General features: G+C 37.3%; 1 protein-coding gene across 6 annotated transcripts; it reads right to left on the bottom strand.

The window, feature by feature from the left end:
* Positions 1-25852: 25852 nt before the first annotated feature.
* On the bottom strand, positions 25853-117096 carry LOC131063771 (THO complex subunit 5B). Of its 6 annotated transcripts, none has more exons than XR_009111128.2 (8): positions 116762-117095; positions 107039-107329; positions 81584-81920; positions 81145-81473; positions 80713-80987; positions 26738-26888; positions 26439-26567; positions 25853-26351 (listed from the first exon to the last, which is right to left on the bottom strand). XR_009111128.2 is itself a non-coding variant. In XM_057997695.2 (8 exons), exons 1-8 carry the CDS (start codon positions 116915-116917, stop codon positions 29016-29018), a joined length of 2460 nt encoding a protein of 819 aa, XP_057853678.1. In that variant the 5' UTR covers positions 116918-117095; the 3' UTR covers positions 28678-29015. The 6 variants fall into 6 exon arrangements, 4 of the variants coding, with proteins under 4 accessions (XP_057853678.1, XP_057853679.1, XP_057853680.1 ...); XM_057997695.2 differs by lacking the exons at positions 25853-26351; positions 26439-26567; positions 26738-26888 and adding exons at positions 28678-29270; positions 29506-29685; positions 29753-30404 and having other exon boundaries at positions 80728-80987; XM_057997696.2 differs by lacking the exons at positions 25853-26351; positions 26439-26567; positions 26738-26888; positions 116762-117095 and adding exons at positions 28678-29270; positions 29506-29685; positions 29753-30404; positions 116718-116737 and having other exon boundaries at positions 80728-80987.
* Positions 117097-144179: the final 27083 nt, after the last annotated feature.

The following is a 144179-nucleotide window of genomic DNA, read 5'->3' on the forward strand; positions in this document are numbered from 1 at the left end:
TTATTTGTTGAGCCTTTAAATGAGACAGGAAGATGTCAACTATTTGTTGAAATATTGATTAATCTAAAATTTAGGCCCATAATGAAGATTCTTGGGCTAAGAACATTGAGTGAATCAAGTGACAAATCTATTGTGAAGAATCTAATGAGTGCATATGATAGTGTGGGTTCTAACTCACACACAAAATATAGTAATGCAACATGACATGTCATTACATAAACAATAGTAAGCACTCAAACTAAGAAAGCCCACCCTATTAGGAAAAAAAGTAAAGCATTGAAGATAAGTATACAAACTATAATCAGATCTATGGGAAGGCATAAAAGATAGAAGGATCCAAATAACAATGAGTTATGGGCATTCTTCGGTAGACTACCGCAAAAAGATAAAGCAATTCTTGAAGCCTTGAGATCCCTAATTGAAGATTTTTGGAAGAATAATAGAAGGGTCTCTCCAAATCAAAGAGATGTTCTAAGAAGGAGGATTGGTATTAATATCCATGATCCACATCCAAAACATTTTTTGGATATGAATCAAACACAATTTTTTGCCAAGTTTTAACACATTCTTTGACATAGTAAATCCTTTTTTATGTCAAAATAAATCACACGTGCACAACTTGTCATTGTAGAGTACATATTGAATTTTCTAACCATTATGATATTTATCAACATATATGTATAGATTTGCATGCTAACAATGTTTTGCAGGAATGTAACATAAATGGTCCACCGACATCTTTAAGGGAATTCATATCTACCATCTTATGTGAAAGAGTAGATGATCAACTATATTACAATAAGTGTTTCTTGGATGGCGCATGTGTTCATTGTGCTGGCTTGAAACATTTACAAATTTGTCAACATATGGAGAGTACACATGCAATTGGAAATGAATTAGTGAAATTTGGAAAATATAAGATGGTGACCTACATGCTAAAATACGGCAAAGAAGCAAAAAGGTGTGAATTGGTTAGTGACAAGATTCCAGTGTATCAATTTATGGGCATCTTCCGTGAGGATATAGTGTATGATTATGCAAGGCATAACCATCGAGCTTGATGGTTGGACTCATAATTCAAGTTATGAAAGAACACATTTCCACTTGATACAATCATTTTAGTTGTTAACTTTGCAGAGAACTACACACTGCAACTACAAAATGAGGTGCAATCACAATATTACAACTCCACGCAAGTTGCTATATTTGTGCATATGGCATTCATTCATGCACATGATAGTATGGAGGAGGATAGGAAGATATTGAGGGAGTATAATTTTTACATCAGCAATGATCGCACACACTCTACAAAGTTTGTGCAAGGTTTTCAGATATTCTACCATAATTTGGCTAGCAGGAGCATATCATTTTGTTAATGTATCATATGGTTAGATAATTGTTCATCACAATTCAATAACTCTCGGATGTTTTATTGGTTTAGTAGGATGCATAAGTTGACTGGTGTTTAGCATATGTAGAATTTCTCTGAGGTTGGGCATGGAAAGGGAGAGCATGATGGTACAGGAGCATGTATTAAAGGAGCTTTAGCATGAGAAGAGTTAAAGTACAAAGATAACGCAAACTTGAAAGAAGCAAAATCAATTTTTTAGTGGTGCAATGCTACAATGGGTTCAGATAACAAAGATAAGTCTTCAGTTCATAAAAAAAAAATCATTGGTAGATGATACTAACATTGAAACCTTCAAGGATTGTTGTACATTGATAGGATCGAGTGAGCTACACTCTTTTTGAAGCTCTAATGAAATTTCATAGACTATCCATACGTAATGGATGGAATTTCAGTGTTCTTCATGTAGAGATGGTTCCTAGAATGAGTGTGAGTCAAAGGAGTGGGTGGAAAAATGGTGTATGAGGCCTCTAATCCCACTTGAGACATATCGACCTCCGAGTGCACTACAACTCACACAGATGGAAGCATTAGTTGACTTTGACTGTGTGTCAGATTTAGTCCAACCAGGTAAATTATCCACATGCACAATATACTTCAATATTTTACCTTAATTGTTTGCTAAATCCATCTCATTTTATCATTGCAAGGCATGTTTATGTAGTTGTTGCAGTTAAAGACAATTAAGAAGGAACAAATTATTATTTGTGTTGGTGTGTGGAGGCAAAAAATAAATTGGATGGCCATGTGGTAGATGGAGAAGATATTGAGTACCCTATAGGATAGGTTATTGTTACTGGTACATGGCTTAGAAGGTACCCAGTGAAGAATTCTAACTTGTGTTTGTTCGAGGACTTCAAGACACATAGGAAGATTCTTCATTATTCTAACCTTTTTGTAGCATCAAATGTTCTATTGATCAAATATGGAGGCAGACCACTAAACAAGAACCTATAGAAGGTTTGTGAGTCTGACCATGAGGCAATGCCAGACACAATAAAGAGTAGAGTGGATCCAGAAGGTTCATTGGATTAAATTTAAATGCAAAATATAGTAATCCCAATCATATTTGGATATATGTACATGTGACTCGTATTTTTGAATGTATCAAATACTTGAGGCATTGTAATATTAAATATTTTTACGATATACTTATGTGTAATATATTTTTTCTTTCTAATGATTGAGATACTTGGTGTTACAATTGAGGTGTGATTATTTTAATAAAATCTAAAAATGGTGTATTGTAATAATGTTCCATGATTTGTCACTTTTTTGCCCAAACTTCCTTAATGAACTTGATAAATAAGCCTAAAACTCATCATATAACTTTAATTTTACTCATCGTGGCACCAAATCATCAACGTGTATGTGTCTAGGTGGTCGGGTTTACATTAGGAATGTCTTTTTTTTGCTTGACAACTCGTCTGATTGATCGGAGCCACACCCTACTAGCAAAATCCCTAAAGTGCTCAAAGTGTGAAAAATTGTTTGAATTCAACGTCACATTTCTCAACACTTGTGAGATACACAAATGATCCATTTGATCCTACGATCTTGTGAGATACCATCAAAAATATCTCATTTTTTGAAGACTTGAATCCAATTGCTCGTAGCGACACTTTTTTGTTTGAAACAAAAAGCGTCAAATGAGTTCAATAAAAAGTTGCACTATACCCTAACTTTCAATTCGCTCGTTGTGGTACCAAACCATCAATGCATACACATATAGGTGGTCAAGTTTACACTAGGAATGTCTTTGTTTCACTCACCAACTCATCTGATTGATCCGAGCCACACCCTATTGGCAAAATCCCTAAAGTGCTCAAAGTGTGGAAAATTATCAAAATCTGGTGTCGTGTTTCTCGGTGCCCATGAGACACATGAACGGGTCTTGAGATGCCAACCTAAAAAACATCTCTCAATTTTTTAAGACTTGGATCCAATTACCCATGGCGACACTTTTTCATTTGCGACAAAAAGCATCAGATGAGTTCAATGAAAACTTGCACAATGCCCTAACTTTCAATCGGCTCATTGTGGCACTGAACCGTTAGCTTGTACATGTCCCTATGGCTAGGTTTATGCTAGGAATGCCTTTTTTTTTCTCTCCAACTCACCTGATTGATCCGGGCCACACCCTACCAACAAAATCCCTAAAGTGCTTAGTGTGAAAAATAGTCAACATTTGGCATCGCCTTTCTTAGCACCTGTGAGACACATGAACGATTTGTTTGATCCTACAGGGTTGTGAGATTCCACTCTTCAAAAACCTCTCTTGTTTTTTAAAGACTTGCATCTAATTTCCTATAGCAACACTTTTTCGTTTGTGACAAAAAGTGTAAAATGAGTTTAATGAAAAGTTGCACTATGCCCTAACTTTCAATCCACTTGTCATGGCACTGAATTGTCGGTGCGTTCTTGTCTAGGTGGTTGGGTTTATGCTAGGAATGCCTTTGTTTCACTTGCCAACTTTCTCGATCGATCCGGGCCAAACCCTACAGACAAAATCCCTAAAGTGCTCAAAGTGTAAAAAATTGTCAAAATTTGGCATCGCACTTCTTGGCACCCATGAGACACACGAATGAGCCATCTGATTCTATGGGGTCATGAGATGCCACTCTTTGAGAATTTCTCCCAGTTTTTTAATATGGATCCAGATTCTCATAATGACACTTTTTCATTTGTGACAAAAAGTGTAAAATGAGTTCAATGAAAAGTTGCATTATGCCCTAACTTTCAATCCGCTCATCATGGCACCAAACCATTAGTGCGTACATGTTCAATTGGCTGATTTTATGTTAGGAATGCCTTTTTTTCGCTCACCTGATCAATCTGGGCCACATCCTACCAACAAAATCCCCAAAGTGTGAAAACTTGTTGAAATTCGGCAATCCTGTTTCTTGATGCCCGTGAGACAGATGATCGAACCATCTGATCCTACTGGTCGTTAGATGCCACTCTACAAAAAACTCTCTCAATTTTTAAAGACTGGGATCCAATTACCCCTGGCGACGCTTTTTCGTTTGCAACAAAAAGTGTAAAATGAGTTCAATTAAAAGTTGCACAACGCCCTAACTTTCAATCCACTCATCGTGGCACCAAACCGTCAACTTGTATGTGTCTCGGTGGTTAGGTTTATAGTAGGAATGCCTTTTTTTCCCACCAAATTTCTCAATTGATCGAGGCAACACCCTACCAACCATCTCGCTTAAGTGCTCAAAGTGTGAAAAATTGTAACTTCGGCGACATGTTTCTTAGCGCTCGTGAGACATACGAATGATTTGTTTGATTCTACAAAGTCATATTATGACACTCTATAGAAACCTCTCATTTTTTGAAGACTCTCATCCATTTTCCTATGCCAACACTTTCTTGGTTGTGACAAAAAGTGTAAAATGAGGTAAATGAAAAGTTGCACAATGCCCTAAATTTCAATCCACTTGGCATGGCACCGAACTATTAGCTCCTATGCATATGTGTGGTTGGTTTTATGCTAGGCATGCCTTTTTTTCTCTCTCCAACTCGCCTGATCAATCTGAGACACACCCTACTGGTCATCTCGCTTAAGTGCTCAAAGTGTGAAAAATTGTCAAACTTCGACGATGTGTTTCTCAATGCCCATGAGACATACAAATAAGATATTTGATCCTACGGGGTTGTGTTACAAAAATCTTCAAAAATATCTCTCATTTTTTGATGACACGCATCCAATTGCCCATGTCAACACTTTCTCGATTGCAGCAAAAATGTAAAATGAGTTCAATGAAAAGTTGTTGAGCACCCTAACTTTTAATCTGCTCGTCGTGACACCAAACTGTCATATCATTCATGTTCATTTGGTCATGTATATGCTATTCATGCTTCTTTTTTTCTTGCCAAATTTTCTAATTGATATGGGCCACGCCCTACCAGCCATCTCGCTTAAATGCTCAAAGTGTGAAAAATTGTCAAACTTCGACAACGTATTTCTCAGCGCCCATGAGATATACAAATGATCCATTTGATCCTATGAGATATTGTTATGACACTCTAAAAAAACCTCTCTCATTTTTTGAATAATCGCATCCATTTGCTTGTCCCAACACTTTCTCAATTGTGAGAAAAAGTGTAAAATGAGTTCAATGAAAAGTTGCACAACGCCCTAACTTTCTATCCACTCGTCATGGCACCTAATCGTCATCTTGTACACATGTGTGTGTCCAGTTTTGCATTAGGCATTCCTTCATTTCACTCTCCAACTCGCCCAATCAATCTGAGCCACACCCTACCGGCCATCTTCCTTAAGTGCTCAAAGTGTGAAATTTTTAAACTTTGGCGATGCATTTCTTGGCACTCGTGAGAAATACGAATGAGTCATCTAATCTGTTGGGTTCATTTTATGACACTCTACAAGAACCTCTCTCAGTTTTTGAAGACTTGCATCAAATTGCCTGTGCCAACACTTTCTCGATTGTGGCAAAAAGTGTACGATGAGTTCAATGAAAAGTTGCACAATGCCCTAACTTTCAATCTACTCGTCATGGCACCAAACCATCAGCTCATATGTGTCTGAGTGGAAGGTTTTATACTAGGCATGCCTTCATTTCATTCTCCAACTCGCCCGATCGATCTGGGCCACACCCTACTGGTCATTTCGCTTATGTCCTTAAAGTGTGAAAAATTGTCCAACTTTGGCGACGTGTTTCTCAGCACCCATGAGACATACAAATGAGTCACCTAATCCTACAAGGTCATGTTACAACCCTCTACAAAAACCTCTCTCGAATTTTGAAGACTCACATCCATTTTCCCGTGTCAATACTTGCTCGATTGCAACAAAAAGTGTCAGATGAGTTCAATGAAAAGTTGCACAACGCCCTAATTTTCAATCCGCTCATTGTGGCATCGAATTCTTAGCTCGTACATGTCTATGTGGTTGGATTATGCCAAGAATGCCTTTGTTTCATTCTCCAACTTTCTTGATCGATCTGGGCCACATCCTACTGGCCATCTTGCTCAAGTGCTCAAAGTGTGGAAAAAAAAACACTTTGGCAACACGTTTCACAGTGCTCGTGAGACATACAAACAAATCATCAAATCCTATGGGGTCATGTTATGACCCTCTACAAAAACCTCTCTCAATTTTTGAAGACTTGTATCCATTTACCTGTGCCAGCACTTTCTCGGTTGCGATAAAAAGCATCAAATGAGTTAAGTGAAAAGTTGCACAATGCCCTAACTTTCAATCTGCTCGTTGTAACACTGAACCATAAACTTCTACACGTTTGTGTGGTTGTTTTTACACTACGCATGTCTTTATTTTGCTCTCCAACTTGCCTGATCGATCTAGACCACACCCTACTAGCCATCTTGCTTAAGTGCTCAAAGTGCGAAAAATTATCAAACTTCGGTGATGCATTTCTCGACGTCCATTAGACATACGAATGAGTTGTCTAATCCTACGAGGTCATGTTATGACGCTCTACATAAACCTCTCTCATATTTTGAAGACCCGGTTCATTTTTGTTGTTGCAATAGTTATTCTATTTGGAGTATATAGTGTTGTATATGTTACAATTATTAGTGGTTTGGGTTAATTGTAAGATACTTGATTGACTTAATAAATTAACTCTTATTTATCTATATTGGGTATAACCTAAGTACTACACATGAAAAAGGTATATATATACCTAGGTTGTAGGACATGTAAGGTCTCATGTACTTCTTCTATTTTGTTGTTGATGTCTATGATTGAGCTATACAACAATGATCAAAGTACTCAACCTAGCCTCAATGTCAGTGAGATGAACCTATCAGATATTTTGGAATTTTCTCATGTTGAATAATTAATGATAAATACAATGATGTCCTATTTGACATATTGGTGTCCTTAGATATAAGTGTTATAATTCAGGCAAGTATTAAATTGGGATTTTTATTGGGTTTCATTGCTTACTATTAAGTATTATTAATTGTTGGGAGTCATTTAAAGTAGCTCTATTAGGGTATGCATTAGATTAATAGAAGTGTATGGGCTATGCATTTTTTTTTGAATGGGTATTGGTACAATGGTGTGTTACATTGTCTAATTTTGGTTCTTTATGTGTTTCCCATATATATTATTAATTTTTGTTTCACTCCCATGACTAGGGTTATTTGAATATGAAAACCCTCAAACCTTGCATGAAATTTAAAATTTACTATTAAATTGTGGTTTGTATTAATGTGAATGTTTCAGAATGCCTCTGGTATTATTTGGACTATAACAATTGAATTTGTGTTGATCCCTATAAGCTTTTGTCTTGGATTAGAGACACATATTTAGGTTGGAAGCCTAATTAACAATCAACTTTCTACAATTATTCATTTAATCATTTGTACTGCAATTATGGATAACCATGATAAATGATTTGCATTAACCAAAAAACTATAAATCCATACATTATATGTCAATAAAAGTATTAAATATATCCAATAAAGTCAAATAGGCTTGCCAAAAGCCATATGGACATAGAATGTCGCGTATCTATAATACAAAACATATGTTCAAAATGGTCATATAGGAATATTACATAGGACCCTAATCTAGTCATTTCCCTCTAGGGGAAGGAAATAGATCACAAGATATCTTTGGTTATTGGGTGGATGGACATGTATATAATGTAGGTGTCTTTTGAGTGCACCCACTCAACCTCTTCTCAGGACTTTTTGTAACTCCATTTGATACAATGAAAAGATTGGTGTTAACAAATATAGAAATTGAATTTTAGAATGATATATAATAGAATATTCACTTACCCCATACAAATAATCACAATGGTCATCCACAATAGGCACACGTTCACAATCTGGAGTGACAATCTCCTCCTATAGGAAACACGATATAAATTAAACTAAATGCAAATATCATTAAAATTTTCAATAATATACTATTAAAAGAACAAATGTAATGTTAAATTTACTAATATGTCTTGTACTTATGTCAAAACAATTGAACTTGCTACTGTTGGAGCAACACCATGCTCCATTGTGGCATGAACACCAGGAGGAGTCTCTGATGTCAACATCTAAAAATTAGACAAAGTATGTTGATCAATTACAAAAACTATCTACATTGCTTAATAATAATATTAAAGAAAAAAATCCTTACCTGGGTGAAAGATTGTCGATGAGCTACACTTTGAGCTGTTGATGTTGAAGCTCCAGCATCAAACTATTTGACACCCAAAACAAATAATTAGAAAATCATTCACATAAAGTTTAGCTATTCACATATAATGATATATTTATTTACTTGTTATATACCTGTGGAGTCAACGAAGACATGAAAAAGGGTGTTGTAGGAATGTTGCTATTATTGTCAACTCTTTGATCCTGATTTATTATCATAGTCATTTACTAATTTAGATATATTCATAAATTTCCAAATAAAATTTAATAAAAAGAATGAAATGAACTTGTAATGAAATTCACCTAGGTATCAATGCTCAATGTTTCATTCAGCAAAGATTCTATCACGACAATGTTCTCTCTAGAAAACTCCTCTCATGCACATGCATGCTCACTACTACCAGGATCATAAGTGCAAAGAGAACAAGAAGATTGACAAAAATGAGCTGGAACTTGATGCCTAGAAGAATCACATGCATCACCCTCTACTAGAGGCTTAGCATATTGTATAAGGGTCCTAAGTGAGTGAACTAATGGAGTCTAAAGTTTTGACCTCAACACTCTCCTTCACAACGGAAGGAATAATGACATGCTTCACCATAGGTCTAGCCAAGGGTCTTGGTGGGAGATTTGGGTCACGTTGTTCACCCACTCTATCATGTGAGGATCCCCCACCTCTACCTTGGAAATCTAGAAAATCAAAATAGTTTGGGATCTCGTTAAGGACAAACTCACAGTAGAGTTTCCTCAAAAAGTATTGGGGTACCTCATGATTATTGCATGGGGGCTAATCAAAAACCATCCACCACATATCCCAAAAATTGTTCTTAATCCCTTCATGGTGGCACCAATGGATAGGGAACCTCTTGTATCCAAGTTGTAAAGGTTGATTTGTTTGGGAGTCCGTAAAAAGGGCACACAAGTCAAATTTGTTATTTTTATATTTCTTCACTGCAACATATGATAATTTGTCGACATAAATTATTTTTGTTCTTCCTTTTTATTGGACCAATAATTTATTTGTCCACTCACTAATTGTATGTGAGATACAATAGATTGTAGATCATTAGCAAGGTTTGTCTTATGAGAGTTTGTTCTAGTGGGATCTTTTAGCCTTGTGATTAATTCTTCAAGTTGTTTTTGGCTATTTTCTATCTGACCTAATAGGTTTTCTTGTGTACCTATGGGATGTCTAGGGATTGCAGGAGGTTCTTGATGAGCTTGTTCTTCAACATGGTCTTCATGAGGAGGTGATTGAGTGTTTTCAACATTTTCTTGTGGAATCTCAATTCTTGACAATTAAAATAAATCTAAATCAAGAAACCTAGTTTAATCATGCACTTAATAAAAAATTGACACTACAAAAACAAAAATGCATACCTCTTCAAGCTATTGAATATGGTGGCAGCATTTTGATGAGAAATGGACAACTTAAAGTCCAAGATCTTGCTTCTACAAAGGGTGAGTGCAACTCAAATGGGTAGAAAAATACCAAAACACGGGCTTGCAGACAGAAAGAATGACTAAAATGCAGGGGTGTGAGGTTTTGTTTAAATTTTTGCCATAAGGTGTGCGCCTTATAGCCATTTCAACTTTTTTTTGAAGTGTGGCACCTATTTGGTACCACAACTTGATGCATTTTCCCTATAAATTTGTTAGTCTTTTTCTTTCCTTTCATCCTCATTTTCATTTTGATTCATTTGTCATTTAGAGTTACATCTATTACATTTCACATTAATCATTAGTGCTCATTTCATTGTCCATTAGATGCATCATCATGTTACATCACATTAATTAATTTATGATCCATTGTCAAGTCACATTTGCTTGGGCTCATCATTGGTTGCATTCGTTATGTTCATTGCATTATCACTCTCATTGTGTTTATTTATAGTTTCATTATCACTCCATGTTGGCATTTTTTATGTTTATGATGTGATTGTCATTGATGGACACACACTTGCATTGAGATCTTCTTTATATGTATGAGCCTAAGCTCAACCGGAATATGTTGCAACCGATATGTTGTATTATAGTCGTTAGACTATTGGTGTTTTGCAGAATGTGTTTACCGGTCTGAAGCGGCATGTTAACCCCAAGCGGTTCGAGGATCTCAAGCGGCACGAAGGATCAAAGCGGCAGAACACATATTTCCCAGTCTTCATTTTTGTATGAACCGGTAAACTCTATGATGAGTTACCAACCGGCATTTTGTGATGAGTTACCATCAACCGATTGTTTGACGGTGTCGACACTTTAACGGTGCTTTTTGTGTCATGTTACCAAGTATGTCCAAGTTCATTGAACCTAGGGAATTGGATTGTAATCCTATTGGACCGACATGAAATCAGATTCCTTTATAAGGACATCATGTTTAGGGTTTTAGGTTGTTGTTGCGAAAGTTAATGTTGTTGCTAGGGTTTAAGGTGGTTGAGGAGTTGGAGAGAATATGAATGTATAGAAGACTGAAGTAATGCTGGAATGCATTAGGAATGAGCTATCAAGGATCTAATCAAGAAATCTGTGCTACTAGCTAGATCAATCACTTGTTGATTACTCACATCTTTGACAAGTCTGTAGCCCTTAACCGGGTAGGCCCAAAAGCCTTTTGTAAATCCTCTAACAAGGTGGTTCACATCTGTGGATCTAAAATCCTCTAGTAAGGTAGTCTTTAATCGGACTTATCTCCTAACAAAGATTGAGATTCCTTACAGGATCTGTTCTGGTAAAGAACATTGTAAGACCTTAACCGGTCTGGTTCCTATTCTGTAGATAGTTACTTGTGAGTTCCATCTCACTGTGGTTTTTCCCATTTGGGTTTCCACATCAAAATCTCATGTGTTATGGTGTTTGTACTTTTGTGGGTGAATGCATTATTTTCTATTTGGTTTGCATGTGTGCTGACCGGTTTGTCTGCTAAATTGTTTTACCAGTTTACTGTCAATCTTGTAAAGTGTTTAAGTGCAAAGATTTTTGGCATACTAATTCATCCCCCCCCCCTCTTAGTATTCATCAATTGGTATCAGAGCCAACCTTTCTATAAGTTTAACCACTTGGAAAGAGATATGGGGGAATACTCTATAAGGGAGCTTACTCACCGGCTCACTTAGTCTGAGCAAGCCTATGATGAACTTATGGCAAAATATAAGGTATCTCAGGAAAAAAGGAGAGAACATGTTGAAAAGCTAATGGAGCTATCTGAAAATAGTTCTTCAGATGAAGCAGACATGGAAGCCCTAATTGCAGAAGTAAATAAGTTGAATGAATCAAACTCCAACCTGAGAAAGGAGTTGGAAGGACTGACTATCTGAATGTGTCAAGAGCTTGAGAACCGGAGGAAAGCTGAAGATCTGGTGAAGGATAGAGATCATGAGATCTCCAAGCTGAAACAAGAGATCGGTGCCCTAATTGCTCAACTCCATGCAAGCAAAGTAGAAAAGGAAGACATGCAAGGAGAACTGAACATTGCCATCTTTGAGAATGAAAACCTAATAGAAACAAATGCTGCTATTTCCAAAGAACTCTCTGAGTCAAAGGAAATACTCGCTAAGTTCAATAAGAGTACTGTCAAGCTAGAGCAAAAGCTTGAATCTGCCAAACCGGTTAAGAATACCAATGGACTTGGTTATTCCGGTCATGAGGAAGGTGAGACCTCTGGTACAAATGCTGGAACATCAAAGAAACAACCGGCATCAAAGGATAAAGGTAAGAAAAATTTTAAACCTGTTTGCTTTAACTGTCTTAAAGAAGGACATACTGCAAATGTGTGTAGGAGTAAGGCTTACAACAATTTTCCTTATTTCCTAAATGATAAGCCTGGATCCTATAGATTTAATGGTAATTGTTATGCATGCAACAAGTTTGGGCATAGAGCATCTGAATACAGGTCTGTTATGAATAACACTGGAAGATATCCTCAGAGGACCCAATGAGTTGGTCCTAAACCTTTTGTAAACCGGAATCACAACCGGTTTAATGTCTTCAATCATCAGCCAAGAAGCGGTGGCTATCAAGCGGCAACCAGATGGAGAGAAAACTACATGGTCTGTCATGGTCATGGTCACACTGCTGCAACATGCAGAAGGAAGAATGGAAACATGAACAATGGACCTTGGAGAGCACTTGGATTGGTCTGCTATCATTGCAACAAACCGGGTCACATTGCTAGATTCTGTAGATCAAGAAAGAACATATCTGATGATATACCGGTCACTCCGGAAGGAATCATTGATGTTGACACTGTTCAAGCAGACATGAACAAAACCTGGAAAAAGAAACCAGCGGTGTTACAAGAGGAACCGGTTTCTACACCTAGTGTGGAAATCACGGAACCGGCAAACTAAGCTTCAGAACTGCTTAGGGGGAGCAAACGGTGAAATGTTTCGAACCCTCGATTTACACCAGTAAAAGACCTTAACCGGTATGTGATACCTGTCAATAGGTGGAAGACCGGAAATGGTAAAAGGCAAATTAGGGTTTATGCCCTAATGGTGGAGCATTAATTGTGGTAGGTGAGGAATATGTTTAAAAGGATTTTTCAAATCATTTCTCACTATCAGTTTTCAAAGCAAAGGAGGTTTTCGAGTGTAGAGTGACGACAAAGCAATTTGTGTTGTGTTTCTGAGAATTTAAGAAACCTTGAAGGAGATTCAAATTCAAATTTCAAATGGTTAAGTGAAGAACGCAAAGTGGTGATTCTGCAACTGACAGTGTGCAAGGTGGAGAAGAATCTGAAAGCCCTAAATTCATGATTTTCAAAAGGTATTTTTTTTGAGTTTTTAGTTTCTATCATGGCTTCTACATCCCATACTAGCTCTAGCACATATGTGGATTCAACAAGCTTTATTCAACGCAAGTCTAGATATAATGCCCTATCACAAGTTCCAGCTGGTGTGATAGTAGAAGAGGGAATCTCAGATTACATAGACTGTAAAATAGAAGACCTAGGGTCTCTAGCAATTCACTCATAGCTAGGTTTGTTTTGTGGACAAGATAAAAAGATCAAACTGGAGTATAGTATCTTGGAGAAGAAGCTCCACAATGTTGTTTATTTCCTGGAGGATTTCACAGATGATCACATTAGGATCATTCTGAGCAGAGTTCATGGTGACAAGATGTACCTAGAAAGAACGCATGATATAACACCACAAGCAATTCATATCGTCACCGCTATCTGCAATACAGGGGATGTGCCAGCCCTAAGGATGGTAAGCAAAACTAAAATGTCCAAGCTCACCGGTTCAGTGAGCGACTCACGAGGTATGACCATCAATGGACGATCTGGTGAAGTATGCATGTATGGTGATTGGATACCGGACGTTCTCAACCAGCAGAATTAACTTTGTATCTGTTGCAGCGGTAAATGTCGCTTACCGGATGATCAAGGAGGATGCATCATTTGAGCTATGCACTGGTATGCAAAGGCAACTCCTATTGAATCTGAAATCAATCAAACAGGATAATGCATTGAGGTTCAAGTTTGGACAACTACTAGTTGGGTTATTCTTTTACTTCCAAGGCTACTTTCCAGGAGTAGGTGATGTCTAGTGGTCTGCTGACCAACTGGTAACCAAGCAAATCAAGGAAAGCATTCAAGCAGTTGGAACCAGTTACCCTGAAGTTCTGAACAAGTACTTTGATGAGTTCATATGCAAAATGAGTCAGAGGGTGAGAATATCAGGTGATATTGTCAAGAAATATAAAGATGATAATTGTTTCACCATTAAAGTGGATCAATGCATAATGGAGGTTGTTGAGCCCAGACAGGAGGAAGTGGAGCCTATGGGCTATGAGGTAATGAATGATATGTTGGAAGGATATGCCTCTACCCTTATTGCCTCACCGCTTGATCCAAAGGCAAAAAGAACCGACACCTACCTAGAAAGGATAACACCGGTTGAGGAACCCTCAACAAAGAAAGGAAAAGAACCTTCAGTGAAGAAGGCAAAAGCAGTGCCTTCAGCATCGGCACCGGCTACTACAGCTAGTCCTGTAGTGACCAAGCGGTCACCAGCTAAAAAGAAACCTGAAGCAGCACCTGCTAAAGTGTTCAAGAGAAAGAGGAAGACAAGGAATACCTCTCCAGACTCAAAAGAAACTGTGTCTGAGGAAAAACCAAAGAAGACACATCAAGCAAAGAAAAAGACAAAGAATGAACCGGCATCATCGGCACCGGTAAATATTGACATCTCCTCCTACAAACCTTTGACACATTGTCAAAGAACTATCAAAAACATTAGGAGAAAAGTGTTGAATGATTTGATTGATTGTTTTGATGACTTTAATGATGATGAAAAGGAAGCGGTTGAAAAAGAAATAATTCAGTATTTATGTGTTAATGACCGATCGCCTTCAGAAATTAGATCTGAGACATCGGATTCTTTGTATAAATCCTTAGACAATAAATGGTGCATTGTCATAGAGCAGGAACAGGAAATGAGAGAAAAAGTTTTTGCTGAACATTTTCCTGATGTATCAAATTTGGAATTGTTCGAAGTGATGAACAAATACAAAGGCCTCTTCTTCATGAGAAGAAGAAGACTCTTGTTACTTGAAGGGAAGGGTAAAGAAGTGCTCAATAATACACACACCCTTGCTCTAGAAGCTCTGAAAATGCATCGACTAGCTGAAGCCAATCGGAAGGCTGAGCAAGAACCGGTAACAACAAAACCGGATGAAGCATTTGATGATGAAGGAAACCTGGTTGTTGAACCTATCGACACTATTGACGTCGATGCTCTTGATGGAGAAGAAGTTGCTCAGGTTACACCATCGGAAGTTACAGGACAGGAGAAGTAGACAGAAAAGGAAGTAAAGCTAAAAGAAATAGAGGACAAAAAGGAGGAAGAGAAGAAGCAAGTGGAGGAGAAGAAAGATGAAGAGGAGAAGAAGAAGAAAGATGAAGAGGAGAAGAAGAAGAAGAAGAAGAAGGATGAAGCAGAGAAGAAGAAAAAGGAAGAAGACGAGGAGAAACGGAAACAGGAAGAAAAGAGAAAAGAAGAAGAAAAGAAAAGAAAAGAAGAGGAAGAAGAGAAAAAGAAACAAGAAGATGCAAGGAAGAAGAAAGAGGAAGAGGATGAGGAAAGAGAAAGGAAGAGGAGAAGCGGAAGGAAACAGAGAAAAGGAAGAAGGAAGAGGAAGAGAAGGAAGAGGAAAAGAGAGGAGAAGCGGTAAAGATGAAAACAAAGGAAGACAAGGCAGGAGAAGCGGCAAAGAGCATGCAGATGGAGACACCTAAGGCAACCGGTAGTCAAGCCAAACCTGTTGACCTTACCAGTCCCATTAACCTCCAGTCTACAAGTAAAATGGAGCTACTGCAAAGCATCAAGGTTGCTCAAGAACGCCTTGAGGTGTTAAGGAGGAAGGAGGAAGATGTGATCCAAGCTACGGTGGACACTCTTACCGGTTTGTTACCCAATACAAACCTCCCCAGTACCGACTCATCTTTGGCATAACTAAAGCTCCTATGCACAGTAGTAGATGATCAAGTGCAAAGCTTAGAAGAGGTAGCAGAGGCAAATGCTAAGAAAGAGCATCAAAAGGCTCTAAATATTGCTCTAGTGAAGAAGTTAAATGGGCTCTGAACTGAACTCCAAAAAGCACAAAAGGATATAAGGGACGCTCTGGATGAGGGGAATCTTCTACTCAGCAAGATTTGCTAACCCCATCTATTCTGTGACGATGTGCTTGCACAGAAGCAAAAGCTTCAATCTGACTTGCAGTCCTACATGAGCACATTCAAGCCACCTTATGACTCCTTTATAGCCTATGGGCAAACCATTCACCGGTTTCACATCCAGACAGCAAAAATGGAGCATGAGATCAGCACCCGATCTCCAGATTTGCAGGAGATACAACTGGTTCTACTCCCACATCTGCAAATTCTTCAGAAGTGCTATCTAAATCTGGATGCCTTAACAGTGACACAGGAGATAAGCACAATTGACACCATGGAAGAACATGTCTCCCAGATGCAGACAGAGAAAGAAGTAGCCACCTCCCTACTTGAGTCCTAGTCTTTATCTATGAAACAATTCTTGCAAGACATTAAATCTATTTTTGACAAGTTTTATTCTTTATTGTCATAAACTTTTATTATTTTAATACCAAATGAAAATAGGGGTTGTTCAGTTGTACTTGTCATTGTTGGCAAAGGGGGAGAAGTATTCTAAGAGGGAGAAGTATTTGGTATTTAAAATTTTGATGTATGCTCTGATATCTCTATATGCAAAATAGTTATACATTGTATTGTTAAAGGGATAGTGTATATGCTTTGGGGGAGCAATTTTTGCTATGGCATGATTTTGTTGTAAAACACTTAGATGTCAAAATTTTATTTTCCTAAGTGTTGCCATCAATGCCAAAGGGGGAGATTGTTGGCATTTTTTATGTTTATGATGTGATTGTCATTGATGGACACACACTTGCATTGAGATCTTCTTTATATGTATGAGCCTAAGCTCAACCGGAATATGTTGCAACCGATATGTTGTATTATAGGCGTTAGACAACTGGTGTTTTGTAGAATGTGTTTACCAGTCTGAAGCGGCATGTTAACCCCAAGCGGTTCGAGGATCTCAAGCGGCACGAAGGATCAAAGCGGCAGAACACATATTTCCCAGTCTTCATTTTTGTATGAACCGGTAAACTCTGTGATGAGTTACCAACCGACATTTTGTGATGAGTTACCATCAACCGATTGTTTGACGGTGTTGACACTTTAACAATGCTTTTTGTGTCGTGTTACCAAGTATGTCCAAGTTCATTGAACCTAGGGAATTGGATTGTAATCCTATTGGACCGACATGAAATCAGATTCCTTTATTAGGACATCATGTTTAGGGTTTTAGGTTGTTGTTGCGAAAGTTAATGTTGTTGCTAGGGTTTAAGGTGGTTAAGGAGTTGGAGAGAATATGAATGTATAGAAGACTGAAGTAATGCTGGTATGCATTAGGAATGAGCTATCAAGGATATAATCAAGAAATCTGTGCTACTAGCTAGATCAATCACTTGTTGATTACTCACATCTTTGACAAGTCTATAGCCCTTAACCGGGTAGGCCCAAAAGCCTTTTGTAAATCCTCTAACAAGGTGGTTCACATCTATGGATCTAAAATCCTCTAGCAAGGTAGTCTTTAATCGGACTTATCTCCTAACAGAGATTGAGATTCCTTACAGGATTTATTCTGGTAAAGAACATTGTAAGACCTTAACCGGTATGATTCCTATTCTACAGATAGTTACTTGTGAGTTCCATCTCACCGTGGTTTTTCCCATTTAGGTTTCCACGTCAAAATCTCATGTGTTATGGTGTTTGTGCTTTTGTGGGTGAATGCATTATTTGCTAATTGGTTTGCATGTGTGCTAACCGGTTTGTCTGCTAAACTATTTTTCCGATTTACTGTCAGTCTTGTAAAGTGTTTAAGTGCAAAGATTTTTGGCATACTAATTCACCCCCCCCCCCCCTCTTAGTATTCATCACTCCAAGCACTTGCGAATCTAGTTATATTTATAGATACTAACTCGGCTTATCAACAAGCAAGGAGGATTATTCACTCACCATGAGTGAGGATGAAGAGCATGTCCACTCAAAAGCAAAGCAAGGACAAGAAAAGTAAATTGTATGAGGTGATTGGTCGATTTCAACCTTCACATTTCTTTCCTTGGTGGTCAGATACACTTATGCATAGCAAGGAAGCATAAGTGGGACTACGCGAAGTTACACGGCTCCTATCAAAATTAGTGAAATAAAAAACATGAGCGCGAATATTGACATTTTCCAATGTTACAAGAATGCATTTATTTCATGATTGTTGTCATTATAGCATGTAGGGCGGAAGTGATGGAGCTCTCCAAGAGATGAAGCTTTGAATGGTATGAAAATGAGAATTATCTTCCAGCAAAGGAAAGAGCATCACATTGATGGGTCACATGACTGCATTTATGTATTTTGCACAAAATATCATCACAAATGTAATGTTCATAGTTTTAATATGAGGATCCATATATGATTTCGATTGTCGTGGAATACCTAGATGTAATTCAATTGGATTATAAACATTTATCATAATGCAACCATTGCAGCATGTCTTGTATATCAAAAAGGTTGTAGCATTAAAAAAAAAAGATTCACAGCACCTACTGAAGAATCAAATGAGGATGAATTGGATGAATGAAAAACATTCCATAGTGAACCATCAACTAGAGCATTATGAGCAATCTACATAACTTATGTAAAAAAGGACAAGTTGAATGTATTAGGAAAGATTTTTCTACAAATGACACCAATTTTTTTCATTTAACCATTCAAAGCCAAAGACCATGGAATGATTTTCTCATACATTTTTTTTCTCCTATTATTCCTAAGAAATACTCAAGATGGACAATTACCAGCCCAATTGATTTCCTCGTCTTGAGATTTTCAAGATAGAATTTGTCTCTCCCTAGTTTTGATTATTTGTGTTCATCTTCAAATTCTGATTGTATATAGCCATAAATAATGAAAAATACCATGATCACTTGAACAATGGAAATTCAAGTAGCATAGCATTAATTATTAAAAAATAGACCACTAATTTATGCATGCATATCTAAAGAATGAAACAAATAACTACATGAAAAGCTTCATATATAAAATGTCTCAAAAAGTAGAATCCACAACAAAATGCTCAACAACAATAAGAGACACAATGCGTCAAGTTCTTGTCAATAGTTAGAGAGGAAGGTAGAAATATATAGATGGATATGGAGAAAGAGAGAGGATCACAGAGTGTGATCCAAAACATTGATGTTAAAAAAGTTATACAATCAATTACTACTTATTAAATAATGGCTCTTACTACTTAGTAATGAGAGCAGTGAAGCATTCGATGTATAATCAACTACCAATAGGTATTAGGGTTTATGAAGGGAGACGAAAGTCATGAATTGGTCCCATTAAAGTAACTCATATAATAAAATGCATTTTTTTCCTTATAAAATTAAGTGTTTAAGAATGAATGTGATCAAATTTCAATTAAAATATTTTTGTTCAAAATAACATTGATAATTGTGAGAATTTGCCAAGATCTAGAGGCAATGGAAAGTACAAATAAGAGAGAACAAAATGTGACAAGAATAAATTATATTCCTATCAATGATGCAAAATATGATCAACTCGACCATCAAAAGTTGTTACATACAATGAATATAAGCATGCTTATATAGGCAAGGCTATATGAATATGTGAGCATACATACATGACATGTGGCTCAATAAGAAACAAGGGTAGGTAGGAAATAGGTGTGGTAGGTAGAAGAAACAATATAATATTCCACATGAACTGTGTGAGATTTTGCCAAGATCTACATGCAATGGAAAGCACAAATAAGAGAGACAAAATATATGATAGGAATAAACTGTATTCTATCAAGATGCAAAATATGATCAACTGGATCATTACAAGATGTTCAATGATTGCTCGTACAAACAATGTAGATGAGTCTGCTTATATAGGCAAGGCTATATGGATATGTGAGCACACAAACATGACATGTGACTCAATAAGAAACAAAGTTAGCTAGGAAATAGGTGTGGTAGGTAGGAGAAACAATAAAATATTCCACATGAGGTGGATCACCTACCGAAGGTGGAATTATCACTCCACAATAAGTGGATATGATAGAGTAGTAACAATATCAACACCATAAAAGGTGGAAATTCTCCTACACACTACCCAATGTGGCACAAACATCCAAGTGTCTCATACCCAAACTACTATGAAATGCATTTCCTAAGTAAACTTAAATAAGGTGTAATAATATCCACGATGAATAGTTATTTACACCAACACCCCCCCTTAAGTGCAACTTAAGGGAATGCACTAAAGTCTACAATGCAACTAAGCAATGCAAGATGGGTCTCGGCTACAAGACCATGTTAGGTACCCATGTACAAATGCAGATACAATCTTCCATAAATAGAGAAAGAGAGAAAAACCCAATGGGAAAAAACCCTCCCCCAAAAGAGAGATGATGAAAGCACACAATGCTCTTAATGATGAATGAGAAGAACAAAACCTCATGTGAGGAAAAAGTCCCCCCCACATGAGAACAAGCTCCAATAATAACCTGCAATAGAAAGCTCCAAAATGCAAACCCCAAATTTCTCTCAATTGGCAAACCAATGGCACTCTAATGTCTTTGATACCATGTGAGATTTTGCCAAGATCTAGAGGCAATGGAAAGCACAAATAAGAGAGAAAATATATAATAGGAATAAATTGTATTCTATCAAGATGCAAAATATGATCAACTGAATCATTACAAGATGTTCAATGATTGCATGTACAAACAATGTAGATGAGCCTGTTTATATAGGCAAGGCTATATGGATATGTAAGCACACAAACATGACATGTGGTTCAATAAGAAACAAGGGTAGATAGGAAATAGGTGTGGTAGGTAGGAGAAACAATAAAATATTCCACATGAGGTGGATCACCCACCAAAGGTGGAATTATCACTCCACAATAAGTGGATATGATAGAGTAGTAACAAGATCAACACCATAAAAGGTGGAAATTCTCCTACACACACTATCCCAATGTGGCACAAACACCCAAGTGTCTCATACCCAAACTACTATGAAATGCATTTCCTAAGTAAACTTAAGTAAGTTGTAATAATATCCATGATGAATAATTATTTACAACAACAAGGTGGATCACCCATCGAAGGTGGAATGTAATAAGACCACAAAAGGTGGAAATTCTCCTACACACACTATCCCAATGTGGCACAAACACCCAAATGTCTCATACCCAAACTACTATGAAATGCATTATACTAGGTAAACTTAAGGTGTAATAATATCCAAGATGAATAATTAATTACACTAACACCCCCTCTCAAGTGCAACTTAGGGGAATGTACTTAAGTCTACAATGCAACTAAACAATGCAAGATGGGTCCCAGCTACTAGACCATGATAGGTACCCATGTACAAATGCAAATGCACTCAAACAAGAAGAAATGGCAATCAAAGCCTAAGGACAAGCATCACCTTCTCCACAACAAGGAGATTCATCCTCTTCCAAGAGGGATAATTCACCAAAGAGGGAAAGACCTACTTGTGCCTATTGTAAAAAGGTTGGTCATGAGGAGCATTGTTGCCATTCTAAGAAGATTGATGAGCTTACACATATCTTCAAAAAGCATAACATTGATTTGCCTAATGCCTACAAGAAGGATGATTCGTCAACTTCTACTTCCTCGCAATCAAAAGAAAAGGGCAAGCATTCATGGCTTCTACAAGTGGGAAGACTCACTCTTTTGGGACAAGAAAAAGAAAAGTTCTTTGTGCTACTACAAGTCATGATTCAGGGAGATGGCTTCTAGATTCAAGGGCTTCTCATCATATGGCATCTTTGCAGTCTATGTTTTCTACATTTAAGTCTTGCCACATGCCGCAGATTTTGATGGGCAATCATGCATACATGGATGTTATTGGGAAAGGATCTATTGCCATTGGGGATAACTCCTTCAATTATGTGTTGTGTGTACCCCATTTGACAAACAATCTCCTTTCCATCTATCAAATCACACATGGCGCAACTAAGAGAATTGTGGAGTTCACACCTGAGTCAGTTTTCATTAGAGACTTGGAGACTAGAGGTATCATTGCGACTGGGGTGGTTGATCATGCATCTCGGTTATATTCCTTTTCAGATTTTGTTGATGATGATGATTTCACATATGGTGATTTTACACATGATGATCACACTTCTCGTGATGATTCAGATTTTGAAAAGAACTTTGAGTACTTGAACTTGGGAATTATCACATGTGACCCCATTCTTGAGCCTTGTGTTGCATCTCCTCCTATTGATATCACATCACCTATTGCACCTGATGATGCGGATAGTGCAACAATTTTGCCTTCTTGTGATTCAGTGCAGCAGGATATTCCTTGTCTTCCAGCTTCAGTTTCATGGGATGACCACTTGACAAACATTGTAGGTTTGTTTGTGGAATCCTACATTGCAGATTTGGGAGACATCGTTGATGATATTCATCTTCTCTTTGATGAAGATGATGCTTCTTTGATTGTTGCGAGGGAACACTTTGACCCTCTTGTTCATTCTCTACATGATCATTCTTTCAAGGTTGATATGATTGTGGATACCTATGTACAACAGTTGGAGGAGGTCTCTTTATCCTTTGAGGAGACATGTGAGTCTTTGGGACTTGTTCTACTTTCATCTCTACTAGATCTTGGAGTGCCTTTTTTCAGCAGTGTAGAGCAGTCTACCACCTTTAGAGGGGGTATCTTTCAGCATCGACATGGGGACACTTGAGCAGTTTTCAGAGATTTCATTCATCATGAGTTTTTTTCATACATCTTCCCTTCATGATTGGCGAGACTTCATGGATACACCTTTGGTTTTGTTTCTTCCTAAGGGGAGGAATGTTGTTCGACGTTCGTGAAGCAATTTCTTCATACATCATCAAGTTTTTATCATTGGTGTATATTCCACATTGAGGGGGGGCTTCCTAGCTTCTTCTTCTCTGATACCATGTGAGAATTTGCCAAGATCTAGAGGCAATGGAAAGCACAAATAAGAGAGAACAAAATGTGACAAGAATAAACTGTATTCTTATCAATGATGCAAAATGTGATCAACTGGATAATCAAAAGTTGTTACATACAATGAATATAAACCTGTTTATATAGGCAAGGCTATATGGATATGTGAGCACACATACATGACATGTGGCTCAATAAGAAACAAGGGTAGGTAGGAAATAAGTGTGGTAGGTAGGACAAACAATATAATATTCCACATGAGGCGGATCAACCACCGAAGGTGGAATGTAACAACAAAACTACAAAAGGTAGAAATTCTCCTACACACATTATCCCAATGTGGCACAAACACCCAAGTGTCTCATACCCAAACTACTATGAAATGCATTATCCTAAGTAAACTTAAGTAAGGTGTAATAATATCCAAGATGAATAATTAATTACACCAACAATAATTATTTATTATATTAACTTTTTAAAATTAAGTGCTCCTAACAATATTAATTTTTGAAAATATTATAGTGCTAATATTGACATTTTTAATGAGTGCAGCCAAATTTGAACTAAACCATTCTTATGCAAAAAAAAATGGTAATTTTATATTTATTTAATTTTAGAAAGATTGAAAATGAATGATACCAACAATATTAATATTTGAAAATGAGTGATACCATATTATAGATAAACATTGTTGTTAATAAATAAAAAGCAAGTGTTACTGATGAAGTTTAGCATAATTCGCTTTCAATAATAAATAAATAATTATCAGTATTGATGATTATTTATTTATTATTGACATTGATAAAGAATTATTTTTTATTTTTTAATGAAAGTGAATACTATTAAATATTATGGTGAAACTTCCATAAATAAATAAAATTAATATTACCAATAATATTGATTTTTGAAAATGAATATCACAAAAAATATTACATTTAAATTTTTTAAATATATTTTAATACTTATCTAATTATTTATAATTTAATTAATTTATATTTAGTAAAAAAATTATTTAATTTTTAAATATAAAGAAAAAATTTAAAAACAAATATTAATTTTTGAAAACAATACTAAAAATAAGTATAACACATACTTATATAATTATCTAAAATTATATACAAATAAATAATATATAAATAATATATATATATATATATATATATAAGTATAATAATTGTAAAGTTCAAAATGTTGAGTACAAAGTGATATTTATACCCGAAGACACCTTGCCATTTAAAACGATGTCAATTATCTCAATTATTGTTTGTTGTAAAAGAAACAAAACAATTTAAGAACATTTAAAAAGAAAATTTATGAGCTGGCACTAAAAACAAAACCGTTTTAGAAAATATTGTAAGAATCTTCTACGCTAAATTCTTGTCGATCTATGAAAATAATCAAAATTCAATGGCCATGGAGAAGAACACACTTGCATGTTAGGAGTATTAATAGAAAAATATTTTGTTCAATAAAAATATTTTGTTCAGTAGATGCTCATGCCAATGTAATCTCATTGGTTGTCAAGCTAAACACAGAGTGGTGTGAAATTTATATTAAAATATTTAGTGCGAAAAATTGGACTGAAATTTATATTAAAGTATTTAGTGAGAAAAACTTGGACTGCATGGATGCATAAGTATCCTGCCACGGGCAAGAACTAATAATGGATACTATTTCAACCTAAAATGGAGTACCTTAAAAAGATAGAACAAAAAACTTCCAAAGCACATTATAGCAGCTCATCAATTTAAGCCAAAATGTATCTGAAAGCTAAATTTCAGAGTGACATAATACTCCATAGCATCATATCTTCATAAGCACAAAGAAAGAACACTAAATCAGCTCTATAATTTAACAAGTCATTCAACACTTCTATGGGAATCATATTAAAAAAGGTATCAACAAACAATTAAGAAAAGATACCTGAATAGGGTTTCCTACCATAGAAAATGAATTTGGTTACAAGAATATGCATATTTCTTGAGTGTTCACACAAGCCAAAAAAAGGGCATCTTAATAATCAAAGGGCAGTAGCTAACTCAAATTGTATCCCTATGGCCTTCCTCCCTTACATAGAAAGCATCTCAAATAAGATCTCCAAAATTTACAAAAAATAGAGCTCATAAAATTTCCTTCAAACCACATAAGAAAGTCACGAGTCTGATCTTTCCCCTCAAGAACAAAGCATTCTACTTCACTACTTTGGCATCTATTGTATTGAATTTCATGTAGAGCTTCATACATCAACAAAACAAGTAGTTGTATTTAGAATAATCAAACATGATGCGGGCATCAAGCATTGATCGCATTAGAATTAGAAGAACCAAAGACAATGTCTGCTCCAAGGCTGCCAAGGTGCTTGTAAAGGACAATTATTATAAGATAAATTTAAACGAATTAGTTCAAATTGGCAAACATGCATGCAATCTCAACAAGGATTGGGGGTGGAGCCTTGGCCTCATGTAAAAAACATTGGCCTTACGTGATTTTGTGTTGGTTTATGTTTCATTCATTCACCTGTGTGTGGTTATTTGGCCAACACATTCAATTATCTTCCATTTTCATTTCCTCTTAGGTTCCTGTTAGCATGTGCCATTAGCCTTTTGTAAAATTTTCCAAACCTGCAAACAAAGTACAGATCTGCACAAGATCTAGCTGGAAAATAAGAAAAAGAAAACTACAGATAATAGCACAGAAGATGAAAACCAAAGCAGCTAAGAAAGGAAATTGTATTAACCATCTTATATTGCATTATGCAAACTGCATATTAATATAGAAATAGCCACCGCATGAACGAAATTACAGTGGATTAGGAAATTACAAAGGACATGCATTATGTTAAACATGCACCCTTCCTTTGTCAAATTAAATGCAATTACTGTTCTAACTAAATCATGGAGGTAAGAACTCCATTGAACTAAGCCTACGTGCATTGAAAAGGGCGGAGATAACAATATTAATTTGCCCTTCACCTTGGTTAGACTTAACATGTGCACAGATGTTACGGTGGAACAAAGAGTTATCCGCATATCACGAACAGGAGTCTGGTGCATGCGCTAACACCCCCCCTTAAGTCTAAGTGACGAGAGTAAACCTATTGAAAGGAAAGAGGAAAGAGGGAACCCAATGGGAACAAAACCCCCCCTCAAAATTTACACTCTACATGATACCTAATATGCTACAATGTCTTGCAACCAAAGATCTTGCAAAAAGTGGCTATTTGTGCCTTCACAAAGAAGAGAAAGAATGTCAATAAAGAATGTAGCAAAGTGAATGTTGTAGTAGGTTCCTTTGTAACAAATGATGCCTCTACCTTTTGGAAGATAGAAACCTCGAGCTATCGAACTGCTGAATTCCCACTCAAGGGAAATGTATGAAGGAATCAAGATGAATGGTTCTGAAAAATACTCATATTTCTCCAATCCAATGCTGAACTGCGACTCTGCCATACAAGATTCCAGAACAATTGTCATCGTGATCAGAGAGAGATTCAACAAACAAATAATAAATGTCTGATAGGATGATATCCCGTTCACCAAGAGGACAAGAATGAACTTGCTAAAGAGAATCTGAAGTAGCATTCAAAAAAACCAAGATCTCTATCAAACTCACAGGTGAAGGTGAAGGTACATCAACTATTCTTGTAGGTGGAGAAAGAGCAACTTGCGATTCTGATGCATTCCCAAAAAAGAGTAGAAAGGCATTATGTGAGAAATGGGGACACCATTCATGCCCATGTTGATTGCTTTCACAATACCTACATCTGCAACCCTTATACATATACATCATTCACTCCTTAAAAATATCTCCAAAAAGATACAAAAATGAAACCTTCAATACAATGGTTATTCCAATCTAAAACAGCTCTATCTTCGGTGCCTGCAAATAAAAGTGTTTAGCTGCTTCTTCCTAGCAACCTTGCTCTGATACCATGTAAAATTTTCCAAACCTGCAAACAGAGTACAAATCTGCACAAGATCTAGCTAGAAAATAAGAAAAACAAAACTGTAGATAATAGCACAAAAAATGAAAACCAAAGAAGCTAAGAAAGGAAATTGTATTGACCATCTTATATTACATTATGCATACTGCATATTAATACAGAAATAGCCACCGCATGAACAACGAAATTACGGTGGATTAGGAAATTACGAAGGACATGCATTATGTTAAACATGCACCCTTCCTTTGTCAGATTAAATGCAATTACTGTTCTAACTAAATCATGGAGGTAAGAACTCCATTGAACTAAGCTTGTGTGCATTGAAAAGGGTGGAGATAACAATATTAATTTGTCCTTCACCTTGGTTAGACTTGACATGCGCACAAATATTACGGTGGAACAAACAGTTATTTGCAAGTCACCAACAGGAGTCTGGTGCATGCGCTAACACCTTTCACATTTGCCTCTCGTCATCTTTTATTTTACAACATTGATGTCTTTTTTCCATGGCTTACCAATGACTGACTCCTCCCTCAGTTGTGTCCATGGCACCATGTGGAACTTTTGTGTTTACCCCTTTCTTTCTTTGCACTGCTTCGTGTCTTGAATTCATGATTTTGGTGTTTTATCCCTCAATTTGTCGCATTATTCTCTCAACTTCTTTGTTTCTCATCCTCCCTATGCTTTGCCATTTCCTATTGTCAATTGCATCTTTTTGTGTATTTATTCCCCTATTCAATTTTCATCATCATTATCACTACTAATGCTACCACTGCCACCACTACTACTACTATTGCCTTGTTTTTCTAGTGACCATTACCATCATTTCTAGTTGATTATATGGGATGCTTCTTTTGCTTTCTGCACTCCCCTTTGGCATATACTATCTACAAAACTAATCCTGCAGTCCTCTATCAATTTTATCTAGATGTTGGATCATGGAGTATGATCCAAAATGTTAAGATAAACTAATGCAGTTTTACCAAAAGCTTTTTACTCGTGAACATGTCCATTTTGCCAAAAAATAATAGCTACTGAAAGATCACAAAAAGCTGAAAGCAAATTTTGAGATTCAATTGAACTCGGAAGCATAATATCAATTACTCAAGATCGTTGAAATTGGCATTGTGTTTTGTCTCAGTTTTATGCAGCATCACAACATATATGTAAGAACCCACATTCCATAACCAAAAATTTCACTATTTTTTTTACTTAACTTTAATACATGCTCAACTGAATTGCATACTCAGATACTTTTATCCAAACAAGATAGGCATATATCCATCCAGGATAGGCATATAATCATACGGGTTAGGCATATGTCCATACAGGACAAGGGTTCACCTATCCAGCCAGGATTGGCATCTAGCCAACCAGGATTGCCATAATTTTATTTTAAAACAAACAGTACTTTTCAAATTGATTTACTTAAAGCTTCAAAGCATTTGATAGTGAATTCCAGGTTATGGAGTGTGGGTCCTTACAATATATATTACCGTTGCTCAAAATGTTTAACATAAATCGCATGAAAGATTTAAATTCCCAAAACACTTAATGTAAGCTATCAACCAAATATGCACCATCTAAACAATGCCTATAACAAGTATCAAAAGAAAACAACCTGACGAGCTACTCCATGATAAAATATATATAATGTACCTTGCAATATTGACATAAGCATTTCTATTATTCTCTTCCATTAACTTTATATTGAATATTAATTAATGAAATAGAATATCATTAACGAACATGAAAATTTTCATGGATGCTGCTTTCATCGAGTAAAAAATGATAAGCTTAAACTTGGTTTAAAGCCATCCATTTAGCTGATGCAAAGTTCTCAACTTTGACCACACCCATAGACATTTCAGCAAAACAACCAACAGACCTTCCAAGCATTCATGTACATGAACTTATTTTCCTCGTCATTAAAGGAATCTCATGCACTTAGTCATTTAACGATGTCTTATCACTCCATGAAATCATCTTCCTCCTGTCTCTTCCCCTAATTGACCTTGACAGGATACTTCCACTCACCGGTTCAGATAACCCCACATCAGTCACTGTCGTGTCCTTGACATGAGAACAAGAAAGTTCATGGTCCATATGAACGTCAAACAGCATTCCTAGAAAACTTACTTGATGCCCTAAAATTTGGTTATCCTCATCTTCTGGTAGAATTTTTAAGATTTGAAGATTCACCTGTTGAGAGAGTGAAGAGTTTGTCAACATTGTAATCTTAAGTTTCTGGATGACTAAATTCAAAGAGAAAATGAGACAAGTAATTCAAGAGAATATACAGTCATAAACATCTTATCAATCAATCAAAACTCACTAGAAACGGGCATTTAATGTACATCTGAAAATCAGATACGCAAAAAAATGAGAAATGAGATGTCATAACCCATTTATCAGCCTTTCATTCTAACCTCATTACCTCAGCTTCCATGGTCCGTAGCTCATTGTACCATTCAAAACCTGAAGCTCCAGTTACTGTTGCATCAGATACATCGAGCACACCTACTCTTGTGTCTGGAAGAGATGGTTTTAAACTATCCGAAAGCAAGCGCAATTGAAACAGTGGTGGCCTAAGAGGATACTCCATGCTTATTTTCACCTGTCAAAAAAGGGGTAAGAGATATGATTTCCACATAAAAAGAGAAGAAAATGGCTTATAATCTCACCTTTGCTTCCAGATCAACAGGTTTTTGTCGAGAAGCATCTTCCCTCCTGTATATTAGACAGAATTCTCTGACAGAAAAATCCTCCCAAGGCGTTCCAGCTTTACTGCCAGATCTAACATCTGATGCAGAATCTGCATCTATATCCATTTGTGCCAATTCCATCTCATCATTCTCAATCTCTAGAACCAAAGCTAGATCATCCCCAACTTCTTCACCTAAAATGTCTCCACATTTTGAGCTACCATAAATAAATCCTCTATGCTGTTCAGACTTCCCCTTACTGGGCACCGCACTTTTTGAAATTAATGCAAGACGGCTAGAGTTGTCAAAAGGAGATTCTTTCATCAATGGAGTTTTGACCCCATATGAATTAATTCCATTTATGGCCAAAGTGTGTGTTCCTGATGGAAGCTCCCCATCTTCTCTTGTACTCTCAAATTCTCCTTTAAGGGAAACACCCTCTCCATCCAAAGAAAGTGACGGATCGGTGCTTGGCTCTTCAACACCAAAAGAATTGGTTGAAACATGATTGTCTCTAACTTCTACCACAGACCAGCTGTGCAAAGTACACTTAAACCTGTGTGTTGCCCATGCCACATCTTTGAATGTGAGAGATGGCATCTTGAGCTTTGTTAATGAATCAAGCTGTTCCCTGTACAGCAACAAAAGCATTAATCTGAGATGACTCCATTCAATTTTCTAAGAAATTTCCCCAAAACATGTCAAAGAACATAATACTGGGGAAGGAAATCCATATAACTGAAGGCACAAAACACCACTAAAGTATCTATGATATATGTCAGACATAGCATGCAAGCATATTTTAATGGTTTGACATTCTAAGCATCACTGTAGACAAGCTATGATATATTCTTGAATCGTAGGACGCTCACAATCCATCTAGAGGACACAGAAACAATAATCACAATGCAAAAATTGGTGGCAAGGACTATCACTCTTTTCCCAAACTTTTCACACCATATAGATCTGAGTCTCTGAAGTACACGAACTCCATTGAAAGCATTCAAGATGACTGAGATTTCAATAGTAACTGAAGTTTATAATTCATCGATAAAAATGAAGCTATCCAAATTGATCGACTCTTTTTGGCTTTTTTTCAATAAAAAGAGAATACATTAACTGGAAAAATGCTGCCTTTTACGAAATGCCATAACCCCCTTCACTATGTGATAAAGAAGAGCAGACCTAAAGTACAAGAACTATGGTAAAAGCCAGTGTTACAAGACACAGACTCAGCAAACTGATTTTTGACCCAGGCTTGGACTTAACACTCAAACTTGACCAAGAATCAGAAAATTGAAAAAACCATAAGGCATAAAATATAAAGATTTTAAAGAATTGAAAACTTTACCATGCAACCTTCAACAAATAGACATTAAAGACACAATAAACTAATCAAAAAGAAGCTACTTTGATCACATATACAAGTATACAGTAATCAAAGAAGTATAGAAGTAAATTTTAGCTTAAAGAACTAACATATTTAAATATGTAAATAATGTCAAGTTCATACAAAACTCATGGATTATGAAATCTATGGCATCAAAACAAATATTAAAACTAGAAGTATAAGTCTACAACTCAAATGAGCTTATATTACTAATCCCAATGTGCATAATTGTATGGCAAATCCTAGTCCAGCGTCTGAGATGAAATGATATCTACCTTGATATCAATGACACCAACATCAAAGAGATCTAATTGCTCTCTATACTCCTTTGTGATGGCGACAACCTCTACCTCTAGGTCCACTTGATCAACCCATGCAAGGTCCTTCTTATTGAAGACAAGATTGTCAACCTTAGTGATCCAATCTGAGCATTAATCAACCTCCTCCAGAGCGTGAGAGATACATCAATGACTAAAATTTGTCTATGATGAAAGCGAAGATTGTAATGAACATAAACAAGATCATTGAACATTTGCCCTAACATCTTATTGCACTTCTTAAAAATATGTACTCAAACATAGTCCAATTGTGCTTGCATTTTGAACCACTACATAGTTGGCTCAAGACAAAAATTGCAATCCTTTAAAGATTTGCACCATAGCACTAACCCTTTGCACCACGCATTTGAAATGAAAAGAAAAAATAACTCAATCTTATTGTTCAACTTTCAGTTTCAAGTTCAATATTAACATAAAAATTTATAAAAAAAGAAAAAACTAAAAGTTACTATTTAAACTTAAATTGTGCCTTTAATAGACTTTTTCGTGGCTACAACGTAGTCCAAGTTGCCTTGCCTATGTCTCACACAAAGAGGTCGCCTTGTGTAAGTTTGTAGATCTCGATCTTAAAAATAATCTTCACTTCCAAACAGTGTTCCACGGGGACGCGTCTCCCCCAAAAAACCAAGTGTTTCCAAGACGGGGATGTTTCTTGGACGGGGAGATGCGTCCAAAACATCTCTTTGCCACCCCTCCATTGCTGCCACATCTCTCAGCCACGGAAGAGACGTTTCTTTCGTCTCAGTGCGTGGGAGAGATGTCTCTCAGAGAAGAGACGCCACAAAGAGACGTCTCTTGGACGCCTAGACGTCCCTCGACAGGGAAAGAGATGCCCAGGCGTCTCCTATGGCAGAAAGGCAAAAACCATGTTTTTAAAATTTTAAAAAACAATTTTGCATTGGTAAACGTAGCCCTAAAACAATGATAAGCTAATAAAAGAGACATTTAGTCTCATTTCAGTCATTTACAACAACAAAAAAGGTTAAAACATCTAATTTACAATAGCTTGGAAACGAGGGAGGTGGACTGTGTTGTGAGGTATTCACACATCGCCCAATTGCAAATGGGGACCCCCACTTTTTTCCTGCTTTCTAGGATAGTGTTAGAGTCCTTAGCTATTAGCCTTTGCATTAGAAGGGTATAGTTGGTTAAGAGGCCAAGAGTCAAGTGGATAGCCTTGTGTGAGGTGTGAAATGAGTATGAACTTATTAGCCTCCAGTAACGTCTAGATCACATGAGTAAAGCCCAACATGAGATCAAACAAAGAATGAATGAGAGACTACTAGTTAGGGATGCTTCAAGTGCTCCTCTTCTAGAGCGAAATTCACTTCAAGTGCCCCTCTCCCAGAGCGAATTTCACTCTTGTTGCCTCAAGTCAAAGGCGAAGTCATATTCAAGTTGATTTTTTTAGGTCTTATAGTATATAAAGGCATAAACTAAGGCATAAAGTGATAAGGTTGAACTAAAAAGTACATTTTCAAGTTGCTTCAAGTCCCCTTAGTTGAGAGCAAAGTTGTTCCTAGAACACACTGTGAACCTAGTTTCAACAAGCTTGAATGAATGGAATGAAGGAGAATGAGCAAGAAAACACTAAGTGTCAAGTTTCAATCCACTTCGGGTGCATGATTTTTGGACTTCACTTCATGTGCATCCACTTTGATTTGGACTTCACTTCATGTGCATCCACTTTGGAGCGAACTTCACTTCATGTGCATCCACTTTGATTTGGACTTCACTTCATGTGCATCCACTTTGGAACGGACTTCACTTCATGTACATCCACTTTGATTTGGACTCCACTTCATGTGCATCCACTTTGGAGCGGACTTCAATTCATGTGCACCCCTTGTGGAGCGAACATCGTGTACTCAAGACTCAGAACGAAATTCATCCTAAGACCTCATGTTGAACATGCTATCACACATTAGAGTTGAGAGAGTAAGTGAAAGAGAGCAAAGGAAAGTTAGATTCTTGATTTGAAATTCACTTCATGAGCATCACTTTTGGAGCGAATTTGACTTAGAAGCCTCGTTTGAGTGTGAGTTAGAGCATTTGAGTGAAGATAGCGAGCATGAATTTGATTTGAAGATCACCTCAAGTGCTCCTTCTTTGGAGCGAAGTTTACTTTGTGTGCTCTTTGATAGGAGCGAATTTTCCTTTTAGGCCTTCATGTGCAAGGCAATTGGAGCGAAGTTTGATATGTTTTTGTGAGTGAAGGTTTGAAAAAACCTAAGGATTGAATTGATGAAACAATGAAGTGATCGAGGGCGAGTTCGATTTTGACTTGAAATTCACTTCAAGTGCTTGCAAAGTGGAGCGAACTTCATGTGCAAGGCAATTGGAGCGAACTTCATGTGCAAGGCAATTGGAACGAACTTCAAGTGCATTGGTTTAGGAGCGAAGTTTACTTCGAGTGCTCCACTCTCAGAGCGAAATTCCTATAGAGGCCTTCCCTAAGCTTAGTTTGTCATGTTTTCATCAATAAATGGTTGAAGGACTCAATGTTAGAACCCATAGAATGAAGGGAAGTAAGTGAAAGCAAGTTCAAAGACAAGTTTGAGGGTAACTTCATGTGCATCCAAGTTGGAGCGAACTTCATGTACACCCACCTTGGAGTGAACTTCATGTGCACCATCCCTAGAGCAAACTTCAAGTGCTCCACTTTAGGAGCGAAATTGCTTGTAGAGCCCTCTTCCAAGTTAATTTGATGCCTCCACCTGCATGAAGGATAAAGTATTCAAACCTGAAGTGATGAAAAGCAGAATTAGACTAAGTTTGAGAAGAACTTCCATTTGCCCACCCTTAGGAGCGAAATCTACTCCAAGTGCTCCTCTTTAGGAGCGAAAAACACTTCAATTGCTCCTTCATGAGAGCGAATTCTCTCTAAATGCTCTTATCAAACCTGCAAATCACATAAAATCAGAAATTACGTCAAATTAGGGGGTTATATATAAGGTATATATCCTGTGTGTTTTATGCTCATTTGTTTGTTTTGCAGCAGATGAAGAAAGAAATCAAGGGGATCACGTTGGAGGAGGATTAAAACAAGTCTCCCAAGGAGCAAACTTCAACATCAAGATCAAGATACAAGGAAGATAACCTCAAGGGAACTTCATAATCAAGCACAAGAAGGTGATTACACAAGAGGCATTCACCTACACAAGGACATGATCCACAACACCAACAACACGAAGGGAGTCACAGAGAAGGAACTCCAAAGGAGAGAAGCAGTTGTGGCATCAAGAGTTTGTTCCAAGGCAACATCAATACTTCAAAACTAAGAGGAAGACAAAATATATACCTTGCACTTCCATGATTAAGGCATTCAAGAGGATAGTTTCAGAAGAGTTAATCAAAGTTAGAAGATCATCATCATCACCGTTGAAGCTGGATAATGATATTCATTCATAATGATGAATCAAGTCTAGAAGTGCAAGTTAAAGTGATATCCTAGTCAACATCCTAGTCACTATCTCCACCAATGTAATGTCCCCAATTTTAGCTGCTAAGCTAATAGGTGACATATGGAGGAATTAATTAAATTAATTTCTTATAAAGTAATTAAAATAAATTAATTATTAAAAGTGACTTTATATTTAATTAATTTAATTAAAAAGTGACTTAAGTATAAAAATTAAAAATAATTAAAAGTCACTTAAATAATATTAAATAATAAAGTGTACCTACCCTCTTCTAGAAGGAATCTTGTGATGGGTTATGAAAAGGATAAATAGAAGAGGGTGATTGATGATCAGGCAGATTAGAGATTGGAGTTTTGGATATGATGAAATGACTGATGCGTTGCATTGGTGGAATCTTTGAGGATGCAAACCTTCAGCAGATTGGATAGAAGCGTTGGACGTAACCCTAGTTCTTCATTTGGAGTAGGTTTGTGACGGAATCTACATTGGTGCCTAATTTGTGAAGTCTTCTCTCGAAGACAAATTCGCATTAGAGTGGGAGACATTTTCAGTCTTCCAATTTGAGCTCATTGGAGTTTTTGTTGCTGCCATGGCATTTATCTTGAAGAATTTATAGAGATGGTGATTTGGCTTTCATAGCTAATCGATAACATTCAAGGGAGAGAGGCCTAATTGTTCAGACAGATTATGAGGAACATAGCTAGCAGATTCACGTTTGCAGATCTGAAGTCTATCAAACTGCTGTACCCTTTGATTTTATTCATTACTTGTCAAGAGGCTTCGAACTCATCATTTGAGTTAGGCGATTTGTTCTAGAAGGTTGCCGATATTATTTGTTATTCTTGTGGAGGGCAAATTGAATTATATTGTTGTTGTTGACGTATGAGTTGCAGACCCTAGGCTTCCACGATTTTGTTCACACCACTCTCTTCATGCTTCGATTTCCACTTTGGATGATTCCTAAATTAATAGGAATGATGGGCGATCCCTTTGGGACATATTGGAGGGCGATTTAGTGTCCATTTTGATACCTTGATGAATCCGTCCTGATACTGGTCCGTGGTTCCTGTAACCTTCATTCTTCATTGTTAGATGCATATGATAGTGTGGAAACTTCTTGGAAGAGTAGGCTGCATATTGTATAATAATTTTTTGAGGTTGCATATCATTCATTTGACAAAATGACAGCAATAAGATATGTCTGATTATAAGCTCCATTTGTCTCATAATACATTTGTGGTTGTTGTCCAAACATTTATATGTTATTAAACTTTAATTGTGAATGTCTTTGCATGAAGAATCAGCATTAGATGTCCCTGATGTTACAACCAATCAAAGTTCCACATCGGCACATCCGGATTCAATGAACCAAGCTTGCCCATGATGGCAGAGACTTCGAGGCACCTACCCCTACTATTTATTGGTCGAATATTCCAGAGATGACATGTCGCAAAATGTTGTAATTATTTCATTGGCCAGAATTGAGTTTGTTGTAACAAACCCTAATTAGGGTTTTCATTGTAAAATCTTAGCCATCGATTGGATTTGATCTTGGCCATTCATTGTAAAGAGCTCTCTATATAAAGCTCAAGCTCTTCATTTGTAAAGGCTAATGGTGATAGAATAATAGTAAGAGAATAGTTAGTGAATAGAGTAGTGAATAGTGAATAGAGCTAAGATGGTAGCTAGATTAGAATAGAAGTTAGATTAGGAGAAGGCAAAGATTGTTGCCAAATCTTGTTGTAAAGAGCAATTGATTTCATTGAAGTTATGGTGAACTTGATTTGTTACTTCAATAACTTGCATGATCTTTACTTCTCAATTTGCTTTCATGTCGATTAGATTGAGTGGAAGAAATTGTTGAATGCATTTGTGTGGACTCCGTTTAGTCCATACCACTAACCTTTTGTTGATTGTAAGTGTGTCTTGCATGGTCAACTGGAATGATATGAGATTAACTTCAAATTGTTATATATCCATTGTTTATGCATTAACTTGAACGGTAATCAATGTGTGATGACAATGATTTGAATATCTTTGAATTGCACCTTAGAAGATTGCACTGAGCTTGCGTCAAATTGTTCAAGTTGATGGTGAGACCTCGCCCAATAGGATTCCATTAAATCATTCATTCATTTCCTTGCATTCTTAGGATTAAAATAGACTCTCTCAACCCTTTCCTTTTGCCCTTTTTTCAGTTCAAGCTAGTTTAGGACAAAAAGCATCACAAGATTGCAACATTAGATGATCAAGTTCCAGCGATTCAAGCATTCAACAATTCAACGTAAGTCCCTTTCTGATCCTAGCATAATCACATCAAACCAATGAGCTTATCCACACGTCATGACCCGGCATACCAGAACCTTGGGAGTTATCTCAAGTGATCCTTAAGCTAATCTTCAGCATTTGAGAAACTTTGTTCAAGAGAAGATAAGACACTTTTGGATATTTTATTTTGTGTTCGCATGTGCATGAAAAACACATCAACGGACTGCAAGTAGAATCAGCAAGCTTGGAAGAGGATTAGAGGAAGCTTCTTCATTCTTGCTTCAAGATTCAAAGTAGGAATTTGTCATTCTTAATTCCTTAAAAAGAATATTTGTTAATGGGTTAAATGTTTTGATTCAAGAACCAAATTGCAGCCATTAGAAACAAAGAAATTTAGAAAAAAAAACTTAGAAACCAAAATTTTTTTGTTTGCTTGAAGTTGAATATTAAGAATCAGCATCATTAATAATGATGCTGATTATTAATATTCAACTTCAAGCAAACAAAAAATTTAAATCTAGTTTTACATACAAATCTAAGTTCTTTAGAAAAATAAATAAAAATAGTTTGCTTGAAAATTTTCTGTTTTTTCTTTTTAACATTGTTTGTTGCAGCATCATTATCACTGTCAAAATGAGCTCTAACACCATGAGTGAAGATGCAAATGTTGAGATTCGTAGTGAAAATGAATCATTTGATAAAACTAGCACGGAAGAAGTGGGGGCCAGTCAAACTGAAACAAATTCTATTGGGAGTGGAAATTTCAACTCCCCTTTTGAAATCCTCAAAAAATGGGCCAAGATCCCTTTGATCCAAAATCACCCTTAAAACAATTTGCATCTAAGGTACCAGCACAACCTGGGACCGCTGGGGGCACTAGAAAGTGTAAGTGCAACTTGTGTAATCTTGAATGGTTTGACAGCATTACTGGAACTAATGCTCACTTCCTTCTTGTTCAAGGCAAAGGTGTAGGAGTATGCCACAAGGTGAATAAAAATTTGAAGTATAGGGCTAAAATGTTAAAGTTATGGGGCTGCAATGAAGATGAAGTGCCTACGTCATGTACTTTGCCACACAAGAGTAGGGCTTATCAGGTTTCTGCAGTTTCTTCTTCTAGTTTGCAAACTCAAAGGCCACCAGTTTCATCCAGTTCAGGGGCAGCAGAGGCTAGGGGTAAACATAAGATGGCTAGTCCATCTTCACAACCATTGGCTGATTTATTTAATATACAAGCAAAAGATGAGGCAGATGATGCTATTGGCAAACTCTTCTTTGCCAATGGCATTCGATTCCACGTGACCCGCTCTCCTTCCTATAAGGAAGTTGTGGCAAAAATAAAAAGGGTAGGACCATCATATGTGCCACCTGGTGAGACTAAATTGAGGACAACAATCTTGGATCAAAACTATTCCAAGATTAATATTTTGATGGAGAAGATGAGAACTTGGGTCTCAAGTGGTTGCAGCATAGTCATGGATGGGTGGACAGACATTGGGCATCGTCCACTCATCAATATCATGGTTATATCTGCAACAAGCCCTTATTTCCTTAGGGCTATTGATTGTTCAGGGCATACCAAGGATGCTCATTGTCAGTTCCAGATCCTCAAGGATGCTATAGAGGAGGTCGGGCCACAAAATCTAGTGCAGGTAGTGACAGATGCGGCTCATGTGTGTAAAACAGCAGGGAAGATGATTGAGGCAACCTATAGACATATTTGGTGGACTCCTTGTTGTGTGCATGCCATGAATAATGCACTCAAGGGCATGGGTAAAATCCAGTGGATCAAATCAACTGTTAGTGATGCTAGAGATGTGCAAATGTTTATCTGCAACCATCATACTTCACATGCACTCTTTAGGACCTTCTCCAAGAAGGAATTCCTAAAACCTGTAGAGACTCGGTATGCATCATACTTTATTCTCTTGGAGAGGATGCTTGAGTTGCAAGAGCCATTGCAACTAATGGTTATGACAGCATAATGGAATAGGTGGCCTGAGTTGAAGACACAATAGGGGTTGAGGGTGAAAGAGGTGGTGAAGAATGATCTCTTTTGGACGGATGCCAAATATATTGTCTCCATCATTGCTCTAGTCTTCACAGTTATTAGATTTGGAGATTCTAATGCACCTTCCCTGGGAGAGGTGTATGACTGCATTGATTCTATGCTTGGTTAAATGAAGGATGTTGTGCGAGAGAAAGACCCTACATTGCAATTCTACAATGAGCATATTCAGCCTATCATTCATCGTAGATGGGAGAAGCTCAACACTCCCTTACACATGGCTGCCTATGCATTGAACCCGAAGTCGTATGTGCCAAGGCTAGGCAGAGTTACACCTATAGAGGATCCTAAGGTGAAAGACGGTTTCATTAGTGCAGTTGATAAAATGTATGTTCCTACAAAGGCTAGCCAAATTCATACTGAGTGGACAAAATTTGCCACTCTACGAGTATATTCAGAGGCAACGAAGATAGATCTCGAGATTAGGTCACAAGAGGACCCCGAGTTGTGGTGGACTATGCATGGGCCTAAATCTTTGATAACTACCATAGCCATTCGTTTGCTGTCCCAGGTTTCTAGTTCTTCTGCTGCTGAGAGAAATTGGTCTACTTACAGCTTCATCCACTCTGTTAAGAGGAACAGGCTTACTTCTAGGAGGGCAGAGAAGCTTGTGGCAGTACATTGTGCGTTGCATCTCATTGACCGCAACACATCTACGTACAAGGAGATTCCAACAGCCAGATGGGATGTAGAGCCAGAAGAGCCAGCACAGATTGATGATGATGCTACAGAGATAGGGCTGGTTGGTATTGGTATAGATGAGCTTGAGAATTTGGGGTCCATTGACGAGTTTGACGAGGAGCTTGGGGATGATTAGAGTCATTAGACTCTACTTCTAGTGCTATAATGCTATTTACTATTTAGTATTTTGTTTTTGAAGTTTAAACTTTGAACATTGTTGAATCTTGATAACTTGATCAATTGATTGTAATTTTGATGAACATTGGATCATGATTAAGATTATTATGGAAAATTCTTGTTCCAATGCCTATATTTGATATTCTGACATGTCATTTGAATACTAGACTCTAGTTATTATGTTATAGATCTTTATCTTTTTAAAACTAATTTTTCAAGTACTATATGTATTATGTAAGCACCGCTCCCCCGTCGCCACCCTGCTGTCATCCCCCCACCGTCCCCTTGACGTTCCCAAAATTAGGCCCCAAGTACCCCCATCCCCGAGACTCATCCCCCCGTCCCCCAAAGGAAACGTCCCCAAACAAAGCTAAAATTTAAATTCCATTTTCTCTATGACTATGCAAAGCCCATGCAAAACCTCCACATAGACCTTGAAATCTAAGCTAAATTTGAACATTGGATTCAAAAAATAGGTAGCTACATGTAAGGGCTTGTAAAAATAATGGTGCCATTGTCAATCAATTATGTAACATGTGGGATAATATTTGTCCTTAACCCTAGCAATGGATCTAATTGCCTCTTTAGCCCTATCCATACCCTCATATATAGAGTCATTGTGGGCTTCTCCCATCAACAACTTGAAGGAGAACAACTAAAGGTTGGGTGAGTTACAATTATTATTAAATATTAACATAAGTAAATGTAAAAAAAAAAAAAGAATTAGAATGAAAATATAAAAAAAAAATATTAACTTACCTCTACAATATCATTTACCAAAAGCCAAAAGTGTACTTATTGACAACTCAATCAACCACATCAAGCTGAGCATTGCTCTTAAAATATGAAGATGTATACCACTCGTCACTAACAAAAATGCTCCTCAAAATATCCTATGACTGAAGAAAATATTGCAACATGATAAATTTTGTTGCAAAAGAGGATATTCAAGACTAGCCAACTCCTTGTCCATGTATTTCCTCATTAGGTTTTTGACCCAAGCATAATTGTATATGTATTTGCAAATGTTTTTACCATGCTCCACACATGCTTTGATCCATGGGATTTTGGCAAGATGCTCCAATATGATGTCAAGACAATGAAAAACACAAGGAGTCCAAAATAAGGACGAGTCCCTATCCATAAGAAGCCTACAATAGTAACATAATTTGTTCATTATCTATAACTATTTGCACAACATTCTCCTCACCCACCTTAGCCAAGACTTCCTCCAAATATTCACAAAGAAATTTGACATCTTTTGTGCTTCCTAAAGCATCAATAGATTTTGAAAAAATTGTAACACCTAAAAAAGAAACAAAAAAACTTATAATGTTAATCAGAAAAAATAGAATTAGAAATCTTCATCACTAAATCAATGGATTTTAGGAAGTACAATCACCTTAGAAAGGAACAAGAAAATTCAGCAATTTTCTATTCCTCCTATCTATCCAACCATTAGTCATGATGGTGCAATACTTTCTCCTCCATATCTCACATTGCTAATCAATTTTGGCCTTGACATCAACGACCTTTTGAATGAAAATGTATCCCTTTAGTTCATTATCATTAGGGCCTTTGAACCACACCACACAAAGAGTAATGGCATCTACCATATTTTGCCAAATAAGGAGACCTAAAACAAACAAAATAAGTATTGTAAAATTTAGAATCTAGATTCTAAAGCCCCTAAATTCAAGAGAAAGAAATCAATTAATATATTTTAAAATGAAAACAATAATTAATTACTATGTTATCGGTACAGCCCCTACAATGCTTAAGCCTTCGTCTGGTTCGATCTAGCCCGAGTTCAAGGTACGAATTAAGTCCCTTGTGGATTCAAGTGGGTTCCCATTCAAACCCTGCAAGTCCATCCTAGGAAAACCCGAAGAAAATTTGGCCCATTTTTAAATTCTTCTTATTTTCCCTAAAAAGTGCAATTCACCCCCCAAACCCTAAAGGCTAGATTCCAATGCATTTTAAAGACAAACAAATCATTTATTTTATTGTCAATGAATGCAAAATGATGTGCATCATGAAGGTTTTTGTGGTTTTGAAGGTCTTAATTTGGGCTTGGTGGTGGAGGCTCTACCCCTTGACCCCGTTGGGGACATTTGCCCCTAGATCCCTACAAGGGGCACCAATCCTATTGAGGGCAATACTCCTAGACCCCCACCAAACTTATTTGACTTGTCTAGTTCTCTCCAAGTCCAAATTTGCAAACTATGCTTCCAAGTTTTCCTACAGGTCCTCATCTACAATATCATCATCAAATTAAACAATCTTCCCTAATGTTACTTGATGCTTACTTGTTTTCCTTGTTGTCTAGAAGATGATTTTTTTATTTGAGGGAGATGATGTACTTATTTTTCAATGCATGTTATTGTGTTTTGATCAAATAGTTTAACTGACAATGTATTTGCTAGTGTTAGTGTTAGCGCCAATGCTAAAGGCACTACGGTTCTTCTAATTTACTAGTGTCTACATCATCTAATATGAATGGTGATGATATTTTTAAAGATCCATAAAATGATGCTTGATCCATGATGGCTGATTCTTGATGTTCGACATTGTTATTTCATAAAGAAATGTGAAAAAGAAAAATACATGTGAAAGGAAATTACTTTTTGTGATAGAAATTAAAGAAAAAAAAGGAAATATGCTGAAATATGTAAATGCACATACCTATGGATACTTATTTGTTGATGAGAAGTAACGTGTGTGATGTGAAGAATCATGTGTATGAATGTAATATAATGCCATAGAATCTAAGGTGCAATACATGTAAGATAAATGTTTATGTGATGTTCTATGTGAATGTAATGTTCCCTTTTTCAAAATCATGGAATTAATTAAATAAGTTGTTATTATCTTAAATTTAAAAGATGACTTATTAATCATTTAAAAATGGAAAATTAAATAAATAATTAGATAGTTAAGTTTATGAAAATTAAAAACTAAAAGACAACATATTTAATTATTTAAATAAAAGGTGTTATAAGTGATTAAATAAAGTGTCACTAAGCTCATGGTGTGAAAAGGTGAAAAATGACACTTTATTATACTTTCATAATTTTGAGAAGATAATTATCAAAAAGGAAACAATATTATTTTATTTCCTCAAAATAATGTTATATATTGAGTATTATCAAAAAGCCTCTACATACTTTTTGGAAATGATTTCTTTTTACAAGAATGAATGTGCATTCTTCTCTTCTCAAGATGAAAACCATCCAAAATTTTAAAGCTTTGAGAACAAAAACCCTCCTACTTTTTAGTGCAATTCCATTCAAGGATTGACAGTGTGCTTCTGTTGACGTGCATTTTATGACTATGCCTAACATAGAATAAAGTTGCCCAACGGTCACTTTACTCTCTCTTGATCAAAGTTCAATTGTATCCTAAGATTGTGATAATTTCAGACAATTGACTCCAAGGTTCCGATTTGCAATGGACGTGACTCAGTTGGTTTGATGTGATATGTCGGTAATCCAAGGGGCCTTATGCACACTTAAAGAAGATTTTGCAATTTGTAACTTTCCAGGAATTTGATCACAAATGATTTTGTCGATGAGAAGCTCTTTTTTCAAGACTTTTGACTTGAAAATGTTGAACGTAAAAAAGGAAGGGTTTAGAGAAGCTATGCTAAATCTATGAACAAAGGAGACAATGATTTCTTGAGTGAAATCAACTACACTTTGTTTCACCAACTTCATACAACTACGCAAAGGGGGTGCAATCTTCAAAGGTTGTGCAGGAGATTTTCAGAACACCAATGAACACCATCAAAGAACAATATCCATCCGATGATCAAAGTTAAGTTTCCACATAAAAAGGCTCAAATTAAACTTGCACTATTAATAACAATCAGCTATTAACAAAAGGTATGAGCAAGATTTGACTACAAACAATATCATCAATCCCGTTCATCTATGTGCTAAAAACAAATCTACTCTAAGTGAGGAAAGCAAGACCATGCAAGCTACAAAACAGGACAGGTATACACCATCAAAAGAACAATGTATTACAATTTATTGCTTCAATAGCTTATCGCAACAATCTTAGACAATCTCTCCTCCCTTTACAAATGATGGGATCACCCCTTTATATAGGCCTCAAGTCGTGATTACATGCAAAACCCTAATTAGGGTTCGCCCTAAAAGATTCCACACGCATGATGCAACAAGGTGGAAATATTCATTAAATGCCCATTACACCCATTAACAATCAATTCTTGCATGCCCAAAATGGCATCCACTTATGCATTAAATGCACCACTTTCTATCAAATCTGCCCAATACATCACAAATGCAATAAATATTCCTTGATGCAAAATCGCCCATGATGCCATAAATGCACCATCATCTCCCGAACGCAACGGCTACATGCAAAAAAGATGCTCCATTACCTCGGCATGCGTTGACCCAACCATCACATGGTCAAATATTCTAGCCATGCATGCGTCATTATGTCAAAAGATTCTTGTCCATAAATGAACGACCATTATCTCGCTTATTAATGGCATATGCAATGAACTTGGCGACGATGGCCTCCAGTTCTCCTACAGAGACACTTGGTGCACTTTCCATCCTGAATTCCATCAAGGCAATTTCTTCCTCGCACTTGGAGAAGAGCTTCTCCCATCCACCGCCAACTCATGTGTCTTCTGCATTATGCTAGAGACCAAAGACACATTTTCCAAGTGTGTCATGTAAAATGAATCCACAAAGAAAAATTCATGCAATTTGTCCCTAAGGAAGTCCACCGTCGACTCTTCTTTAGTCACCCCTCTGGAAAATAGTGCCTCAACTACCTTAAGGATTTCTCCTTGTATTTTCCTGACTGAATCTTTCAAAGAAGTAGACTCCCTGCTAAATCTTTCAAAATATTCTTTTTCTGTGCAAACGGCGTAAAACCACCGCAGGAAATCATAAACATCATTCTCCTGGACAGCTTTCCCATCAATCAATGCCTGCCTAAGAATCTTCATTAGCTTTTTGAGTCACGAAATAGTTAAGTCTTGGTAAATGTGCACGTCCTCCCATGAACTATCCGTGATTTCCAGCCTATTCAGGATTGTATGACTTCTAGAATAAGGCGAGCCAAGTTCTCAATGAATCCCCCTACTGAAGTGAAAACACCTTCTACCCACTCCTTAGAGCATTGAGCTCTTTTCCTAACTTCTTCAGTACTGTTGATGTGGTTTTTAGGCACATGCGAACACATAATAAAATACCTTAAGTATCTTATCCTCTCTTGAACAAAATCTCTCGGATGCTAAAGATTAGCTTAAGGATCATTCGAGACGACTCCAAGGTTCATGAATGTAGGGTCACTACGTGTGGATAAGCTCATTGGTTTGATATGATTATGCTGGAATCACAAGGGGACTTACATTTGAATTCCTGAATGCTTGATTTGCTGGAACTTGATCATCTGATATTTCAATCTGGCGATGCTCTTTGTCCTAAACTAGCTTGATTTTGAAAAAATGGCAAAAGGTAAAGGATTGAGAAGGTCTATTCTAAGGCCTAGAATGTAAGAACATAGATGAATGACTATATGGAACCCTACCGAGCGAGGTCTCACCATCAACCTGAACAATTTGACACAAGCTCAGTGCAATCTTCTAAGAACATTTCAAAGATGTTCAAATCGATACCATCAAACATTGATCACCATTCAAGTTAATGCATAAGCAATGAGTGTAGAACGATTCGAAGTTAAGCTCATATCATTCCAGTTGATCACGCAAGGCATGCTTACAATCAATAAGAGGCTAGTGGTGACTGGCGACAATGACTAGGAACTTCTTTGATTGGCGAGTGGTGACTGGGACGATGACTAGGATTCCACCTTTATCTTGCACTTCGTAGACTTGATTGGATTAATCATCATGAAGGGATATCAAGAGATATCTCTTGATACTCAACATTATCTAGCTCACTCAAAGTAGTGGTGATGAGAATTATTGATGTAGCTGAGTCCTTCTTCCATCCTTGCTTGCTTACCGTGGAGTGATTGTATGACTTCATGCCTCCAAGGTGTCGTGAGAATCTTTGAATATCTTGAGATCTTCTCCTCGATGTTTTTGTATTTGTTGATGATGAAGCTTCTTGAAGGCATCTTCCTTGTATCTTGTTCTTGATGCTGAAATTTTATCCTTGAGATTCTTGTTCCGATCTTCCTTCAACCTGCCCATTTGATCTCTCTCCTTGCCTCCTGCAAAATAAACAATTGGACATCAAACATACTTGGTACATAACCCTTACATACTATCATTTTGACTTAATTCCTCATTCTGATTTTATGTCATTTTCTCAAAAGAGTATTGATAATAATCAAGGAACTCGTTGTAGCTGAAGGGATTTCGCCTCGTGGAAGATGAATTTGCTGCTCTTTAGATGAATTTGGATTGCTCAATAGTGAAATTTGCTTCTCTTTTGATAAATTCGCTCCTCCTAAACATCAGATCCACATCTTCAATGCTTGAATTTGTCTTTCTTGATCATCAGGTCTGCACCTTCAATGTCTAATTCCACCCTTGTGCCACAGCAACTCACCTATAGTCTGATAAAATTCGCTTATGTGCTGACAAAATTTGATGTCTAGCTGGAGACATTCGTTGTCTTGCTGGTCAGATTCAGTAGGTTTGCTCTCAAATTCGCACTTGGAGAGAAGAATATACTTGAATCAATGGTTGAGATGAATGTTTTAACTTCTCCTTTATAGACGCTTAGGGTAAAGATCATGTCTTTTGGGTATACGGCCGACTTGGTTTAATGTAAACAAAAAAATGTAAAATGTCTTTCTTGATGCTGGCCAACTTGACAGATCATACTCTCTCTTCTTAGTAATTTGAATTTTCGAATTGATCATGGCACCAAAATGCTTGTCTTGTTGAATTTCGCTCTAGGTCCCTTGCAAGGTACACATAATTCGCTTGAGGTAGTGATTTCGCTCTATGTCCTTTCCAAGGACAGGACCTATAATAGAATTCACTCTATGTCCCTTGGAAGGACAGGCCCTATAACAAAAGTCGTTTCAAGCTCTCTCCAAGGATAAGGTCTAAAAGATTCATTCCAAGTTGATGCAAGATATATGGTTAAGTGAAGAAGTTCGCTCAATGTCCTTGATGAGAATTTCGCTCCAAGACCTTTCTAAGGACAAGACTTAAAATACAATTCACTCACCGTCCTTTGGAAGGACATGCCCTAAATCAAAAATTCGCTCTGTGTCCTTGACAAGGACAGGATCTATAATGTCGTTCACTCAATGTCCCTTGGACAGATAGCTAATGATAAAGTTTGTTGTAGACCATCAGCAAGGACAAGGCAAGGTTCTAAACAAAGTTTGCTTTAAGACATATTTAAGTTCGCTCTGGACCCTCAGCAAGGACAAGGCATGTAGTTCGCTCTAGACCCTCAGCAAGGGCAAGGCAAGGTGATAATTTCACTCCATGTCCTTTGGAAGGACAGGACTTATATGACAATTTTTGCTCCAAGACCTTTCTAAGGACAGGACCCATAATGGAATTCGCTCTCTGTCCTTTGGAAGGACAAGGTCAAGGTAGGTGTTTCACTCCAGGAGCTCTCCAGGGACATGGCTTGAAATTCGCCTTAGGACTTTTGGGAGGTACACGACCTTGTGAATTTGACCCTTGGTAAGATACGGGAGCTAAATGCAAAAATTTCGCTCTGGAAGGTACGTGACTCCAAAATTCTCTTTCACTTGGTTGGTTTTGACCTTAAGTTGCCCAATCTTTCCACATGAAAGCATCATCAATTTGACCCTTAAGAACACCTACAGAGGAAATTCGCTCTATGACCTTTGGAAGGTACATCACTTGGTGAAGAAATTCCGCTCTGGGACCTCAGCAAGGACAGGACATCAAAATTTCGCTCTAGGACCTTCGGAGGGTACGGGAGTCTATGTCCTTAGCAAGGTACGGGATCAAGGTACTTGGGCAAATTTTGCTCCAATGAGGGAGCAAGGTACGCATCCTTAAGAAAGACTCTTGACGTAGTCCTTTCACTTGACTTTGCTCAGTTTGTTCAATCCTCAAGTCTTTCACCCATAAATCACTCTTGCCACATGCTTGATGACTTACTTCACTCCACTCAGGAGACCAACCTGACATGATGACCCTCTAGGTACTTGAGAAACTCTATCCCTTCAATGCAAAGATTAATAGCAAAGACTCTAAGACAACCTAGAAAGCGAAAAGTGGGGATCCCATTTGCAATGGGGCGATGTGTGAATACCTCACAAGTACCATCAATGGATTCCTTAGGAAGAGAGGAGGGAAGGACAAAGAACGGGTCTTCCTTTCTGACTGGATGTTTGAAACTCCGCACATATTCACACAATACTTGGTTTTCACTCTTCAACCTCTTGCACATCTCTTTCATCTTCTTCATTTTCTCCCTCATGGAAAAGGAAGATTCTTCAAAATCTCCCACTACCTGTGTTGTGGATGCGTGCCCCAAATCAACTCCTCTAATCACGTATTCAGGAGGCGTGCGTGATCTCATTTCTGTCTTTGTCTACCATAGGCTCGGCCAAGTGCAACGTTTTGGATCCAGATTCATCGTGTGATGTTAGAAAATTTTTGGGCTGCTTTCTTTTCAGCCGGTTTATCCATCCTACTCAAAAATCTTTCTAACTCTTGTACTGGATCTATCTCTTCTTCTAAATCCCTTCTCATCCTTTCTTTGAGTCAATCAAGAGCAATGGCTGGTTGATCATGAATTTGTGTGTGCCCTTGATCCTGCGAAACTTCCTATTATTGTTGTTCTATGCTGGGAGGAATTTCTCACCTTTGAATTTCCAGCAAAACAGGTTTGTGAGAAGTGTTGGCGCTAAGCAAATCTTGTGCTAGAACACTACCAAGGACATTATCCTAAGACTAACTTCATGGAATCTCCTGTGTAAACATTTCTACTTCCTACACACTAGAGGAAATGGCCAGCGATTGTGCTTCTTCCACCCTCGGCCTTTTTTGTTGAGGCCCTTTCGACTGAACTTTTGGCTAGATTTCCTGTTGGGCATCTTTCCTCTTCCTTGTTTTGGACCCCTTAGGAACATCCATTTCTTTACCATGTCCAGCTCCTTCTTGTTGAACTTCTCCTTCTTCAGCTTGGGCTTGAGATGATCCTTTTGTAGCATCACTATGGGAATCCATATTCCCCATCAATTGGTAACTAAGGCACACATTTCCTTCCCTCAGCGCCCCGATATGTCAATCCACCCAATGCCTAGTAAATTTCAGCACTGGCCTAGCCAAAACTTCTAAATCATCAACTTCAGGTTTTTACTAGTTTGGAACCTGGATAGGTGTATCCTTCACCTTTTCAAATTCCGACTACGTCACATCCTTATCTTCCTTCACCTAAGTTGGCACTTGAATAATTTCACTAATTCTAATCAAGTCAAGGGGCAATCTGGAAAACATTTTATTTTTTCTGATCTCAAGATCATCCTTGGCATTTGCCCAAAAAATCTTCCAAGTAAAGTTTATGCCTGAACTTCATTTTGGCAACCATCCAAATTTTTATTATATGGATCAAATAAGGATTTGGACGTATGGAATGTCAAGAGGTAGAATGCCCATTCCTCCAAGGACTTTTTTGTAGCCGCCAAAGAAGGACACAACTCAACATAGTCACCTAGGACAATAGGGAATTCGATGGACAGCTTCCTTTTCTTTTTATGAATCATGTCATAAGCAGTCAATTGCCTAGGGAGCTCCAGTAACACCAATTTGACTGTAGGATACCTTGAAAGTTTGTGCGGCTGAAAGGAAAATCCTTGGGCCCGGGTATAAGTAAATATTGGAGATTGGATGTACAAGGCCCCAAATTTCTGTATCAGTATTTTGGCCTCTGGCGACACCCTTGTGTGAAGTTCCCCCTACAATAGTCTGGTTAAATACATTGTGAACGTATCATTCACTAGCTTGAAAGAATCAATGCCATACAGGTGCAACTAGGGATAGCATTCATGGACCTTCAGCTGTCCTGGCCCACATCCCATGGGCCCTTTTCTTGGTAAGTCGTCAAAGCTGCCCATCCTTGCCAGTGAATAGATCACATACGAGCTCATGTAAAAGGATTGGGTACACTTCTCCTTCAAATTCTTCAATTGCTCATGCACATAATGGCTTGTCAATCTCGTCCAATCCACTATCCCATTGGCAATCATAACTTCGCCAATAAAGAAGAACATCCAGGTTTCAAATACGAAAGCATGCGGACATCCCATTATCCTACTCAACATCATTACCAAGTCCTCTTATTCTTGCTTAATATCAAAACTGGTGATATGTTTAGGCATCTTTGAAATATGTGGTCTTGATTTCTGCATCCCGGTCTTGTTAATAAGCTCAACACATCTTTCAACACCAGCCTCATACATTGTTGTTGCTCTTTCCTTGAGTCTATAAGTCATGGAATGATAAACCGGAATTCCAAAAGTTTCTCCAATGGCTTTGGCAATCAAGTTAGCCAGGAGCTTGCCATCCGACGTCAAGATCACTCTTCTTTCTTCACCATAGTGCATTGCGCATTCCAAAATCAATTTTGGACATTGAATGGATGGAGGGAACCCTGCAGTTGAGACAATTCTACTCTTGACAAATTGAATAGCAGTAGGTGATGGATTGCGTCCGGCTGGTCCAAAATTCATATGCCTGAAAGCTCGTAGCTGGAAAGTTCCCAGGTTGGTGTCACTAATTTCCTTCCACTTGCAAATAATTTTAGACTGTAGAAGGAATCCCTTCATCTCTCTCTTGATCTGCGCTTGTCAGGAAGTAGTCGCAGCCTTGCTTGATTCCGCCATTCCTACAAAACGAAGTAAATTAACATTAAAAATCTGTGTAGGGAATTAAATAAGATGGTGGAGAAAAAATTCCAAAAGATAAATTCATAATTAGGAATAAAATAAAACCTCCATGATCAAGAACTTATTGAAAACAAATGAAAATCTTTGTCTCTAAGTCTTTGCCACTTCTCTCCAATTTCAAATTTCTCCAAAATGGCACATGAGAAATAAATTGAATCCTTTGTTTAAAATTTATAAAGAATTCCCTCACCAAGCTGCCAATTTGGCAAGACTCTAATCTTAGCAGTTGCATTAAGAATGTATCATACTTTCCTTAATGACTCACCATGCAAACGAGTCCCGTAGTTATCGTCTAGTTCAAAAATGGAAATTTCCATGATTTCTTAAGTTATGCATCATAAGCATGGAATATTCCTTTGCATGTTGCCAATTTGCTGAATTTTTTTGAAAATCTTTCCATTTTGAATTCAAGAGGATATTTTCAAAAGATTTTCCTTTCCTTAGATAATTTTGTCGATTTATCCACTTGGAAAGAAATCTTGTTCCTTTGGATATTTGGAGAGAATTTTATCCAAGAAGAATTTTTTGTGCTTTTTGAGTTCATCTTGTTCCAAGGAAGCTTTTTCCTCAATTTGTCACATTTCCTATTTTTAGGAATTTTTTCAAATTTGAGTTTTGGAATTCAAGAGAGAGAAAACTCTCTTACTTGACCAATTTTGTGTCTTTGCCTCAAAATTTCTTCAATTTTGGCGAATTTCCACCTAAGAGGGGATTTTGATTTTTCTTCCTAAGGGGATTTCCTTGCCTTAATTTCCATGACCCTCATTTCAACCCTTTTCCATGGTGGTGGAATTGACCTTGTGAAGGAATTTGGGTGTGGAGGAAAATTCCTCCACAACCCCTATTTGGTGCCCACTCACCATGCTTGGGCGCTAATCTTGCCTTGTGGAGGATTCTTACTTGGGGATGGAAATTCCTTGATGCCTTGGGTTTAGCGCCCATTCCCCTAACTGGGCGTGGATTTCATTTGTTCAAGAATTTTGCTTGAGGAAGAAAAATCCTCCATACCCCCAGTTTGGCGCTCTCCAACTGGACTTGGGCGCTGAATTGACCCCCTGCACAAATTGTCATGGAATTCCTCCATGACCTCATTTTGGCGCTCTATACCCAGACATGGGCGTTGTTTCCATGGTGTGGAGGAATGTTGCCTAGGGAGGAAAACCCTCCATAGCCTTATTTTGGCGCTCCACCTCCATACCTGGGCACTAAATTGACATAATTAAGGAATTTGGGTGTGGAGGAATTTGGCACCCTTCCTTATGCTTGAGCGCTAATTGCACTAGGTGAAGGAATTTTGGGGGTGAAGGAAAATTCCTCCACAACCCCATTCTAGGGCCCATGCACATTCTTGAGCGTGGAATCCATGGTGTGAAGGATTTTTGCATTTGAAGAGATTTTCCTTCACCACCCAAGTTTGGCACCCATGCTATCTTTCGAATCCATTCACTGCCGAGGCAAGGATTTCATTGCCTTAGGAATCTTTCGTGCTTTTTCCTCCATTTTTTCTAACTTTCTAGATTTAGACGCCACTTTGGATTGAAGTGGATTTTCTCTGCCTTGGAAGATTTTTCAATGCCTTTCCATTTTTGGAATGAATCCCACACTTGGCCATTCATGATCACTAGTCTGCTTTTTCAACTTTCTAGATTTAGACATATATTCAGGAATGCTCAGTCTTCAGTGTCGGGACCCCTACCTATGAAGAACCTTCCAAAAATAGACTTACCAAAAATAGTAAGTACTTCAAAATGTCAAAATTAGGGCAAACTGGGGCAAGGTGACACTAAAAATAGAAACTGCTAAAAATAGTATGTTTGATATTTGGCAAAATAAAGACAATCCAAGAGGCAATGAAATCCCTAAAAAATAGGAACTTTCTAAAAATAGAAATTTGCTCAAAATTCGATCAAATTTTACTGGGAGCTTCCTTGAAAGGTCTTGATTCCAACGCAATATTCAGTTTTTCAAAAACCATAAGGAAAAGACCTCAAATCTAAGTCTGAAAGGCAAAAGCCTAAAATAGGCAAAACATGTTTCAGACTTCACCAAATTCACTCAAATGACTTGCAGACTTGATCAAATTCACCCCAAAACACTTGCAAACCGAGGAGATTAAGACCAAGAGGACCTAAAAAGTGGGGGTTCCCATTTGGAATGGGGTGATGTGTGATTAGCTATGTTACCCTGAGTTTCCGGGACAAAGGGAAAAGGGGATAGGGAAATGGGTTTTCAGGATATTTTTTAATTTCCCGGAACAGGGGATGTCAAGAGATGGCTATATATATATGTAGGGAAATCTGAAATTTATTTAGCATTGTAACACAGTAAACATTCATCATAGCAACAAAATAACATTTATTAATTAAAATCTAAATCTAAAATCATTGAATCAACGATCATTCATCGAATCATCATAGAACTAAGAACATAGCATCAAACGAATCAAATCGAATCATCATAGAATCAAGTCTTGAGTCTAAGCAATAAAATTCACACTTCAGTCTTCTTTTCCCTTTCTCATACGGAAAAACCCTTACACAATTCACAGTCTTTCTCTTTCCTTGCTGAGACAGATAAATATTCTGCAGCGCTGCCGTGAGTGAAAGCTCCCTTGATATTAAATCACAAAGGCTTTTATTTTCTTTTAAAACTGACTTATATGACATATCGATATCATATTCGATATTAATAATAAAAAGAGTTTAATCGCTTTCCTAATTCCTTGAATTTTTAATACCAGCGATTTAATTGTTTTCCTTAAATTTTTAATCGCAGTGATATTTCATTAAAATAAAAATTTAATAATAAATATGAAAATATCAGTCCAATGAAAAATAAATTTCATAAAAAAAAAATTGGTTTTTTAATGTGTCTACTGCCGAAAACGCCTATCCATCCCCGGGACGGTCAGGGGATGGCTTGGGCATCCCCAGCCCTCCAGGGGACAGTCATTTGTCGCCAATAAAAATGTTGACCGTTTCCGAGTTTCTGAGACCATTTTTGAAAACTTTTGTGGATTGGGAACGGCCTGGAAACATTTCCAGCCATCCCCCAATCCCCAAAACCATTTCCGTTTCCAGAAGGTGTGCCTTAAGGGTGGAAACACGTTTCCGGGAAACACTGGTGATTAGGTCACAACAGCTTCAATCAGGTTTTTATTTCAATGCTCCAGTTTGGTGAGAAGTTTCGATAGTTTGCAATTGTGTTTTAATAATATTTGGTGAGCTTCCCAACTAGAGGTTGTACCTTCCAATCCTAGCCATGTAAAGATCCCTAGGGTTTAATGAATTATCTTCACCTGATTCAAATGACAAATTCAAATCAAATCATTTATCACTGTCAATTAGATTAAAAAACAATACCACTTCTAGTTTTCCTTAGGGTTGACAAATTAATCCAAACAGAAAATTCAATCACAGAAATATGCACTGCAAAAGCCTAGTTTGAAATTTGATAAAACAATTGACATTGACAAGTAGCATCTCCAACTAGTTGGTATTGGCAGCAAAAAAATATGATGCCCTTGCTTCTTATTGATTGGTTACCTTAACTTCTTTTTTTTATCTCAGACCTGCAACCCGCCTAGCAGGATGATTGGGGATTCAGATCACCCTTCTGCTATAATCCCAGATTACTGATGAGTGGATTCTAGGCATGGAGACTGGTTGACTGTGTTTCTTTCACAATTGGCCTCAAAAGGAGTCAGACTTCAAAATTAAACTTAGATCTGGGTGCCTGGGTATTGCAGATGCAGCTCAATCTGTCCCCTTGAATTAACCCTAGACCTGGTTCTGCATAGTCTTAGCAGATTCGCCAAGCTCCCAGCAGTTAACAATGGCTAAATATGGCAGGTGATGCCTGTTGTGAACCGATCCCTTCTCCAATTGATTTGTAACCTCTTGGTACAGCCTCAATTTGCTCAGTAACAAAAGTTGACATCCCTGTAAGCAGAAAAAAATAGTTGAAACAGCAAACTGATTTCCCAAAATCTAAGTTCTCATGATAATCAGCAAATGGGGATGATGTATCCTTTACACCGTATCAACAGATTAAAAAACCAAGTCGGTTTCCAATAAAGAGATGGTTCCTAAGGAATGATTTCAAAATCAAGTTGGACTCAACAAAAATATTTTATGATTATTAAAACAATTAATGTTATTAATAATGTTTAAAAAACACTTTTATGGTTGAAGTGTTGAGAGGGTCAGCCCTATGGAGTAAGGGATATAACAGTCCTCCCATCCCAAATATTGCTTGTCCTCAAGCAATGCCAACTCCCGAAACACTGCTCATCAATCATGGGCATTGCAACAAATAAACTCTCCTCTTTAGCAGTAATATTGACTAATCCTAGCTTCCTCATTAATTTTGCTTCCTCAATGTCCTTGTTATCATATGCATAAACTTTAGCATCTTATCCAAATGGCACTCCCCAGTTACTGTTGTAAAGAATACCATAGAACTTATGGTTTTTGACCATGCTACCCCCCGTTGTCCCAACATTAAATTTGAAAAACTCTTCAACACTTGCTAGTTTAATACTGTCCAAACATGATAAATCAGTTACAGCATCTTGTCACGGCTATCCCCATTCTTTCCTTTGCTCAGAAAAAAAGATGCAATAATTAAAATTCTCCTTCCATGAATCTCAAATCCTTCTTTGAAAGCAAATGGCGAAAATTGCATCTTCTATAAAGCCAAACTGTCCTTGATGGCTGTCTCAAGTGTGTGGGAAAAATTAAGTGTAGAAAACAATGGTGTTGAGATGGAAAACAACACACATAAGGATCCATGTAATATAGTTCTTGTCTCCAAAATCCTCCCAGATTTTCACATCAAGAATCGTCGAATCTGTTGTGCAATTTAAATAATCTTTGTGAATTCTTGTTCAAGGTGGTATTTCTTGCTTCCTTAATTAGAGATACATGTTCCTCGTCCAAATCTTGATGAAATCATTTACTTGATAACAATTCCAGGGATGCAATCTTGACCATTGTGTTGGGCCTACCCAACTTAGAATTGATATCAATAAGGTGAAATGTCTTACCCATGGATTGAGCTTTGGATGTCTTTGATCGACATACTATCCACTTAGCCATTACCTCTTTCCTCTTAGTCTTCAATTCCTCAGTGAACACTCCGACAAGATGTGTCCTTGGCATCCCCCATATTATAACAAACTCTCCTAAAAATAGAAGTGATTGCACCGTGTGCCCATCCACTATGTTGGCAAGTTATCATTCCCACTTGTTCTCTTCATTTGATGAAGATTCACAAACAGCTAACTGAACCTCATGATTATAAGCCTAAGCCCCAATGAGACCCCTAATGTTTTGGGGGGCTGATCCCTGCAAGGTATAATGTAAATCAGCTGGAAATAGATCACCGTGATTCACTCGGGATCTCATCCCAATCAGTGCCAGGATGGTTGGACTAATTGTCCTCTATAGTGAGCTCTTCCAATAACACTTCCATGTGATGAAATCTTCTCAATTAGCCTCAATCTACTGCTATCAATGACTGTAAACATCAAAAGCAATAACATGAATATAATGCAATGACTGCAAATATGACAAACATGTGCAAAAAGAAGCCATGTGAACAATGTAGATGCATTGGGCAGCCACAGCCAAACTGAAAACTCTCCATTTAAATTTACCAACTGGCATCTATTCTTTCCTAAGTTACCATTTCTGGTTCAGGCTCGGGTTGGGCTTAAAATTTTTTGCCCTTTGGGTTCGTGGATTGGGTTCGTCAGTACATGTATATATATATATATATATATATATATATATATATATATATATATATATTATATGCAAAAATTTAAAGATATATACAGAATTATAAAACTAAATACATATAGTATGTTACTTTATCATTGACCAATGCCAAATACCAATTGATAGTTCAGAATTTCAATATTATCATATTATGTCATATGCCATATAATATAATCAATGAATCATACATGTCTACAATTCAAATGAAAATGGTAGTGATAAAGATAAATATGTCTAACTAGTGGGGATTTGGGAGTGGATTTGGGAGTTTGAGGGGTAGCAATGATAAGCTGCACAACGTGTTAGATGTGAGGAAAACCCAACGATAGAAGGCGTGCTTTTAGGGACATTTTAGGGTTTTTGGATGCGAAAAAAGGTCAAAAATTTATATTTTTGTTATGTTTTGGCCCTCAACGCCTTTGGATATGCTCGGGTTTGTACTTGGGTTCGTACTTGGCGAACCCAAACGCCTGGGTACGTACCCAAGGCGTACCTAAGCGAACCTCCAAGCAAACCCAAACTAGAGCGACCCTTGTTCGGGTGCGTGGACCAAAACTAGAGAACCTGGTAACATAGATTCTTTCTCATGGCTGGGAATCCCTGCAAAACAGCTAGTGTAAATGCTAATGACATAATGTGGTGGCTGATAACATAGATAACAGCAATGTTGGGGCTGAAAATTAGGTTCTCTGCTATCCTAGGAATGCTTTCGATGTTGTATGAGGATAGCACCTCCTCATTGCTCAACCTCCTCATGTTTTGTTGGTAGTCCCCTGCACCAATATCCCAATTTGGACTCTTTCATCATACTCGTGGTACTACCCTTGCATTCATGAGAACTCCTATCATTGTGCCATGGGCTGCCATACTCATGAAATCAGCTAGTGTGCTAGCATATTCAACTGGAATCAGCAATCCAAAGTCAGATAATAATAAGATCAGCAATATAGCTTTGGTACAGCAGTCATTAATCAGTAATATCAACAGTTTGGAAGCTGGAAATAACTGATCAGAGACTAAAAATCCTCCCACAAATAGCTGCACACCACTGAAATCCATCAAAATCAGTGGTGGCCTTGTGATGGAAAATACTTGTTCATATGCTAGTTGTTGGGTGAATATTTTGTCACTAGCGTACCAATGACAAAATATATAATTCACACAAAGCTATGTTGAGAAATTAATCTCTCCTCTCAACAAGGGGAGGTTCCCTTTGAAATTCTTCTCTAATTACAAGAAACTTAAATCTGTGGGTAAGTTTCGGACATATAACTCTCTTTTTTCAGAGTTTATGTATTCTCCCTCCACTTTGTTACAATTCTCTATCACTTTTGATACTTGAAGAAATGAACAAACTAATCCAACAAATTACACCAAAACTTACAATCAAGAAGCACAAAGTCTTTCTTGAATGTAATTCTAACTAAGCTAATTATTACAAATGATAGGAAATTTAACTTGCAGCTCAAAGTCTTAGTTGGCACAAAATTTCGGCAAAGTTTTGCTAAGCATATCAAAGATAAATATTTACAAATGAGGGTCCCCTTTATATAGAAAAAGAGTGGAGAAAAATGTGGGCACAATTGACTAATTCAACTGCACAATCCCACTTGACTACAACTTATGCATAAAGAAAATGTGCAGCTGCGAGAAAACTTGCAGCATCTAAAAATGCAACTACATGAAAACCTAGTGTCGATGTGACACTTTATTCTTCTTTCCCCTCCTCATTACTTTTCTAACATTCTTTGAACTGGGACAAGACAGCTTCTATTTCGGCTTTGTCCGGCATGATGGTGGAACTGGAAATGGCTTACTGATCATTAGAAGAATAATATCATTAGGCGAGACGAAAATCCGGAGTCAAACGGGACTTATGAAAAAGATTATCAAAAACTGATAGGTCGGAGAAAAAAGTCCGACATGTCAATTAGAGGAATAAGGCTCACTGCATGTCGGACTTTAAAGTCCGACATGTCAGTTAGGGGAAAAACTCAATTTGGCAGGTCGGAGAAAAAAGTCCGACCTGCACTTTAAAGGTCTGGGAAATTCTATTGATACATCGGACTTTAAAGTCCGATGTGCCAACTAAAAGTCAGTCGGCTGACATGTCGAGTTTTAAAACTCGACCTGTCAGTTGAGGAAGTAACAAAGGACTGACATGTCGGAATTTTAAAACCCGACCTGTCAGTTGAGAAAGTAACAAAGGACTGACATGTCGGGTTTTAAAACCCGACCTGTCTGTTGAGGAAGTAACAAAGGACTGACATGTTGGGTTTTAAAACCCGACCTGTCAGTTGAGGAAGAGCAAAGAAAAACCCTCGCATGTCGGGGTTTAAAACCCGACATGCCAGTTAAGGGTATTTTGACCTCACATGTCGAGGTTTAAACCCCGACATGTGAGTTGGGAAAGCGGCAAGACTATGCACATCGGACTTTAAAGTCTGATATGCTGACATGACTCACTGAAGGTCGAACTTTAAAGTCTGACTTGCCAGTCAAAACATAAAAACTTTCTAACGTCTAAACGACCAAACATAAAGACAAAAAACGAAACGCGAGTAATCGACTAGGTCAATTAGCCTATCTCGAAGCCTGTGAGGAACGAAACGGACGAGTTTCGTAGGGTTGCTTCATGATGTTGGCCGCGCCAAAATCGAGAACAACACTAGTAGAGCCTTGTAATGATTGGGCATATCAAGAACAGAAGTTTAAGGTTGTAAACCATTTTCACCATGGCCTTTAATTCATGTATCATGCAAACAACCCTTATCCCTATCATGTTTAATTGGTGATATTCAACAAGAAATTCCAATTTTGCAAATATCTCATTCGATAACTTCCTTAGGAGAGTGTTATTGAGTACATCCAAGACAAATCACACATTACCGTAATGAAGTATCTTTCCTTGAAGTCTTCTTACAGTCCCTCTAACTTTCTTAATGGGAACACCATGCCTACTCAACTCATGATGATACCCTCTACTCAATCCTAAAAATTTAGGCACCAAGCAATGCTCGTACAATTTAAGCCAAGTATAAGCACCAAAAGATGGCTCACCTTTGGATGTAGTAGTGATCGTTGCCCATTGGCATTCCACTCCCCTTGCCAAGACACATCTTGGAGTTTCCTCATTGATGCCTAGTACCACTACCACTTTGCTTTTGCTTTTCATTTCATGATGAACTTCCCCATAAATTGCTCCCCATGCAATCTCCATGTTTTGTTGATCTCTCAAAGAGCTATGATACAAAAATATTTGCACATCTCTTGTTCATCCCAAAGAATGATTAATTATCTTGCCTTTTTGGTGCTAGGGATGTGTAGCATAAACCTCCCAACTTGTTTGTAGCTTGATACCCGCAATGCCATATCTAACTTAGTTACAAAATTTTGAATATTGAAATGGCACTTATTTTGCTTACCTTCTAGCATCACATACCTTGATGTAACATCTCCATTTGGTCCTCAAGTAAAGTGAGGTGACAATTTGGTGAAAGTGTCCATTGTCCTTCACTGTCCATTTTGGGTGACTATCATATTGTAGATCTTCATTAAACATCCTATAAACTTGTGAAGCCTCATCAAGGGGATGTGCAACATGTTAGCCCCAAAATATTAATCACCGCATACCTTGTGCTTTCTCATGGTTAATCTTAACCATTATTCTATCCACATATAAAGGATGGAGAATCTCTAGCCAACAATGGGAGTAGTTCCATCAATGACATAGTCTCCTGGATCCCACTCCATTGCATATGAATGTCCTTGATCTTGAAGAAAGGGATCCTTATGCCCTAATCTATAAAGTATGGCCTTCATCTCCTTAATGGAATACAAGATTTAATATCATTTAAAAGCCTTTGGTACTAGTAAACAATTTTGGGGCCTCAATTTAGTATAATAACTCTTGAATAAGATCCATACCCTCTTCCTTTCATAAACCCTCAACTCTCTTTGATTGGGATGCCTCAAGATGTTAGCCTTACCTTACAAGCTAGTAGGATCAAAGACTCTAATATCACTACAAGGCAACGTCACTATGCCAAAAGCTTGGACTAATGGTGAACAACACCCATTGACATTAAGAGTGAGATTTTTATTCTACTAGAGTGCCAACACAAGACAACCCCTCATGGACATGTGATTGTTGGCCCCACCATCTAGTTCATGTACATGCTCACCGACAAAATGAAGGAACGTCTATTGAGGTTTAGCCAGCATACTAGGTTTTCATCCAATAGGGAGATTATAGGCCATGCTAGTTTATTGTAAATTCTATGATTGAACATTATTTTTCCAAGTTGTACACCTACAAACATCCTTATTGTTTTCTACTAAGCGATTAGTGGTTATCGGGCATTGATAATAAGGAGCTTTATTTGTCAAAATACTTGGTCATACCCCCTCGTCCAAAACCTACCATACCTCTTCATACTTGGGAATATTATGATGATTATTTGAAAGGCTATTCAAGTGGTTGTTTAGATCTAAACCACACTAAATTTCTAAAGTTTAATTCTAAACTATGTCACAACATATTTCAAAGGGGCCAATCAAATCAAGTTACTGATATGGCTGATTAGCGTGAGCTGCAACCAAAGAAACGAGAATCGCCAAAAATCGCCGAGTTTGGGTAATTTTCGAGTCGAGTCAAGCTGGAAAGTCCAGGGGGCTCGGACTCGAAGTCGGCTGAGTGTGGGGCCCAAAATCGCCCAAACTCGGACTTGGCGATTTTGGCCGAGTTTGGCGAGTCCCAACTCCCAAACTTGACCGGTGGCATCTAACTTCTAATATGTTTCGAATTGATTTGTTTTGGTTTATATTATGCTTTGAGCCTAAAAGTGAACTTCATTTCATTCATTTGGCAAAATAGGAGGAGAAAGGTGATTTGTGAGGAGAAACAATAGAAAAATAACACCTGACACCTTTATAAAATAATAAAAGTCTTTTGGGCTCTAAATTTCTTGAGTTTTTCACTTTGTCGAGTCCAACCGAGTCTAAACTGAGTTTTTTTTGCCGAGCTCGAGTCCCGAGTCAAGTCGGCCTCGCCAAGTCCGAGCCAAGTCCGAGTCCCGTTTCTATGGCTGCAGCACTTGGAAATAGTCTGCCACAGCCTCTGAATGAGTTTTAAATTGCTTTTGACAATTGTGCCACAAGCAGGAGTCTAAAGTTGGGTCAAGGAAGTTACTTGCAGGATTTTTATGTAAGTATACCAGTTATTTTTTAAGGTTTCATTGCATAAAGTACTTAACCATCTCATGAATCATAGCATGCTAGAAGAAAATAATATCCATATCGAAATTGCAATCCTTGTGGATGGTATCTGAAGGCACTTGTTGTCAATATTAAAGCATGGTGGAATGATCAAAGGAAAAAGGTAGCTACACCAATTGAAAAGACTAAATCCCTACTTGGAGGTGTTGAAGCTGATACAAACTAATAATGTAAAGGTTATATGCTTATATCAAAACTGCAAACTAGCAATATATATTATGCATCAAATCTTTCCGAAGCACAAAGAATCAAGTAATTTACTTCTTGCATTTGCCTACATTTATTTGATGAAATGCTCATTTTCTAAATGGTGGATAGTTACCTAACAAAATGCTTAATTGTAATTATTGAATAACAATAATTGTTTTCATATCATATTGTAAAACTGGATGTTTTACCGCCTATAAATATTCTTCCTTTATTGAAGATCCTAGACAATTTACCAACAAATCTTGTTTATCATTGTAATTGATCCTAGTCAGTTAATCCATTGGATCCAACTTTAGTTTTTGATATATTCTCTGTCTTGCACATGTACCAAAATCGAGTGAGTTAGTATGCCATTTTGGCATTGACACAATCCTACATGTACTCAGCTGGTTTGGATTGATCAGACTTTGCGCTCACTATAAATCATTTTAACTTGATCGATTTTATGATTTTGCTTTTATTGTAAGTCAGTCGGTTAGCCCCCAACATCTTTATGTAATTCCTTTGTCCTTGTTCTAAGCTATGTATGCTCTCACCTTTCTGACACTAGGATCTAAGTGGTCAGAAAGAGAATTTGAGGTGATAGTAAAATTTCCTTCAGATTTGAGCAACGTCGTGTGGGGGTTATTACAGTGAACATGTGTGTGCCACCATGCATCTATTGGTGTGAAAACGTAAGATGCCCCCAGTGGCTACATGATGTGAGAACGTGAGAGTGTGGTGCTCCCTAGAAGTGGTGGTCAGGTACTAAATTAGGTTATGCCTCCTAGGTGAGGTGTAATGAACTATACAGAAAAGTGCAATATGTAACATTAGAGTATCAAAAGGATCTGGAGGTGGTGTGGAGTTGTTCACCCTAGGCTAAATGTTGAAAGATATGCAAGTGAAATGTTAAAGGTGTAGAGTATAGATTCAATTGCTATCAAACCTCTCAAGTGTGATCATGAGTGCTACAAGAGTTGCCACTTGGGCTACGATGTGAGAAAACATAGGGTATTAAAACGAAAAAATATTGTCCGTGCACTGGAATTTGGAACTGTGATGCATGTTGTAGACATTGTGAATACTTGTGTTGGTTGTTACCACTGAGAAAGTACCCATGAACCTATATTTGCAAAACTAATGTAAAAAGAATGCTAAGGAAGAAGGTAAGGTAAAGATTACAAGTCTAGGTGCAGTTACATGTGCTAGTTGAACTAGAGACAGAAACATAAGTACAAATGACTTAATAAACTATCAAAGTGTGTTGGATATCTAATATTGGTAGGTCCTTAGTTGGAGAGGGGTTAGACCTCTATTGGATGGATAAGGTGGAGATGTCAAAACAGAATGAGGCCAGAAGAATGTGTAGGTTGTAGGAAGCTTTGAGTAACACCTTGGAAACTGGATATCTATGAAAGAGCATAAGCAAGTCAAGGGGCAACTATGCAGATTGGTGTCATGTGACTATGCTATAGGAAAATTGTTAGAATCTTAAAAGATGATAAACCCAAAATATCGAGTGGAAATGAATAGAAATAAAACCAGTAAATGATACAAGATCAAAATAACAACACTGAGTTAGCCTCCAATAGAAAACTGCAAATGCTAAAGAAGCAAAATAGCATTAGGAGAATGCAAAATGCAATTTTAATGCAATAAAATGAGTGCTAAGACTAGCTAGAGAGTGAGTACAAATGTAGATTAGCCTTGCTTATAAAGGCAAGAGGCATGAGAGAAGAGACCGCAAGATATGGACATGTGTCTCAATCATAAAGGAGAGTAGTTAGAGTCAAAACACAACTCAACAAGTATCCAACCACAAATATTTAATGCCGGCTACCTAAGTGAAACTTAAGTAAATGTAAGTGGGAATAAACCACATACACCAACAAAAATCATAAACAAAGGTTCTAGTAAGGAATAATATCAAGACTACATGCCCCATGAGGTAGACAATAGATGACATTATTATAAGTACAATATAGAAGCAAGTCATTGTAACAAGGTGGCATTGAAATGGATCTACGAAGCTCTAAGCATAATGTGGAGCAGACGTCACAAATAGAAGACAAGTGCTACATAAATTGAGATAGAAATGAAGTGTGTACCTATGGTGCTATCGACGTGATATGGGAACTATCATAGAAAGGAAAATGTTTGAATGAGTTGTAACTTGGGAAATCAAGGATGTGGGAAAAGAGGTGGAAAAGCTCACAATGGGCATCAGGAGTACCATTCAAAGTGTTGGTTGTAATGTTTGTTATGTTGAAAATAAAATATGGACTAAGCCACAACGTTGCTCATGTCCATGCATCATAAGTACATGACATCATGTATTTAATTGTTGTCCCCTTGTATTAACATGCCATATATGTATCCATCTTCTTCGATGCTTGAGCTCTTCATGTCTACCTCTGAACTTTGTTGGAGCTGAAAGTGATTTTGGTGGTTATGGTGTAGGTGAATCCAAAACAAATATTCACCAGCTGAGTAGAAAGAAGGGAAGGAAGTGAAAGGAATGTACACCAAGAAGTTTAGTGAGATCTATCTATTGGAATATGTAGAGTTCAAAGGAAAAGCTTCGAGAAGAACTATGTAAATTTGTTTAAATCAACATTTCAAATGACACTATGTGATCCATCATGATGAAAGTAGAAGGACTGACAAAAGATGTGTTGACGTGTATTTTGTACACTATCAAACACAGAATAAAATACCTAAGGGTACCTTATCCTCTCTTGAATAAAGCCTCTAATTGCTGAAGATATCGCAGAAAAGGATCAATCAGGATGACTCCAAGGTTCTTTGATGTAGGGTCTCTACGTGTGGATAAGCACCAGTGGTCGTTGTGAATGCTGTTTCATCAAGGGGTCTTACGTATCCGAATTGCAGGAACAGAAAATTCCTAAACTAACAAGTTCTCAAAAAAGATCAAAAGATAGGGTTTGCAAGAGACGAATTCTAACCTAATCCTAAGAATGACTCAATGTAGGCTAGACTTGGTAAGATTCTACCAATTTCAGTATTGCCAAGGAATAACAACTCTACTGAAATTGATGCGATCTTCTAAGGTGACTAATGATTTTTCAATTCATCAAGAATCATAGACACTACCATGAAGGTACATATCAATAGTTCAATAATGATTGAAGGTTTAAGCAATCCAAATATCTCCAGTTGACCACACAAGGCGTTCTTACAATCAGTAAGAAGCTAGTGGTTTGGAACGTGAATCTCACCAAAGATCAAGCCCAACACTTAGTCCTTCAAACTTAAATGCTATTTCGATTGAGAATGATTCAAGAAAGTAAACAACCATGAAGATAGCCACAAGAATTGCAATAAAACACCATAACTTCAATATTTTATTGATCTCAAAGCCAAAATAGACAACAATTGCTTGAAATTCTTTCTTCAATGCTCAATCTTGCTACAAAATAACTCTCTTCTCTCTAAAATCTGATTTCTAATCTCTCATCTAATATCTAATATCTCATTTCTAATGACAAAATGAAAATGAGTGAGGGTATATATAGCATCCTCAATTACAATGAACGGCCCAGATCAAAAGAAGATCAACGGCTGAGATTCTGACACCTAAACCCTAATTAGGGTTTATTACAAAAAGTTCCCTTTTTAGTTGAACAATATTAAATGCATAGCCAAATATTTAATTGGCACAAAAATCTAGGAAACATAGACCAATGATAATTAAGGTGCCACATCATCTACAACAACCTCTCTTCTAGAACCTTATTCCCTTTCCAATGCTCTTTCTTAGCATATGCAATGAATCTGGACACAATTCCTTCAATCTCAGCAATAGGAATCTCGAGAAGATTCCTCATTCGTTCCTCCAAGTGGATAACCTGATCAAAGGCCTTGAGAAGAGCCGCATCCCATCCAGGTTTGAGTTCTTTGATCTTCTCAATCATAGGATGACTGGAGATGTCTGCCACTGTCCTGAGCTTGATCGGCCACTCTGTAAACTTTACATTTTCTGATGAAATCTAAAGGCAATCTAGAATGCATCTTTCTTTTCACTTCTAAATCACTTGAGAGATTCATCCAAAAGTCTTCTACCTGAAATTCGTGCTTGTACTTCCTACCATATGTCTCCTCTATATACCCATAAGGATCAAAATTCTCCCTCAAGGCAAAGAATGCGAATGAATATGAGGCCAACTCCCTCTCTGCATCATCCAAGGCTAGAGCATTAGGACATACCTCAACTGAATTCCCCAATATGATGGGCACGGGAGCTCCATTTCTATGCCTATGTCTGAATGTCTTCGCATAGTCTGCCAACTGCCTAGCCACCTCAAGTAGCACTATCTTGTCTATCGGATACCTCGGCAACATGTATGGGGGTGAAGGACATCCATGGACTCTAATATATGTAAACTTTTGAAACTGGATGAACCAAGCACCGTACCTCTTTATAAGTTCTTGTGCATCTTGAGATAGTCGATTGTGAATCCCACCCTGCAATATTCTAGTGATGTTCATTGTGAAGGTATCATTGACTAACTTGTAGTCACTTCCTGGTGGATGATGCAAATGAACATAAGAATCACAAACTCTGACTTCCCTGGGTCCTCTTCCGATCACTCCTCTGTGAGGTAGTCCTGCATATTCGAAACTCCTGATCAAGGCATATATGACGTATGAGCTCATGTGGAATGACTTGGTAGCCTTTAGTCTTCTCAACTGGACGTCCAAGCAATAGCTAATAATTCTAGCCCAATGAATCGTTCCTTTTCCTTGAACTATCACTTGGATGAAGTAGAACATCCACTTCTCAAAATAGAAGGCTTGAGGTGCCCCTGTAACTCGATTGAGCAAAGTTATCAAATCTCTGTACTCCTCTTGGAAGTCAATCCTATGTGGTGTGTTGGGAATCTTGCTCAGGCGAGGACGACTTTTGAGTAACCAACTCTTATTGATGATGTTCAAGCAAGAGTCTGGATCATCTTCATACATGGACCTGGCTCCTTCTAAGCTTTTGTAAATCATATCTTTATGCTCTGGAAGATGGAGAGCCTCACTTATAGCCTCCTCTGAAAGGTAAGCCAAAGTGTTCCCTTCCTTGGACACGATCGATCTTGATTGTGGGTCATAATGGCGAGCACACTCGATCATCAGCTCATGGCACTAGACTGCTGGAGGGAAACCGGCCGCCTTGATGATGCCACTTTCAATTATTCTCCTTGCGACGGGTGATGGCTTGCCAATGTAAGGGACCTCTCGAAACTTCTTGACACTGAAGTTTCCCAAGTTGGTATCTCCAATGTTGCTCCACTTTGACACGATCTTGGTCTCCAATTCTTCATTCCTCTGATCTTCTTTCATGAGAGCTGGACGACTAGTGGATGCTCCTGCCTTTGGGGTCGCCATCTTGACACCTACACAACATTTCATAATGAGTAATATATTTTGCAACGTAGAAATATAGAGTAGAAAGGAAGATTTAAGATCTTAATTAGGAAACTTCATGATAAATCTTTGAGTTATCATTTCCTAATTAACTACGCAACTTTCAAAAACTTGAAGTTCAAAATTCAAAATTTCAACATTGGGACTAGGATGATCTTGCCATACCTCCACTTGAGAATTAATTCTAAAAAATGATGCAAAAATAAGGAGAATTCGCTAGGCAAAATGTAGATTGAAGTCCTTCCTTTAGCAAAATGCGCCTCCTTTAATCTTCTCAAGCATCAACTCCACCACCTTAAGCCTTTAACACTTAGGATAATTCGCTCCAACTAGACCAGATTTCGCACCTCCTTCCTTGCTCCTCAAATCGCACTTGAAATAATGAATGAATGATGATTAAAATTGTTCAAAATACCCCCCATTATATAGGGCGCTCACCATTTCATCTCCCCATAGGCCGACTTGGCAAAATAGGCCAAAAAATAAATAAATTTGCAAAAAAAAAAACAAGAGGCCGACCTAATAAAATGGATAAAAATAATACTTGAAGCGCTCCTTTTTTCAATTTTAATTTAATAAAAATTAATTTTAAATGCCTTTATAATTAAAATTTCGATTTTCTAAGGCTCAAAATTAATTTATTAAATGCCATGCGCCTTTATTAAATGCCAATTTAATTTAAATTTTTCAAATATTTCGAAGTTGATGATTTTGGCATTTCATGCGATTTGGAGGATGTCAACGTTGGGATATGGCAAAAAAATAAAGAATGCACATGTTAAGCGCTCTGGTCCTTCAGTGAGGGACGGGAGCACTTTTTCATTTTTAGGCTAGGATTCTCAATTTTTGAAGTCAAACCTTCGTTCACCATGCTTTAGAAGTTCTTTCCTATCTCACACAACTTTGCCTTAGCATAATCTCGGAGGGAATTAGTTGTTTTCATAAAAAGTGCTCTAGTCCTTCAGTGAGGGACAGGAGCACTTTTGAGTCCATTGCATGAATTCTTGATCACATTAATCTTCAATTTACCCTCAAGGCGTAGAATATCATATTTCACTCCATCTTGAGCCTTGGTAATAAAAATATCCTTTCAAAATGCAAGGTAAATGGTCATGTTTGAAAAAAGCGCTCTGGTCCCTTGGTGAGGGACGGGAGCACTTTTGCAAGTTGTCGTCAAAATTTGCAACTCTCGCATCTCAATTCCACTTCAAGGCATTTTAAACACTTTTTCAAACTTGCGCCTTGGCCTCAATTTGTCCAAAATTGGCGAGAAAGGCAAGATAACATGTTAAGTGCTCTGGTCCTTCAGTGAGGGACAGGAGCACTTTGCCTTGGTCCCTTGGTGAGGGACAGGAGCACTTTTTCAATTTCAAGCTTATCCGTCCTTTGCTAGCTTCCCAAATTATCTTCAATGGGCTAATCATGTCCTCTTCCATTCATTTCAATCACAAACTTGCCTTGGCCTTGCAAGAAATTCACACCTTTTGGAAAATCACTCTGGTCCCTTAGGGAGGGATGGGAGCACTTTTTGTAAAATCGCTCTGGTCCCTTGGAGAGGGACGGGAGCACTTTTTGCATCTTGGTGTATTTCTTTGTTCTTTTAAAAGTTCAATCGCGTCCAAGGCATAAAACATCCTTCGTCCTTCCCATCCAAGTCAAGTTTTGCCATAAAATACCAAACAAAGAAGAGAAACTTGAAAAAGTGGCATGGTCCTTCAGTGAGGGACGGAAGCACTTTTTGTCATTTGGGTTGATTTACTCCTTTGTGAACCGCTTAAATTATATTCAATGGACAAAACATGCCTCCCTTAACCTCTTCAAATCATAAAATCACTTTAACCTTGCAAAGATAGTGCGAATTTGAAATTCAGTGCTCCGGTCCTTCAGTGAGGGACGGGAGCACTTTTTGCCCTCTAAGCCAAATTGCCTCACTTTTCACCTCGAAATTCCTTTGCTAGAGAAGATTTCATCTTACTTCACACTATGAATAAAAGTTAATGTCCAAAAGAGGTCTAAAATTGTGCATATAAAGAAAAGTGTTCTGGTCCTTCAGTGACGGGAGCACTTTTTACCTTCTAGGCAAAAACTTCATCATTTCATTGTTTTCAATCAAGTTTGGATGCTTTATCATGTTCATTTCATCCTCCACCATGCCTTTGATGTCTCAATTTAACCAAACAAGGCCAGGAATGGCTCAAATAAGTCTTTTCGCCTTTGTCCTTCAGTGAGGGACGGGAGCACTTTGCCTTGGTCCCTTGGAGAGGGACGGGAGCACTTTTTCCTTTAACCTTCAAAATTCACCATTTTTGTGCCTTCAAAATCTTCAAAAGTATCAAGTCATGTCCAATTATCATTATGGAAGACCCTGCACAAAACAAAATAGAAAAGTCAGTGACAAATATGCATAAAATAACATTTGTGCTCTGGTCCCTTGGTGAGGGACGGGAGCACATTCGTCCTTTCTGGCTAAAATATTCAAAATTTAGGTCTCCAATCATTTCACAAGGCAGAGTTAGGTCATCTTCAAGGCCAGGAATCAGTTAGCAAGCTCTCGCAAAATCAGAAATTGCACTTAGAATGAAATTCGCCCTGGGCCTCCAGTGAAGGACAGGAGCACTTTCTCTGTTTCAGGCATCATCTTGCCTCCGAAATTTGATCAAAATTTATCTAGGCAAGAATATACAATTTCATCTTCAAAATGCTAACACTTAGACAAAATTTGATTTTTACCCCAAAAAACCCTGACTAGACCTAACCTGGGACCTATTTGACTTCCCGACATACTCACCTTATCGACTCAATCTCAATTCTCGGGAGGACGCTTAATAACTTTCAAAATTTGACTGGACTCATCTTGAAAAATATCCAAAAGAAACCCCTAAGGCTTAGCCCTAGCCCAGACAACTCACTCACTCACTCAAAACCCTAAAAACAGAGAGAAGAACAGGCAAAACAAAAGCAAAAAGAGGGGTTCCCCATTTTAATGGGGCGATGTGTGAAATGGTCACAACAAGATGTTGGAGCTAAACAATCTTCAATAATTCAATCTTGCCAAATTTGCTCATGATCAAATCTCTTTCTAGCGTGTGAATAAGCTAGACACTATAGAAACAAAGAAGCATAAAGGAGATGGCAAAGATGAGCAAAATATTGGAAAGAAAACTACTGAATTAGATTCACAGAAATAGAGGATACAGCCACAATGATACACTTTGTTTGGTGTAAGGCTTAGAGGAAGGAAGGAGAACAAGGGCAACAATAGAAGCAGATTTTGTGCAAAGGGTAGTGATTCTAAACCCTAAGAAACCCCTATGTTCCTAGGTGCTAGTTCATGTCTTGAGAACTGAGCAATTCTGTCCAGGGGAGAGGCAGTCGTGAGTGTAAACAGTAAAGACAAAATATATGAATTAATTTAAGGTTTTGTAGACAATCGGGCCCACTGGTTCATGAAGTTTAAGTCCTTGCAAGGGCACTATGTAGCATCTCTAAGTCATTATAATTCTCTATAAAAATACATTTGAGAATTTACAGTACTGAAATAGGAGGAAAGTCTGCAGTGGTAAGCATGGGGCCATTCCCAGTTCTAATGCAATCTTTGGCTCCCCACCAAAGCAAGAGATACAAAAGCCAAAGAAGGAGCATAAGACATCTTAACTCTTGTTCAAGAAAGAATCCACTGCCTGCAATTTAATTTAAAGAGACAAGATCTTTCAGATATTTATATGCAACCAAACCTTTTTAGGGAAGAGTTAAAAGCAAGGTTTATCTTGTCAAGGAATGTTTGGAAAAGATATAAAGCATTTTGTGGGCAGGTGTGCAGGGGCTAAGACAACAGCAAACCAGGAAGCAAGAATGAGTGGAGGAAGAGGAAGAAAGTGCAGATCTGTCTAGAACAAGGAGAAGTGGTGTGGCAATGGAGAAGTGTTTGTTTCCATAATGCTGCTCAAAATGTGGACGGCTGAAGCAGGGTATTTGAGCCAGACTATTAGTAATCCTGTAAGGCTCAAAGGACCATTGTAGATGCATTGTATTTTTTCGTCTCTTTTTTCTTGTAATATAGACCAGATTTCAAAGCAAGGTGTTGAGCTTCTTAAAAACCTTACAATGTTTAGTATTAGTCCAGATGCTCCACCTGGTTTTGATCATTTTATAAGGGATGTTAAACCCTAAACTCGATAGTACTAGAACTAGTATCGCGGTAATTGAAATATGAAAACACATATTTCATTCTTAATGGTTAGTCCGGTAACAATATATCTTTGTAATTTGGCTTGTATTCATCTTTTATTATCAGGTCAAAAAACAAAACAAAAGTGGATTTTAACTTCAAGTTTGCTCAGTTATGAATTTTTTTTCAAAATTACAATCTTTCTAATCTTGAGTTTTTTCTCAAAAAATGTATGATATCTCATACATTTTGCAATAAATGTAGAATATTTCTACTTTTTTGTAACCACCAATAAATATAATTTGCATATATATTTGTGTTTTTCCAGCAGATGTAATTGTTATTTATGATTAAAAAATTCCTTCTACTCCTATTTCGGTGATTAATTTAGTTACAACACAAACCTATATTTCCAACATTGATTCTAGAGTGCCAAAAAGACTATATGCATCCTGAGATAGCTAGTTCTAAATGGTCATCACAGTCCTCTTGATATATATAAGCATACTGGCAGAAAATAATTACAAATCAATATCAGTCAACGTGCTAAAAATTGCACAATACAAAGTTAAGATCATCAAGGTAAGTTTTTGATCAGTTTTCTTTTTTTAATTTACAATGTTACAAATTTTTTTTGCCATATTTTAATTTGCTAATTGTAATATTTTAATTTCTAACTTATTTTAATTTTCTAATTTACTTTTCATTCACTCTCTTGTTTTAGGTGTCAGAACCATTGGTTGGGGTTCTACAGTTGGTGGATTGGGACAAAAAAAACCATAGGTAATCTCTCTAAGGCCATGGATAGGGTCAAAGAAGCGATTCACCATTTGTATGGGTCAAATAGAACTAAATATGAACCCATATAGTGCATTATTGATCAAAGGTGACACTAACAACTGCGCCAACATATTCATGCTTCTATCTACTATTTGAAACCTAAGATTTTCTTTGCCCCTTCATTTAGAGCATACAAAAAGGTTATGCTTGGCCTCAATTGTTGGGATTAGCCAGAATCAAAATGCACAATACAAACTTCTGCAAGTGAAACCAAATTACAACAAATAGCAATATCTATCATATACAATGAGAGTGTATAAAATACAATGATAAGCCTTGCATATATAGGCAAGAATAATGAGGTCAGAAGGTAGGAGACAATGACTGACTACCCCTCCTTATACGAAACACTTGTGAGTTCACTTGCCAAGTGTGTGAGAGAGTGTTAAATATGTATGCAAGAGGTGTCTCACAAAGTGAGAAAATGTCTCAACCACATGAGGTGAAATAAAACTCTAAAAGTCCCTAAGTGAAGACTTATGCAATGTGAATAAGACTCTCTCTAGGTATGCTATAAGCTAACTAGTTTGATAAAGTCACTATTTACACCAAATGATGTTGGCTCAAGAAGGTGTGGAAGTGTTCAAAGACACAACTCATGGAAGTGTTCTAGGCATGACTCACGGAAGTGATCAAAGGCACAATTCAAGACACCCCCTTGATGACCTAATTTAATACATCTATACTAAAAATGCCTATGGGAAAATTAGACCTAACCTTCCAACCACTCATTGGAATCAAGATTGAAATAGCTTCCTAATGACTATAAATTTGTCCAATTTCACCTTTGTGGATGAAAATTAAGATAAAAAGGAAAGAAATGCCCCCCTTAACAAACTCTTTTTAATTAGCTAATAGTCACTATTATACTTGACATAAACTAATAACCGTTATGAAATTGTTTAGCCATCAAAGTTGTGTCAACAAAGACAATATCTGCAAGTGACCAAAGCCAAACTAAAAGAGCCATTAATAAATGATGATAAGGGTGAAAAATAACAAGAAATCTCAACTAATAGAAGGCAATTAGGAGTGCTCTAATGAAATGTCACCCATAATGGAAGTTAAGTATTGTATGCAAACAAATAAAAATGGACTCCCTCTACTCGCTAACTGTTGTGTTCATAGTTACCTAGAGACCCGTCTACTACCCCTGGAGACACATCTTGGAGACAGAGACGCCTCTCAGGTACTGGAGACGCATCTCCGGTACCAGAGATGTCTCCATAAACTTCTTGATGCATAGGGTGCTATTGGCTACTGTCTCTTGCCATCTTTGAAGTCTCCCAACCAAAAATTGAGATCTCTTGCCAAAAAACTTACGGCAAAATGCAGTACAAGGCAAAAAAAGGAAAGCAAATAAATAAAATAAGCTTGCAGAAAAGCAAATTCATAGGGAAATAAGTAATAACTAATAAGGAAACCGTGTCACATGAAGATAGAAATCCATGCAAAGTTATAGTGATCAGATCTATTGACAGTGTAGACTTTTTGAGAGAGACATAACGAGTTGTATGACTGATTTCTTGCATTGTAATGGTCTAAAGAGAAATTGCCTTTACCATTTAGCCGACAATATTGAGCATGCTCAACACCTATAGGTACTTTCACTAAACCATTTAGACTAGCTATGGTATCGGCAATATAAGCAATTTAATTCCACTTTTTGTTCAATTTTAAAATTAATGTTAAACTTTACCACTATTCTTGTTTCCAAAGTTCTCTGTCATGATAGTTTCTAAAAATTATTAAGGTATATTAAAAAAATCGACATCTCCAAGTACCCCCGTCGCCTTAATTTGAAAATTAGTCGTACCAATCTCTGAAGTCTCCAAGTACCCCCCGTCTCCTAGTAACCTCGGTTGTGTTGAGTGGTGACAATCTAACTGGGTCTTGAATACCAAATGGGAATTTTTTCCAATCCTTGAGAGTCTTGTGGAGAGGCATAGCTATTGAAGTGTACAAGTTTTAAATTTGATTAAATGAAGAGATGTCACCTATGTTGCAAATGAAGCCATTGGAGGGATAGCTATTGAAGGGATATTGCAAAAGACCACAAAATAGAGGAGCAGAATGCCTACATCAAACAAGGCTTGTTCGCAAATCACTTCCAATATGTTGTGTCACACCCTTCAACAAATTAACAATGGCACAATCAAGAAACCCTCAAGCTTAACAAAGGTTGAATTTGTTATGGGAGACACAAAGAATGATGCAAGTCTTTGGTTGGTTCCTTCATGCTTGTATGTATGATTAACCTGCAATGATCTTTGGTGCCTTCCAACAAACTTGTATGCTGGAAATAAAATAGAGATAGTGCAAGTCGCAACTTGGGAGGTCGCTAGTCTTCTTATCTCAATGCCTCTATTGAGCAAGCAAATTAGCATATACACAGTTTGCCAAACTTCTACAGTGCCAACAGCTTGTACCTGAAGATCGATTCTTAACCACGATTGAGCATAGCAATGGCACAGTCGTAATCATGCATTTGCTGACTCAAACATTCATCAAACAAACTTGCCAAAGATATTATTGTTGAACAGAAGGCACTCTTTCGACATATTCGAACCAAAGATCCTTCAAGGGCAATGACTATTTGAAATTCATGTGCACAACCTCTATGCAAGCTAAGGAAGAAAACTTTTGGAAGGCCATTAAGACTGTGTAGATGGGGTGAAGGCTCAAATACGGTGACATAAAAACCTCGCCTTGGCTTGTGGGGATGTGTAAGCTATCATTTCTTTTAAATCTCTAAATCACAAGATTAGATCTTGCAAAATAGAAATCACAGCCTAAAAAACAAAGATGAACGCTCTGAAATAAAGGGCACAAAACCGTCCAAATAGGCCGAAATGGCCAATTTTTTCCTACAAATATGAAAGTTTTCCAAAAGATGAAATGGCCAGAGGTCATTCGGCCCACTACTAAAAAAAATATTGCTTTTTCACCAAAAATCCATATGGTATGAAATTTCGTACAATATAATGTACATTTCTTCATTTCTTGAACATTCCAAATTCAATGGCAATGACGATTTGACTCTGTGACACTCCAATAATAGAGCTATGTGTGGAGTCACTTAAATGCAAGAAGGAACATGCAATCACTACTCTGAGACCATGTTGGGATTAGCCAGGATCAAAATGCACAATACAAACTTATACAAGTGAAACCAAATTAACACAAATAGCTACATCTACCATATACAATGAGACTGTATAAAATACAATGATGAGCCTTGCATATATAGGCAAGGATGATGAGGTGAGAAGGTGGGAGACAATGGCTGACTACCCCTCCAAACATGAAACACTTGTGAGCAAAACTTGACAAGTGTATGAGCAAGTGTTAAATATGCATGCAAGAGGTGTCTCACAAGTCTCAACCACATGAGGTGAGACAAAACTCTAAAAGTCCCTAAGTGGAGACTTAAGCAATGTGAAGAGGACTTTCTCTAGGTATGCTATAAGCTAACTAGTTTGATAAAGTCACTACTTACACCAACATCAACACGTGTATTGAGAGGTTCATCCCTAATGACAACATTTTAAATCTCACACATGAGCTACAAGGTTTTAAAACAGCAGTGTCATTGTTTTTTCCATCTTTATGCATTCATAAGAGAGATACTTTGCAAACAAGTAAAAAATAACATTATGTTTAATTTTAGTTTAGAAATTATTTAACTAAAATTATTAATATTTTACAAAGTTATAGATTGTCCTTGAAGATTTTTGTTGGGAAGCTTTTGGTGCCACGACACCTAATCTTCAAAAGCTCTCCATTTGCATTCTATCCCAACCCAATATCGTTCTCATTGTGAGCACAATTGGAATTTTTTTAGGCAATTCACACATAAAAGTGCAAAAAATTGAATCAAAAGAACTTGAATGCCCTTGTGTTTGTGTCGTACAACCTTTGACCACATGAAAAGAAGGTATAAGGATAAGATACAGATTATGTGCTCGACCTCAATGACATTGTGTAATGTCCCCTAGTAGGAGGCTGTCAATTCCCAAGGAAATAATATGCATCACTACTCATTTCTTTGCCTTTAAATTAATTACCTAAACTAGTGACTGTGTTTACTCATAGTACATCTGATATTTGCCACCTTCATGCCTAAGCCTTACTTCCTTCTAATTCCCAGCTGTGGATGGGGATTTACTTGTCTAGGGCGCGATGACACCACCTCCATAATGAAGCCCAGATTTCAGGAACATCAGTCCATTCACCCTTGGGGCTCTAGGGATGGATTTACTCTGCCTCTCCTTAGGGAAAAGGAATTAGAACTGGTTAAGAGCTTGGGACTATAAATATGTTAATATCTCGCTGTACTATGAACATTAAGTTATACATAAAGGAATTTTGACATATCTGATTTATATTTCTGATTGTCCTATTATTATTATATATCAGTTATGAAATGTAAATCAGACAAACATATATGCTTATTAAAATATGATAATAAGAGAGTACTATTGCACACAAATCAGCACAGCGTACCAGTCTGCTGTCCCAGACAAGAATATAATACTTATTGCAAATGAATACAGATCCAGATACGATTCAGGCAATGGTAATATTCTACACCATTTCTTTTTCCTGCTTGTCCCTCTTATATCCTCCATCAAGATTGAAAGATGATGACTTTTCCTTTAGGGTCATAACCTTTGGGATGAAATATGTCTTTGGCTTCAATCGCACCCCTTAGTCTCTAATCGCTCCTTCTAATTCATGATTGTTATTAATCTTCATAAAAATCTTTTCGGCCTCTCCATTAAGGACTTGTGGCTGCTGGAGTGTAATCCCATCTTCTTAATTATGCATATATTAATAAAATATCCTCCTATATCCAATCACTGCAGAATTACTATCTTATGTGGCTATTGAAGGACTATCTAGTTTAATAAATCGTTAAGACTCTAAACTAATAGGTCAAGAGAGTTTCGACCAAGGCAGAAAAGTGACATCTTGACCAGTGATTCACGCTTTGATTCCATTTATTTATATTCCTCTTAAGGATATGTTTCTGTAATAAAACATACTTCTCTTCCTAACCAATCATCCTGTTATAGAGGAAACGCTATTGCCAAAAGGGTCAATCAAACAATGAGCCTTACTGCCTTCGATCTGCAGAAATCTGACTGCTATTAACAAGTGATTGTTTCTATTGTCCATGAAATTGTGAAGTCTTAATTCGTAAGACAATTTCAATCTTGCTATCTATTGCTTTATTCAATACTAGGATCGAGTCATGACAGTCCACCCTTCCAAAATTGCTTGTCCTCAAGCAATGATCATGTTAATTAAAAAAAATTCAATGTGAGGGTTCCTAACTAACCCTTGAGACAAGTTTCCTCTCATCAATTGCAATCATAGGAACTATTTTGGTTGTATTATGGATGTCTCTTTGAAACAAAGCAAGGGCGAACTTCCCATATATCAAGAAGAGGATTAGAAGCATAACACACATCTATGACCTCAATCGCAATGTTATCTCATATTGTAGATCAACGCAAAAATATAAATCTTATTATGATATGAATATGTCTATAGTAATCATAAATACTCATAGAGTAGACAAGCACATCGGGTATGAACCAAACATGGAGCATACACATAAAAACAAGAAGCATACACATGGTTATATGTAAACACGGAGCATACACATGGTTATATGTAAGCACGGAGCATACACATGCAAATTATTACTAGATCCTTCTTATCAAGTAGAATGTATTAATTCCCTTCTTGAAAATGAAACCTTGAGGTTTTATGAAGAGGTTTCAGCTGCAATATTTATGATGGCGTCGTGATTACTAGATTGGTTCCTCCATAAAGCTCCGTCTGTTCATTGTCCCTTCTTCTTTTGATTGTATGCTTATTAAAATATGATAATAAGAGAGTATTATTGCACAAATCAGCACAGCGTACCAGTCTGCTGTCCCAGACAAGAACGTAACACTTATTGCAACCAAATACAGATCCAGATCCGATTAAGGCAATGGTAATATTCTCCCCCATTTATTTTTTCTGCTTGAACCTCTTATATCCTCCATCAGGATTGAAAAGTGATGACTTTTCCTTTAGGGTCATAACCTTTGGGATGAAATATGTCTTTGGCTTCAATCGCACCCCTTAGTCTCTAATTGCTCCTTCTAATTCATGATTGTTATTAATCTTAATAAAAATCTTTTGGGCCTCTCCAATAAGGACTTGCAGCTGCTGGAGTGTAATCGCATCTTCTTAATTATGCATATATTAATAAAATATCATCCTATATCCCATCACTGCAGAATTACTATCTTATGTGGCTATTGGAGGACTGTCTAGTTTAACAAATCGTTAAGACTCTAAACTAGCGGGTCAAGACAGTTTCGACCAAGGGAGAAGAGTGACGTCTTGACCAGCGATTCACACTTTGATTCAATTTATTTATATTCCTCTTAAGGATATGTTTCTGTAATAAAACATACTTCTCTTCCTAACTAATCATCCTGTTATAGAGGAAACCGTTATTGCCAAAAGGATCGATCAAACAATGAGCCCTAATGCCTTTGATCTGCAGAACTCTGACTGCTGTTAACAAGCGATTGTTTCTATTGTCCTTGGAATTGTGAAGTCTTGCTTCATAAGACAATTTCACTCTTGCGATCTATTGTTTCATTCAATACTAGGATCCAGTCATGACACATTGATCCAAGTTTAGAGTGGGTTGTTGAGCCTGAGGATGTGAATCCATTGTTTACTAATAATGAGATGGCTAATTTAAAGAGAGATGTAGCAAATGTGGCAGCATATGAGGCTTCAAAAGGTGAGTTTGGCTAGTCATCAGGGGTGGGTCAGCACATACACAACTTGATCCTAATGCCAAAGTCTTCTATTGAGGCTCCTATCGAGGATATCACAATTGTTCCATCCACTTCCAAAGGACGCGTCTATTCTGGCTCCAAAACGGTAGTACAGATTGACTAACACGCGTGTTAGTCACGTGTTTTACATCGTCGATTTTACTATAAATGGCTGTGATTGACTAACATGTCGCTATCACGCTGTACGAAAGGTCTGTTTTGGAGCCAGAATAGCTTCAGCCCTTCCACAATGCCAACATAGCAGCAATAAACTTTTTTATCTTTAGTCATAGAAGAGATTTATGATTTGTAATTTTTGTTGATATTGAAACTAAAAGTTTACATGTATTGAAATTTTTAAACCCGTTTTTTGGTTTATGAAATGTTTTGAACTTTACTTTTGATCTATATATGAAGGAAATCAAAGATATGGTTTATAAATTCAGTAATATGCATGTTTTTAAAGCATACTTCTAATAATTAATGTATTTTTTATGTTTGGAAAATTTGCCAAGTTATCACAAGGCTTCTCGCCAAGTTTTTAATGAGTCTTGATTTTTTTTACAATTTGGTTGTATCCAGTAATTCCCGAGTCCGAGTTTTAAAATTATGATATAAACTACTTGGTTCTTGCTTTTTGAATGCCCAATTTGAGGTGTATACTACACTGCACACAAAAATTTAAAATAAAGTGAACAAACAACATATCAATCTAGTGCACTCAACTATTCTTATATGTATAATACAGTCTTATTTTCACTTATTCTTTCTGAGGAATACATGTATCTAAACTAATAATTTGCAATGAACATACAAAATCCAACACATGCATACACACAAACCCACACAAGTTGATTTATAATATATCAGTATTTATTTAATCATGAGGAGCCAGAATACATATCGGTAAGGATAAAGACAAGAGTAAAAAAGAGAAAAAAGAGCCTTACATCCAGTAAGAGCAAGTGTCAACAATGCACAGTTGTAATTTTAGAATGGCATCAAAAACATTGAAGTCCAAAGAATAACCAACTCACTGTTCAATTTTATAATTATATCAAATGAGGGCCCATATATATATCCATTAAAACAAGACAACTAATTAGAGATATTGGCTGAGATATGGCATGATTGTTAATTGCTCACAGTGGATTGACTCACTTAAGAGCCAACTGAGACTTCTTTCGATCACGAATTCTTTGCAATATTGTCTGCACACGATGCTGTTGACGGTATACAGCTAGCCCTGCCAAAGTAGATCCACCTCCTGTAGAATCATGACTTGCTAACATTTTATCACCGAGCAATGGAGGAGCCTCGGGCAAAAAATCAATTCCTGCCAAGTGCTGAACCCATTTGAATGGTCTCTGTGCTCTTTTCTCATCAAATGAAAAGCTGATGCTTGATGAGAGTTTAGCTGTCTGTACATGTCCATAACAGAGTTTACCAGTTCATGTCAGATCGAAAACATGAAAATAAAACGCAAAATGTAGGATTGAAATAATGACCTTAGTAACAATATTCCTTTTAAAGGCTAAAGAGATGTATAAATAAAAAAATATAAAGCACAAGAATTACTTGATGTGGAAGATCAACACCAGTGTCATCAGGAAACAAGTTTATAAGAAAATTGTTTTCATTGCCTCCTTGCAACCCTTCAATACCAACACAAACAACATGCAGCTTAACCAAGTACTCAAATCTTAAAGTGACAAATTTGCTTAGCCTTGCACCATGAGTTGTTTCATCATCATAGATATGAAGAATGACAGAGAGAGGGTGAACTTGATAAATCCCTGTTGCATCCACATTCTCCTTGCTCTGTAGTTTCTTAGGCCTTTTGCGTCGTCTCTGAGAATCATCCTCTTCTTCAGGCACATCATCATCCAGTTTACCTTCCTCTAAGCCTGTAGAAGCACATGCACGCCTCGAAGAGTCATTATAATATACCGTGGACCACTGGACATTGAATAATTGAGGGCTACAGAAGCATAAATAGAAAACAGTAATTAGGAACCTGAATCTTTGTTGGCTTGCTGGCGAGCAAAAGATTGAGCATCTTTTGTACTTCCCACAATTTCTACATCAATAGACTCCTCAAAGGCCTCTTTTTGTGCTAACAGCTGAGAGTATAAAATATAGAGAGGGGCTGGAAGCAACTCTGCCAAATGATGCTGCTTCATTCGTTTTGTATGAAGAATACCTAGTTGCTGTTGCACTGGCAATGATGCCTTCTTAAGAGATTTCAAGTGTGAAGGAAGACTTGAGATAAACTTCTTACGGTTTGCAATAGTATCCTGCAGAATTTTTTTGCGCTGCTCTAGTTCTTCCCATTGTTTGCAAAGCTCCTTTCTCTGAGCACAATATAGTTCTCAATTAAATCAAAATACAAAGCCATGAATAGTGCTTAAACTTAATTATAAACACCTAATTCAATAGATTTAGAACATGCAACCTACTAGCTTTTCAGTTTCTCCCCTCACACAGCAACCATCAAGATTCAAGAAAAGGAACTAATAAATGCATTCAAAGAACGGTTCATATCAAATCAATAGTTTTATGATTTATCAGATATAAAACTGCAAATTACTAATCATTTAGCTCTGTATATTCAGGTGATATAACATGCTTACTAAGCCATATACAAAAATTGATTACTTGATTCCCTATACATAACAATGTACAAACCAATAAAACTCAATCAAAAGTGCTAACTAGGTTTCTCTTTTGCAGGAATAGCTCATGTCACTTTGTTTGTTAATCTTCTAGGAATGATCTATATTGATGTTGTTTAGTATTTACTTTAAACTAACCCTTGCTTATTTTTGTCATCAAAAGATCATCCACAATTCTTTGATTTACTTAGTGGAGAGAAGAGCAACTGTTGAAGGTACTGCATTTAAAATGGATGTCATTGCTGGATATTCTTTCATATAAGGACGATATCAGGTACGTTAGGAATCTTACACGTCCCCACAATTCTTTGATTTACTTAGTGGAGAGAAGAGCAACTGTTGAAGGTACTGCATTTAAAATGGATGTCATTGCTGGATATTCTTTCATATAAGGACGATATCAGGTACGTTAGGAATCTTAAACGTCCTTGTGATGAATTTGAGCTCATGAGGCCCAGAATGCAATCACATCCTGCATTTGTTAGGTGATCAGTTTAGAAATTCAGCTTCGGGTTTATACATCAGTCTCCATTTTCCAAATGGTACAGATGACAAAGAGAATACACCTAATTGCATTTGGGTTACTGGTTTGATGATGAATTCCTCCATTAGTCTTCTTAACAATACTCTGCAAGGTGGGATGACATGACCCCAATGGTCCAAATTTCAAAACAAATCCAATTTCTCAGATCAATATCCCAAAAGTAAGAAAGACTTGTCTCTCCAATTCTAGCATACACAGAGATATTGGCATTGGATCAATCCTAGGACAGCAGCATGTTATCTACTTAATTTGTAATAAATTTGATCTTTTCTTATGTTACATCATGTTCACAGACCTTGTTAACAGTCCATATCAATCGGATATGAGTTGGTTGTTAAAACCATTGGTGCTTTGCCCATTCTTCTGTTGAAAGTCATCCTCCGTGGGGGGTTTTCTACGTTGAAATCCCCAAATAGTATAACTCTAGACTTGTTCATAGTACCTTTACATTGGCTGATTTGAGTGATTAGCAGAGTTCTAGTGTTGCTCTGGCGGGAGAGGGTAGAAGGGGGTTTGAAGTAAATGTTTGCAACAGCAATTTCTCTTTGGAACTCTAGAGAGAATAATATAATAGCCAATCCCCAAGGGAAAGAAGCGTGAGATCAATAAAGATGTCTGATTGAGTCATATTCAATTATTGTTATTGTGATGATGCATTGATATTGGGCCCCCAACACACATTATAGACTTGTCATTGAGGGTTTAGTTATGATTTTTATTTAAGAACTTGCTTTAATCACTCGTTTGAGAAAGAGGTACTTATTGGGGACACCCAGACCCTTTATTCCATGAGATAATACACACTAGTTCTGGAGTTGTTCAGTCTTGTCCTTGCACAAGTCTTGATTTTGTGAGCATACCTTTTGCATATCCATAATAGGTGATATCTAGCAGCTCTTTTGTGGCAAAACAGTGCCCAAATAAAAGAGATTCTCTACCAGATCTGTTGACTGCTTTTTCTTTTTGAGATTTAGATCTAAGAGGAGCATATCATTGAGTAGAAGTTGTGCTGTCATACCTTTGTTTTGGCTGTTTTTGCAGTTTTTGTTGTTCGTTTCCCTGTAAGTATAAGATGCTTTGGAGGTGTCAAAAATTGTTGTGAACTGCATTTGCAGCTTTTGTGGAGCTGGATTTCCCCCCCACTTTAAGTTCTTCTATAGCAATTGTCACATTTTGCTGTCTTGGGCTTTGCTGTCCTAGGTTTCCATGTCCACAATATTTAATTCAGATTCAGTAAGATTTGCAAATAGGTTGGCGATTTGAAACTACACACCTTCCAAGTGGCTGGTTTTGTTTCTCCTTTGATATACCTTCTGTGATTTCTCTGTTATTAATCTACCTTATTCGGGTAGATTTGTTGACCTGGTTGCAGAGAATCTTGCTTTTCATTCTCCTTAACCCATGGAGATTCTTCAGGAGCTTGTCAACCTGGTGGTTGCAGAGAGGATGGGCATACAACAGCTAAATGACCATATTCACTGCAGGATCAACATCCAAAGAGGATGTTCATGTAATAGACTATTTGTTCCGATGCCACTCCTCCCAGCTCTAGAATGGCATGCTTTGGGGGGGGAACTTTTCTAAGTCCACATTCATGCAAATCCTTGCATACTTGAGAACCCCTAGCCTTCTTGTGAACTCTGAAGCTGTGATGCACTCTCCTATGGCTCCCCCAATCTATTGCAGAGGATAGTTGCGCCATTACTTGCTTCACAGCAAGGGGAGTCTAACCCAGATTAGAGCTATATTTGATAGATTCTCTCTTGGATTGAAAGAAGGGAGTCAATGTGTCATGAATTGACCAGGCTTTTCTCAAAAACCATGGTCATTCCTAGAAGATCTGGTCCCTCTCTTCTTCAATAAAGAGAGCCATCAAGTAGCCCCAAGCCATCCGAAGTAGATCTACCTTCCCCTTGGGATTTTACTTTTTCCTAAACCTGAGATCTAAAAGTTTTAGGTCCCAAGAAGGCACCCATAAATCTGCAAATCGGTGCCTTTTCTTTCAGCAGCAACTTACCCATTAACTACTGCACCCATGAGCCAAGGAACCATTAGTCAGTTACCCATGCAGAAGTAGCATCCGTTCTCTTTCTTCATTGAGAATAAGAGTTTAGAGAATTTTTTTATGCATCTAGATAGAGAATCTAGAGAAATTACTGCACTAAGAACGATGAATGTATGGCAAGTAAGAGGGAGGTTGAGGAGGCCATGGCCTCCTTGAAGAGACTACCCTTAATACAATCAGCCTATTGCTGGTTGAGTAGGTGTTCTTACTCGTTTGGAAGGAATGTAGAGTTTGGTTTGAAGATTAGATGGGCATAAAATGGATGCCAACACAATGAACAGACCAAAAAAGAAAATCAGAAATGATAAGCAGATTGATGCATCAACAACTAGAAGAAAAAATGGTAAAAGGTTTATGCTTTAATTATGAGAAATCTACCCTTGATACAACCAGCCTATTGCTGGTTATGTGGGTGTTCTTACTTATTTGGATGGAATGTACAGTTTGAATATGAGACAGGCAAAATGGACGTCAACATGATGAACAAACCAAATAAGGAAATCAGAAAACATGAGCAGATTGATGCATCAACAACTGGAAGAAAAAATGGTAAAAGATGTATGCTCTAATTGTGAGATTAAATATATAGTAAGACCAAAGGAAGGGAAAAAGCAGTTTGAAACAAAGGGTGCACAGAAGGAAGCAGTTATTGATTTTCTCCCAACTATTTCTTATAATATATTGTCAAGCATTAGCACTTCACAAAGCTTCAAGGTCATGTATCATCTAAAGAAGCAAAGACAACAATGTTAATCAATTCAGTTAGCACTCACAACTTCATCAACAGCAAGTTGGTGACATGTCTAGAATGCTTCGTGTATGCTACCCCAGAGTTTCAACACATTATTGCAGACGGAAAGCCATCAATTGTTCTGGAAAGGCCATAGCATTACACTCACATGGACAATTATCTATCGTATAGCCTTATGTCTGTCATTCTCATGGGTGGAACAGATGAGATGTTGGGGGTCCAATGGCTTACCACCTTGGGTACAATAGAGATTATTTTCCAGGAGTTCTTGATGAGATTCTATTCACAAAAGACATTTGAACTTTAGGGCTTACAAGTGAAGTCTCTGAATATAGCTAGTTCCCTGAAAAAGCAAAAACTAATATAAAAGGGACCTTCATGAATTATGGCACAATTGTTTTCACTAGAATCTCAACAGTTGCATGCATCATCACCAACAAAACTACAAGCTCTCTTGGACAAAAACCATTCCAGAATATGACGGAAGTGATAGGCAACAAGATTCTAATTTAGACAAAGATTCAAAAGCTAGATGAGAAGGACGGATCATCTTGGAACCTGAAGAATTTCTCCAAACAAAGATTAGAGGATGAGGACTAAGGCAATTGTGGAATACATCATCAAGTGGAAGAACCTGAAAGGAAGAAGAAGCATCTAAAGTTGGTTGGCATTGAGCACAATGTGTGTTTGAAGTGGGGGATTGTGTATTTAATTATGAACTGACCAACTTGTGGAGTACATAACTCTTGAGGAGGTTGTTTGATTATTTCTAAGTGGTCAACCTACTTGGGATTATGGAGTCACCATAGCCTAATTAATCTATAAACTGGAGGTAGTGATTACTATTTGACATCACTGTTGACCATTTTTGTGTCAACCTTAGCCATGTAGATAACCGATCTGAGAAAATCATCAGATGGCTAAAACCCTATTAAAACCTCTAAGGCCTAAAACCCTAAACCCTTAAGGCTTTTGCCTTAACCTTTTCGGCCTTGTTCTTTTCCTTCGTTGACCGGACAGGGCAGTCATTTCACTTAAAAATTACCAGCTGGAGGGTCCCTTCTTAATGGCGGGACCGGTCCCTTTCACCTGCTACCAGCTGGCGGGAGTTCTTTTTGATCGTTTATCGCGTTGTCGGGACATTTCTGCTTTTGTTCCCTGTTCCGATCTTCCTCTTTTGCACGACACTGCGATAAGCGATACTAGCAGGAGGAAAAGCGGTGTTATCACTTGGTAATCGCCTATCGCTCTTTCTCTGCAAAAAAGAACAATGCTACATGTTGCGACTATTCTATTTTCATCACTTGGTAATCGCCTATCGCTCTTTCTCTGCAAAAAAGAACAATGCTACATGTTGCGACTATTCTATTTTCGGGCGACAAGGCAATGAACGATAGGCAAAGCGATATGAGGGAGGGAAAGTTATCGTTGTTTCACAATGATTAGAAAATGGGTCCCACCCTTGGCTGCGATGCTACGATGGGTTGTTTGGCTGGTGGGACCAGCTCATTTTGAAGGCACAAACTCAGTTGTCCATCCACGCACAATAAGGAGGATCTGGCAGCCCAAATTTAAACTAGAGGTGATCGTTGAAATTCAAACAGGTGCCCAAGGGTGGTTGTCGACTTAATGGGTTGAAAATCAGTTTCTGACCCCATCGGTGGCCCAAATCAGATCAAATCCCTTCCAACTTCTTTCAAGCAGCTGGAAGGCGGCCGCCATTACTCCACCATGACTCTGCAGACGTTTCTCTCGATCGCCATGCTCATTTATTACAGATTGAGAACCTTTTGGGTTTGACAGAGGACAATCAGACGCCTTTCTTGTAGGGATTTCCCTAATGTTCAAGGATTGTTTCTCTTTCCCAACTCTGGGAGGGATCTTCAAGCATGCAACCATCAGATCAGACATCTGATCTGATCCTCTCTTTTTTTGTAACCTAACCCTAGCTGGTTAAGGTTTCTAAACCTAGCGTTCCATTTGAGTTATGCCTAATCTATAAAGGCAAATTGTGTAGCTCTTTCAAAGGGTTATTCTCCCCTTTCTCTTGCAGAATTTCTATGTTATCTGCAACTGTAAATTGCCTTACCTTTGTATTGATAGATCATCTGTTCTTACCTTATCTTTGTTGTCGAATACACTGTGTATTGTGCACCTCTTATTTTGCAATCTTTCTTCCTTTTGTCTTCTGATTTCAGTTTGTGTTAATTTGCCTGTATATGTTGTTTGAGGATATCTCTCAATCCCTCTCAACATCTAGCTAGGTTCTAACCTCTCTGCTTTTCTTTTAAGATAATTGTTGGATTGAGATTTGTGTATATCTTTGGGTGGTTTATTGATGTCTTGTGCATTCACAAGCAAGGGAAGAAACATATTTCAATCTAGGTGCATGACCTCTTTTCCCTTTCAGTATTCCTTCTCCCCTTTTCCCCTCAGATCATTAGAATAGGTTTTTTAAGTGTTGGGTTGGTCCAACGCCGCACCCTGATTGATAAGGAAGTCGGCCTTTTCCAGAGATTCAACCTCACTTGCGCAAGGTCCCACACTTGGAGGTTGTTTCCATGTTTCACAAGGTTGTTGAGCACAAGTGTTCAACAAGGGTGCAAACTTTTGTGACAACAATCACACACCTAAGAAGTATGGTCTTATTGTACGGATTGTGTGAGTTGCCCCTTGGAAGTAGCTCATTTTAATATTCAGCATATTGCCATTCATTTCACTTATATTGAGTAGATCTGTACTAATCTGTTCTTATTTGCAAAGTGTTTGTATTCCCTTCCGGCATTGTATTTGTTTGAGGAGTGTTATTATTTTTTTCTTCTAATATAGTAATTTTATTACATAAACATAAGGTTGAGAAGTAGTAGACTTCGAAAGAAAAATAAGTTGCTCTTTATGCAAATAAAGTCTCTTTCCAATTAAAGATTTCTTTTTTGGAATTTGGCTAACGAGGTTGTGCATTGTGCAGTTACCCTTTCGATTTGAATACAAGTGAAAGTGGAGGGCAAGTAGGAGAGCATCGAGAGTAAGAGGAGTGTAAGACAAGACATTTAGTGATGAGTTTTCTGAAGATCCAGAATGTTGTCATTCTTTCTGTTTCCTGAAGAGAAGAATCATATCCTTGGCCTATGAAGCCCTGCATTTGAACAAGTTTGCCACTTTCCTTTTTCAGCTCAAGTTTGCTGACACTTCAAGGAACTTGGAATCAATTAAATATACTTAGTGAGGTATATTGTTCCAATACAGAACGTCAAAGGAAAGCAAATGATAAATATTGGATTAACATGGGCGTCAATGGCTCAAGAGACCCAGCAATGAAATAACTTTTGTCATTTCACCTATTCCAAATATGAGCCAAAGGTTAATAAGAATTGACCTATTCTAAATATGAATCAAAGGTTAAGAAGAATTGACCTATTCCAAATATGAAACAAAGGTTAAGAAGAATTGACCTATTCCAAATATGAAACAAAGGTTAAGAAGAATTTTCAGAAATTTAGGAATATAACCCAGCAATGTTATATAAGTGATGGTTATGTAATCTGGTTTTCATTTCATCCTATTTGAGGTTCACATGCATGCTCTTCAAAGACTTTTGCCTGGGCATTCCCTAAGGAAAGATGATTAACTTGGGTAAGCCCATTTGGCTTTACCATTTTTTCCTGGTTGACAGTTTCTTAACTCAAGGTGTACTCAGCAGCTAAGTTGCCTAATTAACTGGTTAAGGGTACAGATTCAATATGCCTGTATGGCGCAAAAATTTTGGGGGCTATGTTTGGGTACGAAGTACAAAAACCATAAAAATTTTACACACATACATATATACACATGTATGTATGTATATACAAATTAATTTTTAATCATTTCATACTAAACAAAATGATCATAAATATTACAAATTCAAAATACAATATACTAACTAATTTATAATCATTTTGTCAAAATTAAATGTCATAATAAATATTCATTTTTCATAAATATTATGTAATCATTTAATCATTAAATTGATAATTGGACAACATATATTATATAAATATTATAGCACAAATTTATTTATTAATTTGATAAATAGAAAATATACTATTTATTTAAAAAATGAACATTTACTTGTTTAAATAGATTAAAAGTTGAAATCTAAAAATTGAAAACAAAACATAAAAAATAATAAATCAAACAAAAATGAAAAATAAAAGAGAGCAGAAAAAATAAGGAATTTTAAAATCATTAGAAATTCTCCTTTTGTGAAGAAGCAGCAGCGAACATATTCAAAGTAGCATAGTAGGCAATGTCTTTGGCACAAGTGATATGAACCCTTGTATGCACACTTCACGAGCTCGTTCCATGCACTTTGGCCAGCCATATTTAGATAGTTCAAAGGAGTTTCGGTGTCATCTATGTGAAAAGAGAAGTGTGCTATCATTGGACCTATCTTTAGCATCCTCATTTGCTGTTGTTTCTCCTTCTCATGGTAGAAAAACTCATGATATAAACAAAACAATCAAATTTATGGCTTCTCGGGAGCAAAAAGACAAACAAAAACCCTTTGAATATTGCTTGTACAGTTGAAAATGCTTGAGATACGCTCGAGAATTGCCATTACGTCACTGGAGTCAACGGGATTTGCCACATGATTGCGAACGTTTCTAGTGGGGGAAATTCAAGCCCTTGTCGAATCCATGGGAGATTCAAACCAAGACCTGATTCTGAGATGTTTCATACCCAAAATCGGCTTGTATATGTGTTGATTTGGCAACTTAGCTTGTTAGAAATGAATATTTTGATCACAAAATATATTATTAACAATGGCTACATTATAGTATATGGTACTTTTTTAAGCAATGAGTAAAGCATACTCGTAATGAATTCCATAATATGATATCCCAGGGTGTCTTGAGGAGATATACCTAAAATTTAAAACAAAAGAACGAAAAATACACAATAATAAGTTTTGTGGGAATAGGCTGAAAAGTTTTAAAAGCCTATGGATGAGTAGAAGAATCTTCCTAGAGATTGAGTTAACTTCAATTATGATGGAACTACAAAGGAATGCTAGGGTTTGCAGGAGGTGGAGGGATATGTAGAGATGCTAATGAACAACCTTTGTTAATGTCTTCAATCCACTTGGGATTTTATATAAATAAGAAGGCAAGGCAAGGACACTCGGAGAAGGAATACAACTAGTTGAAAAAAGAGATGGTGAACAAGGTGTGGGAGATTAACGCTAATTATTAAAGGCATCAGCGAAATGACTAGCAAATAAACAATATCACCGTGGAAATCAAGATTGAAACACAAGATTTTGAGATCTCATACCAGCATACCAAAAAGATGGGAAGTATTGTGGCAAAGCTAGTGGAAAGTTGAGCTAAATTGTGTGTACCCATCCTTTTCCCTCCATAGAAATAAAGCTAATCTCAGAAGACTTTACCAAGCAGAAGAGCTTGCTCTTCGTTAAAAGTGTATAACTTTGAACCAAAAAGAGAAAGAATTGTGTGCTTAAAAAATGCCTTTCATGGCACAAAGTAGCGCCCTTTTATGACTAATCAAATAGAGGAGAATGATAAAATAACACAAAGTGTGATGGATAACTGATGAAAGCTGCTAGCTTTTATTTTTTATAACCTTCTAGTGAGAATATGCTTGGAGCTAAAGAACAGAGATTGCCCTGTGTGTGGAAAATCAGATTCTTAAATTTGATTTTTGAAATTCAGGTTATATTTCTTGTATTCCCAATTTGGTAAGTCAACACCAAATGAGAGTTGGCATCTTGGCAACAATTTTCTAGGTCTGGGGTTGTATTGTCCCCTTTTTGAAATAGACTTTAATAACAAATAATAACTTGAAATATAAAAAATATAAATATAAATATAATTTAATATAATTAAAATTTAACTAAGTTTAATGAATGGTCAAAGGGTATGAAACGAAGAGTTAAGACTCCCTCAAACATGAGATATAAAAGGGAGATCATTTCATTTGGGAAGGACATCCAAAGATCATTCATCTAACATTAGTCAGCAAAGAAATGATGGAGCATATGAATCAAAAAGAGATTAATAGAAAGGAATGGGTAGAAAGAAGATAAGGAAGTGACTATTTCAAAGGGCAGAAATTATGAAAGGCTGTACTCTTTCAAAGGGTGGAAATTGTGAAAGGTTGTGACTCTTGCAAAAGAAAGACATGAAGAAGAGTTGTGACTTCTCCCTCACAATGGAAGATATAAAGGGAAGAAGGTTTCATTTGAGCTGGACGTGAAAGGGAGATCAATTTGGAAAATAAGTTATTATTATCAAAATGCAGCAATGGAGGGTGGTGACTCAATTCTTATGAAAGGTGGTGACCCTTTCACCAATGAAGTGTATAGGAGAAATCATTCCAAGCACTCAAGGATCACTATTCAATCATCACTCATGAATCCATCAAAACAAATCATTCATCCATCAATCATCAATCCCTCCACAAATCAAGCAAACAATCAATCAGCAAGATCAAGCAAACAATCATCAAATCCATATCAATCATCGCTTCTTCTTGGGATCAAGAAAACAAACAATTCAGCACTCAAGCCTCACCCCATCAAATCAACATTCATTCAATCATCATCCACCAATATATCAAACTAGCATTCATTATATCTTCACTCATCAATCATCTAATCAACAATCAATTAATCATCACACACCAATACCTCATATCATCAAATCAACGGAATTCATTCATTCAATCAATCAATCATCAAAGACATGAATTTGGAAATACACACACACACAATCAATCAATCATCAAAGACATGAATTTGGAAACACACGCACACGCACACATATATATAGCTATTGCAGCCATTTGAGAATAAATCTATTAATCCATCAAGAGGTATTTTGTTAGCAATGATATAGAAAATTCCTTTAGCAGTATTTTTTGAATTTATATTAATGCCTTGCAAATAGGAAGGATAGCCAGCCTTTTGAGCTCACAAGACCCAAGCACACCACCCCAAGATGAATGGTATGTTTGTGGACTAGGAGGCATCGAGTGCCCTTGGGCTTGAGGTCCCATTAAGTACATCACTCCAAGATGGTTGGAGCCATACTCATGGGCCATGGGATATTGAATGCCCTTGGGCTTGAACAAGGACAACCTCCACAATAGACTAAGGGATGGAAGGGATCTTACTCCTCTCATACTCATGGGCCAGTGGACGTTGAGTGGCCCTGGGCTTGAGAGTCTCATCCAGTATGCCACCACAAGATGGATGGAACCACCATGCTCATCGACCAGGGGGCATTGAGTGCCCCTGTACTTGAAAGTTTTATCAAGTACACCACCACGGGATGGATGGATGGGAGATCTGCCCATGCTCTCACAATACAAAGACAATTGTCCTTGACATTGTGATTTGCAAGATATTCCTAAATCGATTGACTATTGGAATATACTTGCTCAAAATGATATTGATGTGGAATTAGGTATTAATGATGGATTTATGGAATCAAATGCTATTATGGATAATTAATATTTATTGTAGTAATATAAGTTTCTAGTGATTAATGATGTTTTGCACATCCTAAACCAAAAATAATTCCAATAAGGGACTTTAGAGTTGACAATTTTATTACAAGTTTATGTTATTAAGGATAATGCATTTCTCATTTTGAGTTGGATTTGTTGTTTTAAGGCTAAATTCAGGTAAATCCCAAAAGGGGACATTACAAGGGTCCCCTAACCCTAGTTACCTTTAGCAAAAAACTAAGTTACCAAATAGCTCAAAAATAAGGCTGATTCTGGGCATGAATGTCCTGAAATTGGGGTCAATGCGGAAACTATCAAGGTTCATTATTTTTGTCCCTTAGTTTTGTTGACTTTTCAAGCTTTGAAAAACCCTAAATAGAGAACAATCGAAAGGAGCAATAGTGGTCATCAACTGACTTTGCAAGGGCCTCAATCATCCCAACATGTAAAATATTGTCGAAGCAACCAACAAATATGCATAATCACGACTTCAATACGCGTCAAGCTCTCTATAGTGTTGAAAAAACTAGAAACGCCAACCTCGTGAATTTTGATGCGAATAAGTATAATATTCACTTTGACAAGGAAGGAGCAAACCCGTATAGTTAATAATCAATATTATAAAATAGAAATAATTTTAAAATTTAGACTACACTATATCAATATGTATTAAAATTATATAATAAAATTAGAGTTTGAAAATAATATAAAATTTATAATGTTTATATTCAATTTTTAATATATATTTTTAAATTTATAATCAATCTATTTAATTTTTGATATATATATGATTTGCATATGTTTTTTGTGGGGATAAACCCAAACATACCCAATCCCCCAATCCCCCAATCATTTTTGTTGTACGTAGGTACCATACCCACATACCCAATTTTGATTCAGCAACTTAGCAAAAAAATGAAAAAAGACCGAGAAGAAATACCCAAGCTAAGGAGTTGTTTGAATCTTAAAGTCATTGTCTCCATAATAATTGAAATCAAAAAGGGTGGGAAACACTATTGTATGGTCATTGACATGCAAACATACCCAATCCCCCAATTGTTTTTGTTGTACTTGCATACCATACCCACATACCCTATTTTGATTCAGCAACTTAGCAAAAAAATGAAAAAAGACCAAGAAGAAATTCCCAAGCTGAGGAGTTGTTTGAATCTTGAAGTCATTGTCTCCCTAATAATTGAAATCAAAAAGGGTGAGAAAAACTATTGTACTGTATTGTCATTGGCCTTTAGTTCGTTACTATGTTCTTAAAGTCTTCTAAACTGGAAGCTACCATTCAGTGTCATAAGATTTTTGTTTTAATTCCTACTCTATTTTCAGAAGTTTAAACACCAAACTGAAGACATGTAAATTATTCATGCAGGAGACCAAATGAAATCTTTTGAAGAAGTAACAATTGAAGTGATGTAACATAGAGTTTACTCAAAAATAGCTTCAAAAAAAACTATAACAAAATCCCACTGGCAATTTGCAATTGGGACTGCAATCAGAGTGATTGCCATTAAATGAGGTTATGTGAAGTTGCTCATGTGGCATTTGAAATTGACCTTCTACAGCACAATATCAATATTTTGAGCTACAACATACAAGTACACATATAGTTGCTCATACCCATACCGAACAGTATACATCTTAGTGCCCACAGATTTCTAACCATTACACATATCAAGGCCCATACCCATACCAACATACATCAATAACTTGGTTTCATGAGTAGTTGTTAGCAACTGGATTTCTCAAAATGGAAAGCATAGCCTAGATGAAACAATCTTGTTTGGGTGCTCATTTGATTTTTTAGGAAAGGGCCCAGTTTCAACTATGTTCCCAAAATTTGAGTCCACAATGTTTTTGATGCAAATTCAACCATATACATGCATGCCATGCCCAAATTCTGAAATCCAATGTTCCAATACACTTGCTAGTGCCCATGCTATACCAACATTTTGGTAACTTGGTAGTGCCCATACCATAACAGTATTTCCTAAAATGAGAAACATAACACAAATAGAATCTAAGTCACAAGGATCAAATTTGAGTTTGTGTTTGGCAACAATAAAATTTGGAAAACGTTCAACGAAGGAAAAAAATATCAAAAAAAGAATCTACATTAAATTTGCTTTATGTAATTTTTTTTTGAAATATAAATAATATATCCACAAAATAATCAAAAAGATATTTATTATTTAAAACATTCACCAGATTTTATTTTTAAAAACATTAAAACAAAATGCACAATTTTTTTATTTTTAATGCTAAAAATAAAATGAAAAAATACTAAAATCTATTTTAGAAAACATAAAACACAGATTTCATATTTTTTATTTTTTATTTTATAAACAAAATAAAATTTAAAATACTAAACTTTATTTTTAAAAACATAAAATAAAAACGTATTCATTTTTTATTTGTAACTTTAAAAAACAAAAACAGCAATGTAATTTTCAAATATTGATGGCGTTGCGCATGGAGGGAGCCGATCGCAGGCTAGGGCATCGCAGCCCTAGCTCGTAGGAGGAGCCTGCATGCTGGTGCGGCGGCGCGAGGGTGGCGCTTGCGGTCGGGGGTGTTGCTGCGGCAGGGGTTTGCTGCGGGGGTGAAGGTGGAGCGGTGGCTGCGGGTGGTGGGAGGTGTTGCGGGAGGCAGAGGCTCGAGGTTCCTACAGAGCTGCAACTTGTTCGTGGGGAAGGGCAGTGGGGGGTTCGTGCTGCACGGTGGGGAGAGGGTGTGTGGTTGCAAGGGAGTGTGGCATCTTTGGCCGGCTCCTTTCGAGAGGTGGGCTCTCCGAGCGGTGCGACGACTAGATCTAGTGGAGAGGCCTCAAAGGTGCCTCACGATATGGATTTCCGAGCTGCGGTGGGTTTGAAATCTCCACCCCAAAATGTAAAGACCTTTGATAATAGCCTTTTTGCCTCGGAATCCGGGGCTGGAAGTGTTGGGGGTTCTCAAATCTCGAAGATTAAAGGCTGCCTGGAGAAGTGCAGCGAGAGACCAAGGTTGATGATAGCGGATGATGTCGATTACTTTTCTAAACATTCGTTATACTACAAGTTTTTGCGGATGAGGGTTTCTCTGCAGTTTTTGGAGAACTGGGCTCAGAGATCTTGGGCTTCGGAAGGGGAGATGGAGATTATGTTACTGGCAAACAACTACTTCATGGTTACCTTCAATTGCATGGAGGATCGAAGTAGGGTTTTTGAAGGAGGGCCATATTTTTACAACCAGGTGGGATTGTTCATCAAACCTTGGCATGCAGGGTTCAACCCTTCGGAGGAACTCCCGAATAGGGTCCCAATGTGGGTCTGTCTACCGCGTCTTTCGGTGGAATGTTGTCGGGAGGATGTGCTACGGATGCTTGCTTCAATGCTTGGGAGGCCAGTTGGAGCCTCATCGCAAACCCTGGGAAGAAGGGTTATGACCTTCGCTCGTATCTGTGTTGAAATTGATCTTAGTAAGCCTCTGCCAGATGCTATAGATATGTGTGCAGGTTCTTATTCATGGGTTCAGCAGCTGGATTATGAGACTTTACCTTTTCAGTGTCGTCTGTGTCGTCAGTACGGTCACTTGCAGCGCAAGTGTCCTAGGTACAAACCGATGGTGCGCCAATCTCAACAGCCGACCCGTAACACAGATGGGGCTGATAAAGGAAAAGCCGCCATGACTGGGGAAGTTGTGGGTTTTGATGGCTTTGTCCCAGTTAAGACAAAGAACAGGAATCGGAGACAAAAGAGGCCCCTACAGGAGAGACAAGAGGAGGATACCTTTAACAGGTTTGAAGCCCTGGACGACCTCACCCAGCAGGAGGTGAACCCTGGGTTGACTCCTTTGGATTAGGATGCACCAGGGTTGGTCAATGATAGTGTGAATTGGGACTCGACCCAGGCTTTGCAAATTGCTGGGAGCCAGCAAATGGAGATGGATCAGCCAGTTGTGGCTCAGTTGGGGACCATTCCTAGTGCTGTAGTGGAGTTGGCTAGGGGAGAGGTCTCTCCTTCAGCTCAAAAACTGGAATCTGCTGGGGCCAAAAGTAACAAGATGGGCTCACGTTTGGGTCTCCACCAGAAGGACATTAAGAAAGGATCATCAGAGAAGAATTCAAAGGTTGGCAGAAAAAAGGACTTGGAGAAGATCAAATTGATGGGGGAGAATTTGGTTGAGTCAGGGTCAGTAAAGACTCTGGATTCTCACTTTTCCAATCCCCCTAAATGATTTAATTATCATGGAATGTGAGGGGCTTGAACAGCGGCCCTAGACAAAAAGTTGTTCGGGAGTTGATAAGGAGCCATTCTCCTGATATCCTTTTTTTGTAGGAGACAAAACTTTCTATGGAAAGTATGATGGATCTGGTGCCAAAGCTTTGGGGGAGATGCCAGTGTCAATGTATTGGGGTTGTGGGCTCCTCGGGAGGGGTGGCCTATCTTTGGAACCCTCTAAGGATTCGCCCTGTCTGGTGGGCGGCCTCCAGATCTTCGTTATCCGGGGTTGTCTCTAGTCTTGAGACTGGGGAATATATCTTGGTTACTAACATCTATGCCCCCACTGATCTTCAGGGTAAGCAACACTTATGGTCCCATATCTCTTGTATGCGGAGGTTGGTCCCTTTTCATCCTTGGATTATGGCGGGCGATTTCAATGCCATCCTTGAGTTGAGTGAGAAGAAGGGGGGTGTTATGCAGTTAGAACCTTCATCTTTCCTTTTTCGGGAAAATATAGCTTCATTGCATCTTGTTGACATTAAGCCTGGTAATGGTTTGTTCACCCGGAACAATAGGAGAGTAGGGGAGTATTGGATTGCGGAAAGGCTGGATCATTTTCTGGTTTCTACTTTTTGGATTGGTGGGGAGTGGTCCACAAGCTCGGAGATTCTTGACTGGAGAGGGTCCGATCACTAGCCCATCAAGTTGGTTTCTTCTTCTGCTCAGGTTGCTTGCTCTCCTTCATTCAAATTCCAACTTATGTGGCTTCGGGATCCTACTTTGCAGACTCTTGTAGCGGAGTGGTGGAGGAAAGGGAGGCCAGCCTTTGGCACTGCTATGTACACTTTTGCCAAGCAACTACAATTTGTTAAGCTTCAGCTTAAACAGTGGAACCATCAGGGTTTCGAGAATATTTTTCATGCTAAGAAAGTTGCTTAGATAGTGTTGAATGGCATCACCAGCGACATCAGAGAGCATGGTTTGTCTGAAGCCTTGCTTAGGGAGGAAGATAGGGCTGTCAAGGCTCTTGAGGAATGGGAGCTTAGGGAGGAAATTTACTGGAAACAGAGAGCTCGTATTGATTGGCTTCAAGAGGGGGATAAGAACACTGCCTTCTTCTTCAACTCAGTGAAAGCAAGAAGACATGGAAATGCCATACCGGTTCTGGTTACTGATAGAGGGGAGCAGCTTTTATCCCTGCAGGAGATTTCTAGGGAGTCTTTACTTTATTTCCGATCCCTCTTCAGGGAGGATTCTCAAGGGGATTCGGTGGAGGAGAATCAAGTTCTCGATTGCATCCCTTCTCTAGTTACTAGGGAGATGAATGAGTAGCTTATGGGTCCCATTTCGCTGGAAGAACTAGAGAGGATTGTGTTTCACATGAGAAAGGGAAAGGCTCCTGGACCGGATGGGTTCCCAGTTGAATTCTTTCAAGATTTATAAGATATTATCAAACTGGATTTATGGGAAGTAGTTCAGGAGTCCCAGAGGAATAAGAAGATGCTTCGGGCTTTGAATGCGACTTTCATTGCACTAATCCCAAAATGTGATGGGGCTGACCGGTTAGGCCAATTCCGACCTATCTATCTTTGCAATGTGATTTACGAGATCATCTCTAAGCTCATAGCGGATAGGTTGAAAAAGTGTCTAGGGGATGTTATCTCAGAGGAGCAGAGTGGGTTAGTGGAAGGGAGCCAAATCCTGGACGAGGTGGTCATTGCTACGGAGACTATTCACTCTATGGCAATTTCCAAGGAAAAAGCTATGTTTATTAAGCTAGATATGGCTAAGGCTTACGATAGAGTTCGTTGGTCCTTCCTCCAGAAGATTCTCAGGGCGTTTGGCTTTACTGATGAATGGATCCAATGGGTTATGAGTTGTGTTACGTCTACATCTTTCTCAGTACTAATCAATGGAGATCATACTGAGCTGTTTGGTGCTTCTAGGGGTCTTCGCCAGGGGGAACCCCTATCCCCTTACCTATTCATTCTTTTGGCTGAGGGTCTAGGGAGGTTGATTAAGCATAATGTGGGTCGGGGATTTATTCAGGGATGGAGTTGGGGTAATGACTTACAGCCACAGTCTCACTTGCAGTTTGTTGATGACACGGCCCTGATGGGACTTGCTCGGATCAGAGAGGCCACTAATTTGAGAAAGGTTTTGGATGTTTATCTTGCAGCTTCAAGCCAGATGATTAATGAGGATAAATCTTCTATCCTCTTCTTCAACACTCCTGGATCTATTCAAAGAAGAATTGCTCTTATCTTGAGATTCCAAGTTGGCTCTTTGCCCTTGACTTATTTGGGTATTCCTATTTCGCCTGGTAACCCTCCTAGGGAATCTTGGCAAGGTATCTTGGATAAGTTTCGCACGAAGGTTGATCACTGGACTAATAGATGGTTATCCTTTGCTGGGAGGGTTCAGCTGATTCAGTCAGTGGTTCAGGCTCTTATGATTTATCGATGTATGCTTCAAGTGGCTCCTAAGTGGTTCTTGAAGGGGTTGGACTCTCTGGCTAGGCAATTCTTATGGGCAGGTAGCCTCTCCTCCTCCAAATGGAGTCTTGTCAATTGGGATTTGGTGTGTAGCCCGAAGCAGTCGGGGGGGCTTGGTTTAAGGCAGTCTATTTTATTTGAGGAGGCTTTGGTGGCTAAATTGTACTGGAGGTGGTGTGCTAAGCAGGATCGTGGCTGGGCTAGGATTTTGGCCTACAAATATATGCACAGGATCCCGTTGGAGGAAATTCCAAGATATCCGCTGGAGGGTAAAGGATCAACGATTTGGAATACTCTTAAGAAGGGGGCTTCTCTTATCAAGGAAGGTCTCTTTTGGATTTGTAGGAGGGGGGAAGAGGTCCTATTCTGGAACGACTCTTGGGATGGTTACCCCCCCCATCCTGGACCAGTTTCCCAACCTTGGGAATCTTTGCTAGAGGTTTTTGGAGGCAGGGTGGTCTAGGGTGAGTGACTTCAAGGTTGTGTATAGGTGTGGGCGTCTGGAGATGGAGCAGTGGAAGGCTCCTAATGAGTGGTCGGTTGCTGGGATGGAGGAAGAGTGTGCGGAGTTGCATGGAATTTTGGCGAATAGACACTGTAGTTCTCTCGAGGGTAGGGATGGACTTGCTTGGTTTCTGAATCCTAAGGGCATCTTTGTTGTAGCTAGTGGATATCAGGAACTGTTGGACCGAAGACTTGAGGGAAGAGAGGTGCCCTGGTGGAAACAGGTGTGGAATAATCTTTCTTGGCCAAAGTGTTACTGCTTCGCTTGGACTTTGGCTTTGAAGAGATGCCTAACCTGGGACAATATTCGCAAGAGGGAATTTCTGGGGCCTTCCATTTGTGCCTTGTGCGGTAGGAAGACTCCTCACACCTGTTCTTCAGATGCCCCTTCTCTATGCTTATTTGGCACTATTAGTGGGGGGTGTGGAAGCATCCTTCTGTTCACGCGGATTCCTTGGTGTTATTTGGCACTATTAGTGGGGGGTGTGGAAGCATCCTTCTGTTCACGGGGATTCCCTGGTGGAGTTTTGGAGCAGTTTGGGCAAACCTCCTATCTTCTCCTCCTTCCTCCAGACTATCTGGTACATTGGGCCCATTTTCATACTGTGGCAGATCTGGCTCGAGAGGAACAGGAGGATCTTTCGTGAGGTCAAACTGGTGGTTCAACAAGTGTGGAACAGAATCATTGTTATGATCTGGGAGACAGTGGAAGCTAAATGTGAGGTGCATTTTCCTCTGAATAGAGATGAGGCAGATATTGTGAGTAGGTTGGGGTTGCAAGAGTTGTCTCCTGCCTCAGCTTGTGTCAGGAGAGGTAGACGTACTTTAAAGAAGGTTCAAAGGATGGGAAGATGGATCCCCCCTCAGGATGAGTTTATCAAGATTAATATCGATGGCTCATCTAGGGGTAACCCAGGCCCTGCTGGGGTTGGTGGTGTTGGTAGGAATCGTATGGGGGAGGTGGTCTTCTTATTTTTGGTTCATAAAGGGCGGCATTCTAATAATTTTATGGAGGGTTTTGCAATTCTCTATGCCTTGGAGTGTGCCTAGGAGTTGGGTTGAAGGAAGGTTATCTGTGAATCGGATTCACAAATTGTTGTGAACTTGTTGACAAAGCAGAAGGTGAGTGGGGTTCATTGGCAGTTGGCAGAGATTGTTCGTCAAATTCTCCATATTAGCTCGGCTATGGAGCAGGTGTCTTTCATCCACATTCCTCGTGAGTGGAATAGAGCAGCAGATTGTTTGGCTAAGTGGGCCTCGGAACACGGTAGTGATTGGAAAGTGGAAGGTTGGGAGCATCTTTCCTCGGATTACTGTCAAGACTTGCAGAAGATTCTTGCTGAGGACATGGATGGGTATGAAACTGGCTGATTTTGGGTTGGGCTTGTGGTTCTTTTCTGGGGCCTTGGGGCCCTGGTTCTCTTTGTAATTCTAGTCTCTAATTATCAATAAAGTTTTTACCCCTTTATTTCAAAAAAAAATTTAAAAAACAAAATAAAAAATACTAAATTATACTTAAAATAAAACTATATTAATTTTTTACTTTTAATTTTAAAAAATTAAAAATATCAAGTTTTAATGTTGTTGTTTTTTTACAATTAAAAAAGTTCATTACTAAAAAAGTAAAATAAAAAAATATTAAATTATATTTTATTTAGAAAACAAATAATTTATAGATATTAAATAATATTATTATTAAGTTTAAATAGATTATAATAAATCTAAAAATATTTGTAAATTGATGATTTAAAAAATTTACTTTAAATATTTAAATTTGTTAACTTTTATATATAATTAATTTAAAATCTAAATTAAATATATTAAAGTATTAAATTTAAATTATTAAATCTTAATATTAAAAAATAAAAAAATTATTTATTTTTTGAAAAATTTAATGTGGCACATTGGGGCCACACCCATATATTGATAAGCAAAAAGGTTACATGTTAAGCCCCTAACTAGACAAATAGTTGCAGACTCCATCACCTATTGAACCTAAATTACAAAATGGCTTAGAAACATTTCTATATCATTGTGATATAACCACAGTTAGCTTCATAATTGCTAACTTTAACTAAGTATTCACATATCGAACACATATGCATCCAAAACTAACAAAAAGCATGACATATTATCTAGCCTCATCACCTTCAACGTTGTCCTCTTGCACATCATCCACATCCTCAACCCGAGAGAGTGCCCACCTACTATCTCCAACGGCAACACCCTCGACGCAGCCCTTGAGAAAATTGATGTCAATCCTTGCGTGGTTCCTTCTCACCATAATATTCATGCCAACACCCCAAATTACCAAAACCTACAGCAGGTCATCGTCACCATCACCAAACTTGGCCCTCATTCTACCATATGGGATTAAACCCTAACCCAGGATGGATGTCTAAAGGTAACCCATCATTCCTCTACACCACCGCTTCCACACTAGCTTGCACATGAGTCTCTCCATCAACTCCTCAGACTCCCCCACATCCAAAAGCATCACCATGAACATCAATGCTACATCGGAATTGACACGGTAGTGGCCATTGCGAAACAAGTATTCGTCACCCACCTTCAACATGCAAGACAACCCCCACCTTCGACTTGAATATCTCCATCAACCATTGCTCTGAGATATCACCATAAAAGGCCATTTTCCTCTATTTAGCCAGCAAGCATATACTAGTGTCCAACCCACTAGTCGCTTGTTACAATGCGACAGACTCCATCTATATTCTTTATAAAGGCCCACCTATCATCATTTCAATTAATGGTTGCAGGCACTTTGGCTTTAGCACCACCTTCTCATAAATGTATGTCATCCCTTTCAAATGCTTCGATCATGTGTCTGGTCTAGTGGGCGAGTGAGTTGGCCCAACGTGGTGAGCCAATCTTCCATTGATGTTGTCGAAATGATGTTTTCTTTCAAATCATTTGTGTGCTTGATGATACCATCCGCAACACCATTTCCTTCCCGGTATACATGTGGGGCAATGTAATCATTAAAGCTTTTGAGTTCTTCCAATATCAAATTTAACTATTTGCCCAACTTCCAACTCAACGCCTATCAAGACCAAATCATGTTCACAACAATCTGTGAATCACCTTCCACATGAATACTACCGCATCCCATCAATTTGCCAACTCGGATGCCAAGCAAGGCAGCATAAAATTTTGCCCCGTTATTTGTTGTTGTCCCCAATCTAGCCCTAACCAATTTTAGTGTCTGGCCATCATGGTTTCGGATGACACATCCAACACCATTCGGCCCAAGGTTGTGTGTTGAGCCGTCAAAAATAAAATTATATTATATAAATATATTATGTTAATTTTTTATTAAAAATTTAATAAAAATAAATTAGTATTTAATTTTTTATAAACATCAATTTCAAAAATAAAATTGCATGTTTAAAATTTTATAAAACAAAGAAAAGACCTAAAAACAAAACATAGAGAAAAAAAACTCAACTAGAAACAAGTCACAGCGGCCTAGAGTCGTAGACTTGCTAGTTGTTGGAAGCAATGACTAATCTATAGCGACACAATGTGTAAGTCAACACCAGATTAAACTTGCTCTTGTGGCTGCGTGGCTCATTGTGCCTTGCCCTAACGCCCTCTTGTCACAGATTGCAAAAGAAATGTGTGCCTGAATGAACTCACACTGCAAAAGAAATGACAAACTCTCTAAAGTAGGCTACAAAAGAAAATTCTGCCCAAGCCGCTAGCTGTCACAACTAAACGAACTCACTAATTAACCTCGTCTAGACTCGCGAACTCATACTCTATTGAAACCAACATGGGTGCTGAATTTATAAAAAAAGCCTATCAAAAACCCTAAACAAAAATGCTTTTGCAGAAAAATATTTTAATCAAAAACCTGCTCCCTTTTCCACACGAATATAAACACTCGCGAACTCATACTCTATTGAAACCAACATGGGTGCTGAATTTATAAAAAAAGCCTATCAAAAACCCTAAACAAAAATGCTTTTGCAGAAAAATATTTTAATCAAAAACCTGCTCCCTTTTCCACACGAATATAAACATGAAGTTTTATGAATTTCAGACCTTTTTTAATGATCATTGAATTTTGAACTTCGAGCTAGAAATTCAGTAAACCCTGTGACATAGGATAGAATAACCGGCTTGGTGTATATCCCCTTTTGGCAAACCATCAGACTCCAAAACATTTCAGGCATTTCTTCCAGTGTATTTTTTGGTACAAATTTAAGGACCAATGCATGTCAAACCAATAGAGTGCAGGTACACCTGAGGGCAAGAGTTGCCAAAGAACAGAGTCAAAGGAAGAAGAGAAATAGTTGAACTCCTTCAACATCAAGGGTAATATCTGCAACACTGTCCATTGAATAATCACAAAGGGCTTGCCTAAGCATATTATTTTGATGGGCATCTTAGGTTGGTAGTATTTTGAAGAATTCTCCTCAATGCCAAATCGTATCAAATTACTCCACATAGAACTCCTTGTATCAACAGTAACAAGATGTGAAATATCCCTAGCCAAATCTGCTCCAATTTTTCTGATTTTGGTAATTCTAGTTTTTGTTTCCAGATTGTCTTTGACCAGTGAATGAAGGAATTTGTATTTGCTTTTTCTTGTGTTTTCTGATTTTTTTTTGCTTATTGAATTGAATGCAAGTAAACTACAATGCTGGAAATGAAAGAAAATGAAGGAAAAATGAACTAAGAACTGAAACCACTATTTTTTATTTAATGACAAGGGCTGATTACATACCCCTCATAGCATACATCCACAATTCAGAGGTCTGAGATGAATTGTCTGCCCACAAACAGATCTGATTTCTCCTCCCACACTGCTCAAAAAACCCTAACGCCAAATAAGGATGTTGCATGTGCATGCAAGGAGGTTTGGTTGACTGATAGGAACTATGGATGGGCTGATAATGACTGCTGCTGATCTGATTTGTGCTCTGGACTACACTCGAAACTGCTACAGACCTGAATTCTCTTCTAAACTCTTCACGGCCAGCTATAAAACTCCAGCAATGGCCTCAATGGAGCATGATATACCCTGATCTGCTGATGTATGATGACCACAAAGGCCCAAAAGACCCAGATCTGCAATATAACCTCTGAAACTAATCTGAAATAGGTCTGAAACTCTGATTCTCTTCCTCTAATGGCTGGAAGTGATGTTCTTCTGCAAGGGATGATTGGGTTTTTGTCCAATCATCAAGCTCAAGGGAGCTTTCGTTCCCAAGAACCCTAGCTCTGCTGCAATCTCTGCCTCCAAAGCTCTGAAATCTGTCTTCTCATGTCAAAAATGAATTCAAGAATGAATGAATGAAGCCTCCTCGCGTCTTTTAACAACTCCAAACCCTAATTCGATTTTAGGGTTGCAAAACTTCATTTAAATAAAGTTTATTAAACTTTATTTCATCCTCTTATTAACTTTATTGCATTCCCTTATGTCTCCCTCAAGATGTATGACCCCCTTAGGCTCCCTTTATTAATAGAATTAAGTTGTTTTTACAGACAACTTAACTCATGTCTCCTAGGCATCATGGCACAAGGGAGGCTCCTTTATTATAATTTATTATATAATATAAAGTGACTTAATTAAATCACTTTAATTTTTATTTAAATCAAACTTAGACAATAATTTATTTAATCCAGATTTATTCATAAATCTATCACCTGGACTCCAAATTGAAAATTGTTGATGCCTACGCCATCCTGGTGATATCTAAAAATAGCTAGTGAACTGGCAATGTCCTACAAAATACGGATTCTCCTAAAAGTTATGAGGCTGTCTGTCTCCAATCAACTGAAAAATGCACATAAGGGCACCTGCTCCACTCCCAGTCCTTCGAGTGGACAACCAGTCAACTGGCAGTCCTCCCTAAAAAATAGGAGATGGTCTCAAATCATCCACAATGGTCCATAGACACCCCGTAACCAACTCTCAATCATTCCCTAAAAAATAGGAACTGCCTCTGAACATCCAAAATGGCTTATTAAGCCCCTGCGCAACTCCACAAGCGTCAGTATTGGTCCCCACTCCACTCCACTGGCCTACAGGAACCCGATGATAGGCCAATCCCTGCTCAACTGCTTGTCACCTAGGAAGGGGACATTACAAAATGATTCAAAGAAGAAAAAAACATCACCAGTTAATAATGGCAAACCTAGCCTGGGATGACACCAAGAAAAATAAAAAGTTGATTAACAATCAAGATAAGCAAAAAGTTCATTGTTGGCCAAGAAAAATTAACCAAATAGAAAGAACGTCAAAACTAGCAATAGAAAGAATAATTGTAAGAAAGCAAAAGTTCTCCGATGAACCAATTATGATCTATAATTGCAGACATCTAGTCCAAAGTCCCTACCACACAACTGATAAAACAACAAATGAGTTGGTAAAATCTAAATTATAACACAAAAGTTAAATTACAATGTGAGCCCTATAGTTTAAAGTGTCAATACATGAGGTTAAATTTTGCTCAAAATACATTTTGAAAGCTTGAGATCTATGGCAATTGTTCCAAATTAATAAAAGATTAAGTTTCTAGAATAAATTCAAGAATCCTGTAATACTGGAAAATTTATTAAAGACAACAGGTACCAAGAGGCAAGAATATTCAGATGGCCATATGCTGTACATTGAAAGCATTTCATAATTCTAATAAAATGCATAACTTCGCAGAAACAGAACATTCACAGAGAGAGAAAGAGAGAGCACTTGGAAAAGCTCAAAGTTGAGTCTTTGTAACATCCTCTTGTGTGGATCATCCTTCAACAACGGATCTCCTTTGAGTTCCTCTGGCGCATTCCTAAAAAATTCTTCCTCGGATACTAGATCTATATCTGGATATTTTGATTTGAAATCTTTGCATGCCTTGATAGCTTTCTGATAGTGATTCTTCTCATACATCAAATTATGAAGCTGCAGAGTTGTAAAATCTACAGGTATCTTTGCATTTTCAGTTTCAGATTTGACACGATCTTCTTCTTGAAGGATAATACGATTTGCCTGAAACCATAAAAAATAAATTACGAGTCATGATAGGAAAATATTGCAGGAATTATTATTTACAATTAATTTATTAAATTAATCTCTATACAAATCATTCCTGCCAATCATATACAAAAAATTAGCAAAGGTAAAAAGAAGCATTTCAATAGTATCTGTAAATGAAACAAAAGATGGAACCAATAAAATTTTGAATGAGCACATGCAATCTAAATCTGCTGCAGAAACTCACAAACTAATCTCTACAGAGACTCACTCAGACTCAGCGAGTTTGATGAGAAGTCTGCCACTGCATGCAAGCCCTATTTTTTGTCAATTTTCGTCATTTTGTCTTCAGCAATTCAGAAACCAGAGACAAGATTTGATTGTGAAGTGATTGGAAGGATTCATTAACAGTTGGTTAACAGCGATAAAATTGGGGAAAAAGGCATGTACCATCAAAGTCCTGTGGCCTTGAAGGCCTTAATTTTGGCCTGGTAGCAAGGGCTCTGCCTCTCAATCCCACCCTATATTGGGACATAAGACACCAAGGGTGCTGCCCCAAAAACCCATGAGGAGCACTGCCCTTCAACCCCACTGGGGGCTGCTGCCACCGCTACTCCTCATCTGTTTTTAAAAGTGAAAAAAATAAAAAATTATCTTTGGCTGTACAAGATGAAAAGGAAGCAATTTCGTGCCTTTACTAGGCTTACAATAACAAAAACAGCATTTTTCCCTATTTTTATGAATATTTCATCATTGTTTAGTTTCCTGAATTTTTTCCAATTAAATCTGGAGTAAAGGAATTCCATTTATGCTAGTATGTAAAAAATAGACTTATGTGTTCTCTAAATTCATTCTTTATGCCTCATGAATTATTGAGGTTTATTCTGGGTAATTATGTCATTTATTTTATTTGCAAAGATTTTCACTGAGTTTGATTGAGTCCAGGTCAAATTTTTGGGCTAGCGAATTTTTATTAAGTCCAATTTTTTGAACCATGGTTTTTGGATGTAGAAAGCCTTCACCGTCTCCTCAAATGGGAGTAACAGTTACAACCAATGTTTATATAAGAATTAAACTTACACTGTAAGCTATACAAAGTTGAGAATTTTACATTCCGTGGTGTTGATACTTCTTAAGTACTCCTTAAAAATGACCAACTGTTTATTTTAAGGAATGGTTTTAAACATCAGTTATTACATTTAGGTATCATTTTATTATATTGTGACATTCCAAATTGAAACATTCACCCTTTTGTCTATTTGTTTGTGTCCCCCCTATTTGTTTGTTACAGTGGACAAGAGGCCTGTGAGATGGAACAAGTAATGATAAGTATGTTGGTAATATATGGCTTTGTTCTTCAATGGCATGCCTGCATTTGAATTGAGAAATAGAAGAACATGCAAACGGATGGATCTGGATGAAGTAAGATCCCTACACTTATTTATAATGGTAATGGAATGGTAATCCTTGAAAGGAACTACAAACCTTCATTCATGTAATAAGATTGTCTCATTTGGACAGCCTTTTATCATTGCTTGAGGGGTACATTTGCAGTTTAAAGGGATTAGCAAGTTAAAAGGATTGGCGTGGTAGAAATACAATCCAGACAAATTGCAAGAGGTCGGATTCTAGAAAGCTCATCAAATGGAAACATCCCTTTCTTGATTGATTGTAAGAGGAGGAAGAAATAAACAGAAAACATTCACACATCTAATAATAGAAATATGCAAAATAATAGCAACAATAAGCAGGAGCAAAAATGAGATCACACAAAGCGAAAAGATGTTTGTGGACTAAGTGCCCTAATATGGCTAGTATCCAATACACGCATAGCTCAACTAATTTATTGTTGGGTAGGGTTAAATAGAATAACCCATACGAAAGAAGCTACTCCATGCAATATCTGCAACTTTGATCCAATCCAAATAAAGTGCTCTCCATGTGCTTGGCATATTTCACAATCATATTCATCTCCTATATATAGACTTCCCTCTAATGCTAATAAAAGGGTAAATCCAAATACAATACTCTCCATATACCTGACTTATTTCACAACGATATTCACGTCATATACATATATCCTTTACTACTAACGGGAGGGTAAACCCATAATCCCAAAATGGGCAATTCATTACCCGATATACTTAATCCCACAAGTTACCCATTTAAACCAATATATTTGAAACAATATAGTTAACTAGCAGAGATGCATGCCACATATTATCCTTGAGAAAGGTTAAACAATACAGTACTCTTTAGAAAAAAGGCAACTCCATACAAGATCTCCAAATTGAAATCCAATCAAAATAGTACTCTCCATTTACTTGACATATTTCACAATATTATTCACCGTTCATCTCCTACAAACTTCCCTCTGATGCTAATTGATGTGTTGTAAACGCACATATTCCATTGCAAATGGGGACCCCTAGTTTTCCACTTCTTAGAATAGTAGCTTTTAGCTTAGTTTTGTTTTAGCTTGGCAATAATTTTAGTCTCTTAGCCTTTGTTTGTGAGAGGTAGTGATGTCTTGTCAATCCAGGAGGCAACTTTGTCGATCAACCCTACAATGACTCAGAGTGCAACGTCTTGTCTTTAGGGGTATAATTGAGTCATTAGTGTGAGTCAAAATCCATGAAAAAACGCCAGGACTGAGAATTGAGGGCAAGATTCACAATGTTGTCAATGTTGCCAAATATTGTCAGAAGGACACAAAAGGACTTCAGACATTACAACATGAGGAGCATTACAACAAGGATTTTGCAATGACCTTGGATTTCCAAAGGACATCCAAGATCAAGGTGATGGACTTGACAAGATCAAGATGAAGGAAGGATGATATCAAGGTCAAGGATATCAGTGAGGAAGAACTTGAGTTGGAATAAAGAACATTCTAAGGAGTATGCAAGCCCCAAGGACAAGGACATCTAAGAAGAAGAATTCCAAAAATGAAGAAGAATCGATCAAAGTTAGAACTCCTCAAATAAAGACGAAGAAGAATAATGATGGAGATGATGCAATTTGGGACTATGAACCATCACAATCAGAGGCTTGATGATGTTGAGTATCAAGAGATATTGATAAGGATGCAATGTCTTCTTTGTGATGATCTACAAGGAGTGCAAGTTCATGTGGCACCTATTCACCTCAACCAATCAAGTGATGCCATGTCAACATGTTGTTGGTGTTGGAAATAAGCCACACCCGGACCAACGATGGACTAGTCCAAGAGGGGCCAGTCGCTCAGTGGTAGAGCACTCCGGCAGCATATGGAAGGTCCTAGGTTCGAGTCCTAGCTGGTCCATGTCTCAACATGGTATCAGAGCCAGGTCCAGGCTAGGAGCCCCAAGCACACGAGAGGTGTGGCTTAAGGGGGGGTGTTGGTGTTGGAAATAAGCCACACCCGGACCAACGATGGACTGGTCCAAGAGGGGCCAGTAGCTCAATGGTAGAGCACTCCAGCAGCGTATGGAAGGTCCTAGGTTCGAGTCCTAGCTGGTCCATGTCTCAACACGTGTCCAAGTTCATTGAACCTAACTCATCAATAAGTGGACATGTGGATGCATTAAATGAACTGTCATCATCTATTCCTTGTAAATTGTGCCATTGAGGCTATATATTAATTTTCACAAGCCCTTTTTCCTCAAAAGGATATGTATTCAAAGCTTGTAATTTTCTCATTGGAGTATATTAAATGTAAGGAGGTGGTAGTTATATCTACCTCACTTTAGGGTTTCGTAGAATTGTCTTGGCCGTTGATTTAGAGTCAATATGGACCCTTCATTTGAAATAGGAAGTCTATATAAGGCTTGGCCTTTTCATTTGTAAAAGTTAATAGAAGTTAATAGACTAGGAGCCAAGTAAAGAAGTAGGAGGAGGAGACTACAGATTGTTGCCAAGACTATGTCGAAATAAATACATGACTTTTATTGAAGATATGATGGATCGTTGTATCAGTTTCAAGATGTTGCATGGTTTCTACTCTCAAGTTTTAGATTTGTTTACATGAAGTTGATTAGCTGAATGGGAGATCTTATTCTTGATTAATGTTGAAGCTTATATGTTCATACCATTTGGAATTTGTTGATTGCAAATTGTAGTGCAAGGTTAGTTTGAACTCATATTGAAAGTTTAACTTCAACTGCTCTATGCTCATTGTTCATGGTGTTGATGTGAATAAGTGATTTGAAAATCACTTGCGTATCCTTCGGTGATTGCACCATCTTTGTGTAGTTGTTTCCTCATGGTGAAGCAAGGCTTGGTTTGCTTTCACTAAGTCAGCAATCATTCCTTGCATTGTTAGGTTTTAGATTAGATTTGTATCCTTTCCCTTTGATCTTTGTTTGGTATAAGTTAAGTTAGTTCAAGTTCCAACTAAGCATAAGTCCCTTTGTGTTACCAGCAATATCACATCATTTCACTGAGCCTATCCATCATAAAGTCGCATGGTTCGCATTGTAAACCTTGGGTTGCCCTATTTGATCACATAGTTTAGAATTTGAGGTTTCCTTGTTCAAGAGAGGATAGAATACTTGATATTTTATTCTGTGTTGGCGAGTGTCATAAAACACACATCAACACTAATGAGAAGATAAACCCACAATCCCAGCATAGGACAACTTATAACCCAATATAACTAATTCCACAAGTTACCCATTTGACCTAATATAACTAACTAATGTGATGTATGACACATGTTGGCATCTCCCTTATCCCACATACATCATAAAATCATATGCCTAGGTCGACAACAAGACACCCCTCCTTGGCATTATGCTAGCCCCCTCCAAGACTGTAATTATTTTATTGCTATATCTGGTAATCATGGGATGTTAAACTAATTTAATTTATGTTGATATCGAAACTACCATAATTCATGCAGACTTTGCTTGATAGACATTCAATTATAACCAAGGGGTTAGTAAATGTGTTATTATACACTTGCAGTAATGTAATAATTATTAATTTACACATTGTTCTTTCGGCTGGCCTATGTATGCTAGGTACACACCATTGTATCTTGAAAAAGGGTATCACATGGGAGGAAATTTTCAACAGACTAAAGTGAAATGGATAGAGGATTTGATAAAACTGACGTTGCACTTATGACATAATTCTTGATTACTTGCAAGATTGCTGTTCATTACAATATTCATGCGATTGAGCAGTCTTGTGCATTTGACATGAAACTTAGGCTGAGGTTCATGCTGTTGACACATGCAGATGTTTTCATATTATGGTTTGGATTGTATTTGAATGGCCTTTAGTTAGTTGGAGGAAACCATCACCATGGAAGACAATGTTACGGTTATTGTAATTGTCATTCTTAAGAGACTTCATCCATTTTAAGAGAAATCCAAACTTAAGAAAAACCTTTGAAATCGTGAACAAATCTTGATTTGGTATTCATGAAAGGCCACAAGTCAAAAATAGATGTTAAAAGATTTTATTGGAGTTGACTTTGAAGGCACATTAAAGACCTAACCCCTAATCTTGTTAATAGAAAGTTTAAGAAACCTTCAACTGTTTTCAGTAGCTTTTGAAGCTTGCAGTCAGTCACACAATCCTGAAACCTTTTGTTGACATAAACCTACCAACCTAATTTTGGAGGTAGCTGGAGTTCTCAAAAAGGAACGGATGGTATGAAAATTTTCATAAGAATTACCAAGTGTAGCATCCAATTTTGGGTTACTTGGTTATTTTCTGCACTGAAAATGTAGAGAATGCATTTATGTTCAAAAAAGAGGATTGCTTTGCAAAGATAGCACTACATCCATTGTAATAGTTGTAGCATTATCCTATAGGAGTGCATGCAGAGACAATGACACACAGAAACATACGAAGGAGAAGAGATAGTTAGTGAAAACTGCTGAAAGTATATCGTAGAGTTTAAATCCCACCTTAACAATCTGTGCAACCAATCAAGAACAAGGTTAGGCTTCATGTTTCAAGTCATTTTTCTTATTTTGAATGATGAGAGTATTTTAAAAGAGCTTTACCAGTTTGCCCGTGATTCCATTGTTTGCCTCAGTTTCACCCACCTTATAGATCTGAACTATGTCTGGATGAGGAGTTAAGCAATTGTGTCTTAGGAATGGAAAAGCCATTGTGCAGTCACCAATTTTATCCATATGCAGATTCCTTTATGTTGATTTCTGTTGTTAACGTGTGTTTGATTGCTTGAGTTCTTTATTGTATGCATGTGCACACTGCTATGTTATTGCTTCATGTTATGGGTACTCTCCCTAAGTTATTTCAAACTTAAGGTAATAGTAAATAGAGAGGTACGACAAACTGTAGATGTGGTCTTCCTGGTTTTAATTTGAGAAAGGAAGTTCCAAAGGAGGTTACCCTTAATTCATTGGAATCAGTAACGGAATACACTATAGCAGAAATCACAAAGAGCAACAAACCTTTTGGTAGTTAAACATTTTTAGTAGTTGGTAATGAGACCTAGGTCTACAAAGTGAGACTTCGGTACTCACCAACTTCATTTAGCAACTTCTTCAGGAATTAGGAAGAGTGAACTCACTAGAAATTCCCCTATTAACCAGTCAAGGGAGAGAGGTTATAGTGTGTGTCAATCTCCCTTCATACTCCCATTATAATAGCTCAACCATTCCCCTACATCTTAAGGTACTAGGGTTGTGGGGAAATTAGAAAATAGATAAGTTGAACATCTGAACAAAAGGGTGGTAGGGTGGCCAAATTACTCTAAGTGTAATGTCCCCTTCCTAAGCACTATCAGCATTTTGACCACTAGCCTATTCAAAGAATTCTCATGGGCTAATAAGTTAGGGGTAGTGAACTCGTTGGGGGTTTGATGACCGTTTAATCTAGCTAATTCGGTGATGAGCGGTGTTGCCTTGAGCTCAGTTGGTTGAGATTTGCATTATGACCTTTACAGGAGGAGATTTGGACAATTTGTCCATTTTTACTATTTTTAGCAAGTAACAGTTTGAGCACCAACTTGGTCAATTGGCAGTATTTCTATTTTGGGAATGTCGGTAAATGCATTTGATGATGATATTTTGGTGATTATTGTGCTCAAGAAGGATTATTTTAAATAACATTGAAAATTTAAAAGTATTAAAGTTAGATTAAATATTTAACTTAACATTATTTAATTTAATAAAGTGCTTATATTTGGCGCCTAGTGAGCAATATTGTTTTTTTTAAATATTAATTAAAGGGGGGCACTTAGAAGTGGGCACCAACTTTAGGAGATATAAGGAGAAAATAAATTAAAATTAAGTGTGTGAAACCCTAAAGGGGGTGTGGAGTTTCGAGAGGATTATATAGGCATTTGTAAGCTCAATTTTCAAAATGTATGATTAGGATATTGAAAACAGAACTTTCTGAGGACAAAAACCTTTGCAGAGAACATCTTCATTGGTGAAAGGTCTAACTTGGGAGATTTACTGGCAGTTTCATTCAGAGATCACAAATGAGCTTCATTGTTGATTTGTTCCTTCAATTTTGAGCAAAGTAAACCAAGGGCAGATTTGATGGGTCAAGAAGACGAGACTGGAGAGAATTAATTGCAGATTTCATCTTCATATTGCTGGTCGCCTCTTTCATGCAGCTGGCCGACCACTTTCAGCGAGGCATGGCTTTCTTTGGGGTGGGCGTTTAGGGTTTTGGAGGACACTTCTTGCTGTTGAGATCGCCTAGGGTTGAGGAATACAGAACTGCAATTTGGGACTGATTTATTGCTGATTAGAAGGGTGGCGTCTCAATTTGTGGTTAGTTGCTACTTCAGAAATAAGTGTTTTCAGATTTGTGCTAATGGGTATGTCTTAAAATTGATGTTCATTGATATTTTCATATGAGTATTGATATTGAAGTTTATTGCTGTCCAAACTTCTGAAAACAAATCTGAAATTATTACTGGTTGTGAGTTCTTTGAATATTGTGTTTTAAAGTGATATTTTTCTAAAAATCATTGTTGCAAATAGTCTGTTGCCATATCTTTCCTATATTATATATCCTGCATGCGAAGACAAACTCAAATCAGAATATACACAAAAAAATAGTATGTATATTACACTAAGCCCCTGTTTGAGAAGGGTGGAGAAAAACCTTATTTAAAAGACTTACTTAAGAAAGTACTAAATGCCTAATAATGAAGGTTTGAACACAATACAAAACCGATATCTAATTAAAAAAGACTAGTGTGTGGTTCTTAAAGTTACCCTAACTAACCATAAAAATGCTATGTAATAAGACTTTGGCAAGAGCAACTTGCATAGTGGTTGTTGGCAAGACAGAGCCAACTATGACAAACAAAATGAGCTAAACCTACCATAAGTGAAAGGTGGCACATAGAGCAGACCCGCAACACATCCAAAAGGCACCACAAAAACAAGGGACATGTTTCCCTACAATCATTTAAATTTTTCTTTCCTTATCCTGCCACATCCTTCTATAACCTACTGCATAAGCCATAAAACTTCTCTTACCACTCTTACTAGTATATTAATACAAGTTTCAAGGGACTAAAGCTCAAGATCTTGGATCTGCACCCAGTTATTGTCGACATATGGTTCCATTGTGAGCATCCTAATAGAGTAGTAGGGAAAGGCCTAAACATAAAACAAATATTTTGCGGCAATAAAGAGTCAGAGGAGAAAGATTACAGTTAAGAAGGAACAAATTTATATGGTTTGCGACAAGATCCTCTAGGTTCTAGCCTAATGAGAGAGGGCTACCCTGGGGATGAATGATGGAAAGGGAAGATACTAGGAAAGGATCTCCAAGAGATGCAGCCACTGAGGCAGGTCTAGTTTGACCCATTAGGGATGGATAAGAAGGACTAAATGAATACCAAATTAGAAACAAACATGGCCAGAGGAAGCAACAAGAGAAAGAGAAATTTTCGAGCAATTTACAATGTCAATTTGTAATTTCAAAGTAAACATGTTATTAGCCTAGCAGACAGACATTTTCTCCTGTAACAAAAATGCGCGGTAGATAATTCATCCAGCTTTCAGAGTCAAATGAGAACATGAACAGGACTTAAATATTTTATACTTTAGCAGTCAAGCACATATCATGTATCTCGATAACACCCTGTTATTATTTCAATTGCCATATTTCAAGACTTCTATAATACAAGATCAATAATATCAAGATAGCATTACCACCATGACAAAAACAAAACCCTAGCTCCAACAAAGACAGCATAAGAGGAACATTGCAGGTATAAAATAAAAACTTAAAACTTGAGCACAGCATTCAAGTTCACTTCAAGTTCAAGCTCTTTCTATAGAGGACTTTAAAAATTTGCAACCTTCAAGCAACAGTATAATCTAATAATAACAAGATATATTAAAAGTAAGCTGCGTCAATGTTTTCAAGGCAAGCAGATAAGTATTTAACATTCACCCAAGCAAATTCTAACCATTAGGATCAAATAATTTGTCTGCTATCCAGAAGAAGTGGAACCTGGCGAAGTTTAAGAAATAAGACAGAGAGTTGTGTGATGAGGTCTCTGAGGTCTGCTCGCCCTTTGCCTTCCTTCTTAATGAAGAGCATTTTAGCGATGATGTCCTCCATTGAAATTCTGCTTTCCTCCAAAATATCATTGGCAGCCTTCGCCATTTGTTTGCCAAAATTCCAAGACCAGATCTCTTCTTTACATTCACTTTCACGGTCGAATTTCCTCTTCCTCTCTATTTTAGTAGACTACTATATTTTCATAGCCCAGTAACGCGGTCCCGTGTTGAGCGCTTCAACATCGAAAACCGTGAAAGACAGTCATATGTGAAACAAAAATGTTCACTTGAATTGAATTAGGAGAAGAGTATCAATAGATAATATAGTTTCAATAACCGTCATCTTATTGTCATGTTGATCCTCTAAAATATAAAAAAAATTATCAATACATAAATATAATATCAATATATGTTCATAAATAAATTAGTAGTTGACAACAAAAAAGAAAAAATAAATAAACAACTACTGGTACATTGACTATTTTAATACAAAACAGCGTGCATAAATAATAAGTATTTTTATTTTTTTAAAACTTAATGTTTACATTTGTCATTTTATACAAGTGGTTAAAAAGTACAAATGTACTACAATTACAATTACATATGCATAGCTATCGGTGCATTACATGACATAAAAATAATCAATTTTTGACTTCTTAGACACTCAAGTGTACATTCTTCCAAATATCACTTCATAGATTCATGCATTAATGGATCTTCATTTGGTACCTGCATTTGCAACAACTGGTGTAAGGCTCCCAATAACCAAGAATTTGCATAAAATCAAATTAAAAAAACCAAGTTTAATTCAAAGCATAGAAGAAAACTGAACAATTCGAAGCAATAGAGGACTGCATATTTAATATGACATAACCGACTGTTTCCCACAAAAATTCAAATTTGAAAATAGCTAGCTACCACAATCGAATGCATTGCACATTCGAACTATATTATAAAACAGAATTTTTCATGTCACTTTCATTACAATCCAATTCATTGCATATTCATGAGCTCTGCAAATACCCTATGCACATTCCTTATTCAAGGGCGCACATTCAAGTTGGTACACACAGAATAACTAAATTCCCTCTGCAGTCAACGTTAAATGCTATAAATCTTTCAATAGAAATTATATTATTTTCAATAAACCAGCATTTATTTCAATATAGTCACTGTAAATAATATTAACAGCCATATTGGATGTCCAATGATGGTTTAGCTCCTTCGTAGCTGCATTATGCTTTGTCTATTGATGATTTATTTGTATGTGGTTTAAAGTTTCATTTCAATGCTCTCTTACAGTTTAATATGCCTATATGGTTATTATCCATTAATAGTGTGAACTTTACTCCATTTTTTTTGCTTCATTATAGTGTGAACTTTACTCCACTTTCTTTGCTTCATTTTGCGATATAGGTTTCATTTCAATGCTCTGTTATAGTTTAATAATGTTGAAATCCTTACAGTATAATAATGTCGAAATCCTCACAGAGAATGGCAAAAATAAATGATTATCTATTTGTTTTATTCGAAACCCCTTCATTATTTATCATTTCATTTTATGGGTGCGCTATTAAATGGTGTCTCTCTATTTATAATGCCAAAATTATTACAGAGAATGCAAAAAAAATTGATTATTGTTCATAATTATTCGAAACCCCTTCATTATTTATCATTACAATAATGTGTATGCTTGATAGTATTACTTACAGTGACTATATATATATTGGCTATAAGGTTCTTGTCCACACACACACACACACACACACATATGCGTGTGTGTGTGTGTGTTATTGTCGACATATAACAACCTTCTCACATACATGTTATGGGCCACTTGACACGAATTACCACCAACTACATTGCCCTAAAAACTTTAGGAAATGGAGATTTTTTTGAGGCATTTTCATTGTTTGCTCTACCTTCAATTTGTTAATATACTCACTATAAATAATATTATCAGGCATACACTATATTACTTCAAATAAATTTCATATGAGAAATACAGCAACATCATTCAATTATTAGTCATTCGAGAAATGAATATGCATCTTAATACAATATCAGCAATATCCATTTTTTTTATCACATCACAGTTACATCTTTCACTCTGCATCTCGTGCTTCTAGTTTCTCTCCTTGTTATATAATGTTTCAAGTTTTGTACCTGTGTGTGTGTGTGTGTGTGTGTGTGTACACACAACACCATTTTATTTTGTTGAAAGATGTTCAATGATGTAATTGTTCACTATCTAATAGAATATCAGCAATATCCAATTTTCAATCACATCATAGTTACATACTTAACTCCTGCATGGTTGTTTCGAGTTTTGTGGCTATATGGGTATTTTCTATATTATCAGGCATACAGAAATAAAGACACGGTACCATTTTATTTTTTTCAAAGATGTTCAATGATGGATTTGTACTCATTGGTACCTACAGAAATTGATTTGTTTTTCATCATTTATCTTAATGACATTGAGGGTTTCATTTCAATGATCTGTCTCTGTATATATATTTATATAGGCACACACATTTGCATTTTATCATTGGTATCTTATCATTGCAGGTTCACTGAACATAATGGCACCAGGTAGAAAGGGAAACAAATGTGTTAGACGTCGAACGGTTAGAGTCACTCGTGGGGTGCACTTCTCTGATGAAGATAGTTTTGTCCAAAATGAAGACCCAGTGACTCCTGTTGTAGATGACCATTCACCTAACAATGCAACTGATGTGGAAACTATTGTTGTACATGACCAATCTACTATAGCCTGTAATCCTATTCCAGAAACACCACAAGTAGAGGTGGTCTCAAAGGTTCCCAAACCAAAATGGAGTATATCTGACATGAAAGAAGCAATATCATGCATAGAAGATAAGCACATGTTTGTTAGAGGCACATCAATCAAGTATGGTATCCCCATTGCCTCTTTGAGGGCATGGTTGATGGGAGTCACAACCACGATTGTGAGGGGTCCACGCATCATTTTATCAGCAGAGGAGGAGGATGAAGTTGTCCAATGGTGCAAAAACATGGCTAAAATTGGTCACAGTCTCCAAATCAGTCAACTTCGATCAATTGTTGCCCAAATTTTTGAGAATAGGCCTAATCCATTCAAAAATGGGATGCCAAGGAGGTCATGGTGGGCAGGTTTCAGACGAAGGCACCCTGATTTGACGATGAGAACACCAGAAGGAGTGGACTCCGATAGGGCTAAATTATGCCTCGACCTTGTATTGTTGTCTCTTTCTATGACAACTTGAAGGTAATGTACAACCTCAATCAGTATGGTAGTTGTCGAATTTGGAATTGTGATGAGACTGGTGTGCAAGCTGGGAGGAATTATAGAATGAGAGTGATAGCCAAATTGGGCCAGAGGTGTGTACCGCACCTAATTTCCAAGAGTAGAGAGTGGATTATTGTTTTGGCATGTGTTAGTGCAAGTGGTTTCAGCATTCCTGGATTTCATTTGTTCAAATCTAAGAGGCATATCTGAAACTACATTACAAACTGTGAGCTAGGAGCATGCATGGCAGTCCAAGAACATGCATGGATGACAAAGGAGTTGTTGTTAAATTGTTTGGAATATTTTGCACGTTCAGTCCCTAGTGGAGTTTCACCCTCGCGTAGGGCCCTACTGATCTTCGATAGTCATGGCAACCATGTAGCCTTCAAGATAATTGAAGAAGCAAGGCAGATAGGTCTAGATTTGGTAACCCTTCTTGTTCATACAAGCCACAAACTGTAGCCACTTGATGTTTTTGTATTCTCACCTTTCAAGAATTATTTCAAACAACAGAGGAGTATATGGATGTAAAAGTACCCACAAATTGAAATTGGAAGGGAAGAGTTGGCAACTCTTGCGAGCAAGGCCTTTGCCCAAGCATTAACACTGACTAATATAATCAATGGCTTCCGTAGGATAGGGATTTGGCCACTTAACCGATCTACATTGCAGAATGATATGAGGCCAAGTGAGGCATTTGAGATTGCAATTGATATACAACCAACTGTTGGAACAAAACATGATGCCACTTCAAGGGATGAAGAACTGAAGCATATGGCAGTGGAAGCTTGCTTGTGGTTGGTTGGTTATAATGAGGAAGAGATTCAAGATTTTGTAGAACGTCATAGTGAAACACAAGCGACGGTTGAGGGTACAAGTTTGACACCACAAACTACCGAACTAGGTCTGCCCCCACAAACTAGTTAGTCAAATGAGGGTTTGGAAAGCACATCAACAGGCATGTCTTTGCCAACACAAGTTGTCATACCATACTGGACCCAAGAAGAAGCCAACTGTGATGATGTAACCCTTTCCATGCCAAGTCTACCAGAAATTGATCCAGCAAATGTGATACATTACTTCACCAATGCAGTCAACTAGGAGCAGCAAGATGGTGTTGATTGTGAAGACAAAATTCACATGGGTGAAGACAAACCTGAGTTTGTGCCATGTACACAAGAGGATGGGCAGCAAGTGCCAAGGCAAATCACCAGATTCTTTAGACTTCTAGTGCAGAGAATGAAACAATCTTCACATGGAGGTAGGAAAGGGGTGCTATGTCTTAGTAGCCAGTCACAGATCTTGACATCTGATGAGTACATTAAAAGGAAAAAAGATAAAGTCTAAAAGGAAAAGAGATGAGGAATTGGCAGAATGAAAGAAAGAACAGATGAGATAGAGGAAGGCACAACGTGAAGCATAAGCGATAGAAAAGGAGGCTACGAGGGTGGAAAAATAGGCAAAAAATTTGCAGGATTCCCAAGAGAAGTTCATTCAAAGGCAAGAGAAGGCAAAGAAAGATGCAGAAGCAAAGCTTGAGAAGGCGAGGAAGACAGTTGAAAAGGTGTCCAAGCATGCAAAGAGGATGAAAGATGTGGCCACAATCGCAAAACCTCTACCCATCTGACACCCAATTCTCTTGGAAATGATGAGCCTCTTGTCCCTAGCCTTTGCAGCTATTAATACTATACAAGTTGGGACTGCACCTGGATGCTCAGACACCATGCAACTTACTTCGGGTGTAAATCGGGCATTGCTTGCTCAAATAGCAAGTTGCTTACAAACCCTCCCAGACAAGAAAACATTGTTGTTGGGCCAGACCCTAGTAGACCACAATCTGTTGGGGTTGGATTTGTGACACCTCCTCCATTTAATACCCATATGGATAATTGATCAAGTCTGTGATCAATTATATTTTGTGAGCCCTCTGAAGAGCAGATTTTGAGTTTTGATATAACTGTGATGTGATTATAGAATGACATACTGCCATATTTTGTAATGCTTTCAGAACTCCATTGTTTTCAGATATCTCAGATGAATATTCCAATGAATTGATGGTGTTGTTATAAATCTCATATGTTTTTTTTTCTGATGTCAATTAAGTGTCTTGCTTATATATGTGTGTGTGTGTGTGTGTGTGTGTGTGTGTGTGTGTGTGTGTGTGTGTTTACACACACACACACACACACACACACACACACACACACACACACACACACACACACACACACACACACACACACACACCAAATGAATTGATGTTGTTGTTTTTCAGATTTTTCAAATGGATTGATATATATATCTAATATATATATATACCAAATGAATTGATGAATATACCAAATTGAACTGTTGTTTTTTAGATTTCTCCTATGAATATACCAATGAATTGAAGTTGTTGTTACAAATCTCATTTTATTTTTTTGTAATGTGAACTATCAAAAGAGGCCACATCAGTGTTCAAATTGCTCACTATCAAAAGAGGCCACATCATTGTTCAAATTGCTCACTATCAAAAAGGCCATATCAGTGGCATATGATTATTTAGATGCCACTAATATGTCCTCTTTTGATAGTGAGCAATTTGAACACTTATAAGTGTTCAAATTGCAGTCATCATATATAAATTGCAGTGTCTAATATGTCTACTAGGTCATTGCATCAAAATGATAAAATGAAGTGTCCTATTTGTAAAAAAAAAAACAGATAAAGAACTATTTTCTAGTGCCTTACAAGATATCTTGTTAGCTGCCAAGTTTTCCTTGTTGGCAGTATCTACCAAAATATCTAATAAGGCACTATTAAACAATTCTTTGTCTGATTTTTTTTTGCAAATGGGGCACTTCCTTTTGATCAATATTACATAGGCATATGAATGTTGAAATCGAAACAAATTAAAGTCCCAAAAAGAAATGATTGAAACATAAACAAAACAGAAATTGCATTGTCTAATAGATCATTGCCAAAGTAAAGTCCCACAAAAGATAAACAATTCACAAATTGCATTTTCTACTATATTTTTTTCTAATGTGAACTAAGTGTGTTTCTTGCAGCCATTTGAACTAAGTGAGGAATTTAAACAAATTGAAACATAAACAATTCACAAATTGAAACATAAACAAATCACAAATTGAATTGTCTACTAGATCATTGCCAAAGTAAAGTCATATTGACTTTACCTGAGAGGAAGGTTTGTTGTCTTCGACATAGTGACTCCTTTTCATGTTTGTAATTGACTGCCATAACAATCACAATAAAATGCAAAACAAACTAAAGTGTGTTAAGAAACACATTTAATAAGAAATGCATAACTACCTAAGATATCTACAAAAAATAATATAAAATGTAAGCATTAAAGGCATAACCTCCAAAGAATTTAAGTGTGTTAATAAACACATTTACATTGATATGATGATCTTCCACAAGTATGGTTCTTCCCTCGATGCTCTAGCACGCTTGCAAAAAATTGTAATAATCGGGGGTAGCGTAACGTTGTCACAACAAATCATCCATACATTATTGAATGCAGAACAACTTTTTGACCGTCTTTAACATTTGACAACAGGCATACAATCCTTACACATTCATACACACATATTCAAATGCATAAGTACATACATATACATATCCACTTACATACATGTGCACATATACATAGAATTGCACATATACATACACATTGCAAACAAATAGTTACATAAGGAATGTGCAAAGGGAATTTGCAGAACTTAGAAATATGCAATGAATTGGATTGTAATGAAAGTGACATGGAAAATTTTGTCTTATAATATAATTTGAATGTGCACTACATTTGATTGTGGTAGTTAGCTATTTTCAAATTTGAATTTTTGTGGGAAACAGTCGGTCATTTCATATTAAATATGTAGTCCTCCGTTGTTGGCAATTGACACTCATCCGGGTTCTAGGTGTTGTCATTGATGGTAACACACTTCATGGAAGATCCGGTAATCATGGTAACTGGCATTCACATCACCAACATTCAGGGAACCAGCAGGCATGTAACTAGAAAACTTGGAACCGGTATTCTAAGCCTGACATAGGAGATTGATCCAACAAACATGGAAGCGACAACGGTCATATAGTTTTATGTTTATATTTTGTCTGGGCCGACATGTCTCTTATCTTTTGGACTATGATTGTAAGCCGACATAAGGCATTTATGTTTATACATGTAAATGGGTATAAAATTCAGTCTGGTTAGGTCATTTTGGATACAGAGATGTGATAGGTTATGTGATGTTATGCGAGCGAGATCTTGATCGACAGAATGCGAATGTGAAGATCTATAGTCGGTCTTGGTTAGTTGTCTAGAGGATTGGAGAGCGATATAAGTTACCGGCAAGGGAGGTTACAATATAAATCGGTACATATAGTGCATAAACCATAACTCATCCATCATATCAGACGCACATTCAGAGTTCATATTTTGTTTGTAATTCGGTATTTCATATCTATAGTCAGTGAAGCTCCCTTTGTGATGAGTAGTGCGCTTTAGGCTGTTGGTCTTCTTGCATGTGCAAGCCCCTCTTGTAATATTTATTCATTTGGCCAGTGGATAGATATTGTGGATCACCAATCCCACCGTGGTTTTTCCTCTTTGAGGTTTTCCATGTATAAATCTTTGTGTTATGGTGTTGATTCTTGTGGTTGCATTTCTATTACTTGTTATTACTTTCTTTTATGCATACCAGTTAATAAGTGGATTTGATAATAAGGCTAAAAATATTCTAACTGGCAGAACACTGATTCACCCTCCCCCCCCCCTCTCAATGTTCTTGGATCCTAACAATTGGTATCAGACCCTGGTTCCTCATAATAAGTCTAACAGCTCGAGGAAGATCCTGAATTTGGAATCCATGGAGATGAGTATAGAGAAGGAACTTGAAGTAGCACTTGAAGACTATGATGTTGAAAGGTTGAAGAACTTGAAGTTGCAAGATGAGTTGAATTATCCAAAGGAATTCATACTTGCCCTGCAGGAGAGGTTATCATCTACTCAAGCTAAAAGGAAGGAATTCTTACAAAGTCTAGATGATGAAGAGAAGAATGCCCTTAAGGAATTATGTCAGAAGCTGAGTCAGGAGAATGGTGTCATGAAGAATGAAATGCAACCCATAACCATGAGGATGTCTAAGGAGATTGAAGTCTGGAAGAAGAATTAAGAAAATATTGTCATATCTCTGAAAGACAGATATGAGGAATGCATTAGGTTGGCACATGAGAACGATGTGTTGAGAACTGAATTGGTGCAATCACAGAACAATGAGCAAGAGTTGGAAAGAATGATAACAATCCTAAGAAGAGATCTGAATGTTGCAAATGAATACAAAGACAAGTTTAAGGTCAGCTCTGCAAAGCTTGATGAATTATTAAAGGATCAAAGAGACACTGGAGACACTGGAGGTCTTGGATTTGAGCATGGAGAAAGCTCCAGTACTGCAAATCAGGATGATACATCCGGTCAGAAGGTCAACCAGAATCAGAAATCACCGATAAGACAACCCAATGCACATAAATTTAATGGTAGATTCTTTGTTTGCAATAAGTTTGGTCATAGAGCAAGTCAATGCAGGAATAGAGAAAATTAAAATAATAATTCAGTTCCTAGTTAGTGTTCAAATTGTAGAAAGTATGGTCATAGGACAGAAGATTGTAGAATGAATGTGAGATGTCATGCATGTGGAAAGTTTGGACATATGGCTTATCAATGTAGTTCAAGGAATGATCAAGGATACAACAAGGCAATTCAGAAGAACAATGTTACTTGTTATGCATGCAAGAAAATAGGACAGGTTGCCAAATATTGTAGAAGCAAGAATACATCGGTAAGGAATGACACATCCAATGAGAAAGGAAAGCAAAAGGTTGATGAAATCCAACAAGCTCATGCAAAAAAGTGGGTTAGGAAGTTTGAAGATCAATCAACAGAGGCAAATTCCCTAGTTGCTCAACCGATAGAGCAGAATGTTCCTGCACCGACAGGAAACTCATCCGGTAACTAAGGCATTAGCCTTAGGGGTAGGCAAATTAATGACAGATCCTGCATTACCCCCAGTTGTGGTCTGAAAGCTTGTTTCAGACTTTGCTGAAGTCAGTCTGAAGGATAATTGGCATTGAGATAATGGATTTTGGATTCGGTATGATATGTCGGCATGCATTAATGTCAATAAGAAATTAGGGTTTCATAGTGTAAAAGGGAAAAGTTGCTTCATTTTGACCACACAACACTCAAAGTGAAGCAGAGCAAGTTTAAGGCAATCAAAGGCTATTAAGAGCATTTTCTAGCAATTTCCAGTATTTTCAGAGTGGATTTTCTAGGGTTTTCACCGACATAGGTTGAGAGGTTCTCTATGTGGAAGATGTGAGAGCTTATATTCATTGTACTCTGGAGGATCTGGGATCATCGAAGATTAAGTCAGTGTACATGTCCACTCTATTGAACAAGGATGGGTTGATCAAACCAGAATTGAAGGATTAGGGTTTCACCAATATTCTAGAGATGCCCAAGTTCAAGGATGAGATGATTCTATACGTGTTGAGTTGAGTCCATGGCGAGTTCATGTGGCTTGACTGGCCCTACAAAATCACCAAGGAGGCAATTTGTGCTATCACTAGTTTACCCCAGGTCGGACATACACCAGGCAAGAGGAAGATTTTGAACAATGAAGTGAACAAGCTAACCGGTGCCACCTTTGACAACAGGTCGATGCGGATTAGCACCGTCAGGGACAAAGATGTTCAATTTGCAAGCATGGTGATCAAATACAAGGTAACTCAATCCAATCGACTGAACTCTGTTTCTAGTTCATGTATCTACTGTGCACACAAGATGGTCAAAGAAAATGAGAAATATGATCTATGTCAATGGATGTGCAATAAATTGATTTTAAATATGGGAAAGACTAAGGGAGAAAAGAAAGGTACATTCCGGTATGGAAATCTCATTGTCTGTTTAATGCTTTTCTTTCTAAATGAGATACCAAGATCTAGTAAGAGGGAATGGGCCTTTGATATACCAATGGGAAAACAAATTAAGGATGCCTTAGGAATTTGGGACCGGACAAAGACTCTATTATGTGGGGTTATTTCAAAGCATTCCAGAAAGAAATGAAGAAGAGGGAAAGGATTCCTGAGCATATAGTTGATAAATACTCTACCGATATATGCTTCATGGTCAAAAAGGATGAAACTTTAATGGAGGTAGTGCAGCCTAGAACAATCTAAGTTACTGAAATGGGCTATGAGGTTGATGCACAGATCTTGGACCTTTATGCCAAGATGCATATAGATTCCCTGGTTGATGAGAAGGAGAAAACTTTTGGAATTGCAAAGCAGAAGGAATCAGAAGTGCAGATAGGTTTTAACAAGAAGAAAGGGGAAGGACAAATAAAGAAGGTTGGACAGGTTGTCCAAAAGATGTCCTTTGAGATTAAAAAAATCATTGGTTTAGCAGAGACATCTCCTTTAGCAGTTGTACAGGCTTCTCTGGAAGTAGGAACCAACAAGGGTATAATGAAGAGGAAGAAACCAGAGACCTTCATTGCCCCTATTGCATTTGTAACTGAGATTGAGGAAGAATCCTCGAAGATTCCTAATATCTATATGAGAGTTTAGAGGAAGAAGCCCAAGGAAGGGAAGTTGCAGAAAACCAAAGTCACTCCTCTAGCAACTCAGAAGAAATTTTTGAAGGAGAGGAAGCCTACTGAGAAAAGAAAACCGGTCAAGGAGTCTGCTCCCACCCCTAGTAAGAAGAAGAAATCAGATCTAGATACAACTCTTGAATCTGGCAAAAGTATTAAGGTTATTGGTCCTCTTTTTGTTGCTGAATTAATTGATCAAATTACAAAAGATGGTATTTTGAGTAATATATAGCATATTTATGTCGATATGGATGATAAAGAATAAAAGGAGATAGAAGAAGCAGTTTTATTATACTTAGATATATATAAGAAAGTTTTGCTTAAGATTGAGAAGCAAATATTGACAGATTTATATAATAAGTTAGATGTTAGGAGACTATATTCTATTGAGGAAGATAAACATATAAAGGTTCAAAAATTGTTGACTGTTTGCGGTACTATTATTGAAGATGAGATGCAGCAGTATCTAGATTTTTCTAATAAAATAATTTTTTGGAGTAAACACCGAAATATAAGTCTTATGGTGGGCAGAGTGAATGAAATAGTAAAGGAAACCCATGAGGCATGGGTTAAATTCTTTGTTGATAAACCAAGTTTCTTTACATCACCGATCACATCTCCTAAGTCTGACATTCCAGACATCCCGATTGATGCTAAGGGTAAAGGTATACTGCGTGAAGATCCACAGGTTCTAGAACAGAGAATAACTGAAGATATTCCTCCAATAGTAACACCTGTACAGGATGTAGAGATCAATAAACTGGTAGATAATATCCTCTTCCAATAATTGATGTTGATACAATTGAAATTCATGAGGTAGAGGCAACAGAAATAACTGTACCAAGTGGTGAAGCCACCGGTGCTGAAGAGAAGGTAAAGGATAAAGTAGAACAAAAGGATGAGGTGAAAGAACATGTTGAACAAACTGAAGTCAGGGTACCGACACCTTCACCGGTTGTTGGTCCCTCATTGTTGGCACTTGACTCATCTGGTCAAGAAGATTTTGGTCATTTTGAGAAAAAGAATATTGAGCAACTGAGCAGTTTTGAATTAATGTTTGTGGAAACTCATAAATTGAAGAAATAAGGATCGAAGGATAAGCAAGTTATTGAGCAGGCAATTCCAATTTTGTAGTAGCTTGCACTAGAATGCAAGATATATCAAGTTGCAAGTCCCTCTGGTAAGTTGAAAGGTTTGACTAAGCACACTGCAAAAGAGTACAAAACTCTTCAACAAGTGTCAAATCGACAATTGGTGGAAAGATATAATGCAACTAGGAAGGTCACTTTTGATAATATGATCACATCAGACAAAGCTAAGCTGACATAAGAAATAACAAGGATTGATGAAGCACTTCACCAATGTAGTCATATATATCGATCTTGCACTAACACAACCAAACTAACAACAAACTTGGATAATAAGATTAAGGCGGATAAGGACAAGTTGGAACAACTTGTACTCAGTTTTGATGGTACCGAGTCTTTGATCAGCTTTGTTGATGGTCAAATTTTTCTTTTAGAGTCAGAAATTTCAGCCTTGGAGAAGGAAAAGGACAAGTTAATCCAACGGGCCAAAGAATTAAGAGGTTTGGCCAGTCCCTGGCTTAATACTTTGTTACTTCATAAGCAGGAATGTATGGAACAAATGAATATGCCCTCACCATCAACCCTAACAGAAGAAGAATAGCACGCTTACATTCTTAACGGGTTTGTATCAATCTTGGGAATTTTAAAGACCGACTGGGATACTTATTTGGCATTTTGAAGGGTGCTTATTTGGATATTTTCAAATACTCTAGATCCGGTAATCACAATTTTGATTTGTACAGAATTTCATTCATTTCTTATTCTTTGCCCCGACCTTTGGCATTGCTGTCAAAGGGGGAGAGGTTGGATGTGAAAAATGTTAAGGGACATAAGAAGTAATATATAGCTCAGGGGGAGCACCCTTCTGAGACCAGCTTTGGGAGATCAAATTTTGGACAGGAACCGGTACAACACTTCAATGATTGATTTTTCACATGAGTGTTGCCATCAATGCCAAAGGGGGAGATTGTTGGCAATTAACACTCATCCGGGTTCTAGGTGTTGTCATTGATGGTAACACACTTCATGGAAGATCCGGTAATCATGGTAACTGATATTCATATCATCGACATTCAGGGAACCGACAAGCATGTAACCGACAAACTTGGAACTGGTATTCTAAGGCTGACGTAGGAGATTGATCCGGTAAATGTGGGAGCGACAACAATCATTTAGTTTTATGTTTATATTTTGTCTAGGCTGACATGTCTCTTATCTTTTGGAATATGATTGTAAGCCGACATAAGGCATTTATGTTTATACATGTAAATGGGTATAAAAGTTAGTACAATTAGGTCCTTTTGGATACAGAGATGCGATAGGTTATGTAATGCTATGCAAGCGAGATCTTGATTGATAGAATGTGAATGTAAAGATTTGTAGTCGATCTTGGTTATTTTTCTAGAGGATTGGAGAGCGATCTTAGTTACCGGTAAGGGAGGTTACAATATAAAATGGTACAAACAGTGCATAAACTGAAACTCATCCATCATGTCAGATGCACATTCAAAGTTCAAATTTTGTTTGTAATTCAATATTTCATATTTGTAGTCAGCAAGGCTCCCTTTGTGATGAACAACGCGCTCTAGGTTGTTGGCCTTCCTACATGTGCAGGCCCCTCTTGTAATATTTATTCATTTGGCCAGTGGATAGATATTGTGGGTCACCAATCCCAGCATGGTTTTTCCTCTTTGAGGTTTTCCACGTATAAATCTATGTGTTATGGTGTTGATTCTTGTGGTTGCATTGCTATTACTTTCTTTTATGCATATCGGTTAACAAGTGGATTTGATAATAAGGCTAAAAATATTCTAACAGATAGAACACTGATTCACCCCCCCCCCCCCCTCTCAGTGTTCTTGGATCCCAACATCCATTGCTTCAAATTGTTCAGTTTTATTATATGCTTTGAATGAAACTTGTTTTTTTTATTTGATTTTATGCAAATTCTTCTATGCTATTATGTATGTCTACACACACACACACATATGTATGTGTGTGTGTATGGACAATAACCATATAGGCACATTATAATGAAGCAAAGAAAGTTGAATCAAGTTCACACTATATATATGTATGTGTGTGTGTGCCTATATAAATATATATACAGAGACAAATCATTGAAATAAAACCTTTAATGCCATTGAGATAATTGATGAAAACACAAATCAATATCTGCAGGTACCAATGAGGACAAATCCATCATTGCACATCTTTGAACAAAATAAAATGGTGTTGTCTATATATATGTACATATGCATATATATAAATATATATGAGTCAATTTCACACTATAAAAATCAAAAGAAAGTGGAGTCAAGTTCACAATATAATGAGTCAAATTCACACTATAATGAAACAAATAATGTGGAGTCAAGCTGACACTATAATCCCTCAAGTTCACACTATAATGAAGCAAAGAAACTTGAATCAAGTTCACACTATAATGAGTCAAGTTCACACAATAATGAAGCAAATAATTTGGAGTCAAGCTCACACTATAATGAAGCAAATAATTTGGAGTCGAGTTCACACTATAAACCCTCAAGTTTACATTATAATGAAGTAAAGAAAGTTGAGTCAAGTTCGCACTATAATAAGTCAAGTACACACTATAATGAAGCAAATAATTTGGAGTCAAGTTCACACTATAGTGAAGCAAATAATTTGGAGTCAAGTTCACACTATAATGATTAAAAAGCAAATCCATTTCTGCATGTACCAATTAGTACAGATCCATCATTGAAAACCTTTGAACAAAAAAAAATGCTATTGTGTGTGTGTGTGTATGTGTATGGACAATAACCACATAGACACATTAAACCGTAAGAGAGCATTGAAATGAAACTGTAAACTGCATACAAAGAAATCATCAATATACAAAGCATAATGCAACTATGAAGGAGTACAAACCATCATTGGACATTCAATATGGCTGTTAATATTATTTACAGTGACTATATTGAAAGAAATATTGGTTTACTCAAAATAGTATAATTTAAATTAAAAGATTTATAGCATTTAACATCGACTGTAGAAAGAATTTAGTTATTCTCTGTGTACCAATCTGAATGAGTGCCCTTGAATAAGGAATTAAGTGATTGTGTTGTTGATTACAACAAGTTTTGTGGCTATATCGTTATTGTCCATATACATATACACATTTATATAAACAATAACCATATAGCCACAAAACTCGAAACAACCATCATTATAGAACATATTATGCTATTGTGTGTGTTTCTACATGTATACATATACACGAATATATATACATATACATGTATATTTATACACACATACATATACATGTACACATGTATATATATACATAGACATATATATATGTATATGTGTGTATATATATGTATGTGTATACATAGATATGGACAATAACCATATAGGTACAAAACTTGAAACTGTATATAACAAGGAGACAAGCTAAAAGCATGAGATTCATGAGTGAAATATGTAACTGTGATGTGATTGAAAACTAGATATTTTTTATATTCTACTAGATATTGAACAATTCCATCATTGAAGATCTTTCAACAAAATAAAAATGCTACTGTGTGTGCCTATATAAATATATATACAGAGACAAATCATTGAAATGAAACCCTCAATGCCATTGAGATAAATGATGAAAAAACAAATCAATTTCTACAGGTACCAATGAGTACAAATCCATCATTGAACATCTTTGAACAAAATAAAATGGTGCTCTCTCTCTCTCTCTCTCTCTCTCTCTCTCTCTCTCTCTCTCTCTCTCTCTCTCTCTCTCTCTCCTCTCTCTCTCTCTCTCTATATATATATATATATAAAAATTGTAATAGAGCATTACAAAAAAATCAAGATTTCAACATTGTTATACTGTAAGGATTACAAAAAAATTATCAATAGACAAATCATCGAATAATTATAAACAATAATCAATTTTTTTTGCACTTGTAATTATTTTGGCATTATAAACAGAGAGAACCATTTAACAACCCACCCATAAAATAAAATGATAAATAAAGAAGGGCTTTCGAATAATTATGAACAATAATCAATTTTTTTTGCATTCTCTGTAATTATTTTGACATTATAAACAAAGAGACACCATTTAACAGCCCACCCATAAAAAAAATGATAAATAATGAAGGGGTTTCGAATAATTATGAACAATAGTCAATTTTTTTTTGCACTCTCTATAATTATTTTGGCATTATAAACAAAGAGACACTATTGAACAGCCCACCCATAAAATAAAATGATAAATAAAGAAGGGCTTTCGAATAATTATGAACAATAATCATTTTTTTTGCATTCTTTGTAATTATTTTGACATTATAAACAGAGAGACGCCATTTAACAACCCACCCATAAAAAAAATGATAAATAATGAAGGGGTTTCAAATAATTATCAACAATAATCAATTTTTTTTGTAGTCTGTAATTATTTTGGCATTATAAACAGAGAGACACCATTGAACAACACACCCATAAAATAAAATGATAAATAATGAAGGGGTATTGAATAATTATGAACAATAATCGATTTTTTTGCACTCTCTGTAATTATTTTGGCATTATAAACAAAGAGACACCATCGAACAATGCACCCATAAAATAAAATGATAAATAATGAAGGGGTATCAAATAATTATGAACAATAATCAATTTTTTTGGCACTCTCTATAATTATTTTGGCATTATAAACAAAGAGACATCATTGTACAACACACCCATAAAATAAAATGATAAATAATGAAGGGGTATCGAATACTTATGAACAATAATTAATTTTTTTTGCACTCTCTGTAATTATATTGGCATTATAAACAAAGAGACACAATTTAACAGCGCACCCATAATATGAAATCATAAATAATGAAAGGGTTTCGAATAAATATGAACAATAATAAAAAAATAATTATATTCTTCGTAGCTATTTTGGTATTATACAAAGAGAGACACCATTTAATAGCTCACCCATCAAGGGAAATGAAAAATAATGAAGGGCTGCTGAAGAAAATGAAGAGACAATCATTTTTTTGCCATTCTCTGTGAGGATTTCAACATTATTGAATTGTAACAGACCATGGAAATGAAACCCTAACTCGCATACAAAGAAATAATCAATAGGCAAAGCATAATGCAGCTACAAAGGAGCTAAACCATCATTGGGCATCCAAAAAGCATGAAGGAAGTGTAGTGACGGTAACCTCGAGCCGAAGCGAGGCATTGCAGAGATGGAATTGAAGCATTTGCAGAGCGAAAACGACAGTGAGGAACCATGGCGGGAGCGAATGAACAAACTCGACAAAAATGCATTTTCCCTAAGTTTTTAGGGCAACATAGGTAGAGGTAATTTGTGCCACATGGGGTTGTTTTCAGTACACGGGAAGGCGGACATGACCACTTTTTGACCTTTCAACGCATAACGACTCGTAGAAATTGGATCATTACTACCCAGAAGCTAGATCAATAGCTATAAGCAGTTAAGTTGCATACGATGACAACCAATTTTTTTTTTGAAAAACAATATACCCTTTAAGATTTGTAGGTGCGTGAAGTTAGATATGATGGCTATTGGTGCTCTTCCCCTATAGAACTGGAAACATACTAGTTTGGATTAACAAAGACGAGACAATATCTAAGGAACTAAAAACAAGAAAATGTACGTAAATTATGAGTTCAAAACAATAATGTATGTAAATTATGAGTTTAAAACAATAATGTATGTAAATTACGAGTTCAAAACAATAATTAGTGAAATAAAGGGCTAAGCATTAATGACTTCATATTCGAAAGGACTAAAAATATTTAGAGATGTATGTAATGAGCTAATCACTTCATCCTTTGTCACATGTTAGGATTTATAACACACATGAAGATACAAAAGAAAAATCTTTATTTTAATTTTATGTATAAGAGAGAGGGAGGGAGAGGGAGAGGGAGAGGGAGAAGTATAAAATAACTATAAAAAATGGAATGCTTTCACTTAACAAAATTTTGTGAAACTGATTGGGTAAGTTACAGATGATTATGTTAAGCTCCTCATGAAATTTAAGACCTGCAAGAGCTATTTTAATCTAGACTTAAATGCGACAAGTAAAGGATGTTTTACTAGAGTCAATGTGTTGGGCATAAGATTTTTTACTTTGGGTATTGTTGGTTAACAGATTTCTCCCTTTCTTCAAATTGTAATGTTTACTTTCTTTGAATGATAATATGACTCTTGTATACCCCTTTATGAAAGAAACAAATAAACCAATAGTTGGATGAATCAATTAAAAATCCATCCTCTGCATTAGAGGGCAGCTCCTCGTATGATTTGCAATGAATTTTATGCAAATTTTTTTTGAAACGAATACACTTTTAACCAGAAAGAATGGAAAGGCTTTAGCATTTAGCCATCAACACAAAGGAATTCTTTTAATATAAAATAAAAAGAATATTTTGAAGATCAAATAAGAGCTCATAGACTCCAATTTTCACACATGTTCATCACATAAATTCAGAGCAAAAGTAAATACACAACAGTATGAATTCTGATCGATTCTCTCTCATACCTCATAGGACAAGGGGGATCAGCACAACTCAATCCACAATGAACTTACTTGCAAATAATGGTAATGATGATTTCAGAAAACATAGGAATAACTGATAACAAAATGATATCATACACATTAGCTGATTTCTTAATAAAAATAGCCAATCCTTAAACACAGAGATTCAAAGACTGCACACCATAACATTTCATTACTAAACCAATCATTCCAGATTTCAGAAAATTCACAGAAAAATAGATACTGCTTGTTCTTGGAAAAATCATAGTTTTTTCGGACCTTAACATAAACTAACTTCATAGCTTAAATAGCCTCCAGGCTCATAGTTTTTACATAATCATTAAAAATTTACTTTAACGGGAGGTTAAAGAAACTGTTTGCTAAAAACAAGAGAAACTAAAATAAACAGCCATAGAAAGGCTGACAGCTCATCCCCTAATTAATCACGACTCCACCATGGCAAAGGGAGCCACTGGTCTATCCTACTTTGCCGCAGAAATGCGCACACCACGTCATTCTAAATGTGCCACCGAGAAGTTTAGAATAACCTGAAAGTAGGGGAGTCCAATGTGTTGGATTCATTGCTTCCACACCTCTTTGTCCATATTCACTTGTGTCACCCTTTCCTTATGCGCTTCCAGATGATCAAAACATACCACGAGCATTGACTCAATCCTGGATACCTTAGAGAAGTCGTCTGTAGTCAAGGAATTTGTCTTTCGAATGAGTTGTATCCTTTATTGGAAGATTTTTGTCATCTTTATGGCAACTTCGATTGTCTAGGCATCATCTTTCATAAGCTGGATGTCAATGCATTTGAGATCCTTTTGCATGATATCAATTAAATCAGTTAATCCTTTCAGCAGTCTAGTGGATTCTTCGTGGCCCTGTTTTATAATTGAATTACGCCACTCCATGTTTTTCCTTAACACATATAACACATTATCATCCAGGCTTTCCATGGGTTTTCAGCCAAGAACTTCATCACTTCATATTTTTGTATATCATTCATTTGTGTAAGAACTGCTACCCATTTGGTCCTTTCTTTCTCCCAGGCAACGACCTCTAGTTCCAGTTCTTTGCTCACAGTCACAACATCCTCCTATACTTTCACCAAGCTGACAGTATAGTCTGAACCTTGCTGAATTATAAGATCCAACCAGCTATTGAACATCTCTGCAACCATTCTGTTTATTTGGACTTGATCCAACATCTTTTGATTTGCTGGAGATTTGGGATCAAATGATACTGCCACCTGGGACAAGGGTTGAGGATTTGGATGATGAATGGCATTGATGTACTCAACCATTTGAGTGATGATTTGCTTCGGCTCCCTTTATATGTCTCGTCCTTCCATGTTCTAGAAATCATTCTCTTCGTGGAAGACTCCAAATGTTTAACATCAACGGCTCGCGAAGCAACCCGCAAATCAATCATTTCAACTGTGAAGTCATCCTTAGTAGCCTTGTCTGCGTCTCTATCTGGAATAGGCTTAGCTATTTTGACCATCCAATGACTTGTTGCTTCATCCACCTCAAGCATTGTTTGCATCTTGAGTCTTTTCGGCTTGGATACCTTTCCAAGATGCTGACCATGTCTTTTATAGGAATAGTAATCAGAAACACACTTCGTTTCTTCCCAACAACAGGTTCCAACCATCGCGGTGTGTTTGTAGGTTCTTTAGGTGGAGGGGTTGTTTGAGTATCTAGTAAATTGAAAATAACCAAAGTGTTTATGGGATCCAATTGACTATCTGTTTCTTTACTTATGTCCATTTCCTGCATCGCAAGTTCACCTAAATTCTATTGTTTCATTATTACTTCTACCTCTTCGCTAGGATCCAGGTCCACAACATTCTGGTTCAATGTTGGCTTTTTACTCTTTTTCTTGCTCCTTGATCAAGTTACTTGGGCTGTTGTAGAACCTAATAGTGACCTTCCTGATCTCCTGGGTTAGAGTTTTTCAACACTTGGCTTTGAACCACCTGTTACCACCATGAATCTGGAAACCTTATCAGGAAAGTAGAGCCGAATTTACCTCTGGTGCCTCTACTTTGCTTAATTACAGCAGTTGCAACCCTTACAAATTATGGAAATGAATTCATATATTCCCTTTAAACATATGAGAAAGTAACAAGAAAACCACACATGCTTCATAATGATTCACTTAAGCGTGTGAAGTAACAGTGAAATGACCAAAAATCTGACACCTTCTTAATTGCCCATCACTTTCGCACAAATAGTTAATGTTCTCATGATAACTTTCCAAATTTGGAATTTTAAACTGTTAGATGCTGGGAATATTCCTTCTTGCTACGCCGCTTTCAGTGTTAACAAAGTCCTAGAATCAGCTTGAAGTGAACCTTATGAACCTTGAACCATCTTAATAAAGAGTTCAATGGTTCAAGTTCATCCAAGAAGAACAATAATGAACTAGCGGCTCCAAACAATACTGGGAACGAGCAATAAACATGACTAACAAGCAAGAACTTTGAACCTTTGAACCGAAAAGACAATTGGTTCAAGGTTCAAGGTCAAAGTTGAGTTGAAACATATTGACACCCGCTGGTTAAACAACATTACATAACCGCAACTCGCAAAATAAAGACGTTTTGAACCTTGAACCAAAAAGGTTCATGGGTTCAAAGTTCAAAACGCATAATAATAACACACTTGCTTTAGTGGAGATAAAGGCCGCTAGAGACAATTTCTTAAAACATGCCTTGAACCTTGAACCTATTGGATTGTTTTTAAAAGTTCAACAACTTTGGTTCAAAATGAAAAGATATAGAAGACCCGAAAGAAATAAAGACAGCAAAAGGCAACCCGCAAGCATGAACATTCTAAATGAAATTTTTTGGGGGGCTAACAGGTATGCAATTAACTTCTAATCAAAACTAGCCAAAAAATTAATGAGATGTTCATCACTAGATTCTAAGAAATTTTTATGACTAACACCTCTATTATAAATGCTCATATTCTTTTGTATTTGACATACATAGAGGAGGGAATTTGCTACCTCTCAGATGATGAATCTTAGAGAATGAACTATCTGCCACTACCTCACACCAGTGCTAAAGGTGAGCTAGGAGATAAAAACATAACAATAAAATAACCACTAAACTAAGTGTAGCATCCTTAAATTGCACCCTTTGCAATTTCGACCACATTTTGGTCTTCACCTTAGTGTTTGTGCCCATCGACCCAATTGAAGACCTGATTATGCTATTGCACATCACAAATGGCATCTAAACTCAAATTGCACCTCACATAGCACCTTGTGCTTGCCCTAAAAAAGGGCAAGATCATAGCACCACACCATGGTCCTCCCTAAATTGGGCCCAATTTGACCCCTTGGTCCTATTTCAAAATTGAGCGAGAATTACCTCTATGTGTCGGCTCATGCCAGAAAATTAGGTAATTTTACCAATGAGAAAGTATATAAAGAGGTATTCCCCTCTCATTTGAATAATCCACAAGAATCCACAAGCATTGCAAACACACAAGAGATCAAACATTCAAGTATTCAAGAGCAATTTAGCAGCAATCAGTCTTCTTTCAACTTAGGATCTGCAGTAAAGTCAAGTTTCAAGCATTGAAAGAGACATTATTCATCCTATTTCGTTGAAGACTTCTTAAACCCTAATTCTATGTGGAAGCAAGCAAAACTTCACAAGGAGGTATCATAATTCAATTTTCAGTCATAATTCAACATCTCCCTCAAAAGGAGATCCTTTCATTTCAGTATTCCAATTACATGTATTTCAATTTCATGGTTAATTCCAAAACTAGAGGTCAAACCCCTATTCCCATCACATTTCCCTTCATTTCTGTGTCCAAGAAATAGGTACAGAGCTATACTCCTCAAATTAGGCTTCATTCACAACGATGAATCATCTCCCTTTGGTGTGTGAAAAGTTTAGAGGGTCATTGTGATGCACCCCAGTCCCAATAATTTTTGAGCAGTTTCGAGGAGTAGGTCCAATTTGACTTACATTGCTTGATTCAAGGTACACACGAAAACCCTGTGACTGTAGCACTATTTTCATGCTTTTACCTTCATTTTTCAACATTTTACATAATTTCAACACTTCAACTCACAAAAGAGGAAACCCCCATCAATCCAAATTCACTTAGCATTTAGTCTTGATCTGATTCATGACTAGATCTAGTGAATTCCTCATCCTCTTTTGAATGTAAAGACCCAAATTGAAAAAAAAATTTCTAGCAGTTTTCATTCCTTGGGTGGAAACCCTAGACCATCCATTTCAATTTTCCCCTTTACATTTTGGTGACCTGACGTGTCCTATGTTGGCTTTTGATTTTTGTTTTAAGATCTAAGTGTATATATAATTTACAATTCAAATTCTCATTTACAAGTTTGATTTCCATGCAAATTTTGAAAATTTAGAGGTTAAGCTCACTAAAACCCCAGTTTTTAATTTCAAAATTGAACTTTTTTTTTTAAAGGTAAGTACTATCAGCTATGGGGATAGCGCCCTATATTAATAAAAGAAGATAAATACATAGTTATGTTATCACATATCCAAAAATCTCTTCATCTAAGGAGAGAGCATAGCTACAATAAGAACCTGACTACAAAAACCTTGGCAGATACACCCTAACCAGCCCAAACACCAGAATCCCATTCCCTAATTCTGTCTAATAAAGTGAAGAATATCCACCACTGTTGCCTTATGCTGAGGAGATTGTCACTTGACCCCTCCGAAATCCACCAATCATCCGAATCCAGGAGCCTCCTGAAATTGTTGAGGTTGCCGCTCAACACACCTGCCTTGAACGTGCACCAAGCCTCTCTCGCGAACATGGCCTTTATTCTCTTCTCTTCTTTGTGAGTTGCCTCTTCATCAGCCTCCTCTTCCTCTCTGTTGTTTGAGTCTGTCATCACTTCCATGCCCTTGTCCAGCTCCTCTCCCTCATTTGCTTCCTCCTTGTTCTCTCCTTCTGCATCCATCTCCTCGACATCATCACCATCAGACTCCTCCTGCCCATTTCCCGATGAATCCTTAATGTTAGATGCGAAAGAAATGTTATCTACAGGCTCAAAATACAACTTCAGGATGCTCTCCCTGACCCCTTCTCGCAGTTCAAAAATTGCATCTACCACGACATGGATATTCATCGGGTTAACAAATCCTTGCATCAAGCCGACACCTTCCACCCATGACTCCAGGATATCCACTATGGGAGTGATTACCGCTCCATAGACAAGGCCATCACACTAATGATGCTCTAAGATCAAAGAACAATCCACCAGGGAGATAATTGCCCCACAAATTTCTTCCTCCACCATAAACAGGTTGAGGTATTGTCGCTCTAGAGAGTTTCCACAGTTAACACAACTCAAACCCACAAAAGGCGACATTTTGGCTATCCAAACATGATACATCCGACTCTATCCTATTCCTCCTTAAATAGAATGTAGACTACTAGAAACATCCAAACTCCCACTCCAAAGAAATCCTATGGGATCCGCGCACTGCACTCTTACCTGCTATCACATGATGCGATCTACCAGAGGTGTGACTAACTTGTACTTGACACCACCACTTTCTGTAGACTGGGAATCACGAGGAACCGAAACACAGTTCTATTTTCCCTTTTATCATACAAATATGCCACCTATGGTCTGGTTTGTGAGAGGCAATAGCATCAGTCAATGTCTAACCAACCCCCGTATGAGTCAAATCTGGGATCTCAGTTAGAATGGCTTCAAAACTACTGTGTCTGCATCCTCTTTGTCGAATATGATTGTACCAAGATCCTTATCAATCCCAACATTGGCCAAAAGATCTGCCACCTTATTTCCTTCCCTAAAAGTATGTTTGAGTTCAAAAGAGTTAATAGATCCTAGAAGCTTATTAATATAAGGTATCCACTTACCTAGTTTCCAATTTGGAAAGCTAGATTTAGAGATACCGTTAATGATAATCTGTGAGTCTCCTTCAATGATGACTTTATCATACCCTTTCTGAACACATAAGTCCAATCTAGCCGCCAATGCCCTTATCTCTACTTCATTATTTGTGGCAAAGCCCAAACTCCCAAACAAGCCTCCCATCAATTGTCCCGAGGAATCTCTAAAGACTACACCAATACCTGAAATCCTAGGATTCCCTCTACTCGCTCCATCAAAATTCAGCTTCACCCAATCACATTGTGGAGGAATCCATCTAACTAGCTTCCTATTGATTTTGGGAACTGGAGGGCACCCCAAACCCCAGTCCTTGAGCGACCAATTGCGTTTCATATCCCTATCCCAACTGCAACACCTGAATGATTTAACTTTGGGGGGCTTGCCATTAATCACTTCTTCAATTACCACCTTGATTTTGAAAATCACCTCCTCCAACGAAAGACAAGATTCTCTAAATATCCTCCTGTTCCTCCCCTTCTAGATGTGCCAAACTAATAAAGTAGGGGTAATCAGCCACAATCCACTCCACTTCGAATGACTTACTTTAGGCCACACAAGAAGGAAATCTTTGAGAAGATCATTTTTAACCGAGAAGAATTGCAATTTATCCACGATCCAATCCCGGCATGCATCCGCGAAGGGACATTGAAAGAGTAAAAGATTAGCTATCTCTTCACTCCCTTTGCACATAACACACCAACTTGGTCCTGAAATCCCAATATGCTTCAATCTATCACTAGTCAGAATTTTGCCATGTAGTGAAATCCACAAAAAAGCTCCAGCTTTAGGAAGACCAATGTTGTTCTAACAAAAATAATAAGGCCACTTGCTTTCTCTCACTCTGTGACGTTGAATCTCGTACCCCAATTTCACACTATACTTACCCAATTTGGATGCACACCAAAATATGATGTCCTCCTATTCGGATTGCAAGATGCATCTATTTTTCAGAAGATCTGCCAACTTCAAACACAACCTTCTTTCTCCAATATCAATAGATTTCCACCCCAACACCCCACCATTACTCAAGCTGTCAACAACATAATCTTTAACAAAAAGGCCGACCTTACTTTCGACCTCTTTGACCCATTCCTATTCTACAAATAAGTCACCAAGAAATTGCTCACCTTCCCATGAGTCGCGCCAGAACATAGCCATTTGGCCATTGCCAATGCCCCAAGATATATGATCGGTAATGATGTTCCTGCAGTCCCACAAGAAATTCCAAGTTGAGGAACCTCTAGCAGCATCAGCTATGGTAAGGATCCTATTCAGATTCTCCAAATCCAAATATTTCCTCCTAAAGAGTCTACACCATAGCTTGTTCGGGTGTTCATACATTTTCCAAGTCAATTTTGCCCCCAACGCAAGGTTCTGAAGATCCATCTTCCTCAGCCCTCCTCCACCTTATTCCTTGAGAAGGCACATGGTATCCCAGTTGATTAGGAGAATCTTCCTCTGATCTTTGGCACCTTCACACACAAACTTCTTGAGCAAACCATCTAGCTTCCTCCCAGTCACATGTGGCATCTTGAAACAAGACATACTGTAAATCAGAATAGCCGAGAGGATAGCTCTGATCATAGTCAAACGTCCCGCTTGTGAGAGCCATCTGTTTTTCCACTTATCAATCTTCAACTGGCACAAATGTATCACATCTCCCCAGATATGACTCTGCCTGCAACTAGAGCTGATATGAACCCCTAAGTATTTGAAGGGGAACCCCCCAATTTTAAACTCCAGGAAGTTTGCAATTTTGGTTTGAAGAGGTTTGCTAGTGTTGAAGAAGAAGACCTGCGATTTGTCCCTGTTCATCGCCTGTCCCGAAGCTTGAGTGTAAATATCCAAGGCATTCTTGATTTCTTTTGCTTCTTTCATGGATGCTTCACCAAACAAAATTGTGTCATCCACAAATTGCGAATACGTGATGGCCTCAAAATTTTCATGCACCCTGATGCCTTTCCAAAAACCTTCACTATTTCTCCTTTTAATGAAGTTGCCCAACACCTCTACCATTAGGACAAATAGAGAAGGGGAAAGAGGATCCCCTTGGCGCAGCCCATTTGTGGCCTCAAAGAACCCACATATCGCTCCATTTACAATCATGGAAAAACTCACTGAAGAAATATAAAATTTAATGCAATCAATCCAATCTTTAGGAAAGCCAAATTTATCAAGAACACAGACAAGAAAATCCCAAACCACCCTATCGTAAGCTTTTGCAACATCAAGTTTAATGGTCATACCTTTTTGTTTGCCTTTCTGCATGGAATGCAACACCTCTTCTACCAAAATGATGCTGTCCGCTAACTCTCTACTAGGTGTGAAGCCATTTTGGTTTTTAGAAATTAAATTAGGCATGATTTTCTTGAGTCTATTGGCCATATATTTTGAAATAATTTTGTATATTGTGTTGCACAATGAGATAGGCCTCAAATCCATCATAGTTACATAATCTTCTTTCTTGGGAATCAACACAATCATGGTATGGTTCAATTCTCTAACAAATTTATGTTTTTTCCTGAAGTCTTCAACAATCATCCAAATGTCTCTTCCCACGAACTCCCAACAGTTTTGAAACAAATCTACAGTCATCCCATCTAGACCAAGGGCTTTGTTTGGGTGTAGTCCAAACGTCGCAACCTTAACTTCTTCCATGGTGTAGGGAGCTACCAGCAATTCTGCATCCGTACTGAAAATTCAAGTCGACAAGATGCTCAAAATCAAATTTTCCCAAGTCAATATTCCCCAGAACTCTTTGAAAATGATTAAGGGCAGTATGTTGTATCTCCTCGTCTAACATCTTCCAATGACCATTTTCATCCTTGATGGC

Source organism: Cryptomeria japonica, chromosome 5 (assembly GCF_030272615.1).
Source record: "Cryptomeria japonica chromosome 5, Sugi_1.0, whole genome shotgun sequence".
In the NCBI taxonomy this organism is placed as follows: domain Eukaryota; kingdom Viridiplantae; phylum Streptophyta; class Pinopsida; order Cupressales; family Cupressaceae; genus Cryptomeria; species Cryptomeria japonica.

Excerpts from the sequence above, each read along its gene's own strand:
- LOC131063771 (XM_057997695.2), bottom strand. The coding sequence starts at position 116,917 with ATGGCGAAGGCTGCCAATGATATTTTGGAGGAAAGCAGAATTTCAATG. Across the intron at positions 81,474-81,583 it reads GCAAGCCAACAAAGATTCAG|GCTTAGAGGAAGGTAAACTG; the intron begins GTTCCTAATTAC and ends GTGCTTCTACAG. Across the intron at positions 80,988-81,144 it reads GTGTTGATCTTCCACATCAA|ACAGCTAAACTCTCATCAAG; the intron begins GTAATTCTTGTG and ends GGACATGTACAG.